At 37.6% G+C, this 128,822-nt stretch overlaps 1 protein-coding gene across 2 annotated transcripts; it reads right to left on the bottom strand.

Moving 5' to 3' along the window:
• Window positions 1-8,928: 8,928 nt before the first annotated feature.
• On the bottom strand, window positions 8,929-72,104 carry TNKS2 (tankyrase 2). Of its 2 annotated transcripts, XM_068548202.1 has the most exons (27): window positions 71,620-72,104; window positions 59,281-59,505; window positions 56,994-57,089; window positions 55,061-55,097; window positions 54,795-54,870; window positions 54,332-54,426; window positions 52,272-52,338; window positions 49,541-49,727; window positions 48,345-48,466; window positions 45,916-46,007; window positions 45,749-45,827; window positions 42,603-42,774; window positions 40,472-40,551; window positions 36,407-36,552; window positions 35,209-35,374; window positions 34,216-34,435; window positions 31,348-31,457; window positions 30,453-30,641; window positions 28,296-28,548; window positions 27,214-27,296; window positions 26,006-26,126; window positions 22,695-22,792; window positions 21,765-21,839; window positions 17,383-17,488; window positions 15,144-15,330; window positions 12,112-12,268; window positions 8,929-11,280 (listed from the first exon to the last, which is right to left on the bottom strand). In XM_068548202.1, exons 1-27 carry the CDS (start codon window positions 71,816-71,818, stop codon window positions 11,218-11,220), a joined length of 3,501 nt encoding a protein of 1,166 aa, XP_068404303.1. In that variant the 5' UTR covers window positions 71,819-72,104; the 3' UTR covers window positions 8,929-11,217. The 2 variants fall into 2 exon arrangements, with proteins under 2 accessions (XP_068404303.1, XP_068404302.1); XM_068548201.1 differs by lacking the exons at window positions 45,749-45,827; window positions 45,916-46,007 and having other exon boundaries at window positions 71,620-71,833.
• Between the last annotated feature and the right edge of the window lie 56,718 nt (window positions 72,105-128,822).

Genomic DNA, 128,822 nt, shown 5'->3' with positions numbered 1-128,822 from the left:
CAACTTCCTTTTTGGGCCAAGCCTCCAAGCATGGTAGTGCAGTTTTCTGCCTTTAGAGTCATAAAGCTCCTCTGACAGATTCTGCACATTGACTGAGGTGAGGAGTGCTGGCTCCAGGGCAGCAGTTAATTCCCCTGATCGGAGACTAGACGTCCCAGGAAAGACCTACCCACCCTGCATCTCCATATGGTAGAGGCAACCAGTGACACTCCCACAGAGCCTACATGAAAGACTCCTGTCTCCCCAGGGCTGATTTACTGCTCGCTAAGAGCACAGCACCACTTAGGAGGGCTGAGAAACACAGGCAAAAGGAATCGGAAAAGACTTAACAGCCTTGGCTTTGGTGAAGTTTCTTTAACTCTGGAGCTCCAGTTCCCTTCATGTGGGATTATCTGGTTTATGATGCAGGCATTTAGTACATGGTAATTGTGATTACTGATCCAACTGATAGTGAATTGAGAACTGTGATTATTGATATTATTATTACCGGTAGTGAATTTAAAAAATGATAGCTATGATTATTGGTGTTATTGCTGGTAGTGGATTTGATAAACAACTTGTTACTGTTGCTGCTGGTAATGCCAGTACTAGCCATTTCTCCATATAATGGTGAGTAGACTTTAAAAGAACAGAGTGAAGATCATATAAGCCCACTCACTCACTTAACAATTGTTTATGGGGCACCACCTATGTGCCAGGCACTGTTCGAGGCACTGGGGCTACATCAGTGGAATCCACCCTTGTGAAGTTTACCTTTTAGTGTGGGGAGACCGAGAATAAATATGTTAATTACATGAATTTAGAACTTTTTAGTTTAATAGGGAAAAATAGAGCAGGGTAGAGAGGACTGGGAGTAAGTTAAGGGAGATGGGGAGTATGCAATGGCATTTAAAATAACGTAGTTCTGGGCTTCCCTGGTGGCGCAGTGGTTGAGAATCTGCCTGCCAATGCAGGGTACACGGGTTCGAGCCCTGGTCTGGAAAGATCCCACATGCCGCGGAGCAACTAGGCCCGTGAGCCACAACTACTGAGCCTGTGCGTCTGGAGCCTGTGCTCCGCTACAAGAGAGGCCCTGATTGTGAGAGGCCCGCGCACCGCGATGAAGAGTGGCCCCCGCTTGCCGCAACTAGAGAAAGCCCTCGCACAGAAACGAAGACCCAACACAGCCATAAATAAATAAATTAAAAAAAAACAATAGTGCTATTGACTTTGAGCTTTTCTGACCCATTAAGAAAATAATAACCGAAAGTTAGTCATCATTTTTTTTTTTTAAAAAAAAAAGGTAGTTCTGGAGAAACTTCCTGAGAAGGTGATACCTGAACAACCAGGAAGGTGGGGAACGAATTACAGAGAATGCTGGGCAAGAGCATTCTAGCTGCAGAAACGGCCCCTGCAAAGGCCCTGAGGGTGGGGGGCATGCCCATGCTAAGAAGGCTGGAGTGGCCAGGGGTCGAGTGAGAAACGGCATCACAGGGGTGCAGCGGCAGATCGAGTAGGGTCAACCTCGGTATTCTAAGGACTTCAGCTTTTTACTCTAAGTGAAATGGGGAGTCACTGCAGGGTTTTGTGACATAGCTGACTTATGCTTCAAAAGGATCACTCTGGCTCCTGAGTTGAAAGTAGACTAAGGGACCTGGGCGTGGGCTTGGGGAGGGGTCGGTAGTGGACAAGGGTGAAAGCAGGGAGGCCAGGTGAGCTGATGTAGGCTGTGAGGGAAAGAGGACGCTGACTTCCAAGGTTTTTGTCTTGAACAACTGGACGGATGGAGAGGCCTTTCACTACGAAGAGGAAGACTGAAGGCAGAGCAGGTTTGGGGGACTTCTTTCTTTTTTTTTAAAATTAATTTTTATTGGAGTATAGTTGCTTTACAATGTTGTGTTAGTTTCTACTGTACAGCAAAGTGAATCAACTATACGTATACATATATCCTCTCTTTTTTGGATTTCCTTCCCATTTAGGTCACCACAGAGCACTGAGTAGAGTTCCCTGTGCTATACAGTAGGTTCTCATTAGTTACGTATTTATACATCATAGTGTATATATGTCAATCCCAATCTCCCAAATCATCCCTCCCCCCCACCCCCTCTTGGGGGATTTCTCAGTTCAGTTTTGGTCACACTTTTCCAGACTTACAGCTTACAAAAATCTCTTAGATATTAACCTAACTCAAATCTCATCTTTAGACAAATATTTTTAAATGAGTGCACAAAGTACAAAATTCTAAGTATAATAGATACAGAATAGAAAGTTCGCTTTCATTCCACCCCTATGTCTCCTGCCACCCGGATCTCTTCCTCAGCACAAGTATGCCTGTGTGTTGGTATTTCCTCTCTGTATTTTACAATGGTAGCTGACTCCACACACAGTTCTGAACCTTGCTTTTGTTTTTTCCACTCAATAATCTATCTCGATCAGTACATGTAGGACTGGCTCATTCTCTTCATGGTTCCAGACTTTCTGGTGTATGAATGCGCTGTAATTTATTTAACGAGTCCCCTACTGATGGAGAGATGTGCTGCTTATAACTCTGTCTTTCCCAATAATGCTGTAATGTATTTCCTTACCACAGGTCCTCTTCCTCAGAGGGTATACCCATTTAAAATTTGGACAAGTACTGCTCAGTTTTCCTTCTAGAGGCTGTTTCTCGATGAAGCAAGAGAGGTATTTTCCTCCACCAGTGGGACTGTACTGGCTGTTAAATATCGGCATGCTTCAGTGCCCGCTGGTAACTACCTGCTGCCCCCAGTCCTGAGTGCTCCTCTCTGCTATCTAGAGCCTCCGAGATAGCCCAGAGGCCCTACTTCCCCCCCAGTCTCCCACCATCCCGCAACTAAAGGGTTAACACCAGGCAGAAGAGGCGGTCTTCAGTCTCTTCTGACTGGTCAGTGCCTGGCTGTTAAATATTCTGAATATCACTCCATCTTTTCTCTACTAGTAGGAGAAGCGGAAAATGGTACCACGGTACAGAGTTCAGCTGCATTTCTCCTCTTTAAATGCCATTTTAATTTCCTTCTCTGTGTACTGCTCATTTTCTATTGGGTTGTTGGTGTTTTGATTCCTGATTCTGAAGAGCTTTTAATGTTAAAAAAATAAATTCTTCGTTTATGTGCTGCAAATATTTCTTATGGTTTGCCATTCATCTTTTAGCTTTGCAGACAAAATTTTTGTGAAGTTGGATTTATCAATCTCTCTGTTCAGAGCTTCTGGGTTTTGTTATAATCAGAAAGGTCTTTGCTATACCAATATTGGTAACATTGTTCTGTTTTTCTTCTTGTAATTTCGTAGTTTCACTTTCTATCATTACATATTTGACTCAACTGAAGTATTTTGATGTTAGAAACAAGGGTCCAACTTTATTTTGTCCTGATGGCTCCTCAGTTGTTGCAAGACCATTATCTTTCCCACAGTTTCATAATATCCTACCTTTCCTACCGTAGATCTGAGACCATTTCTGGACTCTCTATTCCATTCCAGTAATTTAGCTTATGTGCCAGTATTACTGTTTAATAGTTTAAAAAATATTTTTAATATGTGATATGGCTAGTAGCCCTTCAGTACTTTTTTCTCAGAAACTTTTTATAAGAATCCTTGTATATCTATTTTTCCACAGTAGCTTTAGAATCAGTTTGCATAGTTTCCCACCCCTTCCCTCAAAAGGGTTGCTATTTTTTGTTTAAATTAATTTTTATTGGAGTATAGTTGATTTACAAAGTTGTGTTAGTTTCTGCTGTACAGCAAAGTTCATCAGTTATACATATACATATATCCACTCTTTTTTAGATTCTATTGCCATATAGGTCATTACAGAGTACTGAGCAGAGTTCCCTGTGCTGTACAGTAGGTTCTTATTAGTTATCTATTTTATATATAGTAGTGTGTATATGTCAATCCGGTATGTTACTAGGTCATGGCAAATTTATATACTTACTTAAGGATAACCAAAATCATTATAATATTGAACTTTTCTATCCAAGAATAGCATATAGTATCCTATTTGTGCCAGTCTTATTTTGTTTCTACGTAACATTATTTTCTTTTTATTGCTTTTATTGTTTCCTCTTTATATACCCAGAAGTAGGCACTTTCATTTTACTGGTAATGTCAAATTGTTTTCCAAAGCACTTAGACCCACAGCAATGTGTAAGAGATCCACATCCTCTAATAGTCTGCATTGTCAAGTTTTTTATATTGTCAATTCCAGCAGGTGTAAAATGGTATTACCATGTTACCTAATTTGAATTTCCCTGATTACCAATACGGCTGAGCATTTTTTTGAATGCTTAGTGGTCACTGGGGTCTCCCATTTTGAGAAATGCCTGTTTATTTTTTACTCATTTTCCCCCTTAGTTTAGTATATCCTGGATATGAATCCTTTGCCCTTTAAATGTGTTGCAAATATTTTCTCCCACTTTGTGACCTGCCTCTTTACTTTCTTTACAAAGGTCGTTTGATGAACAGATGTTCTTAATTTTAATACAAATTTATCAATCTTTTCTTTTAGGGTTAAGTGTTCTTTGAAGCTCAGTTAAAAGCTCTTTCTTTTCCCCAAATCAGAAAGTCTTCTTCTGTATTTTCTTAACATTTAAAATATTTTGATTTTCATATTAAGTCCCATATAAAATCCATCTGGAAGTGATTTTTGTGTATGCATCCAGATATACAAATTCTTCCCATGTGCATAACCAGTTGTTTCCTAACAATTTATTGAACAGCTCCTTCTTCCCACATGATCTGTAGTGCTACCTCTGGTGTATATAAAAATCCCATTTATACTCTGTTCAGTTGGTCAGATGAATCCATCCCTGCACCAATATTATTACACTTAGTTACTGGAGCCTTAATGCTATTCTTGACATCTGGTCCTCTCGCTGACGCCCCCCTCCCCTTCAGGAATGTCCAGCCTGTTCTTACCCCTTTACAGATAATTTCCTACTCATTTAAGATTCTTTCATACCTTTTGGGAGAAAAAAAGTACATGAGTCCCCATATGATCCCCACTTTTGTTGGAGTGTTCTTTTACCTTTTTTTCATCTTTACAGTTCTATTTCTACTCTTTTAGTGATTATTCTTAAAATTTTAATATGCATACTTAAACTCTGAAGCTCATCAACACTTTAAAGTTTCTCCTATCTTCCATATTATGATCAAGTAGTACTTTAAATTCCACCTTGCTTTTAAAATCTCATATCTATTTATTACTCCTATGGTATTTTTATAGACAATGCTTAAATAGTTTTGTTTAAATAGATAAAACAGTCCTGCTAGGGACTTCCCTGGTGGTGCAGTGGTTAAGAATCCAACTGCCAATGCAGGGGACATGGGTTCGAGCCCTGGTCCGGGAAGATCCCACATGCCATGAAGCAACTAAGCCCATGCACCACAACTACTGAGCCTCTGCTCTAGAGCCCGTGAGCCACAACAACCGAGCCCGCGAGCCACAGCTACTGAAGCCTGCGCGCCTAGAGCCCGTGCTCCGCAACAAGAGAAGCTACCTCAACGAGAAGCTCGGGCACCGCAACAAAGAGTAGCCCCTGCTCGCCGCAACTAGAGAAAGCCCGCGCACAGCAACGAATACCCAGCGCAGCCAAAAATAAATAAAATAAATAAATATAAAAAAATAGTCCTGCTACAAAATTCAAAAGGAATAAAAGACTATACAGTAAAAAGTCTCTTCAACACCTCTGTCCCCTGGCACCTAGGTGTCCTCCCAATAGTTTGTGTGTATCCCGGAGGTGTTTTACGCATAAAGAAGCCAATGTATATTGTACTTTTTCCTGTTTTACACAAATAGACTACCAAATCATACACAGTCATCAACCTCTTACTTTTTTCATTTATTGTATCTTGAAGATGATTCCTTATCAGTTAATAAAGTACTTATTCTTTTTTTTACACGAGTATAATTTCAGTCTGTTTACCAACACGTTTACCAATTTCTTTGTTCACCATGCTTCTTGCAGTCCACTCCTTCCTTCTGGCTTCAACTGCCTTCCTTCTGGAATAAATCCTATGAGTTCTTTCAGCAAAATCTGAAAATGTGTTTTTCATCCTCTCTTTTGAATGCTAATTTACCTCTGTATAGATTTCAAGGCTAACATCAATTCTTTTCAACACTTACAACTTATTTTATTGTCTTCTGGCCTATATTGCTGCCATTGAGAAGCCTGCTACAAGCGTAGTTATTCCTTTGCAGGTAGTAACTACTAATTCCTTTGCAGGTAACTTTTCTTTTTAGTTGCTTTTAGATTTTTCTCTTGTCTTTTGTAGTTGTACTATATGTCTAGAAACAGACTTGTTTTTATTCACTCTCCTAGATATTTGTTACACTTTCTTAATTTGAGGAGCCATACCTCCTTTAAAATTCTGGAAAAATCTTCAAATATCTTCCTTCCCCTATTATGTTGGACCTTCTCATTCTATTCTCCATGTTTCTTAGCCTTTTCCTAGTTCCCATCCCTTCCTCTGCTATGACCAGGGTATCTTCCTGATTTATCTTCTAGGTCACCAATTCTCTCTTCATAGATGCCCAATCTGTGCTTTAATCTGTCCACGGGGCTCTTAATTTCATTAATTATACATTTTTTTAGTTCCCCAAAAGACTTAGCTTTTCAAATCTACTTTGCCTTTTTCAGTGTCATCTTTTCTAATGGTTTTTATGCTTTCCTCCCCCAGCCAATCATTTCAAATATTCTTATTCCATAGTTATCCTACATTAAGTTTGTGAGGGTGCTAAAGCTCTAAGGTTGTGTCTACTGACTTATGCTCACAGTGGATTGTTTTGGACTTTTGATCATGAGTTCATTTGAGTGGAGTTTGTTTCTTCTGTACTGTAGGAATATGATGCAGGCTTGGGTTATGGGTATGTCTTCCTTCCCCAACCAGGTTGCCATCATGTCTGTCTGTGTGCTTTTGTCAGTCTTTTTCAAGCTGAGATCCTCAGCCTCCTAGGGACATACATACCTCATATTTGAGCTTCTTAAGGTTTCATTGGAACAAAGGGACCAGTCCAGTGGCAAATAAATTTTGCTGTTTTAAAATTCTGTGTTTGATAACTCAACCACTGGTCCTGGGGATTCAGGGAAATAATAATATAATTACAATAACCAGTTTTTGCCAAGTACAGCACTTAGTGGCACATACAGAAAATCATTTAGTTCCCTCAACAAACCTATGAGATAAGTACTGTAAGGCTTATAAAGGTTATGTAATATGTTCAAGGCTGTAAAATTGGTGTGGGATAGGGTAAAATTCAAATCCAGATCCATCTAGAGCCCAATCACTTAACCACTATTCACTCAACAAAAATTTACTGAGGAACTGCTACGTGTCAGCCTGTGCTAAGTGATGGGTCTAGTGGTAAAAAAAAAAAACCAGATATCTTTCTTCTACCTTTCAAGTTATCTGTGAGGGACTACTGTTTCTGTTTTCCTCTTAATTTCCAATTTGTTGCAGACCAATATTTTAGTTAAAGAAATTTAAGAGGACTTCCCTGGCAGGCCGGTGGTTAAAACTCCATGCTCCCAATGCAGGGGGCACGAGTTCGATCCCTGGTTGGGGAACTAAGATCCCACATGCTGCACGGCACGGCCTTAAAAAGAAAAAAAAAAAGACAAAAGAAAAAAGAGAAAAGAAATTTAAAACATTGCATCAATGTCAAACTGCTATAAAAGTTTCCTCTCAATTTTTGTTTTCACCTCTCCACGGGCTGGTAACAAATAGTTTGCAGACCAGCCCCACCTGCAGGCCACTTTTGCGTAGCACTGCTCTACAGTGTACTGGCAGACCATCTGAGGGGCTTTGTGCAGATTTTTGTGATGTGCACATTTTTGTGGTGAATAACAAAGTGGAGAAGACACTTCTGACAATGGTGGCTTGTATGTGGAGAGCAAGAACCTTCTAAGAAGGTATCATTAAGTATTTTATGTCAGTCTTCCTCAGCTAGTAAGCATGAAAAGGAGGAGGCGGGTAGAGATTCAGCAGATAGTGAAAAGGCCACACTACAGTCTAACTTTATACAAATCTGGCAGTTCTCCTGGTGAAGAATGTATACCACCATTTGCTTCCTCTGTTACTCTAGTCCTCTAACAGGACAGGACAGTAGGTAAAGGGCCAGTCAGGAATACTAATCACAAAAGCTTAGGGAAATTTATTTGCAAGTTTTCTTTCCTCATCGCCCTGCAAACAACTGGATCACATCATACAATGGCATGCATGCTTAAGAACTAGCAAGAGAACACTTGAATATTATACCAACTCAAGCAGTAAGATAAAGCTGCTAAAAAATATTTCAAAGCCAAATGACTTATGGATTATTTGCACCATTATTCTCCTATTATGGAAAGCAGGGACCTGACCACACACACTTAGCATACTGAAATCTAAAATACATTTATCTTACTATACTTTCTTTTAAGAATAATAAATACTACTAACTTTAAGATTTGTAAAGTTATAAAGAAATTTTCTATGACACAGAATACAAAAATATATTCCTATTCCTCTTTATAAGTTAAGATATATTTCCTAGGGGAATTCCCTGGCGGTCCAGCAGTCAGGACTCCGAGTTCTCACTGCCAAGGGCCCGGGTTTGATCCCTGGTCGGGGAACTAAAACCCCGCAAACTGTGTGGTGTGGCCAAAAAACAAAAAAGGATAGATTTCCCAGGAAACAGCTTTAAGGTTTGCCAAAACTTGTGTAGGATGGACTAAATGTCTAAAAGAGTCTGACAGCTACTTTCATCTTAAAGCATCTGAGCAGGTATGGTCATGACATTCAGTATTTCAAATTTTAAACTGCAGTCTTCATCACTATTAGACTCAGAACTACATTATTTTCCTGCAATTGTGGTTTATTGTAATCTTAATCCATTTTCTCAAAGACCATTCAACACATTTATACTATTCCAGTAATTACCATGCTACCCAGAAAAACAAGTGAACAGTTTATTAAGAATTAAATGAGGGTATGGAATGTGATACAAGTAAGACACTCAAGATGGATATAATAGTACTACTCACACAAAAAGTTAAATCTCTTAAAAAAAAAAAATCACAAAAGAAAAAGCAATTCCATCATCATAAAGTAAGGTATTTCATGCAAAAACTTCAAAGAAATCCCCAGTCACCCCCAAACCCCCCCAAGCTCCTAACAAAAAGCTATCTGAAATATTGCCATGCTAACATATTAACCACAATATAATCATTCATAGAAAAGCAACACACTAATTAAGCAATGGATTAGATGAAACAACACAGGCTGCAATATCGTAAACTCATAGACCACGATGATTTTACATGATAAGCAATTCCAGAGTCACTCATAGGGTGAGCAGTATGGGCTAAATGTTGAGAGATAAGGTATGTAAATATAAACTCCATTAACTCATCTCATTATCTTCTAATTATAAAACCTAGAAGCTTCCAGAACCTGAAAAATTACATAAAATTTGGCATACTCCATTTGTGTTCCAAGAATGACATTAGGATCATATTTGCCATTATTAGAGAGCTGTATAAAAGCACTTCATGGTCAGGAATTGACCTCTTAAATGATCACAATTTACATCATAGAAACACAACTCCAGATATGCATTTACTGTGATTAACTCTTACTCAAGACAAGAAACATGATTTTCTAGCACTTTATGTACAAATTACTGCAAAAGCCCAGTTAATTTAGAGACCGAATAAAATGTAAAACAAATGTGAACTGGTACAGAGAGTGGAGGGGAACAGCCTCATTAACAAAGATTTAATGGGTAACAATCTTGCCTTGACTTCTGAGGGAACTACAGTCAACAAACAGACTGTCAAGCTGTAACTCATGTCTCTGTACCAAGATGCTTTAGCATATTTCATGGAAAAGATAGTTTTACGTTAAAAAAATAGGAATGGCATTTTATGGGATAGCATTCCCCTCCACAGCTGCCAAACAAGCCTGGTCACCAGGTGGTGCATAAACAAAGCGTATTTCCAAGTGGGTGTACCATATCATGATGAGGCAACCCAGGAGCGGAAGCACCCATTTCACTGCACCTGCCTATTCAGGAGGCCAGGAGAGAACTGGGACACCTACATTTCATGGTTTTGGGTTGAGCTTACTTATGGTGTATAGATTGGCTACAAGTAAAACAGTAAGGCCAAAGAAAAAGAACAGGAGAAAAATACTTAGGAGAAAAAACTACCCACTCCCATCTGCTATTTTTTCCCCTTTAGATTTAAGGTAATTAGAACAGGCTGGAAAAATTTCAGGATTACCCTTCCCACATCTGAAAATTCAACTTCCTATTTACATTCCATGAAAAGAACACTATAATTGTTCAGTGGCAGGAATTAGCCTCTCTAAAAAATAGAAGCTCTTGCTCTAATTTTCACAAAATGACATGAGAAAATTTTCCAATGTGAAACCCAGGGTTTGAGGCTAGTAAAGAAGTGTCTTTAATAATCAGGACCATCAAAGTTAGAGCTCTTTGGAATGTGTGTTATACATACAAAGTTATCACAAATTAAACTCCCAGAGTATTTATGAAACAAGCTCTTATATGGGAAAGACTTCTAATGAGACATAAATGCTTCCATCAGCAAATTAAATCTGATGAATCAATCCTTCCCAAGTGACAAGGCCTCTGCTAACAACTCAACACAGCCTCTGGAATCAAAGGTAAAAGATCATTCAATCACGGTGATGCAAGATGAAGTACAGATGAGCAGTACATATGAAAAAAATTTGTAAACCGCTGCAGTTCTAAAACAGTAGATTTATATTACAAAGCAATGTAAATAAATATGGGGCTAGTACAAAAGCTCTTATTTACAGTTTTACAAATGAAACTGTATTCAGTGTAAATGCTGTGTTTTAAAGAACACAGTACTATATTAGTAAAATGAGTTCTGTTGAGGGGAATTACAGTTTCTGTTAGAATCAATGTATAACGTATAAAAGATTCAAGTTAACTCTGTTTATAATTTAGTACAGACAAACCCAGTTTAACCTGGAATGGCATCTGTTAAAGTGCTGAAAAACAGGAAATATTTAGAAAACACTGTACATTATTAAAGCTTTATCAAGTCAGAATGTTAAAATCCTTTCACATTTTTAACCTTTTGCCACAGGCTTGTGGACAAGATGATTTTTCTCAGCAAAGGAGTAAAACTTACGAGGCCACCAGCTGCTTAGATGATTTTAGGTTCAGTGTTGCTAGTTTCCTAAAACAACTATTTATCCATCAACCATACCTTCAGGCCTTACAATCTGGTAAGTAATTAAATATTCAGGATAAGCCTAGAAGAGAAAGATTAATTCAAATATTGGTAAACAAATTTTTTGAAAGGAGACTTATTATAAGGATTCCTAGGGAAGAGGTTCTAAATTAGTGCTGTGGATCAGAATCATCAAAGGGCATTTTCCCAAAACAGCCTTACCTTGACTCCAATCCCTTAGATTCTGAATCAGCAGGTCTAGGATGAGTATTAAGCATGTGTTTGTTTTTAATAACTGAGGTGATCCTGATACATATCCCCAGTACACAACGCTCTAGAGATGCTTTTGACTGGATCTATGTCACTAAGAGCAAGAGGGAATTACACATTTCTTTGCTACAGAGAGGTTAACTATTAAATATAGGATTCTAATTAATTATATTTTACAGAAGCTAAAAAAAAAAGTATGGTTGACAAAATCTGAATAAGGTCTGTAGGTTAGATATATTACATTAATGATATTTTCCTGATTTTAACAATTTTAAGAGAATGTCCTTGATTTTAGGAAATACACATTGAAGAATTTAAGGGTAAAGAAAGATGCCTATTACCTACTTCCAAGCAGCTCAGAAAAAAAAAAAAAAAAGTATACACACATACAGTAGGGAGAGCATGATAAAGGAGAAAGACAGAATGCTAAAATGTTAACATTTGGAAGATCTGGGTAAAGGGTATAAGGGAATTCTCTTTATTATTTTTGCAATTTTTCTTTAAGTGTGAAATAATTTCCAAATATGAGTTAAAAAGAAATCCAGCTCTTAAGGCAATATGCCTTGTCAATTTAAAAGATTTGTAAGAGGTTAAAGTATGGCTCTAAAGCATTTTTGAAGATGAGCAAATAAAACTGAATTACCTGTTCTCCTCTGTAAATAACATATTCAGCTAATGCTAGGCCATTTACACTGGGTCGACCAGTGACTGAGTGATGTCCTGGTGGAGAATGTGCCATTTTCATTGCACTGAACTGCAGGAAAGACTTTCCCAAGGTTACCCGGCAAAAGAGCAGCTGCCTATAACATGTGAAAAGGAAAAGATCTCCCTGAAGACAAGTCGTACATGACAATTTTATTTATGTACACTACCTAAGCTTTTTAATGCATTTATACATGAACACTTATGACGGTTTCTATCATTTTACCCTTTAAAGAACTTTGTAAGAATGTCTTCTACTACTCTCACTAATGAAAGAATTTGTCACTTTAATTAATCCTTATTTTAACTATAAAATGATATAGCAATTGCAATAATCTTAAAGTGATATAGACTTTGCCATCCTGTTTGTATCCCAGCAAAAGCACAAATCATAGCCCAAGTGGGAAGGAGGAGGAGGCTTTAAGGGGCTTCCATGAAGTGCCTTACAAAGTTGAACATTTACCCAGGTAAGTCCTGTTGATTCCACTTTCAAAATGTATTGAAATCAATTCTCTTCTCTTAATTCTACTGTCACTATTGAGTCCAAATCACCAAAATTTTCACCTGGACTGTAACAATGGCCTTTGAACTAGTCTTTCTGTTTCTACTCTAATTCCTGTCTAAATTATTTTCCATCCAAGCAACCAGTGATTTAGGGGAAAAAAACAACAAACAACAAAAACCATAAATCAGATTGCATCGCTTTTCTGCTTAAAACCTTTTAGAGGCTATTCACTGTGCCTGGAAGAAAATCCAAATTCCTTTTAATGGCTCTAAAGTCTCGAATTTTACTCTGTGTTCATTATGCCCAGGCGCATTAGTTCTTTTTCCCACAGGCCAAACTTTCTTGCCCTATGGCCATCAGACATACTGTTTCCTCTATCATCTAGAATGATATGTATTCTACCACTCTTCTACTGGCTAATATTCATTTTTCAAGTTTCAGCTGAAATGTCATGTCTTCAAATAGGTCTTCCCTCACCAGAAGTTTAAGTATTACCTTCCCACTCCCCACAGGCATATGATTGGCCTTCCTTAGGTCCAATGAACTCTTTATTACTTCATTGTTTCTCTAATTTTCTTTTCTCTCTACAGGAGAAGAGGAGATTTGGCGGACTAACTGATGATTCTGTCTCCAAAGAAGACGGGCTATGTACTTTTTATTCTAAATATGCCCTTTGGAAACCTTCTTAGCGTTTCTTTCTTTCTTTTTATATGTATATTTATGGCTGCTCTGGGTCTTCATTGCTGCACGTGGGCTTTCTTCTTAGTTGCAGAGAGCGGGGGCTACTCTTCGTTGCGGTGCGCAGGCCTCTCATTAAGGTGGCTTCTCTTGTTGTGGAGCACGGGCTCTAGGTGCATGGGCTTCGGTAGTTGTGGCTCGCGGGCTTCTAGAGAGCAGGCTCGGTAGTTGTGGCACACGGGCTTAGTTGCTCCGCGGCATGTGGGATCTTCCCGGACCAGGGCTCAAACCTGTGTCCTCTGCATTGGCAGGCAGATTCTTAACCACTGTGCCACCAGGGAAGCCCTTCTTAGTGTTTCTAATAGATTTTCTATTATAGTCACAATCAGTCCCATGATAATCCAGCATACAGAAATCTTAATTAATAAACTTATTTCCAGACATACAAGCATTCTACTTCAAAGGCAGCTGAGAAGAGGTACTCGAACAATGCTTACTACTAATACTAATAATCAGAACTATTTAGCCTCCAGATAATATATGACAAGTAAAAGTAGCAATGTTCAATTTACAGAATCTTAAGAAATTACAAGCCTCCTAACCATTCGAACTTATGATCTAAAATAGAAATGGGTGGGAGGTCATACCCAGGAGGACTGACTTTAGATACCTATGTGAGTCTAAATTTAGGGGGAAAACAACAAGAACAAAACATAAACAGTCTTTGTTTCCCTTCAGGACTACAGTCCTTTACCCTTGGTAACCTTTCAAAGTCAGCTGGGAATCTTTCAAAAATCCCATGCACAGACCAGACCCGAGACCAATTAAGTGAGAATCTCTTGAGGGTGGGACACAGGCATTAGTTTTTAAAGCCCCTTAGGTAACTCCAATGTGCTGCCAAAGCTGAGAACTACTGCTCTAGGGTTTCTACATCAGTGATCAGAAGCTTCAGCATCAGCTAGGAACTTGGTAGAAACTGGTAGAAATTCAAGTTCTAGGGCCCCACCTACTAAATCAACAATTCAGGATGCATGCCACCGGAATCTGTGTTTTTACTAGCCCTCTAGGTGATTCTGAGCTTGCTCATGTTTGATAGCTACTGTTCTAGGTCTTTATAAGAAGTGTCCTAACTACAGAATAAACCTCAGTAATTAATCTTACTTGAGTTTTCAAATGGTGAAAGATAATTTATTTACCTATGAGGATTTTATCAATTTGACCCAAGTCATTTGAATGATTTTAACAACTGAGTTAGACCAGGGTAACTAAAAGCTGGAAAAAAGAAGTACAAAGTAGTTCTTTGATAATGTGCTTTCTAAAGGGATTGATGTATTTTATTATAACTTTTTGAGTAGTAACATCAGAGATTGAGGATTAAGATCATTATCACAATGGAAGAGAGACTCCCTCACACATCGCCATGAAATGACTAGGTGTAACAAGTAATGCCATTTTAGCCTTTGAATACTAGATTTTTAAACAGTCCACAATAAAATCTCTTTCATGCCCAGTGATATTTTCTATTCCATATTCTGAAAGCACCATGTGCTCTAATGATTGAATGAGTTGAACAGGTCAAGTGCGTAGAACTGTGCTTGGCCCATACAGATCATTTAATAAATATTAGCCATTATTAGAACTGGTGAGAGGACCAAAAGCAACCTGAAATATGACTAGCTTGGGATTCCTAAAGTTGTCCGAGATAATGTTTTGCCCCGAAAATTTCTCAAATTTGAAACCAGTTCTTATCTGATTCTTATCAAAATAAACGAGAACAAGTGATCTCTTACCTGTGGCAAATGTAACAAGATCTGTCTTTGTGTACTGGACACCCAGTACCTCCTCCGATTCCATACACATATTGATTGCTTTTGGAAGAGTTTTCAGCAAAATAGATCCCAGCTCCAAACATGCCACCTATGTAGGCATGCCTTTCGTCAAAGCCTTTGTGAATAATTGCATTCACAAAGGGAGACCCTAAAATACATATAAATATATAACATTTAAAAATTATCTTAGAAGAAAAAGAACAAAAGTTAAAGCCCCTTAGAAGTTAAATTCTTAAACATATATACACCACCACCACAATAAAGCAAAATCAAAACACAAGGGTTAACAAGTTAACTGTCAGCTAGCTCACCACTTTAGAATAGTTATTTTAGAAGAATTGCTAATATGGATGAATGTTTCTAATAGGGTAGTGGTTCAGATGCCAAAGTAAGGACACATACAGATTCAACTAGAAAAACAAACAGATCACCTGAAATATCAATGCTAGAGTTATCAAATTCCATGCCCCAAATTCATATATATCCAGAACCAAGAGTCTCATAATTCACCTCTTATGGCAAGGCTGAATGCAATTAGGTCATGCAATGACGCCCACATCTGTGTACTTTTTCTAGATATCAAAAGTGGCCAAAGTGATCTTTTCATGTTCATTTTCTTCTTTACACCTCCTCTCTCCTATCCTTCCACCTCTCTACCTTTTATCACTTGCTAGTACCAGATTTCAACTGTAAATGTGGTGTGTTCCTTCATTCCCTACATATTGACTTCTTTCTCCTCCTTCCTTGCACGTGTGCCAAGAAGAAGCTTAGCCAAAGGAGAGGAGGTACTAAGCATGGGTACCAGGCCAGGGAGTGGAGTGAGGCTGGGGGTTGGGAAAAGCCAATATAACACAACTAACTGATCCATCAAGATCAGTGTCCCTGTTCATAAAGGGACAGGAAAATACACTGAATTCCACTTTACAGAAATACTGAAGAATACAGTAACTTATTTGAATTTGGAAAAACCAAAACCATTTCTATTATAAAACAGAAAAAATCGTTCATTACAACCATCAAGTCAATACATAAATAAATATGCTCTGTGCCAAGAAATTATCACAATGATTTTTAGGGTTTTGGAATGAGAAGTACCATTTAGATATTATATACCAATTCAGTCTGCTATAGCCATTCTTCCAGGGGACTGTGACATTTAAATGCTGTGTTTTATAGAACTTTACCAGCCTCTAAAAATTTTCTGCAATCAAAGCCAACTGAAGGAACAGACTGGCCCGATCATGGGTAATGTGCTTGAAGACTTGATAAACACTACATTAACATCTATATTAATTTTTGCTATAAACATGAAACACCAATCATCAACACCTGCCAACTTGCAACATAAACAGGAAATTTCAAGAATGACAAGTAACGGTGCTCTCAATTCAACAAAAGTTCTCAGAAAACTCCATAGGTTCAATGACAATGCTCTTTTTGCTGAAGTTAAATGTAGCCTTGACACTTAGAATCACAGTCAGAACAGGATGTATATATTTTTCTGAGGCAATTTTCAGATCTTATTTTAACTTTAATTCACCCAACCAGTTAAAAGTAAAACACACCATTTTTCAGAGTAATCATCACACAAAATCAACTATATTAAAATAAAAGGGAAAATACGAATAGTCAACGTTCTCATTTCTACACTTTTTCTGTTATGGTAATCCTATTTATACACTACCCACTGTAAAACATGCAAACTCAAAAGACGTTAAAAATACAGGGACTTCCCTGGTGGAGCAGTGGTTAAGAATCCGCCTGCAAATGCAGGGGACACGGGTTGGATCCCTGGTCTGGAAGATCCCATATGCCACGGAGCAACAAAGCCCGTGCGCCACAACTACTGAGCCTGTGCTCTAGAGCCCAGGAGCCACAACTACTGAGCCCATGCGCCACAACTACTGAAGCTCACATGCCTAGAGCCCGTGCTTCTCAACAAGAGAAGCCGCTGCAATGAGAAGCCTGCGCACTGCAATGAAGAGTAGCCCCTGCTCGCCGCATCTAGAGAAACCTCGTTCACAGCAACACAGACCCAACACAGCCAAAAAAAACCCCAAAAAAATATAAATGTAAAGATTTACAGAAATACTGTTTATTTTTTAAAATGACATGAGGAATATAAAGATTCATTATTATTTCAAACCGGACAAAACATGTGGAGGAGGATGGTGGTAGGGTAGGGGGAGAGGAATCTTACCATGAAATAGCATTCTTTCATTTGCATGGTTGTGGTTTTCTTCAGAAACTTCTTTCCTCCTGTGAGTGTATCTTTCCCATAGTTTCTTGTTACAAACTTTCTGAATCTTTAAAAAGAAACCAGAAAAATAAAATCTCTAGATCATAATAATTAATCTTATCCAAAAATGGGCCACATAGGGCCAGAAGAGAGGCAAAACTTTTCTCTGAAATATAAATTATGTGTTATTTTTAGTCAACTAAAAAACTTTAACCCAACCATAAAAATGGAACTATAGGTACATTTTGGAAATCAAAAAACTACAAAGGGGAAAAAAGCTATATGTAAAGGTCAAGAGTACTGTTAATTGATTAAAATACTTCCATTCTCATTACTTTAGAATTACTACTAAAACATCTCCAAATCAGACATGCTGAGATCTGTATGGAAGTATAAGAAAGAGAATACTATCTTTTCCCCCCTGCTTTATCTGGCTCAAAGTACCATCTTTATCTGTTTTTAATTAAAAATATTTGAAATACACAAGTCAGAATGGCCATCATCAGAAAATCTACACACAATAAATGCTGGAGAGGGTGTGGAGAAAAGGGAACCCTCTTGCACTGTTGGTGGGAATGTAAACCGATACAGCCACTATGGAGAACAGTATGGAGGTTCCTTAAAAAACTAAAAATAGAACTACCATATGACCCAGCAATCCCACTACTGGGCACATACCCTGAGAAAACCATAATTCAAAAAGAGACATGTACTACAATGTTCACTGCAGCACTATTTACAATAGCCAGGACATGGAATCAACTTAAGTGTCCATCGACAGATGAATGGATAAAGAAGATGTGGCACATATATACAATGGAATATTACTCAGCCATAAAAAGAAACGAAACTGAGTTATTTGTAATGAGGTGGATGGACCTAGAGACTGTCATACAGAGTGAAGTAAGTCAGAAAGAGAAAAACAAATACCGTATGCTAACACATATATATGGAATCAAAAAAAAAAAAAAAAAAAGGTTTCCGGTGTTGTGACTGAAACCCGTCAATATGGCGGCGGTCGGCCGCGGCCGCTCGCTGAAGAACCTCCAAATAGAGGGCGGAATGACAGCGGCGAGGAGAACGTCCTGCTGGATCTGACCCGAGGTTTTTGTCTCTGAGTTGGTGATGCTTTGTTAGAAAAAGATTCCACTGCCCATCTCTTGGTATGCATATCCCCAAGAAATTAGAACTGAGTATTGCATAGGAAATTGATTAAATACTTGACAGCAACTTGGCAACATGTGCTTCGCATAGATGAGTAAAATAAAGAGCATTTTACATATTTCAATATGCAAAAGCAAGAGTAAATGTGAAAGTGAAACAAAAATATTCAACTATACTGAAGGTGAAGAAATTTTGATGAAGTGCATTTTCTAAATGTTGGTAATTTTAAAGATATTAGTATTCACTCCATTTAAAATATTTTTATGCATCTGCTCTTTGGAATTATGGAAAACAATGACTGGAATTCCCTGAAGGTGGGAACATTTAATAACCTTGGAATATCCTTGCTGATTCTGAGTCTAGACTGTTCAGTTCACTGAACAGATTTAAACTGAGTGTGTATTATTAGCTCCCAAAAGAATACTTGTTTTGGGACTCCCCTGGTGGTGCAGTGCTGAAGAATCCGCCTGCCAATACAAGGGACACGGGTTCGAGCCCTGGTCCGGGAAGATCCCACATGCCGCGGAGCAACTAAGCCTGTGCACCACAACTACTGAGCCTGCACTCTAGAGCCCGTGAGCCACAACTACTGAGCCCGTGTGCTGCAAATACTGAAGCCCACGTGCCTGGAGCCCGTGCTCTGCAATAAGAGAAGCCACCGCAATGAGAAGCCCGCACACTGCAACGAAGAGTAGCCCCCATTCTCCACAACTAGAGAAAGCCTGTGAGTAGCAGTGAAGACCCAATGCAGCCAAAAAAAAAAAAAAAAAGAGAAAGAATACTTGTTTTTAGTGGTGAATTTTGAGTGATTGTTTGATTCTATTAGGAGTGGTAAAATGCAGTAAATCTATATTTTTAACCATCTTTGTCAGGATTATATTAGATATTGCTCTTGTACCTACTGGTACATGATTTTTTTTTCCAAATTATTTTAAATGATTTTTCCTAGCCTAGAGCTGAACTAGTGTGGTAAATTTTTTGCTGTCTGGTATGATCAGAACTTGGTCTAAAATGATATTTTGATTATCAGAACATTTCAAATTGTGTGAAGGATTTATCAAATGATGTGTTGTTTCAGCAGGCAATCTAGAAATTATATACTTCGAAGTAGATGTTGTTTTCCTTCTAAGCAGTCCTCTTGGAAGGGCATGTACTTGTTCTAGTGGTGATGTCACTGTTCAAAACATTTAAAAAATTCTGCTTCCGAAGATTATTAAAGCTTAAAATGTTGACTTTAAAAAAAAAAAAAAAAGGTTATGAAGAACCTAGGGGCAGGACAGGAATAAAGACGCAGATGTAGAGAATGGACTGAGGATGGACTGAGGACACGGGGAGGGGGAAGGGTAAACTGGGACAAAGTGAGAGTGGCGTGGACATATATACACTACCAAATGTAAAATAGATAGCTAGTGGGAAGCAGCTGCATAGCACAGGGAGATCAGCTCAGTGCTTTGTGACCACCTAGAGGGGTGGGATAGGGAGGGTGGGAGGGAGACGCAAGAGGGAGGGGATATGGGGACATATGTATATGTATAACTGATTCACTTTGTTATAAAGCAAAAACTAACACACCACTGTAAAGCAATTATACTCCAATAAAGATGTTAAAAAAAAAATTGAAATAGCCACACCAAACACACACACACACACACCCCTACCTAGTACTCCCTCTATCCTTCCCTATCCCTCCAATTCCTAAAATTTGTCTGGAGAAGAGTTAAAGATGGATACTGGTTTCATTAGGAGTACTGTCAAAATTCACAATCCTAGTGCTGTTTCTTAGCTGTATTTAAGGGTGCTACAGCCCCCTGCTGGTTCTAGAACACATCTGGGAGCTGGTGGTTTTAGTCTTGATTCAAATTAACTCAAAATACCATCACAGACATAATCAAGGCACACAACTGGCATAAACAGAGCTCATTAATGTTTAAAAATAAAAGGGAACAAAGTTTTATCAATGAAAAAACTTTTATTAGATATTACATTAAAATACCTTTATAGAGGAAGAAAACAGCATACCTCCCAAATTCAGTAACTTTGGAAATCAAACACATATTCTCTTCCCTGCCCTCACCCTTAACAAACCTCTACACATTCTGTTACTGCTTGCACACAAAATGGACTTGACTGAAATTTGCCTGTAGGAGGAATAATTATTTGTCTTATTAAAAATTACTATATATCTATCCATGAATAGAAATCTCAAGATGTCACTCAGGTCATACTATGATATGAACTAATAAAATACAGCTCCCAGAAGAATAACCCTTTCACCTGAAAAATGAATGTGTGCTTGTTTTATATCATCTTATTTCTAAATAGTACGAACACAGCAATCTCAATGAATAGTTTTAGTATTCACAGATTCTAAAATATGACATCTATTTGTATACTCATAATAGTATATTATTGTGAAACAGTAATACAACACAGCTGGAAGATTTGATACTGTTCACCTTTGAGTTTAAAATTTAGGTATTAGAAAGATACTTGCCACATTTTAATTATAACTCTAAGTCTTATAATGATTAAGAATATATCAATGTAGTTAATAGAAAATTATTATGCATCTCAAGTAGAGCATGCAGTTTGGTTGCTATATAGCTTAAACAACAACAACACAAACTAGCAAAGCTGAAAAAGGTCCTGAGAAGAGTAACTGATATCAATAACAGTCAGGACTCTTTAAAACATTATTTTTAAAGACTATTTTTGGAAAGATGGAAGGTATAGAAGGAGTACTACTAAAATTACCAAAAATTGGTATATGTGGGGACCCACAGAAACCTGGAGTAGTCACAGTTAGGACAAACAAACCATGGTGTAATTATAAACACGGGAGTCCTTCCATGAGTCAAAAAAAATTCAACTTTGTTACAACAGAGTACCTTAATAGTAGTTTACATATTTAAAGTCCTAAACCTGCAGGATTTATCTTTACCCCAAGATAAAGCATAATCCCTAAACTTAAATATGTTCAACAGAGGCTGAACTAGTGTTTAGTACAGAGATTTGAGGATCCTAACCTTCCAAGGACATATTATTTCCCAAAACATCCCCCCTGATGCCCTGTGAAAGACTTACTGGGCTGGACAGATTACATTCTTGTGAAAGTTAATCATGGCTTCAGGCTTTGAAAACTATGGTCTCAGCAAACTTTATTTTCACTAACTTATTACCTTGAGAATATTGTATCTGTTGAAGATTCCACCTGCATGACCTCCATCTCTGTGCTCTCGGACTGTACTCTGCATCTGACGGAAAAATATTTCAAATATACGTGCATTAGCTTTTGTGTGTTTTTTTTTGATTTAGGGAACATGGTTCTTGACCCATATGATTCTATTTTTGAGAATACAAAATGGGTTTTTAATATTTTTGTTGTTTAAGGAATGAGTTCTATAAGTTCACATATACTATTTTTGAGAGATAGCAGATAGCTAATACAATCAATCTAAAAATACATACAGGTGAAAATTATATAATGCAAACTACAGGAAGAAAAAGAAACAAGCAGATGCATAGGTGAGCTAAACATACAAAGCCAACCACCTGACATACCAAAAAAAACCCCAATGATTAATTTGTTCCCATTTGTTTTGCTCTAATAAAGCACAATTTGTGTATCATTGAGAGTTGGGAGTTTCCTGAGCTTCAGAACTAAGTCTCACTCAACTTTGTATCTCTGTGCTCAGCTCACACAATTAGGGCATGATGTTCTTCAAAGTGCAAGGCAGTATTCTAAGATTTTGGTGGATGAAAGAGTTTTGTGGAAAGAAAGCTAGAAAAAAATTTCCTAGATAAGTAGCATTCACATGTTCTGGGTCTTGTCTACGATACTGGGCTTTGCAATTGCCTTCATGAAAGAAGGAAATATTAGCAACCTCTTCTTCAACAGAATTCTGTGTATTAATTGTAGTGCTGAACCAAGTTATTAGAATTAAGGTTTACTGAGATAGTGTACTTTAAATGCTGATTTCAGAAGTTTTCCAGGTGGTAAAGAGTTAGGGACATTAAAAAACCCTGCTACATACATGTTCAGGTAGACCTGGAAACTTCTGGGAAATTTAGCTACTGAACCAACATTTATTTAAGGTATATGAACATACCTCTTCCTCCACAGACTGAAACTCTTTATCATCAGGAGACAGATCTATGAGAATTGTTCCACTTCCAGAGGTGTTCAGAGTTAAGTATGGGTTAAGACCTATCAAATGAAATTTAAAGGTAAAAAAAAATTTGCCAAAAAACCCCCCCCAACAAACATCAACCCAAAACCACCACCTAATTTATCTGATGCTTACTATCAATTCTAAAAAACTTTTTATTTTGGGATACTTTAGATTTACAGGAAGGCTGAGAGCACTGAGAGTTCCTGTGTACTCTTACTCCACTTCCTAATGTTACCATCAGGAACATTAATGTTTCCTTAATGTTACCATTTTACACAATCATAGTACACCTGTCAAAAATTAAGTAAATTACAGACTTTATTTGGATTTCACCAGTTTCCCCCACTAATGTCCTTTTACTTTTCCAGGATCCAAACCAGAATATCACACTGCATTTAGATGACTGTTTTTTTTATCTTATAAGTCATAAGGGTTTTGTGAGAATAGTTCAAAAAATCTTTCTATTCTTCATTTCCTATCTGTCACATGTTTTTCTTCTTCAAAGTATTTCCTTTATTAACGAGGCAGCCCTTTCAGCATTTGGTCCCTTTATTTTTTGTAAAACTGAGGAAGAAACTTGCATGGCCTCAGGTAATTTTAAATCATCCAAGAATGAGAAGTCATAAAGTCCACTAACGATGGAATGCTTATTCTAACCCATGATAGATTCTTTAATTCAGCAATGAATGTCATATTTTCTGAATGTCAACAGTCAAGATAATCATATATATTTTTGTATCTTTACTCTCACAAAAGCTTTTTAAATGGAATCTTAAAACAGAAATTTCTAATTTCTTTGTTACATCTGTAACACAACTCTCCAGATTTCCACAAGATCTCCAGAGCTCCACTGTTTTCTCAGTTAAGGCTCAAATCCTTTACTGCTGGGTTAATGCATGGCGGTTTGCCTCTGGAGACTAAGAGCACTGTTCTGGTCTGAGTAACAGTACTACCACCAACATGCCAAACTCTGATAAAGATGTATAGATATGGCTGAATTACAATGTCTACAGGAAGTATGGAGACTATACAGAGGAGGTATTTTATAGAAAAAACACTTAACAGAATAAAGTCTGACAAACACTTGACTAAGCCATCTTCTAATGGCCTCAAGAAGACATTTATCAGTGCTGGAAGATCAGAACAAGTAATCTATTTTTTAAAAAAATAAATTTATTTATTTATTTTTGGCTGCGTTGGGTCTTTGTTGCTGTGTGCAGGTTTTCGCTAGTTGCAGTGAGCGGGGGTTGCTCTTTGTTGTGGTGCGCAGGCTTCTCATTGTGGTGGCTTCTCTTGTTGCGGAGCATGGACTCTAGACGCGTGGGCTTCAGCAGTTGTGGTGCACGGGGTTAGCTGCTCCAAGGCATGTGGGATCTTCCCGGACCAGGGCTCGAACCTGTGTCCCCTGCATTGGCAGGTGGATTCTTAACCACTGCACCACCAGGGAAGTCCCAGAAAAAGTAATCTATTGACCTGATGCACTGAATGATAGCTAAGGCTGTTAAGTCAGCGAGATGAGAGACTGTCAGAAGCTTGCCACTGGTTCCATTTTGCAAATTGGGTATAATATAGGTGTAGAATCCTGGCTTCAAATGAAAATGAGGAAGGTGGTAACTTTATGTAGGAAAGTGACCCTGATGTGCTAGATCAGACACAGTCATTCTGTGTCATGATGTTTCTCCTCCATGTAGGAATGAATGTTCCTACTAAAGTGTAGCTGGATGTTATCAGAATGACCAGAGGCAGCATGGAGGTACGGACCTCTGACACTTGAAGGCAGTATATCTGTTTCCATCATTGTTTCCTGAGCCTTTCATCAATCTTAACTGCTATCCTATCAGATCCAGTGTTTTCTCGTAGAGTCATGATGGCAGTCCACAACTGAGGGTTCTAGTTCCTCTTCATACTAACATTCCAGGGAGCCATGAGTCTTCCCTCTTCTTCTTCTTTTTTTTAAAAAAATTAATTAATTTATTTATTTTTGGCTGTGCTGGGTCTTCGTTTCGTGTGAGGGCTTTCTCTAGTTGCGGCAAGCGGGGGCCACTCTTCATCGCGGTGCGCGGGCCTTTTCACTATCGCGGCCTCTTGTTGCGGGGCACAGGCTCCAGACACGCAGGCTCAGTAGTTGTGGCTCACAGGCCTAGTTGCTCCGCGGCGTGTGGGATCTTCCCAGACCAGGCCTCGAACTCGTATCCCCTGCATTGGCAGGCAGATTCTCAACCACTGCGCCACCAGGGAAGCCCCTTCCCTCTTCTTTATCTCATAAAATTTTGTCTTCTATACTAGAAATATCCAAGACTATCTCGCATTTTAAATGTTTTGCCCCAGTTCCTATCAGGCAAGTAAAGTGCATCTACCTTTAATCAATTTTATTCCAGAATTCCAGTTTAAAACATTCTTAGCTTGAATCACCTGATTTTCAAAGCTCTCTTTTTTCTTCTTCAAGAGATGGACCCATCCTGGCTAGCATACATCCTTCCCTAAAAATTCTCTCATTTTTGCTAATGGGGGTTTGTCTTTAACCACAGTTGTACAGCCAGGTCTTCAATTACAGGATGCTTCTGACCCTGGGGTACATCACTCCCTCAGTTTAACAATGAACTTAAAATGTGGTTCTGACACCTAAAATAATTCATCTTTTATACCCAAGACCTGATATACAGGAAGTGTGAATATCTATTGAACAAATGCAATTTGCATTTTCCTAACGTATCAACATTCAAGAGAAATAAAATATTATTCAACTTTGTTTCGCTAAGTTTCTTTAGTTGCAACATTACTGTTCCCCAATATTTTTACTGCAAGTGTTTAGAATTTAACTATTTACAACAAAAGAGATTCACAACATTATTTTATGGGCAGGCCTGAACACCTAGTCATTACCTATTATATTACAATAAGATATTAGATATCCAAGTTTCAGATCTTTTAGAACCATACAATTTTTGAGCTGCAATAACTTCAGAAATAAGTGAATGGAAATAACGGAAAAAATTTCAGAGATAAAGCAACACCCACATTTCTGAATGGCCCAGACATTTCACTTAGGTTCACAGAGTTAAAGGTAGCAGCTCAGGAAGCTTAACAGTGGTAGATTTAAGATTCGATCCCAGGTTTCTGGAATCCTACTCAGTACGCTTATTAAGTGGACTCTCTGTTGCAGATTTTAAAATGATCATTTATTAAGTTGAGGGCTGCCTTTGTGCAAGCTGTTAAACTGATGATAGCAATGACTTAAAATGAAATACCTTGTTGCCCAGAGATAAGTCTCTCAACTCCTTTAATTAGTTTGTGTCTATGTCCATAAGCATTGATTCCAATCTCCTTCAGCTCCTTGTGCCCCATCTCAACTAATACATCCAAAGTGATCTTACAAAAGAGAATGAAACTGTTTAGAAGACTTGTTTGGAAGACATTCATATATTGGTGTTCTCACAATGTATTAGACTTATACATTTATTTCAAATTATTTTGAACAGATTAGAAATGAAAGCACACCAGCTGTTAGACTGAAACTGAAAAGTTGCAGCTAATTAAACAGAAAGTTGAGTCATGAACTACCAAAAATATCATTATTTTCATTTAATATAAGAACCTGAGCAGAACTAAACTGCAAAACAAAAATGCATTTTCAAATTAGCCACATTTAGGCACACTATTTTACCATCACTCTGCATCCAACCTATTTACACAATGTCTTAATGTAATGTTCCTACAGACTCTGGACTATGCTAACTGATAACTTGAGCATCATTGTTCAAACTAAGCCTTTTACCTCAAATATATTATTCCCATTTTGTGAAACTTAAGACATTCTTTAAAATCCTGCTTTTTTTTTTTTTTTTTACAAATCTTCCATGAAGCTTTCCCTGAACAGTCCAGCTTGTAGTAACTCTTTTTTTCTTATAATTTCTATGCCAGAAACTTGACTCTTTATATGTTCTTGGTATAGCTCCCTAACTAGATCGCAAGTTCCTTAGGGGTGCAAGTCTATAATAATTATATTTTCTGGACTCAAAAAATCAGTAAATGTATTCTGACAGAATACTTTAAATTAGGACTGTTCTAGAAACGCCCAGATACATAGTTTGTGTGTCTATGTATCTCCCCATAGTGGCTAGCGAAGTGTCAGGCTTAGAGTGGGTAGTGACTGACACAAGAGAATTGAACAAACTGAGCTCAAGGATAATTTACTTTTAAGAAATGAATACGCTAAACTTACTCGAGAAAGCTATTTTATTGCTACTACACAAGAAACAATTTTTATGTGCCAATAAACTAAATGGATATTCCAAGAACAAGCCAAATTAGAAGACTGACTGATTTCCAGTCTCTTAAAAAAACATCCTTTTCACCCCTCAATAGGCTGAATGGTTCAGGGCATTTCAAGTATGTTCTATTTTCCCCTTGAGGTTCCCCCAAACACCAAACCAAGCAAAACAACTCATGTACTTACCTGTTCTCTCTCAAATATATCCATTAGGTGTTCAAGTCCAAGATTCCTTACAAACTGAGTTATGCTAAAATCTACTCCTGGAACTAGAAAATTAAAAAAATCACAGTAAACAAAATTTCATATCAGAATAATGTATATCAACATTATAACAGCAAAGTTTTGTGACATTATTACATGCATGAAGAATGTAAAGATGAAGCAAAATATTAACAGCCGTTTGGGATATAATATTAAACTTAACATCAAAAATCGCAAGGAGAAAGCTATAAAATTTCAACATTATTAGAAGAAAAGAGTTAACCAATGGGGCACTCTCATGTTACAAAGAAATCTTTTCTTTTTAAGAAATTTTATTTTTAATTGTATCTTTAAAATGTTTCCATACAGCTTAAACTAATAAAATGTTATATGTCAATTATATCTCAATTAAAAAAGCAAAGTTTCCCTATCTTTGAAGAGGTAAGCTATTTTACAAAAAAAGTTTATGAAAACAAGTTCCAGTGTTGCATAGGGTGAGATCAATTTTGACAGGTAAAAGGTAAAGAGACTGTAGGTATGTGTCTTTTTTTCTTTTCTTTTCTTGTTTTTTGGCTGTGCCACATGGCTTGTGGGATCTTACTTCCCCAACCAGGGACTGAATCTAGGCCCACAGCAGTGAGAGCACTGAGTCCTAACCACTGGACGGCCAGGGAATTCCCTTTCTTTTCTTTTTAAAAAATGATATTCAAAATTAGGTATTTTGATGTGGGGTTAAAAGTATTTCATAATTCTGTAATAATACACTGGAAGAGATAAATAAAGGCATAAGTACTCAACCAAAAGGACTTCTATACCTTTCAAAAAGTATGTTTACATCTAAAGAGTAGGTTAGCAGCAGAACACTCATCAAGTCTCATCGCGGAGGGAGAAAGTTTCATTAGGAATTCTAATACTAATGTAAAGAAAACCATAAAAGGCTAAAACTTTTAGGCTATGTTAATCTGATACTAACAGTTGTATCTAAGGTTAAAAAAATGGTTTTTTAGTAATCCAAATGACAAATATGTGGCTACAATACCAATTATTTTGGCTGAATGTCTCACCTTCCTTTTTCTCCAAACTGGAAGCACCCTCTGTTCCACTTGAACTAACTACTGAAGACAGTTCAGAAAAACTGCCAGATAAGTTGTCAAGACTGCTGGCTGCAGAAAGGCTTGATGGGCTGGATGGCCCTGAAGACAGAGCATCTGCAGTGGCTCCTGGGCTTCTCACGCCATTAAGCACTTGAGATTTATAACATGAAGGCAGAGCAGAAGGGGGCATGGCTGCTGTCAGGAGAGCACTGACATCATCTGCCTAGGGTATATGTCAGAGAGATGAAATCTGCAATAAGCAAGTTTTAAAATTCTATACTATACCCAATAGAACGCATTAAAAAATATGACAAAAACCCAGCAGATTTGCACTAGAATTGCTTATTATATAAAAACTATTTTAAAAAGTGAACCAAATAATAATATTCAGCTATTAAACATAAAACATAATACAGAACACATCTTCTGAGACATACAAAATAAAACTGTTAAATGTGGCAAAGCAAGAAAAAAATCCTAAGATATCATGATTGAAAAGCACTGAAATGAATTTTAGAAATATAAATTTTAAAAAGATTTAAAAACTTTTTTTTTTTTGATTTAAAAACTTTTTTTTTTTTGATTTAAAAACTTTTAAAGGCATTCTGAAGACGTAATTCAATCTACATAGAACTTTAGCAAACAGAATGAGTTTTTTGGTTTTTGAAAATATTCAGTAATATATTTGTTCCTCAAAATTGAACATTTGGAAGGGTAGGAAAAAAGATAATCATTTTAATCAAATCTGCTAGAATGGAAAAAAAAATCCCAACTTTACTGGTATATTAATTTAATAAGTAACAAATAACTATTCTTTAACAATGCTCAATTAAGACACTAAGTAATTAACATTCAGCAAGAAGTAAACAGTACTTGTTTTCATGGCTTTTCATTTATACTGCCTTTTCAATCCTCACCTTTTTCTTCCCCTGAATCTGAGGACTCCCATGACACACATAGTTGGTATCTAACACTTAAAAGTAACATTAGCACAATTTATTGGGTGCTTTTTATGTACTTGATACCACGCTGAGGACTTTAAATACATCACTTCATTTAATTTTCATATTAACCAGATATATTTTACCTGCATTTGGAGATTAAGTAACTGAGGTTTTGAGGTTAGGCAACTTGCAAGACTGCACAACTGAAAGTGGTAGAGCTGGAATTCTAAGGCAGGTCTGTTTGACTCTAAAACCCATGCATGTTCTTAGTGCACCCTGTTTCAATGTCACTTAATTATATCTAGTGGACTAACGTACGTGCAGACTGAATTAGAAAAGTTCACTTCTAAGGTAGTTTGGAACTGGAAGGATATTTCCCTTAAGAAATAATGTTGCAAATATGGCTGGGTTGTCAGCCTGCTGAGAAAATTCTATCCAACCCCCAATGCAGCTGAACTAAATCAGCTTCTCAATGTAACTTGCAACAGTGGAATCTCAGTAGAAAGCAGTGTGCAGAAGAGACTCCCCTTCCTCTCCACCTCAAGAAGAATTTCTTCCCCTTTTCCCTCCACTGCTCTGGGTCAATGTCCTCAGTGGCAGAGGCAAGAGAAGCACCTGCATCACAGTGGCCAAAGCAGAGGTTGGAGGCCACAAATGGAGACACCTACAGGAGTTTCCTTGGGAGAGGAAAGAAAAAAAGACTTCCCATGGAGAACTGGAGGAACAAACTTGTTTCATGAACAGTTTTGGTGGGGTAAGCAATAAAATCTTTGGGATGAGGCAGTGCTGGGAGGGAAGAAAATCTCTATAAAGGCAGGCTTTGCGGCTGCACCCTGAAGGCCATGTTCCCAGCTGGGGAAGTTCATAAAGACCCATGGGCTTGTACCATCTTGTGCCCTATGCACTGTAACAGCATCCACTGAGGGCCTTGCCAGCTTGTTTCCTAACTAATGTAAGCAGCTATACCTTATACTTCTTTTCCCCATTTCTAAAAGTACTCAGCTTACATTAACTGATAATTCTATTATTTACTCATTATATTTTAATACCAAAGAGGTCTAAAATTTAAATCGGGCTAAAAGCCAGATTTTGCCACATTCACCATAAAGACATTTTATATATACCAAGTGAATTTTAAAAAGTCAGGAAAGCACTGAGATTTTTCAAAGAGCCCATCACTTACTGAAACTAAATCTAAAGGTGTTTGTCCTTCCTGATTTTTAAGAGTTGGATCAGCTCCATGGGCCAACAATAAAGCACAAAGCTGTGTTCGTCCCTTTTGGGCTGCTTCGTGCAAAGGTGTGAAAGCCCATTTGTCCGTAGCATTGACACATGCATTATACTTTATTAGTAAAGCTGCTACATCTACATGCTGTAAAAGAAAATACTCCTGTTACAGTCGGAAATATTATTTTATCGTACTTTAGTTCTTAAAAAGAAACCAGCTATATACCTATTTTTCCAGTTTCAAACTTACTCTAGAATGAAAAACTGTGTTTTCCCCCCATCATGATTAATTTATGGGTAGCTGATTAAAAATTACAGTAGTAGACATTTACCTAACTTGAGAAAATATCTAGAAAATAGTTAGGCATTCTACACAGGAAGGAACTAAATTAATAGGACTTTAACAGTTTCTAATTTATTTAAGTGTTAAAACTGCTAAACATCAATTTATAAACCAGCAGCCTTCCTTAATTAATCAACTGAAGATGGTCAATACTGATTGTTAACATTCAAGGCTATTATAAGTCAGGAACAATGCATCTCATCTCTACAGATTCGTATGAATCCCAGTGGAGTTTCTGAGCACCAGCAAATAAAATCACCAACATCTCACTGAAAATAAGAGATATGTGCTAAGGAAGGTAATACAACAAAAGACAAAATGTGCTGCATGTCACACGGCAAGCTATAATAGATTCGGAATTGAAACTTGGAAGTTGTTTAACCTCTTTAGCTCTCATATTTACTTCTCTATAAAATGAGAAAGTCAAACTAAATTCCTTTTGAATTGTAATACTGATTTTCACTTTGAAAATTTCAGACATTTTTAAAGGTAACACGAAAGTACTTACCCCATAAGATGCTGCATTGTGTAAAGGAATAAGTCCTCCTTTGTCTTGAGCATTCACATCAGCTCCATGTTGTAGCAGATACTCTGCAACTTCTAAGTTATTATAACCAGCTAATTTAGAAAAAAAGTAAAATTACTTGTTAATATAAAAAATAGCTACATATATGTATATATCTATATATAAAGAATAGATAGGATTTTAAAAATAAGAGATTTTTATAGAAATCTGAAATTCTCCAATGGAGTCTATTAAAGATTTATCTTAGTAAAAAAAAATTGCCCACTGGCCTCAAGTTGGAAGCTTTCAGTAATGATACCCATTTGTTTTGGAGACTAAAGTTATATTGACTGATATACTTAAACCTTTCCTTTTAAAACCTTCTTACCAAAGCCCCTGCTTTCATGGTTGTTGTATACACAACTTCCTGAACTCAGGTACATGGTCTCAAGGCTGCAAGCAAAAGGCATCCAATCATATAAAAGCCAAGTTAGGAACACAAGTGGCTGGCAGAGCAGAAGACAACACACCAGTGTGGGTCTCAGGGCCCCATTTCCCCAGAAGGCCACAAGGACATGCTTTTTGCTAGAGAGAATGTAAGGGTGTATATCTCTATAAGCAGCAGAATCTATTGCTGCGAAAGCCATGAAGTAATAAAACTTAGTATTTTATAAATGTACCGTAACCTCCCAGCTGTCATTTTGGGAACTGTCAGCTATCTTAGTAAATGCATGCTCACAGTAAAGTATGTGTATTTTATTTGACACATAATCAATAGTTTGAAAGCAAATCTGGAACTTAATTTTGTCAACATAAAACCAGGTATCACTTGAAACTTTAAAATAGTTCAAAGTATTTAAAGTCATTCATTTTTACGGTAGTTTTCAGCCTTTTGCTGAAAGATCTAAAGCAAAAAAAAAAAAAAAAAAAATTTAGTAAGATCAAGTAAAGAAAAACAAAACTACAAAACTACCATAAGCTAAATACTACACCAAATCCAAAAGTCCTTCCAGATCTCAAGGTATAATAACCACATAAGTAAAAAACATTTTGTGTATACAACGTATTTGCCACTTACAAAGAACACAAACTTAAATAGTAATATTAAATGTTCTAGGTAAGCTACCATAAAAATACAAAGCTAATATACGTAATTATGCACAGCACAATTCGAATCAGAGGTCAGGCCACATTTTGTCTTACCTGGGCTAGAAACTCCTGATTGCCAGTGGAAGAAGAAAAGCTTTACCTCGCTTCGTTAGCATTTGTGGCTTATCACTTTTAGTGCACTTTTAATGCTCTAAAAGACACATAGACGGAGTAATTCTTTTCCTTTGCCAGTGGGGTTCCAACTTACATGGGGTCATAATTTAAAGGTAAAAACCACATACACTAAAATTATCTCTTAAGGGACTTCCCTGGCAGTCCAGTGGTTGGGACTCCGCACTTCCATTGCAGGGGGCCCGGGTTCAACACCTGGCTGGGGAACTAAGAGCCTACATGCTGCACAAGGCGTGGCCAAAAAACACAACAAAAAAACCCCCCAAAACAACAAAAACCTAGGAACATAGTTGCTCACACTGTGAGACTGAAAGGAACTGAGAGAAGAGTAAACTTACACCTCCTACATTACACAAAGTGGCAGAAACACCTGCATTCCTTTTTTTTCTCTTTTCAAACCACATGTATTTAGATAAAACTTGTATGAGTCAAATGTGCCTATGACGCAACTCCACTAAAGTATTAGTTGTAGCTCAGTGATTTTAATGGCCCATTCCCTAGCATCTTATTTTTTTTAAAAGGAATATGCATTTGTAACTTCGTTTTTATTTTAAAAAAATATTTTGGCCAAGTGGCATGCAGGATCTTAGTTCCCTGACCAGGGATTGAACCCGTGCCTCCTGCAGTGGAAGCGTGGAGTCTTAACCACTGGACCGCCAGGGAAGTCCCCCTAGCATCTTCAGTGCAGCTCAAAAAGCTGTGCTGAAATCACAATGCTGCATTACATGCAGTGAAGACAAAGATACATTGCGCCAATTTTATGAGTGAAAACTTAGAACAAATGTTTTGTACTCAACTGTATTCCCCAAATATCCTGTGTTGAAGCCCTAACCACTAGTACCTTAGAATGTGACTGTATTTGGAGATTAAGCCTTTCAAGAGATAATTAACTTAAAACAAGGCCGTTAGGGTCAACCCTAATTTAATGTGACTGTTGTCCTTATAAGAGGAGGAGATTAGGACATAGAGACACCAGTGATGCACATACACAGAGAAAAGGCCATGTGAGGCCCCAGAGAGAAGGTGGCCATCTGCAAGCCAAGGAGAGAGGTCTCAGAAGAAACCAATCCTGCCAACATTTCCAGAACTGAGAAAATACATTTCTGTTGTTTAAGCCACCTAGTCTGTGGTAATTTGTTAAGGCAGGCCTTACAAACTAATATGACAAATGACAAGAAGTTTATGTAACTTCTGGAAGTCTTTAAAGATTTTTTCTGCTTATGCTTAACAGCTATCATTAGAAGAATGGAAAGATTTAGCGTTCCATGAGGATGGCCAGCTCAGCAGGCCTATTTTTAAAGTTTCTGTAGCCAAAACACACTCACAAAGATGATTCAAGCAATATGATGACCTGGAATAAAGGTTCCAAAGCACATGGTGACTGGCAGAGCCTCTTTTGATTGTTCTTAATGAATGTAACATGCTAGTGCTAAAGTGGACATGGCCCTGTACAAATACCCTAGAGTATAACTGTTGTATTAGAAGATACTTGATTTGAATCTTTCAAATTTACTTACAGGAAATATTGTACTCAGGTAAAACGAATCTTAGATGTCACCAGCCTAAATCTGTGACACTTCATTCACTTACCTGCTAAATGTAAAGGTGTTGAATGTCGGCCTTGGGTATCACGGCAATTCACATTATCTGGTGAAGACAACTTCTTTACTCTGGCTAAACAACCCTTCTTGGCAGCATCCAACAAAGCTGCATCTCCCCTAAGTAGATCTTGAATATCTGTATCTCCATCTTTAACAAGATCCAAGGGAGTATTTCCATCTCTATTTTTCTTTGTGGGGTCTGCACCATGCTGGGCATGTGAAAAACAGAAAGGGAGGAATTAGCTTAAGTTTGCCCTTGGTCAATGAGAAAATATTCAATGTAACGATACCAAAGCAAACTATTTTTTTTTTTTAAAACATCTTTATTGGAGTATAATTGCTTTACAATGGTGTGTTAGTTCCTGCTTTATAACAAAGTGAATCAGCTATACATATACATATATCCCCATATCTCCTCCCTCTTGCGTCTCCCTCCCACACTCCCTATCCCACCCCTCTAGGTGGTCACAAAGCACTGAGCTAAAGAAAACTATTTTATACAGAGACTCTACCTTAAAGGTTAACGTGACTGTTAATAACGCTTAATTTAATACGTAAAAAATTACAACAAAAAATACAGAGGCACTTAAATATTACTGGGCTTTAACAATGCAATAATATAGTCAAAATTTTAAACTACATTCAAAACAAGGTAGTATTTCACTAAAAATTACCTTTCACATATGCTATTTTTAGTTTTCACAAACATATTTCAATGTTCGTATAAAGTATAAATTTAACTATACTCTTTTTACTGTAAAATATCTACACTGGTACCAGCACAGATAAACCAGTACTATCAATTTCATTAGTACTAAATAAACCTGGCTTATACTGTTCATGACATTTATTCTGAAATCTAGGTACAGAATTAGATTTTTGCTTCCTACCCCCTAACTAGTTTAAGTTTATATTAGAATTATTAGAAATACCATAAACATATTCTACATAATATACCCTGTCCATAAGTATTTAAATATACCTGGAGCAGAAGTTTGCAAATTTCGTATTTTCCTTTTGCTGCAGCTTCATGTAAAGGTGTAAATTTCCATAAGTCTGCTACATTAACCACTGCTCCATGCTTAACAAGAAGTTCTGCAACTTCATAATGTCCATAAGAACATGCATTGTGCAAAGGTACAAGGCCTCTGAAAAGTTAAATAAGCAACACAACACAAAGATATATTTTAATTTAAATAATTACATACAGCTGATAAATTTCTTGACCTGCATAAGAAATTTTACTGATCTAAATTTATAGAACCTAAATTTATTGAAAGCAGAAATGGAATTACTTTGGGGCGGGGGGGGGTAGGCAGAGAGAACATTTTAAAAATATTTAAAATTGCAGAGAACATAACAAACATCTATTTTGCAATATCTAGAATTAAGAATATTCTATTCTATTCTATGGCCATGCAGCACAGCTTATGGGATTTTAGTTCCCCGACCAGGGGTCAAATCCAGGGCCACGGCAGTGAGAGCACTGAGTCCTAACCACTCAACTGTCAGGGAATTCCCAAGAATTATATACATATATATATATATTTTTTTTTTCTTCTCTTTTTTTTTTTTTTAACATCTTTATTGGAGTGTAATTGCTTTACAATGGTGTGTTAGTTTCTGCTTTATAACAAAGTGAATCAGTTATACATATACATATATCCCCATATCTCTTCCCTCTTGTGTCTCCCTCCCTCCCACCCTCCCTATCCCACCCCTCTAGGTGGTCACAAAGCACCAAGCTGATCTCCCTGTGCTATGCGGCTGCTTCCCACTAGCTATCAGTTTTACATTTGGTAGTGTATATATGTCCATGCCACTCTCTCACTTTGTCCCAATTACATATTTTTAAGGAAAAGTAATTTTAAGATAAACTGGAAGAATTCAAGTATCCTCAATGCAAACTGAAAAATTTACCACATTAAAAATCAGCATCACACTATTGTTGTAATCTCCTTGGCCATTACAAAATTACAAGGCATTATGCAACTAAGTCTTTATATAAATGCTACTCATCATAAAATCTTAACTGAAATTAAGAAGCTATATTTAAGCCAGTTAGGAAACAGACTTCTCTGAAAATAAAAGAACTACCATCTATCATAAAAATGTTTTCCGATTTTCCTAAAAAGGTCAGATAAAGGAACAGAGAGGCCATGGCAATTGTTGGTACTTGCCCTTTATCTTTAGCGTGCACATCAGCTCCGTGTTGCAGCAGATATTCCACCACAGACACCCGATTATAGCCAGCTGCAAAATGGAGTGGCGTAGACTGACGCCCTTCAATGTCTCTGCAGTTGACACTCTGAACAGTACACAATTTCTATAGGATGCAACACAGTATACACATGATGTAACATATTCCGACTTGTTTTCATTGATTTAGTAGAAATTTCAAATGTCTGATTTATTTTCTTGTCTCATCATATCAGTATTTTCAGAAACTCTTTGCTATTTATTCTTCTTATTTCATCTTGTCATTTATTGGGAATCCCTCTGGTCCTCTTATCTATAATCATCTACTTTTGCTAAAGCTAGTAGATAAATTTTATTATTAACCATTACTGCTATATACATAAAGGTAACGCAAGTACCTGAAAGCAATCATAGCTTTCATTTTGTGACAAATATATGTAGAGATACACTGGATCATAGAAGCATGATGGCATCACCTGGGAACTTGTTAAAAACTCAGATTCTCAGACTCCCACCTACTGAATCAGAATCTGCATTCTGACACGATCTCTAGGTGATCTGTAAGCACATTAACGTTTGAGAACTACTGTTCTAGAACAGTAGTTCTTAAACTTTCATGTGCAGTGGGTCCAACCTCCAGATTTCCTAATCCAGTATGTCTGAGACAGGGCCTGAGAAGTTGCATTTCTAACAAGCTCGCAGCTGATGCTGATGCTGGCAGTCGAGGAATTACACTTAGAGAATTATACTGTACTATGTGGAATGAATTAACTAATAGAATGCTATTGGTTAGGTACCATCCTTGGGAGAATTAAAGTCACTCAAAGAATTCTTTTGTGTTTTGTTGGTTCAGATGAGGAAGTCTAGCTGAGAAAGGCTGTCAGAGTAACACTCAAAATACTCGAGTATTTTGCATGAAAAGTATGAACATTTGGGGAAGGAAAGCAACAGAGATAATAAATCATGGTGTTCAAAAAGAAGTCAAAAGAGTATTTTAGTAAAGAATATTAGTAAAAACCCTTCCCTTCCCCCCTTTTTTCAACTACCCTACCCTAAAAGCAGGGATAACTTTAAGCCTAATAAACCAAAGGAGCCAGCTATCAGTGGATTTATCTCAACAGGTTTAGTAACAGGTCTGATAAAGCTCTTCAGTGCTTCCCAAACAAGATATATACATTCAGGGTCCCACCACTGAGAAACAATGTTTCATGGGTCTGAAGCCGGGCTCTAGGAATGAGTATTTTTTAACACGTGTCAAGTGCTGCTAGGTTTGGTAGGTATCACTGGCCACTCTAACTCCCTAGCTCTCAAGTTTAATTTTGTCCACTCAGACAAGTTTTCTAATAGTAGGTGTCCAAAAAGTATCTAGCCTGATAGCTCACCAGCAAACAAACACAACCAAGCACATAATTAAGTGTTCATTGGGTAATATGTCCCAGTGATTCATACCAAGCCACCTGTCTAGAGATATACAAGGAATAGAAAGGTTGTTGGAGATAAATTTCCTCTAAGTGACTTTATTATTTATTTAATTAATTAATTAATTAAATTTATTTATTTGGCTGTGTTGGGTTTTTTTTTTTTTAACAGTTTTTTTTTTTTTAAGAATTTTGGTAGGAACTTTATAAATTTATTTATTTATTTATTTTTGCTGTGTTGGGTCTTCGTTTCTGTGCGAGGGCTTTCTCTAGTTGCGGCGAGCAGGGGCCACTCTTCATCGCGGTGCGCGGGCCTCTCACTATCGCGGCCTCTGTTGTTGCGGAGCACAAGCTCCAGACACGCAGGCTCAGTAGTTGTGGCTCACGGGCCCAGTTGCTCCGCGGCATGTGGGATCTTCCCAGACCAGGGCTCGAACTTGTGTCCCCTGCATTGGCAGGTGGATTCTTAACCACTGTGCCAGCAGGGAAGTCCCTCCTCTAAGTGACTTTTAAAGCAGAGGTAAGGGAAGACAGCCTAATGACTATCACAGGGATAGAGGAAGGTCTTCCCCAATTCAATGGCATTATGTTATTCTCTAAGTCCAATTCCTGTCCCCAATCTCATCCTCTCTTCATCTGTTTCTTCCTCTAGGCTTCTTCTATCTCTATGAGAACAAAGTCTGGTCTTTAATATTAGATGTACTGAATGTAGTTTTATGCTCTTTAACATATGTAAGTAGATGAGCATTACTATTTTTTATCACCACCTCCACCCCACACACAAAAAAATCAGCTAGTTGACTCTAACTCCACCTGCCCAACTTATCACTCCTCCAGGAAAAAACTAAGCTCACTACCCTTAACTCAAGTGATTTGTTTTTCCACAAGTCATTAGTCAGTAAGAGAAACAAAATCCCCCATTCAATATCATGTTAACCTTCTAATTAAGGGCATGAGAACGTAATTATAAAACAAGTCAAACAATAAAATTGCATAATAGCATTTTTCTTTCAAAAAATGAAGTTATTAAAAAAAAAAAACCCTTAAGTTATTTGGAGATGACTGTACTACCTACACACATAAAGCAGTAGGAAAAGATCGCATGGACTTTTAAATCAACTTCCAGAAATCTCTTTATTTAAAAGGACAGTGAATAAATGTCCTCAGAGCTCAAGTTCTGATGAGGCCAACAATCACATTTTCTTCTCAGGAAATGTAAAACTGACTTTGTGGGGTGGGTCTGTTCAGGATTAACAACACCATATAGAAATATAGTGAAATTGGTTGAAATAGAGACTTCCGACATGTATCAAATCAATAATTTTAGCTTTTTATAAAACTTATTACCTATCAATGCCCCCTCAAATAGGACCTAGCACTGTTTTGAAAGTCTGTGGGGGATGTGTTGGTGGGGAGGGAGGACACAACCGGGCTTTTTCCCCCCTCTTAGCTTTGGAAATTAAAATTAACATTATTGCATTACTAAAGAATTATCTGGGCTTCCCTGGTGGCACAGTGATTAAGAATTCGCCTGCCAATGCAGGGGACAGGGGTTCGATCCCTGGTCCGGGAAGATCCCACATGCCGCGGAGCAACTAAGCCCGTGTGCCACAACTACTGAGCCTGCGCTCTAGAGCCTGTGAGCCACAACTACTGAGCCCACGTGCCACAACTACCGAAGCCCGAGCGCCTAGAGCCCGTGCTCCGCAATGAGAAGCCAGCGCACCGCAACGAAGAGTAGCTCCCGCTCGCCGCAACTAGAGAAAGCCTGCGCGCAGCAACGAAGACCCAATGCAGCCAAAGATAAAAAATAAAAGATTGTTTAAAAAAAAAAAAAGAATTATTTAATCATGAAACATGCCAAGTTAATTTTAATTTATATTAGTTGACTTGAAAAGCAGTCTTGTTCTTTCAAAATTTTAATCTTCTGAGTTATTTAGCTGGATATACAGTTTCTGTAGGTAACAGAAATATCTGGTATAGGCATTAAGACGTTACATATGATTCTACAGTAAAAGCAAAATTCGAGAAAAGGTTATTCTAGGGAAGACTGTTATAGGAGATGGGGGCCATAGACGGGCTCAAGTTGGCTCTTCTGAGAAAGAAAAAGAACATTTCAGTCCAGATAAATTGAAGATTATTAGGAGACAGTGGCTCTGAAAGGTGGTGACACTATATCATTACTATATTTAAACACTGGGTCCTCACAGAGGTAGAGGGGGCAAAGAAATGAAGAAACCAGAAAAAATATATAGACGGAGGGATACATTGTTTAGTTTTCTTCCCTTCCTGTTTTATGTGTCATATGTAAACAATAATGGACAATAATTTCATACACCTTATTCTTTTAAAGGGACAAATGAATAGGTCCTTTAAAGAAAATGCATTCCCATAAACATGCAATTTATTTAAATTTGTGACTATGATGTATTTATTGAGATGCATGTGAAACTAAGGTTTCTTTCATTACCCAATGACCCTTATTTGCAGAGCAGAACTAGATTAGCATTATTTACCTTTTAAAACAATGCACATATAACTAGATTTTTCATTTTTACAGTACAGATTTATTAAACACTGTCAAAATAAAAACACAAAAGTTAACAAAACCATAAGATTATGTCTTACTTTTACAGTTTCTACATCTCCAGCCTTTGCAGCCTCCAGCAATTGTCTGTCTGCCTCTGAATTACCTAATGGGATACCCTCTAAAAAGAAAGAGAAGTAAAGAGTGATTACCTCCCATTTGGAAGGTGGGACCAAGTTTTAAGGAAGGCATCTTATCTAAGAGTAAAGTTCTTTTTATAGTTTGGTGATAATTACATAGGGAATCTCCATGGTAGTAGGGGAAAAGCAATAAAAACTTTTTTGAAACATTACATATGTAAAATGTATGTAGATGTGAATAATAATTATAAAATGAGATTTAAGCAATATAAAGGAACATAATATAATGAAAGATGGCTTGCTCTATAACCAAGTCAGTTGACTGGTGGTAAAGTATTAAATTAGGAGAGCAACAGCTAGATATCTAACCATGGTTCTGCCATTGACTAGCTACCTGAATTGGAGCAAGTCACGTGAACTTTCTGGGGCTCTGATTTTTCCAGTTCTAAAAAGAGAGAAGTTGGACTAGAAACAACATCTGAAGTTATTTTCAGGTCTGAAACTCTATGTTTTATAGCTCATTTAAAATCTCATAGGAAAGGAAGAAAACATGTACCTTGTTCTCAGAACAAATAAACTTCAGATGGATTAAAGACGCTAAGTATAAAAAAATTACACCTTACAAATACTAAAAGAAAATATAGGTGAATATTTTTTGTCTTGGAGCAGAAAAGCATCTTAAAGCAGTATATCAAAGGCAGAAACAAAACTAATTTGGAAAAATATCTGTCAGGTAATAACACAGCATTAAACAAAATCATAGGCAAAGAACAAAATGGAAAAAATACTGCAACATAAATCTAAGAAATGCAAATTAAAATAATGAAATACTGGGCTTTTTTTTTTCATCCATTAGTGGGCAAAGAGCAAATGGGGAGTTACACTGTCAATATTTCTATAATTTGCATTTTAAAAAGCGTCTATTACTTCTGTAATTCACATACACGCACATAGACACACGTTCACCCAAGGAAATGATTAAGAATCATAATACCTGGGGCTGACAAGGAAAACAGGTCCTGTCACATACTACTGGTAGGAATGTAAAATGGTACATGACAGCTTTTCTAGAAATGATTTAACAATTATGTTAACCTTGACTTGGAAATTCCACTTTGATAACTGACTCTAAGAAACTGGTTGGAAAGGTTAAGTAATAGCACTTAGTATAAAACTAGGAAGACTGTAAATGTCCATCACTAGGTAACTGAATAGGACTAATGTTATTACCCCCAAAACTGACACTGAAACAAATGCATGGTACACGGGGAAGTAAAGGCAATTTTGAGAGCAGTCTTGTAGTTAGTTCACAATTTTAGAAGTTCACAGGAGATCTTATTAATCTGCCTTCATCTATTCAAGCAGTGTTTTTCTCAAAATGCAGTTTCCAGACCATAGGCATAAGGATCATCAAGGGTGACTATAAAAGGTACAAAAGGCTTGATCTGTTACATTTCTTCTCATTTGAGCTTTGAGATGTCAAAGACACTCCATTAAATTCTAGTAAAATACAGAGATATAGGCAAAGACACTAAAATTTATGGGACCAGATTTCTAGGCTGAAATGTTTAACCTAGGCCAAATGTGTAGATATCTGATCTAAATTGATTTGATTTTAAAATGTAATAAGTATCAGTCCATACAACAGTTACATGTAAGTCAAATAGTTGGTTACCTTGTACAAATTCTATATGCTTTATATGAAGGAGCTAAAAAAGAGTGAAGAGGCAGGGCGAGTCTTTAGAGTACTATTTATCACTATGGTTGCTCTTCTAAGAGACATCATCTACCCTTTTCAGTTTTCCTTTCTTTAAAAAGAAAGAGCAACTGTTGTGTCTCAATTTTAAAACCTTTCTAGATAAAAACTTAAGAGACAGCTATATACTCACAGAAGCTGGGCAGCAAATGCTACTGGAACAAACTCATAAAAGACTTAAAACATTTGGGCATTGAGTACAATGAGTTGATGAAGAAGAAATAACAGCCAACAATTCTGAAAATTTTTCTTTTTACTACCAACTCCTACATGATATGTGAAAAAAACTTAAAGGTTAATTTAAAAAAATTATTATTTCACGGAAGTATTCAATACCTTGAAGAAGTTGCTGCACGTTTTCATTTCCCATCTGTAAGGCAGTAAAGCCCTGAAGGGATATAATGTTAGGATCACACCCATAGCTTAGGAGTAGGCGACAGGTTTGTAGATGACCACAATGCGCAGCTCTGTGCAGAGAAGTCTGACCGAGATTATCCAGAGCATTAACCTTAACAATCAGAAAAAGGTGAAATTAGCCTGCGGTACAAAATTTAAAATGATCTAATCATGTATCCAGCACTTGTTACTAATTTAAAAATCTCAATTAATCTCTTATGAAGCCCATTATCCAGTGCCAAAGAAAGTATTTTTGCTCAAATCTAGAGTATAAATTCACCAATTCATGAAGGTCCAATTTTCGATTAAAAATATTGAATAACAGTTGTTTAGCATTGAAGTACTCAGAGATTCACCACATTTAGAGTGAGACACTGCCTAAGAAAGTCTAATGCATATATTTTTATGGATCTCTGAGGTGCAGAAATGTGGAGACTAACCCCAAGATAACAGTCAGTGACAAAGCCAGAGACTAAATCAGCATTAAAATACTTATTTCTATTGGCTTAATCTTCTATCTTATTTATCATGTAAAATATAATCTGTATGGATAAGGACACTGTGGTATATTCACACAATGGAATACTTCTCAGCAATAAAAAGAACAAATTATTGATACGTGGTTCAATCTCCAAAACATTATCCTAAGTGGAAAAAGTCTTACACAAAAGAGTATATATTGTACGATCCCATGGACATGAAGGCCCAGAACAGGCAAATCTAATCTATGTTAGAAAAAATCAAAATGGTTGTTGCCTCTAGGCATGGAGACTGCCTTGGATGGGACATTGCCTCTTCCATGAGATAATGTTCTCTATCTTCAAGAGTTTTGGTTACACAGGTGTATGCATTAGGCAAAATTGAGTAAATGCACATTTAAGATTTGTATATTTCATTGCATGTAAATTTCACATCCAAAGAAAGACTGTAAACAAATATTGACCTCTAGCTGATGCCTTAAAAGAATTCAGGGAGAAGTGTGTAGTAACTTGCGAATTACTGTGAAGTGTGTCAAAAAATAAGATACTGATGGATAGAGAGAGAAATTGATGGACATGTAAGAAAACAATATGGTGAAATGCTAGCGGTAGAATTTAGGTGGTAAGTATATAGTTATACTCTGTAAAATTCTTTCAACTTGGTTGTATTTTTGAAATTTTTCATACTTAAAAAAAAAAAAAAATCACCTGTAAGACTCCTCCTATCTCATCCCCACCCCCCCACCCCCCCGCCCAGGAAAATAATTCTTCAAAACCTAACTGAGAAATCAAATTCCTCAGTAATCAATCATGTGACCACTAGTGTTTTGAGACACTGTCCAATTCATATTCATGGAATCAGAGAAGACCTGAACAGGATTATATAGTAAGACTTTCTCAATGAATCTAAAAGTAGCCTATAAAGAGCTAGTCTCCATGCTTACAGAATCAGAAAAATCAACTTAAAATGCCCAGAGCAATTAATCTGTTTATTCATGTACCAAAACTCACTGCAATGCGAACTATATATCCACTTGAAAACTTTATTTGGGTGCCACTCTGTGTTAGGGTTAGGGTGACGAACTCGTCCTGGTTTGCCTGGGACTTTTCCGGTTTTAGCACTGAAAGTCCTGTGTTAAATCCCTTAGTCTTGGGACAAACCTGGATGGTTGGTCACCCTAGACAAGATTGTTTCACTGAGCTTCACAACTCAAATTTAATATGCATCCAGATATTCCTCAAGTAATGCACCACATGTAAAAAAAAAAAAGTGCAATCAATGAAAAGTTATAGGACAGACAGACAAATGAGATATGCCAAGCAGTCAAGCAGAAATAAACTTTATTTTTTCAATACTTTACAATAGGAAAGATTGAGATTATACATTATCAAGAATTCCCCCAAAATAAAAGAGAAATTAGGACACTGAGAGGCAACATAAAAAGAAACTGTAGAATTCTAAGTGGTTCCTTGAGTGGAAACCCAAGGAAGGACAGATTAGAAAACCATTCTGCAAAGTTCATTTAGAGAAGAGCCTCAGGGGTCCCCAAGGGGTAAAGGGATCTCTATTTCTTTCTTCTCCCTTCATCACAGCAGCTCAATTCTATTATATAATGAATTTCTACCACAGATTTTGTTTGAAGAAAGCAACGATCGATGGCTAAAAACTGAAAACTGTTGATTTGGGTGACTGTTATCTCTTCCAATCTGGGATGCTATGTGTATTGTTTACTGAGTAATTTTTTTTAAGTTCCTGGGTAAGAAATAATGACTTTTAGCCTTGATGAAAACCTGATTATTCCATGAATAAAATGCTTTGTTTTCTTTAAATCCACTTGACTTTTTTTTGAGGTATAGTTGACATACATTATATAAGCTTCAGGTGTCCAACATAGTGAAATCACCTTGACTTTTAAACTTAAGTATACCGTTTCTACAAATAGGAAACCAATATTCTCCTAATAAAAATTATAACTCTTATAAAAATGTTCAGTTGGGATATTCCCTAAAACCATCTTACGTGCCACATTTTAGAATACATTTCTCTACTGAATGCTCTGGAATGAATGACTTTTGTGATTGATTTTAAAAAAATGCTTTGTGTACAAATGCCAACTACAGAACTTCGCAATATGAGGAGCTATGTTTTTAGTCAAGTTACTTAATTTATTTCCTTCTGTTCCATGATCTCTGGCTTAGTTATGAAATAACAGAGGGTAAGAGAGACTGTGGTTGGGGTAAATAACAGGAGTTATCATGGTAACCAAGCAACAGAAGATAACAGAAGAGAATCCCGGAAAAGATGATAGGTCAGAATAAATATGTCTGGCTGGGGATATTCTTAAGAGTGTATTGTTAGAAAAAGAAGGATAACTTAACCAGTGCGGTGTGGTTAAAAGGAAGAGAGAAGGAAGGATATATAGGAATAATGTTTCTTGAGTAAATCCACAGACTTTCTAGCCAAAAGATATAGAAAAAGTATCTGCAGGACTAATCTGAGGGAAAAATACCTATGAAAGAGTAAATAGCTTAGGAAGTCAGACATTTCATCTGCTAAATAGAAAACAACTCACTGGATTACGAAAGATTACCAAAAATGAAGTATACCTTTGCTTCATGTTTCACCACTACTTCGACAACATCGTTATGAGCTTTCTCAGACGCAACGTGTAGAGGAGTCAAGAATCTTAAAAGAGAAAAAGTCAGCCGGACAATGAATGTATTTTCCAAAAATAAAAGTGTCAATAATTTTTAATTATTAAAAGCATACTTACTCTTTAGTCTTTTCATTGATGTTTGCTCCTTTTCTTAGCAACAGTTCACATATTTGCTTTCTTTTGGGATATGGAGATGCGGCAGCACAATGCTAGATAATTTAAATTGCAGCATTAATCAAGGACTATACATAACTGATTTTTAAGAACTTTCGTGTTTCCAATCAAGAACAATTAAGAAGTTATTTCATGTCTTTGTTTCATTTTTGACTTAACTTTGCTCTTCAAAGACTTTCTTTTGGATAGAATGTGCAATGATTGCTAAATTCTGACAGGGCCTGAAAACCCTATTTAGCAAGTGATATGTTATTAAATATTTTGATTAAGCTTCATAGTTGTCCTACATCTCTGAAAAAGCTACTACTGCTGTAATGAAAAACTTAAATTGTGACCAACAGTCTTTTCAAAACTGTTCCCAAAGAGCATGGTGTTTATGTTATTTTTTAAAGGTTAATAAAACACCCCAAAGGTTGGGATTTCTTTACATGAAGAAATAACACAGCACTTGTCAGCTCTGGATTCTGCTTAGAAAAACACTGATGGAATAGCCGACAAACTGGGTGGTATTTATATCTTCCTCAATGAGTTGCTCCAGCAGGATAAGGATCTTGAATTACTTGTTTGGTAAAATCAGTGGTAGAAAATTATATACTCTGAGTTGGAGGCTGCAGGATCTATGTCTATGATGTATCAAGGAGAAAAGGAGATAGGAGGTAGGGATTTGCCAGTTATAAACCCAATAAGTATCTCATGGTCATGTCCCAGATCTTTGTCTCCCCAACATCCAGGATTATACCCATACACAACAGGTGTTCAATAAATGTCAGAATGAATGAACGACTAAATTAATGCATGAAAGTTAAGTTAAAACTGAAACCTGAGATTTCATGGAATAAAAGTTCTGGATAACTGTCAAGCTAACTTGTGCACACATCTAAACACAGTACATACGAAATGTGTCTGATTTTAACCTATTGCTAATTATAAAGCTTATCTAATCTTCATGACTTTGCTTCAGATTCATTCTTTGATGTTGTTGCTGTCACCAAAATCATTCCTTTGCCCTCAATAAAATCATTTCTAATTGGTGAACACAGCTCTTTTGGTATGTTTTGAATAATCATCCCAGGACATCTATCAGGATGGCACAGAGAATGGAAAATAGTTTATATCCAAGAATTCTTGAGCTCATCCATTTCAAATTGCACCCTTACTCTTCTGCCCCATCCTGTTACAGGCAGGGCCTGTAATCTCTGGAAACAATGCCTCTGCAACACAACTATCTACCAACAGTTAATTCCTTGTATTTTAAGGTTAATAAGAAAAATGAGTGGTTTAATAGTAGAATGCTCAGAGGAAAACAACATGTAGAATTAACTTTTCAGACTGGAAGATTTTCCATGTCAGTTTTTCCAAGTTTCCCTGTACCATCTTGATACTGTTATGATTTAAATTTTGCAGTGGCATTTCTTATTAGTCCGCAACTTTGCTATTTTTTTTTTAAACACGGATTTTTTTTTTTAAAGTAGCAAAAAGTTCTACAATGTTTTATAGATAGGTTTCTACATAAAACTTCAGAGTTTATACCATGGCATAAGGAAGAAAATTAACCATAAAAGATATTAGGTAAGTAAAGCTACTACAAGTTAAATCTGCCCCTAAAGACATTAATTTACGTAGTGTCATCTTCCCTCACCGAAAGCACATTCTGCAACTCATACAGCTTTGTTCCTTAAATTTCTACTTCTAAGGTAGCCTCTGATCACAACATTCCCCTTCCTATCTTCCACCACTTACCTCTACTAGCTTCCATTCTTTTCTTACTGCTTTTCCACAGACTGCCCAGTTCTCATCTACTTTGTTACAGCACCACAGAGCTGACATTACCTCTATCAGGCAAGCTGCCTCTACTCACACAGACACTTTACTCACACAGTATAAAGGGGGTATATACAGACTTTAGATCTAATTCTGAAAAAATTACAATACCAAAAGGAAAATCAAGTGGCTTTTATCTTGATGGCAAGATTATTTTCTTTTTCAGTGGGTTCCAAATTTTCAATCATAAACATTTATGCTCTTTATAATTAAAAAAAGCAAATGATATATATGATTTATGATAATAGAAAAGTCACATATAATACATGCCAGTATGTGAATAAAATTCTTGTCTGGAAGGATGTGCAAATGAACAACAGTACTGCATTTTGAGTGGATGTGGTTGTCTATTTTTCTGTATTGTTTGAAATTTTTTCTTTATATACCTGCAGGCATTAATTCTTAAAAAGCACATATTTTTAAAACAATACTATTATTAAAAGTAGGACATTATGTTAGTTATCCTGCATCACCAAAAGAAGTAAGACATGATGATTAATCCAGCATGTTTTTGGTTATTTCACTTTAAAAACTTAAATCTGAAACATTACCAATGCTGTTTCATGTGTTTGAGGATGCTTAAAATTCACCATTTCCAGAGAGAGATGTTTTTTGATTCGTGTAACATCAGCTTCCCGTGCAGCTTGAAGCAACGAGTGGCCTTTAAATTCATCTAGATGAAGAAAAAGCATTTAAATCTGCATGAGAATTATCAAATTTATGGGACTTGCCAGGCACAGTATTTTTCTTCAACTTATTTTCAAAATTATCTACCAAGTAGCCAGAATGAAGCTCTAAAGATATTCTCCAAATATAACCCTTGGAAAGGGCGACAGTGGTATGCCAGCTCCCCTCAGTTATACACATTCATTCCCATGTGTATACAACATGGCCTATTCAAGGTCTATTTCAGTCTGATATATGGATTATTGCTATATATTCCCAGACCAGAGAGTTCTGAGAATTTTCCGAAGCACAGAACTCTTCTCAGAAAAGAAAGAAAAGAAAAGGTGATCACAGTCCCCATATTAACGTTACAGCAGCAGCAGATGGTTCTGCTCACACATCAGAGAACTGGGGACTAGACTAGCGGGATATTTCTAAGAGCCACCTACTGACCAATAAACGGAAGAGGGCATTTTCTCAAGATTCCTCGCTATTATTCATCGGACTTGTGAAACCACCCATTATCTTTTACTATTCCAGAATAATACAAGCTTAACACAAGTTTCCTATTTATGTATAGTAATACTATATCTGAAATATGTGGCTATTTCTCACCACTACATCTATTTCAGTTATAGACAGAAAAGCACAGAATTGCCCAGATACCAAAGAATATTAGATGGTAAGATCTGGGGACTATGTTTACAAGACAGCAATCCTACAAATAACACTTCAAAACTTCATAGCAGCTAATAAGAAAGTCACATCAAAGATAGGAATAAAGCTCAAATTCTTTCTTTCCAAAAGCATACCATCTATAAGAGTAACACACACAAGAAGCATTTAACTTGACTTGAAAAAAGCGAATACAAATATACTTTCTTTTCATAGCATCTTAAGAGCAAAATGAGTAGAAAACTTTCAAATGATTAAATATGTTAGTGTGAACAATAATAGATACCCATGGTTAAGGAAAATACCTTATTATTCAAAAATTTCCAAAAAACAAACAAGAAAGAAAAAATGTTAGTTTACTGATGTAAGAGCTTAGCTGAATGAACAGTCATCATTTTATACTTACATGCTAATCTTTCTTTTAACTGTGGTGTGGGAGCCAAGTCTATAGCACTTTTATTGTGACAATTCAGCAGTGTTGGATCTGCGCCGTAACTTAGGAGAAGAGAACACACTTCAACTCTGTTCTTGGAAGCTGCCTCATGAAGAGGAGTGAACTGCCACAAGTCCATTGCATTTACGCAGGCACCATGCTGGGGGTGGGGTAGGGTGGGTAAAGCATATATTTAGCGCTCAATTTTTAAGAGAATTTAGAGTTATCAGTAGTGTGTAATTTAACATCATGCAAGCTTAAAAAGGTTATGTTCCCAAAGGTCACTTTTCAAACCAATTACTTCAGAAAGAGTAATTTTTTTCCCCGCAGAAGAACAGTCAGTGGTTGCTAGGCCTACCCCCAAGTGCCTATTTAACTTTTATTGTTAAAAACAGTTAAAAATGAAGCTTTACATTTAACCTGCATCTTTTCCAAGAACTATTTTTTCCTTTCCTGAGATATAATGTACATATGGTAAAATGCACAGTTTGATGAGTTTTGACAAATGTATATATCCATGAGACCATCACCCAATTCAAGATAGAGGATGCTTTCATCACCCCAGAATGTTCCCTCATGCTCCTTTTATAGGCAATTCCTGCCCCCATTCTGACTGTTAGCACTATATATTAGAATTACGTGTCCCTGAATTTCATAAAAGTAGAATAGCACAGTATGTACTTTTGTGGCTAGCTTCTTTCACACAATGTTTCTGAGATTCACTCATGTTGTTGTATCAAGTTTGTTTTTATTGGGGACTTCCCTGGTGGCGCAGCAATTAAGAATCCGCCTGCTGGGGTTTCCCTGGTGGTGCAGTGGTTAAGAATCCGCCTGCCAATGCAGGGGACACGGGTTCGAGCCCTGGTCCGGGAAGACCCCACATGCTGTGGAGCAACTGAGCCCGTGTGTCACAACTACTGAGCCTGTGCTCTAGAGCCTACGAGCCACAACTACTGAGCCCATGTGCCACAACTACTGAAGCCCACGCACCTAGAGCCCGTGCTCCACAACAAGACAAGCCTCTGCAATGAGAAGCCCGTGCACCACAACAAAGAGTAGCCCCCGCTGGCCGCAACTGGAGAAAGCCCCGCGCAGTAACAAAGACCCAACACAGCCAAAAATGAATAAAATTAAAAAAAAAAAAGTTTGTTTTTATTGCTGAGTAGCATTCCACTGTATAGATATATCACAATTCACTTATCCATCATCCTGTTCATGGGCATTTGGACTGTTTCTAGTTTTTGACTATTACGAATAAGTTGTTATGAACATTCATAACAACTATGAATGTTGGATACATGCTATGATTCCTCTTGGATAAATCCCTAGGGGTGGAATTGTTGGGTTCTGTGGAAGATGTATGTTTACTTTTAGTAGAACTGCCGAACAGTTTTCTAAAGTGGTTGTATTATTTTTGTATTGCCATCAGCAACGTTTTGAGTTCCAGGGCTCCACATCCTTGCTAATATTTGGTATTGTTAGTCTTTTTAATTTTAGACGTTTCCTAGTATTGGATTTGGATAAACCACAGAGGTCATTCTAGTTCAACCTCTCATCAAACACAAAATCCCTTCCATAGCATTTCTGCAGAAGGCAAACCAGCTACTTACTCTTTTAGTACTTTCAATGATGGGAAACTAATTCTCAACGAACACAGTGTTTTAAAACTATTAGATTACTCCTGACTCCCCTGAGCTTGACTGCTCTAGTAACTGCATCCTCACCTCACTTAGCGTCCTCTCTATATATGACCTCTAATCATCCTCCCACTCTTATTTAGTGAACACTAGGTCTTAGGAAAACACCATTCAGTTGTCTGTAAGCCCCAATGCAATCCCTCTCATGTTTCACTCTCATCCACAATTAACATTCCAAATATTCTGTTAAATTCAAGATTCAGTTTTACAATAAGCAAAAGCATTACTGTTAAATGTGTAATATTATAGTCACATTATACATTTTAAAAGGCTTATGGGCTACTCAGAGTATCTAATCATTATAGTAAAGTTATTTCTGTGGGAAAATATATTCGGTGGTAGCACATGCCCAAAAGGAAGCAGAGAGGCATTGGAAACAAATGCCCTCTTTCCCTTCTCATGACAGCTGCTGACAGAATGAGGAAAAGTTTCAAGGGCAGAATGAAAGCAGAGTGAGAGAAGTCTAAAGAATGTCAAATACATATGTAGAGACTGGGGGACAAAAAGAAATGGGTGTGGGTAACATCCTTGAACCCACTCTCAAAGAGAATATACAGCTTCTATTCTCATGCAACAGGGAGCAAAACAAGAAGTTTCTTGCCAGTCCATGGAACCTGCTTGTTAAACAATAGCTGCCCAGCATAAGGGAAGAAGTGAAGCTTACCAAGTAAGCCTGTTCCAACCCAAAGTACAACTGGGCAGGTCTTGAAAATCTAACTGGTGGTTTTAATAACATATGGTCCACTAAAAATTACTTCTGATATTTTCAAGAGTTTTGAAACTTCAAAACTTTATTCTGATATTCACAAAATGGGAAAGCTACTTTATATAAAAAATCTTACGGTATCTGAAAAATCTCAAAGCAGTCAGATGCTGATCTATCAATCATCCACATTTTGTAATGATTATAAATACTCCTATATCCACCAAGCACTAAAAACACAAAGAAGACATATATACTATGTATTTCAAGTAATTTTATATAAGAAAAGTATACAAGAACTAACCTTGACCAGAAGTTCAGTTACTTCATAATGACCATAGGAACAGGCATTGTGCAGGGGCACCAGATCACTACAATACGAGAAGGGGGAAAACCCTGTGTTATTACAGATTCCCTAGGCTTTAGTTTCTTCAATTTTAATTAAATTTATGCAAATTTAACTAGCAAATAGCTTATGTGACCTTCTAACAAAAGTGTATAAAACTTAATAATATCTATTTGAACCCTTAGTCCTAACAATTCTAACGCCCAAGTCTCTTTCAAATCCACCCCCCCACCCCTGCCCCCACTGTTACTGCCATCCCCTTAGTTTGGGCCTTGTTATTCCTCCCTGTACTACTGAAACGGGCCCCACTTCAATTTAGCCTCCAAGCTATAGCCAGATTTTTCTAAAAGGTAAATCTGATACGGTTAGTCCTCGTTTTCATGTCCTTCATTGCTACTTCTTTGCTTTCAAATGATGGTTCCAACTGTTTAGCCTGGCATACAATGATCTGACTCTCTAGCCTTACCCTTCGATAACGGTATGCTAAACCACTTAAAGTTCCCTGAATTCCATAGTATCCCCTGGGTGTAATGGGATAGATTTCCCTCCCTTCTGACTCCTACACATCTTTTCCAAACTCAGAGCTCAAACACTGGCTCTTCTTTGAAACTTTTTTTTTTAAAAGATTCTGTAAGGTAAATTGCTATATTCCTTAATATAAAACCCAATTCCTTCATGACGGCAATGGAGGAAGAACTTTCTATACAGGAAGGTACAGCAGAACCTTAAAATCCTGAATTGTATCTGTAAGCTGCTCCTCCTTGGGAATCACTCACTAATCACCACAGACATCATCATGATGGTCGCTGTTGAGGGATGGCCACTGCTGAGTGATGGCCACCCAAGGCTTAGTCTTTGGGTCTATCAGTCCTCTCTGTAGAGGCTCATGGCTTTCCTCACAATTTTGATTATGATTTCTTACTTACCTGAGCACCAATTTCATTCCCAACTATCTACTAGCTACCTCTACCCGAGTTCCCATTATCATCTCATAAAACCAAGACTTCTAAAAGTGAATGCAATGTTTTCCCGCTCCAAAGTAATTAATTTTCTCTACTGGATTTCAGTATGTGTATCATTGGGTCTCACTCATTCAGCTTCAGAATATGAAATGTAATAATCTCTACTATTCTCCCTCATCACATCCAGATATTCAACAAACCTTAACCATTCTTACACTGTAATATCTCTTGCATCTGTGCCTTTTTATTTCCATTTCCTCTGCCACTACTATTGAAGATCTCATTACGCCTGAACCCCTACAATGCTCACTCTCCTAACTGCTCTTTTTGCCTCTAGCCTCCTTCTTCAATCTACCCTACACATTGCTGCCAGAGTGTGTTTCCTAAAACTCCTCTTTTCATAAAACTCCTCTTTTAGAAGAATCATTCCCCTTGCTTAAGATACTTCAACAGCTATTGTGGCTCACAGAATCAAGCTTGAATTCCTTAGGCTAGAATACCAAGTTCTTTAAAAGCTGGTTCTTACCTATTTCTCCAACTCTAACCTTTACTTCTCCCCTATATTAATCATAGGCTTCAGCCACGTTGGTCTAGTCATTGTTTCTTAAGATATGCTGCAGTATCTGTTGTAGCACCTTCCCTCACATCAATTCTCTTGCACAGAGTGATGTTTCCTAAACTCTCTGCTTTCTTGAACTAAGTCCAGGTCAAGTATCACCTCCTCCTGAAGGATTTCTCAACCACTGCAGCCAGCACTGAGCATTCCCTCCTAAGAACTCCTGTAAGTGCTATCCCTTTCTATTTATCACCTCACACTTAGTAGAGAACGTATACTGCTAGGTATCTTTTCATGCCTCCTAGAGTACAGTATAAGCCCTATGGGTGGTGGCCTTAAGGTTTTATAATTCCCTGTGCTCTCAGAGCAATCTGCATATTACAAAAGCTCAATAAATGTTTTATGCTGTTTAGTAAAAAATATGATTTTTACAAGATTACAGAGATTATCATAAGGACAATAACATTTAAAAAATCCTTTTTGTTTAAATGCTTATTTACCCTTTATCTTTAGCATGAACATCAGCTCCATGTTGCAACAATAGCTGTACTATCTTTACTCTGTTGTAACCTGCTGCCAAATGCAATGGAGTTGACTGAAATGTTAAACAGACAAATTAATGAAATTCAATAGCTAAAAAATATGCATGAAAAATCCAAATATAAAACCAGAAATCCAGAAAAACCTTTATAACTTCACTGTCTACGTAACAGTAATAATCTGGTTTTACAAAATCCAACATATATACCGAAGGCATAGTATAAAAGTTTATAAGTTCACTATTGCAAATAGGAAGCTACCAAAATGTTTATTATTAACAAAGTTTTACTAAGGTTAAGAATTAATCCAAATTATTGCTTAAAAGAAAATATCAGCATTTTCGTCAAATGTTTTAAGTTAAAAGATAAACACGATTTCATGTTACCAGGAGATGCACACAAACTTAGTTGCAAAAGGAAGTACCTTTCTGCCATCACTTGCATGGCAGTTGACATTTAATGGTGTAAGCAGAGCCATCATTTTTTCCTCATTGCCACTCCTAGCATACAAAAAAATGTATTAGCAATTTGTATTCTTTATCAGATCCTATCTGGAGACATGTATGTGACCACTAAAAATAAATTCATTCTCTTTTAGAGTTTGCTTATTGTAAAAATAAAATAAAATTAAAAAATTAAAAATTAAATGGTGAAATGTTTATGGTACATGTTTATAACACTAGTACACACCTGGCACTTTCCAAGAGTTCATCTTTCTTATATTCACCTGTGAATTAGGGGAAAAAAAAAAAGCAGAAATTAAAAAAAAATTAATTACAAAAGTAATGTCAGTTTTATGCATAAAGATGCTCAGTGAACTATATTTAAAGTAGAAAAAATTGGAAATAAATTTCCAATAAATGGAAAATAATCAACAGAATACTGTGCAGTTTAAAAATATTTATATGAAGACAGACAGAATACCTTTGTTATGAAAGTGAAAAAAAAAAGATTCAATGTTATATAATGAAACATGACCGCAACTATATGAAAACAATATGCACAGAAAGAGGAAAGCCAAGAAGGAAATAAATCAAAATTTTAACAAAGTTTGTCTTAGGGGGTAGGTTATGGGTAACCTTTTCCATTTCTTTTTTACTCCTCAAATTTCATAAAACCAATGTTATTTGTTTAACAGACAAAGTGCATTCACAACTTCATTCAAAATCAAAACAAAACAAAATCCAATATAAAAATATAACAATATCACAGAAGTTACAAAAGATACTCTACAGCATCACCAATGGAACATAATCATTAACATTTTTATGAATCCAGAAGATTTTTCTACACTAAAATTGTTTTATTACAATGCTGCTTTAAATATATACAAATAGGGCTTCCCTGGTAGCACAGTGGTTAAGAATCCGCCTGCCAATGAAGGGGACATGGGTTCGAGCCCCGGTCCGGGAAGATCCCACATGCCACGGAGCAACTAAGCCCGTGCGCCACAACTACTGAGCCTGCTCTCTAGACCCTGCGAGCCACAACTACTGAAGCCCGCGTGCCTAGAGCCCACACTCCGCAACAAGAGAAGCCACCTCAATGAGAAGCCCATGTACTGCAACGAAGAGTAGCCACTGCTCGCTGTAACCAAAGAAAAGCCTGCACGCAGCAATGAAGATCCAACGCAGCCAAAAATAAATAAATAAAATTAAAAAAAAAAATATATATATATACACAAAAACAGGACTAAATAAACCCCTTATGCCTATAGCCTTTATATTTACAAATGAATACAGGCAAAAACTTTAAAATCGATACAATTTAAATTAACATAATTAAGTGTTTATTTGCTTAAACAAAATCCTAACTGGTGTCCACAATATGAATTGTATATTGATTGCTGTGCAAGGCTTCTTTTGAGCCCCAAGATTTTTTAAAAAGGTAAAAATAGGGAATAGCGTGGAATAGGGAAGGAGGAAATGAACACTGAATTGTTGGTTACAATAGCTCACTTTTCTAGAACTCTTTTGGGGGACTAGTCTAAATTTTCTCAGTAATACCAGAAGAAATATCACAAAGCCCAAGCACAAAAGCTCACAGCAGAGCCCTTCAAGCTCTTGACTATTAGACATAATTCTAATGGTGATCACACGGTAGATAAGAATCCAAAAAATAATATGGCAGAGAGTTGCTTCAGAGGAAATACTCTGATAAGGGAGAAAATATGTGAAGTAGATACTACCACTCAAAAAAGCCTGACAGTCTAAAATAAACCTAAACCTAGGGACCACAGCCTTATATATCTTAATATGTTCCAAGCACATGAATATGTTCCAGTAGAACACAATAATTGTCACTCTTCATGGTACTGAAATTGATGTGCCCAGAATCCTCTGTTTAGAAAAGCAAGAGAATGATTACTAACACACAATTATCTACCACCCCTGCCCCCAATAAAGCAGGAATCACAAATTTAAAAGCTCATTAAAAAAAAAAACAACAAAACTTTACCTTCCTTAGACAAGAATCAAATGTCAACTGTTCAGATGCAAAAAAGAATAGCAACTGAACTGATACTATTAAAAAAATCTCACTGAGTTCATTAACTGACTGTCTACCTAGCAAGCTCCTTCTTTATATTCTTCCCAGAATACCCAAAGAGAGTATGTAGACTTACCAGTCAGCACTGCTTTGGCGGACGGGTCTGCTAAATCCAGTGCTGTCCTTCCATCTGTATTTCGAATGGTTGGCTCAGCTCCATGCTGTAAGAGCACTGAAAAACAGCAACACTACCTTTCAAGATGGTAATTGTGACAATTTGATTTTAATAAATCATTTTCTCAAAAATTCTGGTCCAGAAGTCTCAAAGTAATTTAAAGACTTTTTATATCCTGATAGTAATGGTAAATGTTATATTTTAAAGGTAAGAATATATAAAATATTCCATTATTTAATGTATTAGACACATTTATCTCCCCTAAGCTCAATGTCAGATTTTCCTTTGCTAAACAAGTGACTAAGGACAGATAAAGAACTAAAAGGCAAGTTTACTTGAAAGCTTGTTTTCTGTTTTCTCATACCAAATAAACACTGCCTAGAAAGATTACTCTATAATACCAAAAATGAAATTTCTAAAGCTGTGAATAGCCCAGGAATAGGGATCTGCGGGATTAAAAAAAAAAGAAAGAAAGAAAAAGAAAAAACCACTCTGTAGAGTTAACAAACCCCCAATCAAAACTGCTACATTACAACCCAAAAAGCATAAAAAGACTGGTGCTATACTCTGTCCATACTGTTATTTGGTTACATAAAGATATTCCATCACACTCTATAAATAGGGAGCTGGGGAAAGACAGGCAAATACATGCAGAAAGGGAAGCTCAGCTCCTGTTCCCTTATAGGGTTAATGTTCATTCCACTGTACTCCTATCTCTAACAGTGATGTCCAATAGAAATAAAATGTGAGCCACATATGTAATTTAAAAGTTTCTAGCAGCCAGATTATAAAAATAAAAAAGAAACAGGTTAATTTTAACATATTTTATTTAATCCCATATACCCCAAATACTGTCATTTCAATATTTACATTTATATTGTAAGCAATATAAAATTGAGATATTTTGCATTCCTTTTCTTTGTACTAATCTTTGAAATCTGGTATGTGTTTTCCCCTTACAGCACATCACAATTTGAACTAGCCACATTACAAGTCTTCAACTACCATACTGGACAGTGCAGATCTATAACTATATCTGGAAAACCCTACATTATTAAAGCTAATTATTTATATGCCTGAAACTCAGGTACCCGAAAAGGATTCTGAGCAGAGGGCAGATAACACAAAGGACAAAAACAATCAAAAAAAGATAACACACAGGAAAGGAGAACTGGACAGAGGTTACTAGGTAATCCTTTTCTTATCTTTATAAATTACCTAACCTAATTTAAACTAAGCTCATGACTTCAGTATAAAGTGATTTGGGTTGGTGGAGGGGGTGGGAGAGAGAGAAAGAACAATTTAAGTCTAGCACAGAGCCCCTAGACTTTTCCTAGTGCACAGAACTGGTTTTCTATCTGTCTCAAGGATTTCCAGTGTCCCTGTTTTGCATCAGGAAATAGAGGTAAGGTAGCAGTCCAAAATCTCTGACTCTGTTAAGCTCAGAAAAGTCAATACCGGGTTAATGACAATTCTCAAATAAGCAGCCTTCTCACGTATAATTTTCTGTCAGTGATCAATCTGTTAGGCAAATCCTATTTCATTCATTAAAGTATCCTAAATGACTGACAGTTTTTCCTTCAAATACTTCTTTACTTATCCTGCCGTTTCTACTCTCCTACAACCACCCTAGAGTTCATGCCTTCATCATTTCTCATCTGCATTATTCTATAGCTTCCTAGCTAGTCTCCCTAATGCCATCCCTTCTACTCAGTCCTCTACCAGATCACTCTTTCTAAAATATATTGCTCTCACCACACTGTCCCCTCCTTAAAAGTTATCAATGATTCCAAACTATCTACGTAACAATATCAAGCTCCTTACCCTGGGCATCCAAAGCTCCTTATAAAGAAGTCACTACCTACCTTTCTGACCTTTCTCCCCAGTACTTCCTGGGAAGACTCCGGAAGGAGTGACTCAACTCCAGCCCAGTCACTGCACTCATTATCCTCTAACACTCTGTTCACTTCCACCATGCCTTCATCTGGTTCTTTGTGTGTGTTATTCCCAAGAGAATCCATATTTCTAGAGAAGAGAAATTCTGTACTACTCTATTCTCTAAGATATTTAAGCTCAGTACCACATACAAAAAGACACTCAGTAAACAGTGGTTGGATTAATCACGAAATGTTCTTAAATATTTAAATTCAGCCTGGCAGAATTGGATCACATTAACAAATGAATTCAATTAAGATTCAGAATAGTTACAAACTATTTCAGAAAAATTCTGGAATGTAAACAGTCTTACCAATGCAAACATCAATCTTTCCTTTAATTGCAGCTTCATGGAGAGGAGTATAATTCCAATTATCACGAGCATTTGGGTCTGCACCATGTCGCAAGAGGAGATTGACTACTTCAGCATGACCAAAAGAGCATGCATTATGAAGAGGAATAAGCCCCCCATCATCACGTGCTTGGACATTTGCACCATTCTGAAGCAAATATTCAACTACATCTTTCCGTCCAAAACCTAGAAGAAAACAAATTATACACATTTAAGTTCTCCAAAGGAAATATATCAAATTAGAATCAATAAGTATAAGCCATGCTAAAATGTTTCTGGATGCAAAACAGTAACAGATTCAAGAATTCACTGATGAAATATATCACTAACTAATCTTAATGAGAAGGTCAAAGGGTCTCTTCTATGCATTAGGTAGTACTATTACTAACTTCAGAGGAAGGTTATGAAATTAGTGACTGAAAGCCCAAAGTTCAAACATTTCCCACTCTACAATAGCATTCCTAATTGCAAATAACAAGTTCTGCATACTTTGTGTGCAGACATTTTCAAGTATTCAAAGTATATATTAACCAACTCTTGCTAGAATCCCTTTCCCACATGTATCTCATAAAATGTTTCTATTGAACTGGGGGACTATAAGACAGCAACAAAAATGTTTGTATTTGTCTATGTAGTGAAGATAGAGAGAGGTGATACTAGGCAGAAGTGTGATACGAGGTGTCTTCAAAGGAGCCCCTACTTTGCCACTTGCACAACACAAGCAACTTCTGCTTAGGCAGGAGGCCTTCTTTAGAAACCCATGTCCCACAGTTCTGCTGCAACTGCCCCCATAAGGAAAAAAACCAAAAAAGTCTGACAACTCATTTATATTGGTTAATAGATTTAGTACCAATGAGTTTCAATCTTTTACCATTCCCACATAACAGCACCTAAAATCTTCTTACAGTTAATAGTGAAAAGAAAAGGATTTCAGGCATATGTTAAAGCAGATGAGGAGATATACCTGTGTATTGGGAGAGAGAGAAAAGACCTTTACATTCATCTGAAATTTTATCAGAATATTCTTAAAACCAGCAAGCCTGAATGTAGTCCTTCTAAGAAGACCAGAGTGGAGTTGAATGAGAAAGCAACGACATACAATCTTTCCAAGGTGTATGTCTGAGGCTGGCCTGGCTGCAACTGAGGGAAGAGTTAGATGACTGAAGAGATTAACTGTTTTGTTTTGTTTTGTTTAAATATTCTAAGCTCTAGGTCACAGAGGTGGGTGTCTCTGATACTCCCTATTCTCGATCTTTGATTCTCCCTACCCTCAAAGAGTTTACAATTTAGGATGTGGAGAAACAGTAATCTCAATATACTATAACTGTCATAAAAGAGGTATATAGAAAATGCTACGAGAACTCAAAGAAGAGACTACCCAGCTGGGGGAAAGCAAAGAACAGGAAGGACTATCCCAAAGGAGAGTCCAGTGATGACATGTGAGCTGAAGGCTTACAGAAAAATGAAGGGATCATTAGGAAAATGAGAGGAGAGAAGTGAGGTGAAGAGAAACGAGATAGGGAGTGGGAAAAAGCTAAGCAAGGAAAGAGCACTGCAGTTGAAGCAGAAGAAATAAAATGTACACAGGCATCGAAGTGTGAAAGAGCTAATCATTCATAGTGGCCAGGACACAGAATGCCCAAGTAGGCAGAAGCCAGATGAGGAAGAACCTTACAAGCCACACTAAGGTGGTGTATGGATTTTGTCCTATAGACTAGTGTTTTTCAAGCTGCTTTCAGGCAATAGATTTAATGCAATTTTTTTTTTGCCTTTAAAAAAAATTGAGATATAATTGACATTTAAGGTTATATTAGTTTCAAGTGCACAACATAATGATTTGGTATTTGTATATACTGCAAAATAGACACCACAATACGTCTAGTTAACATCTATCACCACGCATAGTTAAAATTTTTTTTTCTTGTGATGAGAACTTTTAAGATCTATTCTCTTAGCAACTTTCAAATATATAATACAGTATTATTAACTATAGCCATCATGCTGTACATTTCATCCCCAGGACTTAATTTCACATAACATAATGCCCTCAAAGTCCATTCATGTTGCTGCAAATGGAAGATTTCATTCTTTTTTTTTTTTTTTTTTACAGCTGAATTATATTCCATTGTGTATATACACCTCAGTTTCTTTATCCATTCATCCCTTGATAGACACTTAAGTTTTTTCCCATGTCTTGGCTATTGTAAATAATGCTGCAGTGGCACTATTTACAACAGCCAAGACATGGAAGCAACCTAAATGTCCATGGACAGATGAATGGATAAGACAAATACCATATGATATCACTTATATGTGGAATCTAAAATATGATACAAATGAACTTATTTATAAAACAGAAACAGACTCACAGACATAGAAAACAAGCTTCTGGTTACCAAAGGGGAAATGGGGTGTGTGTGTGTGTGTGAGACAGATTAGGAGTTTGTGATTAGCAGATACAAACTACTACGTATAAAACAGATAAATAACAAGGTCCTACTGTATAGCACAGGGAACTTAATTCAATACGTTGTAATAAACACAATGGAAAAGAATATGAAAAAGAATCTATATACATATACACACACACACAGATATATAAAACTGAATCACTTTGCAATAACCAGAAACTAACACATTATAAATTAACTATACTTCAATTAAAAAAAAAGAAAGAAAAAAAGAAAGAAAAATAATGCTGCAGTGAACATGGGGGCACACAAGCCTTTTTGAGTTAGCATTTTCTAATGAAATCCTATATAAAATTCCAATATGTGTCTGTTCACTGCAAAAATACCCAATGCCTGGTACATAGCTGGCACTCATAAAGTTGCAAATTAACTGAATTCAGTTTAAAATAATACTATTCAGGTTGAATCTGCTGCCTTCTCCTTCACAAAGACCCAAAGGAAATTATCCCCCTATTCCAGAGGCATCGTGTAGAAACAGTATGAAAAATACTGCTATATAACACATCAATGGTCACTGAAGGACAAGCAAATACCTACTAATATACTGTATATTTTAAAACCCTGTTTTGCATCTTCCTTAAAAAAAAAAAAACACTAATAACATGCTAGAAATCAACTCCTATCAGCACACATTTTATTGACTGCAAGTACCAAAATTTAACAAGTTCCTTTCTCATGAATAGTTAGGTTGTGTCTAATCTTTTGCTACTGCATACAATGTTGCCAGGAGTAACTAAAGACAGAAGAGAAAACTGACAGTATCTGGCAACTTCTTTAATTTGGGGAAAAGAGATGACTATCAGATGTCTGAGACACAAAGTAAAACAGGATGTTTTGTGAGATAAGATTATTTGTTTTTGGAAATGCTTAGTTTCAGGAACAAATGCCCAGTAAGTAGAAGGTTCTGTGGATTTTGAACTAAGGAAATTAGTATGAGCTAGCAACTGACATTTTGAAGTCCTGACCATAAAGATGGTGTTTGAAGCCATGCAAGAAAATGAGTGAAGTTGACTAGAGAGCACTACTAATTTTCTGTTTTGTTGAAAGAAGTGTATTTTCTATCAAAGATCAATCCCTTCTCACCCTTACACTAAGGCCTTGCTCACCTTCTCAAGGTCTTCCCGCTCACATCAGTCTCTCCCTCTCTACCAAGATCATTCCCAGCAGTATGTAAACATGTTCTATATCTTCCATTTTATTAAAAACATTCTCCCTGAATTTACTTTTCCATTTCTCTGCTCCCCTGCATATTCAAACCTCTAAGGATTGTCACCAATTCTCTCATTTATTCTTCTCCCAAATCCATCTGGCTTCTTCCTTACAACTGCTTTCATCAAGGCCACTTACAATCTCCATGTTGCCAAACCCAAAAGACACATGTCTGTCCTCATCTGACTAGACCTCTCAGCAACATTCGACAACTGACTACTCCCTCCCTTGTGAAACATCTCTCCAAGTTTCCATGACATCACACATCCTGGGTTTTCCTTGTCTCATCTGTTCATTTAACAAATGATCAGGCAATATCAACCGTGTAATGGACGCTTTTCTGGGTGCCTGGGACATACTAGTGTACAAAACAGACCAAATCTCCGCCTTTGAGGAACTTCTATGGAGGTGGGGGAGATGAACAACAAATGCACAAAATGAGTACGTTAGAAGGTAATTAGAGGGAGACTTTCTTGGTGGTCCAGTGGTTAAAACGCCACACTCCCAATGCAGGGGGCCCAGGTTCGACCCCTGGTCAGGGAACTAGATCCCACATGCATGCTGCAACTAAGAGCCCACATGCTGCAACCAAAGATACCGTGTGCTGCAATGAAGATCTGGCGTAGCCAAATACATAAATAAATAAATATTTTTTTTAAAAAGGTAATTAGAAAAAGAGTAGAATAAGAAGTGATCAGGGTGTGTGTATGGAGGGGTCATAAAGTGGAACAGGGAGGTCATCATAGGCCTTACTGAGATGGTGACATTTGATCAAAGACCTGAAAGAGAGAGTGTTAGCCCTACCGACCAACAGTTAGAAAGAAGGCCAGAGTAAATGGAGCCAAGTGAGAAACGGTACCATAGCAGGAGATGAGGTTAGAAGTAATGAGGACCAGCTAGAGAGGCTTGAGGACCACTGTAAGAACTGGCTTTTTTACTGTGGGGAAAAAGGGAGTGTCACTGCAGCGTTTTGAGCTGGTAAATTACATGATATGACTTATATTTGAAAAGTACCCTCTGGCTGTTGTGTTGAGACTAGATTTAAGGGGGTTTAGGATAGAAGTAGATGAGAGATTATGGTGGTTTGGACCATAATGTGGTGGAACTTGTCAGAATATTACGTAACAGATTCTGGGTACTCTGAAGGTAGACCCTGCACAGTTTGCTCACAGATTGGACGTGGGGTGAGGGTAAGAGTGAGGAGGTTAAGAGAGGGCGGGGGCGAGAGGAGTCATGGATGACTCCAAGGTTTTCGGACTAAGAAATGGAGTGGTGGAGTTGGCATCAACTCAGACGGGGAAGGCTGCAGACAAAATAGGTTCATGGCAAAAGATGAGGAATTCAAGTTTTGGACATGTCCTACTTCCCTGGGGGTTTCTTGCTTATTCCACCCAATTTTTAATGCCAGGATTCCTCAACACTCAGTTCTCTACCCTCTTTTCCCTCTTAGATGATCACATCTTCTCCTATGGCTTTAAGCACCACATAGATACACAACCCGCAAATTTAAATCTCCAGTCTAGACTTTTCACCTGAATTCCACTGTTTACTGGACATATCTCCACCTCGGTATTTCAAAGGCATCTCAGATTCAACATGTTCCCTAACTTCTCTTCATTCCACCGACACTGCCCCAACCCACTGTCTCCAGCCTGAACTATTGCAAAAGTCTCCTTAATTGGGCCTCTCATTTCTACCCTGTCCCCAGAGATCTTTTAAAGACAATCATCATATCATACCCCTGTTTAAAATAGTTCACTGGCTTCCCACTGCTGCTTAGAATAAAATTCAATCACACTCCCGTGGCCTACAAGGTCTGCTGCATGAACTGGCCGTTACCGCCTTCTCAAACTTCATTTCATACCACTCTTCCCTTTCTGAGCTGTGATCCAGCTTTCTTTCAGTTCATCAAGTATGCCAACCTTACTTCAGTGGTACATGCTGCCTGTCTGCTTGGACTCCTCCCTTGCTCTTTGCATCCCTCATTTCTACTCATTGTCTAATCTGTTTAAATGTCTCCACCTTAAGAAGGCCATCCCTGAGCACTCTACCTACAGCAGACCATTCTGCACACCCACATTCAATTCAGTTGGTTTTCCCCTCTCCTTCACTAGAATGCAAACTTCAGAAAAAAACACAGGAGTTTCTGTCTTTGTTGTTCACAGCAGTATCCTCTGGCACTTATTAAAACTTGTAATTACTGTTTAGTACTTATCTCCTGGACTCTCAAGTTCCGTAAAAGGAGGATCAATGTCTATCTTAGTTCATCATTACTTCCCCAGTGTCCTTCACACTGCATGGCACATAGCAATTTGTTGATATTTGCTGAATTAATATATCACGGTATGAGAAAAGGAGACTGAGAAATAAAACTAAGAAAGAATGGCACTGCAGAAGCCACGAGGGAAAATTTCAAGGAGGGAAAGGCCAAATCTGCTGCCACTATGCTCTGGCCTGAATCTTCCTTACCACAGCCTGGGTACTGTTGATCACACTGTCCTCCCAAGTGAGCCACCCACAGCTGCCCCAGTCAATGGCTCTGCTATCCCAGCCACGCAGCACCCACCTGGAAGAAAAGCTTTTAAAAAAGACTTAGGTTGGAGAGTAAGAGAAAACGAATCAAAATAAAGAAAAATTAGTAAAGGTACCTCTTTCTTTGGAGAGTTACTTGATGTACCCAAGCACTTTGAGAAGGATCACTATTTCTTCAGTGGTAATCGACACATCTGAAGTAGTCAAAATGGCGACTCACAGAGTAACTTCCCAAAAAAGGAGTGTGAGGTGGGCATAGAAATAGGTGTAGTAGAACATCTAGTTGTTACAACAGATAGTGTCAATTAGGAAGATATCTGTTCTAAAGGATCAGTGATCAAGCTGAAGAAAGGTCAAGTGTAGCCTTTTGTTAAAATACCATTGAGAAGAGAAGAGGGCTGCCTCAAACCAGAGTTGAAGAGAGAGAATCGATACTGATGTGTCTGACTAAACACTGAAATTGAAGTTCTAGCTAGGGAGGAGACACGGGGAGAAAGGGTTAAGGTGATTTTATCTACATAGTTACCAACAGTCCAAGACACAGATGACTTCTACTTCAATAACTGTATCAACATGATTTCCTAGCCGTTAAGAGGTCTGACACCCATCTGGAGACTGACTGACAGATCAGCATGTTTTCCAAGTCACAGTGTAAGGACTATACAATATGTGCGCAGAGGTCATGCTGCTATTCTGAGACAGTAGATAAGAGTCTGAGATTTTGAATGTTTGAAGCCACTTCTTGACATGAAAGGAATTATTTAGAGGGGGTCAGCAGGTAGCTATTTCAAATTTTAAAATCTTCTACTTTTGGAAGTTTGGTGAAACCTTAGCTTTAAATGGCTTCCCAATCTCTGAGGGCTAATTCCTGATAAAATCCCCATTCTTATGGTGTCAAGAATAGTTCAAAGCACTTCTGTTAAGTACTCATTTCTTGAAGAAAAAATAGTTTTGCAAGGTATATTCTGTTCATGCTCTCACTGGCCAGGTAAAACATTAATAGGCATATCCTTAGAGTCATGCCAATCTTCATATCCTAAGGATTTCTTTATAAAGGAATCAGAAGCCTACAGTTAGCACTCATGGCTGCTCAGGATACACTGTGGTTTATTTTATAATTATGGAATAGCACTCATCTTCAAACATGAAAATCCTGATGAAATCATACACTGAGTTTGAATCCACTATAAAGCACTGACAGTGAAACAAAACAGGCTTACTTTGAAAGTAAATTTGCTGATCAATAAACTGTGTTACTTAATGGCAGGCATTGTCCCCTGTTCATTTCTGTTTACTGGACAAGGCCAGTACCTGGTATATAGGAGCACTTGATAAACATTTGTTTGGTGCATGGCTAATACTTTGTTGGAACAGTAAGCAAACGACCTCCACAGAAAATATGAAGTTAATGATTTGTGATGACTAAGAAAAGTAGTCTATTCAATTTCTCTTCTGTCAAATTTCATTACAATCTAGACGCCATCAGTTTCAGCAGTCCCAGGAACTGTCTTGCCAACCATGACTATTGTTAACAGTATCATATTTTGCTGTTCTACTGGAAACATGCTTTCATCTGAATGGCTTCCAGAAAGCTGTGAAGCACTGCAAGTCACTACAGAGAAACCAACTTAGACTCTTAGGAAGTTTCATTGAGAGCCACCACCTCCCCCTTTTTACAGTCCAAAGGTGGAATGGGCCATTGATGATGCAGCTGGTCCAATATGAAATGACAGTGATGTCTTGCCAACCTAAAAGTAGGCTGGTGTCATGTAGGGCTTTGCCAGAAGGAAACATTCAGAAACAGAAAATGTCAACAAATGCCATGAAACAGAGAAGGCTCCTGTGGCCTAGGAGATGGGAATGTATAATCAAGCAGCCTTCAGCTTGACTTACACAGCCAGGACTCGTCAGATTTTTTTAAGGGATATCATTTTATACTTCTCATTCACTATTAACTTTAGTTTACTAAGATCCAGAAAAAGTACTTCCCACGTATATTTCTTGAGAATGAGGAACACAAGGGAGAAGGTTTTGCCTAGCTCAACTTGGGACAAATAATCTGGTCAGAGTGGGAGAAACTTGGAAAAGGATGCCATGGCCTCTGGGGTGATGAAATTCTGACAACCTGAATGCGGAAATACTGCACAAGTACTCCAGACTGGTTGTTACTGAAGTCAACTGCCTACCTCTAAATCCATCAAGTGCTGAGGAAAAAGGTATAACTCAAGTCTTGATAATATACTGGGAGATGTGATAAGTCAAAAAAAATTCTGAATTCTTAAATAGACTGGTTTTTATTTGATACTGTGGTTTTCTACTGATGCAGAATTTAATTATTACCCACAGCAAAAACCAATCCTAGAAACAAAAGTCTATAATTCTAGCCCTAGGTAAGAAATGTGGGTACATTCTGCGCATCTCCCATAATTATGACGGTGACCTACAGCCAAAAGAAGGAAATGCTTTTGAAACATTATTGGAGGTCTTCAATAGCACCATTTTGGGAAAGGATATCAATGGCAATCACAAAAGCTATTATATCTTTGGTAGCTGAGTTGTTAAAATCTTCAATTGGAAGAATCATTCCACTTTCTTATACCAGTCAGATTCTGACTTACTGGTCCAATTGCCTACCCTATACAGAAATCCTTTCTACAACATCTCTGAAAGATGCCAATCCAACCACTGTTTGGAGACTTCCAGCCAATCCCACAGTTGAATAGATTGTTAAAGGCAGTCTGACTCCTTGTAACCTTTCACCTCCTAGCCCCTAGTTTTGACTGCCAAGGCCAGAGGAGTCATATCCTCTCACTTTCTACTTGACTATCTTACACATATGTGAAGATAGCAACATTGTTTAACCTTAGTCTTCTTTCATCTCTAGAATAAGCAACTCTAGTTTTCATATCAGTTGCTTGTATAATAAGTTCCAGATGCTCTAGTTCCATTTCCCTCTTTCAGGGAAAAACAAACAAACAAACAAAAAACCCCTCTTATATGCAATTCACATAATTGAATATAATAAAGTTAAGTCTGACTAGTCCAATGTATATGGCTGAGTAGCATACTACAAATACAGAACAGTAGCAACACACTACAAAAACAAAACAAATGTTACCTTGTTTAACTAGAACTCTAACAATGCAAGTTCTTTCTAAACTTGTCATTCCCTAGCTACGTACATATGTATCATTTCCTTTCCACCATCTCTATACCTGAATTCCTTGAACCTAATAAATTATTATACGTATTTTTCTACTGAATGATACCTCTCTGCAAACTCCAAAGAATATTTAAGATTCTCAAGCCAGGGAATTCTATTCCCCCCAGCCCAGTCCCCCGAGTTCTAAGATTCTTGAGAATACTGTGTATTTCTTTCTTTGGCTATGATGGACAACAAGATGACTTTCTCCCAAAGATTCTGTCCCTCTTCATTTTTCAGAAATAAGTTCAGAGAAGCAATCTCCTTTACTGAGATCTGCTGTTTTCTAGGGGATTATACTGTCAAGAATTTCAGACGCTATTGCTTTTAGCAAAATTAGAGCTGTAGCCTTCCTACCACCAACCTGCCTCTACAAGTTTTGTAATGTGTCACAAAAAAGTCATTCATATCCTCTGTGTGTGTGTGTGTGTGGGGGGGGAATGTAGGTAGGGGGCTGGTGGCAGAGGGATTGAAGAGGGAACAATTTTTCTCATAAGAAGTGACTTCTTAAAGCATGCTTATCTAAGAATTGTAATCTAGACCAATAATAGGAGAAAAGTTCCTGTTTATGTTGATTACTTTTTTCATTTGATAGAAGAACTTAACTCCTCTAGGACTGGCAATTGATTATTCCTTTAATTGAACTAAATATTTTTGATGAAAAGACACACCAAATTTTTTCTAATCTTTTCTATCGTGATTCATTTTACTTTTCGTTCCTGTTCCTTGGAAATCCAAACAAAAGGACAAAATCATGTCTACCCTACCCCCCAATAAAACCTCCAAGCTTTAATCGGCTTAAAAAAAAAATTTCCCTCCCATAGCTTACCCTATAATGTACAAACACAAGAAACTGCTTGGTCAGGCAGTTACAAAGTCCCACCTACACTGAGCTTCCAATAACTTGCTTACATGCATATTAACATAACGAATAACTCACCACCTACGAAGAGTTTATAAAATATATTCTCCACATATTAAGAAAAATGCAGCTGGATGCACTTATTTAAAAATTAAGAAAAGAGGTTCTCTCTCATTAATCTAATAATAATTTAGATTGAATTTACCGAGCTAATTAAAAAAAAGTTTCTAATACACCTGAGTTTAAATGCAGGGCTTTAAAGCTCTGATTTAATGCAGACTATTAGTAATTTTTATTTTATTACTTTCTTTTATACCTTGACTTCTTAAGCTTATAACCTGTACCTGATAATTTGGGTAAATTGTGAGAGGTAAGTTGGTTCCTAAAATAAGTTTTCCATTTCAGTCTAAACAAACCACATGAAATCTATGTAAAAAGTACTTTGCAATGTTGGGACAGAACTCAGGGTGGGACGGTTGGGAGGAAAAAGGTCAATAAGAAGCTAATCCATAATCTTAAGCCTCTAAATATTACTATTTTCAGATATGAACTCATTAATGCAACAAATTCTTGAAAGGCAGCAACTAAGATCTTCTTTGGTTATTTTTATCCCACAGATCAAGTGAACAGAATATAAGTAACACTACCCCTTGGATTACATATCGTTGGTTATGACGCTTTGCCAAATCAGTTATTTAAATGCTTTTACAGGGACAAGCAGGACAATCCAAATTAGCTGAGGACAGGCAGCACTGATCATCAAAAATTTTAGGCAAAATGGCTAAACAGAAGATTAGACTTTGGTATTCTTCACCCTTCCCTTTCTGCTGCCCACAGGCTGTTTCTAGTTCTCCCACCGACGGTCCCCCAAACCTTCTCCCTTAAAAGGCTCCTCAATGGGAACCCAACAAATTTGTAATTGATGGAGAAAGCATACCTCCCAGTAGTATTTACATTTTAAAACAGGTACAGGTTAAAACAAATCTCCCATGGGTAGAAAGTGTAAAAGCAATGTCTGTGAACAAGGAAATCTTTCTTATGCCCCTCTGCTCATCATTCCTACTCCAAAAAAACCAGAGTGCTTTAAAACATACCCTTCTGCTTTTGCAAAAAATTATTTTAAACAATCATGTAACGCACGAAGTGAAAAACCAGCATTATCGGAAGTATGAGACTCTATTCCCACTTTCAATTGCGCATGGCTCACTTGATACAGGTAATCACGATCCTTCCTCAAAGTGAAAAGTATAAATGCTTTATAGAAATAAGATGTAAATTTAAAAAAAAAAACGTAATTCAAACGATCTAAATCTCAGAATGAGGCGAGGTTAGCCCCAATTTAAATTCTAGATACAAGCTAGAGTACCTGCACCATCTTTCCTCGCATTCTACTACTTTCCACCCCGATTTGTACGAGTCTGGCAGAGATTACCCGCCCGCACACAACCTAAGTCAGGTATCAATTCTCCCAAACTTGACTCTTTCCAGTTCTAGTCTCCAGAAAACTTGCTAATAACTGCTACCCAGGTAAACCTACTAACGCTAATGTGTCAATGATCAATTAAGCTGCTGCTCCTAAATCACGTCCCTGCATTTTACAAAAGCATTAAGAACGTAACCCAAAGGCTTTTTAAGAGTTACAGTGGAACGTGCAAGAACGACAGATTTTGGAGATAACTGGCCTTTAACTCACAAAGCCTACTACCTCCCTACTCTTTCTAGTATGTAGAGGCCTTTTAGGGTAGTAAGACCGGAAGTTGGTACAGGTATTGTCGATACAAAACAAAGCAAAAAAGCCCAAACAAACAAAAAAAACCCACAGGTTCCAGTGAGTGCGGCACATTTGCCCCCTAGTCCCCTAGGGGACTCCTCAGTCCCCACTAGACGACATCGAGATGACCAGGACCGGAGTCCCAGGGGGGAAGGCCGGGGGCAGAGGAGCACTGTGTCTGGTTTCGGGCCTGCGAGCCGGGGTGCGCAGGTGGGGTCTGGGGGCGAGGCGAGGTGGCGCTGGCCCCGGTTACCTGCGGCGAAGTGGAGCGGGGTAGACTTCCTCCCCGCCGTGTCGCGGCTGTTCACCTTCTCTGGCGTCACCAGCCTCTTGACTCGCTCCACGTCCCCGTTGCGGCACGCCTCGAACAGCTCCCGAGCGGCCGGTTCCACGGCCTCGGCCGCCGCGCCCGCGCAGGCCGCGCCCCCGCCAGCGCAGCGGCGGCCCGACATGATCCTGGCCGCCGCCGCCGCCAGCAGCAGCGCCAGCAACGGCAGCAGGAGCCCCGGCCCCGCGAGCAGGAGGGCGAGGCCCCCGGGAGGAGAAGCGCTCAGGGCCCGGGCCGCTCGGATTCCTGCTGTCACCGGGCTCGGCGCAGTCCCATGGCCGCGCCGCCGCGCGCCCCTCGCTCGGCCTCGCGACCCCGGCTGCCCCGCGGCGGCGGCGGAGGCACCGCGAACCCGCCTTTCGACCCCCGATGCGACGCGGAGGCGGAAGCTGGCAAGGCCCCTCCTGCCAGCTCCTCTGAGCCCTGGGAGCGCACGTGACGTCACGCTGCGCGTGCGCAGTGGTCGTAGAGGGCCGGGCAGGTTTCGGCGAGCGGGGCGGCGCGGAGGGGTTTGTGGGAAATGTGAGGCGAGAGCCTCCAGCTTTGGGAGGAGAGGGGGGGGCTTCGTCCCACCGCCATCTTCGTGGTGGGTTTTGCTGAAGTCGAGCGGCTCTGCTTATCGTCTTTCTTAAAGAATGGATTTCCTGATCTGAATTTCATTATTACACTGAAAAGAACTCTTGAAAGTTTTTCCCCGATCTTGCATATTATTTTGGACTTCTTTTGTGGAAAATTTCCATTTTTTCAGCTTCCACAATCCCTTTCTTCTGGGGGTTTCTCTTCTGTTTCGCTTGTTTGTTTGTACCCACCCCCACCCCCCCAATCCCCACTGTCTCTTCCCTTCCCCCGCGACTGCTATTTTGCTGTTTCTTGTGGGCCACTTCTCGGAAATGAATGAGTTGCTTGATGGGAAGTTTGGATGAGCTGCCCCGAGATCATCTGAAGAAAATTAGGAAAGCAATGAAAGTTTGTTCCAATTCTAAATTAATGATTGAGAGGCATGGCTTAGATTAATTACTGTTTCCACAGTTATTAGTTTAGGACTAAATGAGGGACCCCTCGTAACTCCATATTATGCTGCTTTGGCTGAGGTGTGGATATACTGGTGACAAAGTTCAATGAGTTGCGATTTATTTATTTTTTTTGCTATGAAAACAAGCACATAATTAATTCTCACGCTTAAGGTAGTGATCAGCTGGGTTTCTTTAAAGATTTTTTTGGTGTGGACCATTTTTAAAGTCTTTTATTGAACTTGTTACAATATTGCTTCTGTTTTATGTTTTGGGTTTTTTTTGGCCAGAAGGCATGTGGGATCTTAGCTCCCCAACCTGGGATCGAACCCACACCCCCTGCATTGGAAGGTGAAGTCTTTTTCTTTTTTTTTAAAATTAATTAATTTATTTATGTATTTATTTTTGGCTGAGTTGGGTCTGTGTTGCTGCGCCCGGGCTTTCTCTAGTTGCAGAGAGCGGGAGCTACTCTTCATTGCGGTGCGCAGCCTTCTCCTTGCGGGAGCATGGGCTTCAGGCGCCTGGGCTTCAGTAGGTGTGGCTCGCGGGCTTGAGAGCTCAGGCTCAGTAGTTGTGGCTCACGGGCTTAGTTGCTCCGCGGCATGTGGGATCTTCCTGAACCAGGGCTCGAACCCGTGTGCCCTGCATTGGCAGGCGGATTCCCAACGACTGCGCCACCAGGGAAGCCCTGGAAGGTGAAGTCTTAACCACTGGACTGCAAGGGAAGTCACTCCAGACAGTCTAATCATCTGTGAATGTGAATGTTGGAAAAAGTTTCTCCTTTTCCCATCCTAGGCCTTAGGCCTTACTGGGTTGGCTAAGACCGCTAATGTAATATTGATACTGGATATGCTTGCCTTGTTCTGGTTTTTAAAAGGACATCTAACCTTTTACTGTTAAGAATGATGTTTTGGGGATTTCCCTGGTGGCCCAGTGGTAAGAATCCGCCTTCCAATGCAGGGGACGCTGGTTTGATTCCTGGTTGGGGAACTAAGATCCCACATGCCGTGGGGCAACTAAGCCCACGCACCACAACTACTGAGTTCTCGCGCCTCAACGAGAGAGCCTGTGTGCTGCAAACTACAGAACCCATGCGCTCTGGACCCTGTGCACCACAACTACAGAGCCCAGGCGCCCTGGAGTGTGCGCACCACAACTAGAGAGAGAAAACCCACACGCCACAACTAGAGAGAAGCCTGCACGCTGCAATGAGAGATCCTGCACACCTCAACCAAGAACCCGCATGCTGCAACTAAGACCTGACGCAGCCAAAAAATAATAATAAAAAAAAAGCCATCACTAAAAAAAAAAAGATGTTTTTTCACCTAGAAGAGAACCTAGGCAAGACATTCTCTGACATAAACTGTAGCAATATTTTCTTAGTCACCCAAGGCAAAGGAAATAAAAGCAAAAATAAACAAATGGAATCTAATCAAAGTTATAAGCTTTTGCATAGCAAAGGAAACCATAAACAAAATTAAAAGACAACCTACAGACTGTAAGAAAATATTTGTGAATGATACGACTAAAAAGGGCTTAATTTCCAAAATATACAAACAGCTCAGACAATTCAATATCAAAAAAACAACCCAATCAAAAAATGGGCAGAACTAAATAGACATTTCTCCAAAGAAGACATACAGATGGCCAATGGGCACATGAAAAGATGCTCAACTTTGCTAATTATTAGAAAAATGCAAATCAAAACTACAATGAGGTGTCATCTCACACCGGTCAGAATGGCCATCATCAAAAAGTCTATAAATAATAAATGTTGGCGAGGATGTGGAGAAAAGGGAACCCTCCCACACTGTTGGTGGGAATAGAAATTGGTGGAGCTACTATGGAAAATAGTATGGAGGTTCCTCAAAAAATGAAAAATAGACTTACGATATGATCCTGCAGTCCCACTCCTGGGCATATATCTGGAAAACATGAAAACTCTAATTTGAAAAGATACATGCACCTCAGTATTCATAGCAGCACTATTTACAATAGCCAAGACATGGAAGCAACCTACGTATCCCTCTAGAGATGAATGGATAAAGAGGATGTGGCATATATATATATATCTATATATACACACACACACACACACACACACACACAAAATGGAATATTACTCAGCCATAAAAAGAATGAAATATTGCCATTTGCAGCAACATGGATGGACCTAGAGATTATCATACTAAGTGAAGTAAGCCAAAGACAAATATTATATGATATCACTTATATGTGGAATCTAAAAAATAATACAAATGAACTTATTTACAAAACAGAAACAGACTCACAGACATAGAAAACAAAATTATGGTTACCAAAAGGGAAAGGAGAGGGGGTGACAAATTAGGAGTTTGTGATTAGCAGATACAAACTACTATATATAAAACAGATAAAAAGGATTTACTGTAGTACAGGGAACTATATTCAATATCTTGTAATAACCTATAATGGAAAAGAGTTATAGATATCTGAATCACTTTGCTGTACACCTGAAACTAATATTGTAAATCAACTATACTTTGATTAAAATAAAAGAATGGGGGCTTCCCTGGTGGCACAGTGTTTGACAATCTGCCTGCTAATGCAGGGGACACGGGTTCGAGCCCTGGTCTGGGAAGATCCCACATGCCACGGAGCAGCTGGGCCCGTGAGTCACACCTACTGAGCCTGCGTGTCTGGAGCCTGTGCTCCGCAACAACAGAGGCCGCGATAGTGAGAGGCCCGCGCACCGCGATGAAGAGTGGCCCCCACTTGCCGCAACTGGAGGAAGCCCTCACACAGAAACGAAGACCCAACAGAGCCATAATTAATTAATTAATTAATTAATTAAAGGTGCTAATAATTTTTTTTTAAAAAATGATGTTTTTTAAAATGTTGTTTTTCATAGTGTTTTGGTAGTTACACTTTTTTCAGGTGAAAGAGGTTTCCTTCTGTTTGCACTTTGCTAATGATTGTTTTCATGAATGGATGTTGAATCTTTATAAAATGCTTCCTTTTTTGTTAAGTTTTTATCATAATTGGATGTTGAATTTTATCAAATGATTTTTTTCCTACACCTATTGAGATACATTTTCTTCTTTAATCTGTCCGTGTAGTTAATCATATTTATGGATTTTCTAACGTCAAACCAATCAATAATTTAAAAACTTCCCACAAAGTGAACATCAAGTCCAGAGAGTTGTTTAGGCAAATTCTACCAAACTTTCACAGAATAATTCCAGTGTTGTTCAAACTCTTTCCAGAGACTAGAGGGAGACAAAAATACTCCCTAACTCATTCTATGACACTGTTATAACCTTGATACCAAAGCAAGTAAGGACAAGAAAGGAAAACTGCAGACCACTTTCAATCATGAACATAGATATAAAACTTCTAAATAGACCATAAGCTAACAGAATCCAAAGAGGTGATGTAGAACCAGCTGGTGCTTGAAAAAAAAATACTCAAAACAAATACAACACACAAAAAATAACTCCAGAGGTGTTTATCTGTATAACTAAAGCAACCGTGAGACTGAATCTGACAGTCATTTTCTTAATTGGAAACAAGATACTTTCCCTTGCTAATCTTTATTTTTCCCCTCATTAAAAGGGAAGTGACGGACTTCCCTGGTGGCGCAGTGATTAAGAATCTGCCTGCCAGTGCAGGGGACACGGGTTCAATCCCCGGTCTGGGAAGATCCCACATGCCGCGGAGCAACTAAGCCCGTGCGCCATGACTACTGAGCCTGCGCTCTAGAGCCCGTGAGCCACAACTACTGAGCCCACATGCCACAACCACTGAAGCCTGCGCGCCTAGAGCCCGTGCTCCGCAACAAGAGAAGCCACCGCAACGAGAAGCCCACGCACCACAACAAAGAGTAGCCCCTGCTCACCGCAACTAGAGAAAGCCCTCATGCAGCAACAAAGACCCAACGCAGCCAAAAATAATAAATAAAATAAATAAATAAATAAATTAATTAATTAATTAAAAAGGGAAGTGAACAGCTTGGACTTAGAGATAGTGAGTTAAAACAGAAATAAGGAGGTACAGAAAAAGACTATACCAGGTTGAATTGTGTCCTCCCCCAAATTCATATCCACCCAGAATCTCAGAAAGTGACCATGTGAGGATGGAGGTGGAGATCGGTTTGATGCATACACAAGCCAAGGAATGCCAGGGATTGCAGGCAACCATCAGAAGCTAGAAAAGGCAAGAAAGGATCTTACCCTAGAGAGCCTTCAGAGACAGCACAGCCCTGCTAATTCCTTGCTTTCAGACAGCTAGCCTCCAGAACTGTGAGAGAATAAATTTCTATTATTACAAGACACCCAGTTTGAGGTACTTTGTTATTGTAGTCCTAGGAAACTAATAACAGATTATGATGCTATAAAGTGGGGTGCTGCTGTGACAAATACCTAAAAATATGGAAGTGGCTTTGGAATTGGATAGTGGGTAGAGGCTGGAAGAATTTTTAAGTGCATGATAGAAAAAAGCCTAGATTGCCTTGGAGAGATGGTTGGTAGAAATAGAAGTTAAACATAATTCTGGTGAGGGTCTAGAAGGAAGAGAAAACTGTAGAGAAAGCTTCTGTAGTCTGAGGGCATACAAATATCACTAACAGAATGTTACTAGAAATATGAATGATAAAATGCTTCTGATGAGGTGCCAGATAGATATGAGGAACATATTAATGAACACTATAGGAAAAGTAATCCTTGTTATAAAGCAGCAGCAAACTTGGCTGAATTATGTTCTACTATTGGGTGAAAATAGAATTTATAAGCGATGAATTTGGATAGATTTCCAAGCAACATGTGGAAGGTGCAGACTGGTTTCTCCTTGTCACTTACAGTAAAATAAGAGAAGAGATAAATTGAGAAATAAACGGTTAAGGAAAACAGAACCTGCAAATGATGAATTGGAAAATTCTTAGCCTACCCAGATAGCATACTCTGGAAACAGGGCCAAGAGTGTGAGTGGACAACGCTTTGCTATAGAGATCAGGTGTGTGTAATTTATGGCTCCAATCAACCATCTCAGCAGCAGCCAGCAATAGACAAGGTTACCCAGGAATGCTTGTGTCTGATGGTGTGGATTCTCTTGACATCCACAGAAGATTGACAAGGTTTTGGAGAATTTTACACCAACAGAAACACTGCCAGAGTAAGGTGGTTAAGTTGCCACACTCTCACTGTGGAGGGCCCAGATTCAATTCCTGGTTGGGGAACTAAGATCCCACAAGCTATATGGTGTGGCAAACAAACTAACAAACAAACAAACAAACAAACACCACCACCAAAAAAACTGTAATAGATCTCTTAACTTAGTAATATCGTTTATGAACATGTAGTGTTCATTGATGAGAGCATCATATAAAAATACAAGCATATCAAACTAGAAAAGTGTATAATTTGTACATCTAGTCAATATCGATGCAGATGATTATAACATAATTTTAAACGTCGTCTAATTTATCTGAGCAATATTTTTTATAATGTTAGTGGTTCTCTGAAGCAAACTAATAAAAAAGAAACCTTAAAAAAAAAAAAAAAAGAAACACTGCCAGCCCGGATGGAAGGGGACAGAGACAGGATGAAATGAAGAAAGAATACCCTTGAGGGCAGAGCCATGAAGGCAGAGGCCAGAGAGGGTGGGGCTGCCACCTAGGAGGGCTGAGAGGATGCAGCATCAAGTCACAAAAGATTACTCTTAAGCCTTGAAGCCTAATAGAATTTGTCTTTCTGGGTGGTGAACTGTTTTAGAAAGGTAATCTCTTTACTCCTAACTTTTTCTTTTCTTTTTTTTTTCAGTTTAGGAATGGCAATGTCTATCCCATGGCTGTCCCATCATTGTATTTTGGAAGCAGACAGTTTGTTTTCTAGTTTCACAGGTCTGTGGACAGAGAAGAATTTTGCCCCATGATGGACCATACCCAGAGTTTCACCCATACCTGATGTAGATGATTTAGATGATGAGATTTGGAATTTGTTTTAAGTTGACAATATTTTGGAATTAGATTTAATGCTGCAATGGGTTAAGACTTCAGGGGACTTTGGGAGGGGGTGAATGTATTTTGCACGTGGGATGGATGCGAGTTTTGGGGGAGGCAGATGGCAGACTGTACTGAGTTGATAGTGACCCCTCTAAAATCATGTCCAGTTTGAACCTCAGAATGTGACCTAATTTGGAAATAGGGTCTTCGCTAATGTAATTAGGTTGAGGTCATATTGGATTAGGATGGGCTGTAAATACAATCACTGGAGTCCTTACAAGAAAAGACAAAGACACACAGACACAGAAACATATGGAAAAAGGTCATTTGAGGATTACTGGCAACCACTAGTAGCTAGAGGAGGCAAGAAGTATCCTCCATAGAGTGTTTCAGAGAAAGCATGGCCCTGCCAACACCTTGATTTCAGACCTCCAGCTTGCAAATTTTGAGGGAATAAATTTCTGTTATTATAGGCCACTCAGTTTGCAGTACTCAGTTCAGCAGCTCTAGGAAATGAATACACAGGGCCACTGATACTTGTGAGAAATGCTTGTCAAATATAGGCGCTCAAAGGACTGAAAGCTCACAAGAGCATGGCAAAGTGGGCAAATGGACTAAATGTACGAGTTGTGAGGGAATGAAAAGGGTTACCAACTGACCTCTGCTCAAGGGTTATGTTGTAGGAGCTTGGGAAGGAGACAGAAACTGCAAAATGATTTAGTGGAAAAGCTTTGCCTTGGTATTTAACTTGCTGCCTAATGGAAACCGATTATACGCCTATTTACTCTTCATCTTTCGTAGCCCTTTGAATTTCCCAGGATAAATAGTGAAAGTATTTTGGCTTTTCAGTTTCTATGGTACTTTCAGCTATTTTATGTTCATCACAGAAAATTTGGCATGTTTTGTTATGACTAAAGCTGACAGAAATGCATTCTCATTTTAAAAAAAAAATTTACTTGTTTTTTCTTTTCACAAAATGTTTGTTGTTGAAAGTTTGAAAAATAGAAGTCAGCAAGAGGAAAAATATGCTAACAAAAGTTGACACACACACACACATTAACGTTCGTGCCACAGCTTGCGTTCTTTGGGAAGCTGACTCTGAGATGGAGACTAGCGTGCAGGATGCTTATTAAGGAATGGTCTTGGGATCAATACTTGTGCAAGGGAGGAGAAGGAAGCAGGATTGGGTAGAGGGAGAAGTTGAACTGAGATACAGCTCCAATCAACTAACCTGATGACAAACTCTGGATCTCAGATGGCCCTTAAAATTGTCCCAAATTTGGGCACGAGGAACAGACACTTACACCTCCTACATTGACCAGTCATGGAATAGGAACTACCCTTCTAGGGAGGGATGATCTTGGGCCAGTTTTATTTAGGCAAAGTAATCCCCAAAGAGGGCTGAGAACAGAGGGCTGTCTTCCTGAAGTACTTCCAGTGGCTGGGGGAATGAGTCCTCCATTTCTTGAGAGGCATCTGGGTGGCACATTGCACCATCTACCACATATAGGTATAGAAAACTGAGTTAATCATATTCTGCAGTTCATGGCTGCTATGGACTGAATGTTCGTGTCCCCCCCTAAATTCACAGGTTGAAACCCTAATCTCCAGTCTGTTGGAGTTTTGGATGTGGGGGCCTTTGGGAGGTAATTAGGTCTTGAGACTGGAGTCCTCATAATGGGATTAGTGCCCTTAGAAGAGACATAAGAGAGATGATCTCTCTCTTTACCACGTGAGGATACAGCAGCAAGTTCTCCAGAACTGTGAGAAATAAAAGTTTGCTGTTAAAGCCACACCTTCTATGGTGTTACAGTAGTCCAAGCTGACTAAGATGGTGGCACTTTATCACCATCTGTTTTGGCAGCAATCTCTTTTATTTTATTTTTTTCCCTTTCAACGGATTCCTAGATCCATTCTTCTACCCTGATATGTTTGGTGTATATTCCTTGATTATGAACTATTATTGAAAAATGTACAATACTGTTTTGTATATTTATGTGTTTTAAATTTATATCAGTGGTACTAAGCTGTAGTTCTTTTCCGTTTTCCATCAGTTACATTGATGATACTGTGCTATCGCTGTCTATAGTGGTGCTCCTTGCTGTTTTTCCCAATATTATGTTTTTCAGATTTATACATCTTATTGTATGTTCATCTAGTACATTGCTTCCAGATGCTTCATTTTACCTCCCCATCTTTTTTAGTGATGAAAACCCAAGTTAATTCCAACTCTCACTACCATAAGCAATTTTTGTACATATTCCATTTAGGAAGAAAAGTTTAAATAAAAGGTATTTATGGGTTAAGGTAGATTCATATATCAATTCAAATAAAGCTAACTGCTGTAATAGATAAGCCTTAAAATCTCAGTGGCTTTACATAATGGAAATTTCTCGCACATATGAAGTCCAGCTGGTGGTGGGGCATGACCCATAGAGTCATTCAGCGCCTAGACTGGTGGAGGCTCTGCCATCTTTTGCCGTGGTTCTAAATGTTGATAGCCAGCCAACATATGCGGAGAGAGAGAGAGAGAGAGAGAGAGAGAGAGAGAGAGAGAAGAGGACTGCATGGGAGATTTTTACAGGCCAAGCCTGGAAATGGCATATATCACTCTACTCACATTCCACAGGCTTAAAGTCACACAGTTGTTCCTAACCAAAAGGGAGGCTGGAAAATATGGTGTAGTTGAGGGTCCAGGAGAAAAAGGAATTAGGTCTGTTGAGTGGGTGGCCAGTCTCTGCCATAGTTCACTCTTCTGGCAACCAATATCTGCTTCATTCTTCTTCCCACATAGTTTACACCACATCTTAAGAGAGACTACCCAAACTCTCATTCAGTCACTGCATGCAACTCAAGTTCCAGAATTTCCTGGTGATATGCAATTCTTTCCATCATAAGTGGTCAAGCCACCTATGAACTAAAGAGATAAGTTATTTGTACCTCTTCTCATCCCTACTCCCACACACGAAATATATTAATGGGACGGGGCTAGAATAGCTACAATTAAAAATTCTTATTTGGAAAAGGAAAAGATGGGAGACAGCAGTCAGGGGTTCATAGTAGTTATGAAATCCTCTGGGACTTGCATTGTGAATACCTCCTACCCTCGGGTGTGGGGTAATTTTTGATTAGATACTGATCCTGTTCCTGTTGAGGAGTTCCCTTGTCCATTGTTTCTCATGGTCCTTGAGTTAACCCTCCTGGATATTCTTCCTTGTCCATTTTCCTTCCTGGCCACAGCTGAAGTGGTAGCTGAGGAGTCAACCCTTCTTGGGGACTGCAGAGTTTTCTCACTCTGCTTGCAGCTATGCAGATTTGAAGACCTGAATTTTGAAGACCAGAAGAGTCAATGCTTCTTTAGTAGACTCTGTTTTTGGTTTTGGCCAGATAATTCCTTCAAAAACTTATTAGGTCTCTGATCAGTTTGCTTCTAGTCAATTCCTGGTGCCTGTAACCACAGTTAAATTCTTTCACAGACACAATTCTCAACCCTAATTTAATTTTTGCTTCCTTGATGCCACTCTTCTTTCTCTTACTATAATGATAGCTACATTAAGGCCATAAGGCTTGAGAAGGAGGGCCAACCTCTTAATTTATTCTTTGCTACTTGGCGAAGTCTTAATGGTCCTTGGTTGCACAAGAGTTTTCTCAATGCTATTTCCTTCTGTTTAGCTTTTGTAACCCTCCTAGGCCCCACGTTCTGGATACTCTTTATTCCCTTTCATTTCTGCTTGAAATTAGCTAATTCTTACCTGAGATTATCTTGTTTTCTAATATCTTGCTAAATACAATCAGTAACAACCATAACACACAGTTAATTTTTGTTTTCCCAATGTCTTCCCCTAAGCTATGGACCTGGTAAATACCTGGTCTGTCTTTCAAGTTATCTCTGACAACAGTTTACCATATATTTTGCCATTGCATATATGGGTCTCTATATCCATTTCCAACACTACCCCCCCAAATCATAATATTTTCCTCACTGCCTATCCACCATTAAGCCAATGCCACACAATTTAGATTTTCTTTTACAACACTCAACATCACGGTTCTAATTTCTGTATTAATTAAGGTAATACTAAACTATCAAAATTTCGGTGGCTTAATACAATAGAAATTTATTTCTTACACCATAAAGTCTATGTGATTGGGCTGTGGAGAGGGAAGGTTTTTTTCCACATGGTTATGCAGGGATCCAGGGTAACAGAAGTCTGACTTTCCAATGAGTTTCTTCTAACGTTGCCCTAGCTAGTTCTGTGCCATGAGCCTAAAATATACATACATAAATATATCTCATTAATATTATGTGTTAAAATGAAAATATTTTGGATATATTAGGTTAAAGAACATCTATTATTAAAATTAATTTCCCCTGTTCCTTTTTACTTTTTAAATGTGGTTACTAGAAAATTTAAAACAACAAAGACTTACCACTTTATATCCATCAGAATGACAAAAATAGGAAGTCAGACGTGGGGATGATATGGAGAAACCAGAACCCTCTTGCACTGTTGATAACATATGGGACTTGTTCAGTTTTTATTGGGGCACAGTCATGCCCACTCATTTACGTCTTGTCCACGGTTGCTTTTGTGCCATAACAGCAGAATTGAGTAGTTGCAACAGACAGTCTGGTTCCCAAAGCCTATAATATTGAGCATCTGGCTTTTCACAGGAAAAGCTTGCTGACCACTGGCCTAGTTGATTAAAACCTGTTGTTGTCGACATTACAAATATCTTCTGCAAATGCAATCCCTGGCTGTTTAACTTTTTCTATGGTTTTCTTTGTTGAAAAAAAAAATCCTTTAATTTAATGTAGTCAGATCCTTTAATTTGTACCTTAAGATTTGTGCTTTTTGGGGCTTTTTAAACAAGTTTTTCCATTCTCAAAGATCATAGAGATATACTCCTTCATTCTCATAGCATTTCACACTTAGGCCTTTGATCCATATCAAATTTACCTTTTTAAAAATTGACGTGGGGGTTTCCCTGGTGGCACAGTGGTTAAGAGTCTGCCTGCCAATGCAGGAGACATGGGTTCGAGCTCTGGTCCGGGAAGATCTCACATGCCACGGAGCAACTAAGCCCGTGCACCACAACTACTGAGCCTGCGCTCTAGAGCCCATGAGCCACAACTACTGAGCCCGCGTGCCACAACTACTGAAGCCCGCACGTCCTGGAGCCTGCATGCTGCAACAAGAGAAGCCACCGCAATGAGAAGTCTGTGCACCGCAGTGAAGAGTAGCCCCTGCTCGTTGCAACTAGAGAAAGCCTGCGCGCAGCAACGAAGACCCAATGCAGCCAAAAAAAAAACAAAACAAAAAAATGATGTGAAATTATCATCAAAATTAGTAGGATAAACTATTTTCCCTACAGCATTCATTAAATAATCCATTTTTCCCATTGTATTATGGTATTACCTAGAATTCCTATTTCATTCTATAATCTTGTGCAAGTTCTATGTTTCAGTTGCCTCATCTGTAAAATGATGATAATAACATTACTTACCCCATGAGGTGACTGGGCAGATTAATTGTGTTATTACAACTGAAGTACTTGGGATAGTACCTGGGATAAAAAGTCTACAGTAAGTATTGGCTATTACTATTTGTATTACCTCTTTCTGTGATATGTGTATCGTGTGTGTGTGTGTGTGTTTCATGGCAGGTGGCAGATATGCAAGAGAAGACAAGCCATGAAACACATGTAAAGCCTCTGCTCATGTCACATTCACTCATATTCCATCGACCAAAGCAAGTCCTATGGCCAAGCCCCAAAACAGTGGGGTAAGGATATCTGTCCATAGTGAAACTATGGCAGGGGCCAAAAAGAAAGGAAGAATTGTGACAATATTGTCTTCCACATTATTATTGTTGCTGTTCTTATTATTTAAAAAATTCCCATATATCCCTGGTTTGTTTTTGAATTTCAATTCTGTTTCAATGGTCTATTTGCCTCCTCCTGCAATAGAAGCATATGTTTTTATTATTATAACTCTGTAATATACTTTCATATCTTGTAGGTTAGGTTTCCTCCTCTTTGCTCTTCTTTTATAAAATTGACTTTTCTATTTGTGGAATTTATTTTTCTACATAAATATTAGAAAAAGTTTGATTACCTCATAAATTCTGGAATTCTAACTAGAATTGCTTTTATTGACTAATTGGGGGAAAGACTGACATATTTACAATGTGAATTAAGATGAGAGACTACCTTATACTCATTAGATCATTAGATAATATTAGGAGCGGGTGAGGATACTGGGAAACCATTTATGGTTGAATGATATAGTGCTGCCATTCTGGAGAGCAGTCTGTCAATGTTTAATAAAGTTTATGTGTATATGCTATGATGTAGCAAGTCCTCTCAAGAGTTTTTACCTGATGCACAGGTAGACATGCACAGGATGTTCACTGCAGTTGCTTATGGTAGTCAAGAGTTGGAGACAACTTACATGTCCTTCATAAAGGAATGGATAAGGAAAATATATAAGCATATGATTGAATATGATGCAATGATCAGAAGAAATGAACTGGATTTTCATACAGCAACATAACTAAGACCTCATAAACAAGATTGTACAAAAATTGAAAAAGAATGCAATTGATAGAATAGTTTCATGTATGTAAATTAAGAAATACACAAAATAATACCACATATTTTCAAGGACAAATACATGTATTGAAAGGTAGATTGGAAGGACATACATTATATAATACACAAGAAAGAGACCTTATGATGGGATGTAGAAAGAACATGGAATTGGAGACTGGGGACAGAAATAAAGGAAAAAGACAATAAATATTACATTTTTTAAAATGTTAATGGGTCTTAACTTGAATGGATAATGATAGCTTGCCATGAAATTAATATTATCAATTCAATTCTATACACATGAGGTAAAAAAGAAGGCTCTGCTAATAGTTTACTAAGGTATAACATTTTTTGAAAGGATTCTATTTTTATTTTGTAAATATTTTAGTTTATCTATACCAATATGAAATAAATGAAATAAAATTAACATTTTGCTTCCATCTTTTAAAATTGCAAATTACTTTATTAGGTTAGTGTAGCATATATTTACTTAATAAGAGCATTTCTATTCCTATGAAAACCTTACCACATTCTCTTTTTGCTTCAATCGTGAACAAAATTTGTTTTCAATGTCCTTTATTAATTGCATGTTTGTTTTTATTGTGTATATTTTTCTCATTTGTTTCTTGACAAAATAGTCCAATGGCAAGTTCTCTTAATTAATTTAAATTCACATTTTGTCAAAAGGCACACTAATTACTATACAGTTAGTATTTAGAGATCATCATATACCTGATTAAAAAAAAGAGAGAGAAACTCTCTTATTCAGCAATCTAACTTCCTTAAGCAAAATCAATAGCTTCACTGAAGGGGAAGCTCTAAAACTCTGTGGTTGGGATTTCTACTTTTAGCATGGTAGAGTAACTTATGTCAGAAAAATGCATCCTTTCAGAATAACTAGAGAGAAGTTGGATAAAACAACAGCAAAAACAAATAAAATCTCTTTATGGGTATCGGAAAGCTGATAAACAACTTAGAACTTGAGAGGTCAAGATTCTGGAGAGGAGAAAACCACGGAGAGCTGAACTAACATTCTGCAGACATGTTTTTCCAAAGGGTGTTTCACAATTCTGGGCTCAAGGAATGTGGCTGAACATGCAATAAAAGTCTTGGGCAAAGGACAGCTGCTGGAAGGCAGAAAAACCAACAGAGTATCTGGTAATCCTGTGGGTCTAAAGCAACACAAATTAGAGCCTGGAGGGGTAGAAAAATGAACTCAACTGGTCAGGTTTTTTTTTTTTTAAAGCATTTTGCTGAATTCTGAAGCTGTAAAGTATAGGAGGCAGAAAGTTTCTGAAAAGCAGAGTGGGGTTTCTGGCTGTCCCAGGCTACTTAGCAGTGAAGGATTAGAGTTCAAGACAAGCCATGGGAGAAGGGCCCTGGGGAACTAGTCAGGCTTTTAGTTGGAACTTTGCAGGCTATGCTCTAGGGTGGGAGTGATGAAGAGGTAGAAAAAGCTTTAGTAAAACTGCAGCATAACCTTGAGTTAGCTCAGTCTGTGATTGGATTAAGGTGACCAGCCCTAACTCTACCTACCTAGCAGATGAAATGGTGAATTCTCTCTAGAGATTCCCTCATCATCCAGAATTTCTACAACTTTTCAACACAATATCTGACTGTCAACTAAAGAGTACTAGGCATGCCAAGAAATAGGACACAATAACCAAAAACATAAGGGAAAAACCAGACAGGTGATTCAGAATTATAGATATCAGTAAAATTTTTAATATAATTAAGGTAAATATATTCAAGAAAATAGAGAAAAAGAAGGAAGAACTAGATTAAGAAAAAGAGAATTTCACCAGTGACAGATAGGACATAGTAAACAGGTCTAACATATACGTAACTGGAGTCCCAGCGGACTAGGAGAAAAAGGGAAAGCAAATGCTCCAAGATAGAAAAAGAAAATGTGGGAAAAAAGTGAAGGGTAGTGAAAAAGCTAAATATATGAATAAATATATAGATAAACATGAATGGATTCTGAGTGTATAAAACAACAGTAATGTTCTTTGCAATTTTAAAATATGTGGAATTAAATCCACGATAACACAGCAGACAGGAAATGGTAAATGGAATTAAAGTGTTCTAAAGTCTCAGCATTGTCAGGGAAGTAATAAAAGTAATAATTAATTTTAGACTGTGTGGTGGGTTAAATTGTGTTCCTCCAAAAAGATATGTGAAATGCTGACCCCAGATACTCAGAATGTGATCTTATTTGAAAATAGGGTCATTGGAGAATTATTAGTGAAGTAGAGATAAGGTCATACTCCAGTATGGTGTTCTTATAAGAAAACAGCCATGTGACAACACAGAGACATAGGAAGAATGTCATATGAAGATGTAGGCAGAGATTGGAATGATGCATCTACAAACCAAGGAATGCCAAGGATTGCTGGCTATCACCAGAATCTAGAAGAGAGGCATGGAATAGTTCTCCCTCAGAGCCCTCAGAAAGAACCAACCTTTCTGACACCTTGTGTTTTGGACTTCTAGCCTCCAGAATTATGACAGAATACATTTCTGTTGTTTTAAGCCATCTAGCTTGTAGTACTTAGCTATGGCAGCCTTAGGAAATTAGTACATACGGTAATAAATTATAGTATTTAGGCTAACCACTAAAAGAATAGCTTAAAAAGTATAAATAACTAATAGATGGAAAATATAGCATTATTTAATAATAATAATATAGCATTATTTAACTAAACCAAAAGAAGATAAGAAATGAAAGATAAAAACCATCTGGGTGAGATGTAAAACAAGTAATAAGATAGTAAACATATTATAATATTATGCATTAATCATTACATTACATTAAGTGTACATTTAGTTACATTAAATGTAAATGAACTAAATATTTCAATGAAAAGATTGTCATATTGGTTAGAAAACAGAATCCTATTATATGCTGCTTATAAGAAACATACCTTGATATAAGAACACAGAAAATGTGAATCTAAAAGAATTAAAAAGAATTAATGAAATAAAAACTGATGTAGCTGTATCAATATCAGACAAGAACACGTTACAGCAAGAAATATTACTAGGAGTAAAGAGAAACATTTAATAATTTTAAAGACGTGAATCCTTCAGGAAGATATAACAATTTTAGATTTATATACACTCAATAAGATAGCTTCAAAGTACATGAAGCAAAAATTTGACAGAACTAAAAGGCGAAATAGGGAAATCCACAGTCACAGTGAAACACTTTAACGTGGATCTCTCAACACCTGTTAGAACAAGCAGACAAAATATCAGTAAGTATAAAGATTTGAACAACATGATTAACAAAACAACTGACATACATAGAACACTACACACAACAACATAATACACATCATTTCAAATGCATGTGGAACATTTATCAAAATTGACCATATGCTGGATCATAAAGCATGTGTCATAAAAATTTCAGAGGTTTGCAATAATACAGAATGTGTTCTTTGACCATAGTGAATTCAGTAAGAAATCAAAAACTGGTAACTAGAAAACCCTCAACTTTAAAGAAATTAAGCAATATAATTTTAAATAAGTCATGGCTCAAGTGAAAAATCATGATGGAAACTAGAAAGTATTTTGAATTGACTGATAATGAAAATATAACATATTAATACCCATAGCTGCTACTAATGCTGTGTTTATAGGGAAATATATAGCTTTAAATGTATAATCAGAAAAGAAGGAAGACTAAAAATAAAGAATCTAAATATTTATCTTGAAAAATTAGAAAACAACAGCAAAATATCAATAACTCTACAAAAGTAGAAAGTAAATAAAGATAAGAGCAGAAATAATTAAATATATAACAAATGCACAATAGAGAAAACAAACAGAACAAAAAATTGGATCTTTGAACAGACTAATAAATTTGACAGACTTATCAAGATAAGTCAAGGAAAAAAAGAGAGAAAGCACAAAATTTCAATATCAGGAATAAAAAGAAACTCCTACAGATCTTACAGACATTAAAAATATAATAAATGATATATACAACCCATGTTGTATAGTCTCGTATCTAAATAAGTTGATTCTGTAATTTAAAAAGTTCCCAATAAAGAAATCTTCAGGCCCACATGGCCTTATGGGTGATTCTTCCAAATATTTAAGGAAGAAATATTAATTTTATACAACCCCTCCAGAGAAGGGAAAAAGATGGAACACTTCTAACTTATGTTAAGAGGCTAGCGTAACTTTTGGTACTGAAGCTTGAAAAGGACATTTAAGAAATGAAAATTAGAGTCCAATCTCTTTCAAGAACAGATATATAAATATCCTAAACAAAATATTAGCACATTGAACCCATCAATATATAAAAAGGATGATATATCATGACCAAATTGGCTTTAAATGAAAATTAATCAGTGTAACTCACCATATTAACAGAAAAAAGAGGAAACTCACGTGATGGTGTCAGTAGATACAGAAAAAGCATTTGATCATGCAATAATCATTCGTGATTAAAAACGCTTAGCAAATAGAGCTTCTTTGCTGTGCACCTGAAACTATCACAACATTGTTAATCAGCTGTACTCCAATATAAAATAAAAAGTTAAAAAAAAACTCTTAGCAAATAGAATAGAAGAAATTTATTTTATCTGATAAAGAATATCTAAGGGACTTCCCTGGTGGTCCAGTGGTTAAAACTCCGTGCTCCCAGTACAGGGGGGCTGGGTTTGATCCCTGGACAGGGAAGAAGATCTCGCATGCCACAACTAAAGATCCCACATGCAGCAATGAAGATCCTGTGTGCTGCAACTAAGACACAGCACAGCCAAATAAATGAGTAAATACTAAAAAAAAAAAGAATATCTACAAAAAAACCTAGAGAAAACATAATCCTTAAGAGTGAGTATTTAAAAACACCCCCTTGATATGGGCAATGAGACAAGCTTACCTTTTATCACTCAACGTTGTACTGGAGGTCTGAGCCAGTCCAAAAGAGTCAAGAAAAGGAAGAAGGAAACACATTAATCTCAGATGATATGGTTATGTGTGTAGAAAATCCAAAAGAGTTCATGAACTATTAAAACAAACAACTGAATTTAAGCAAGGTTGCAGGATACATGATCAAAATGTAAAAGTCAATTTGTGTTTTTATATACCAGTCACAAACTATAGCAAATAAAATTTTAAAAGATAAAATCTATAATTGCATAAAAAACACATCAGATATCTGGCAATAAATATAATGAAATATGGGCAAAACCACCATATCAAAAAACTACAAATCATTACTGAAAGAAATTAAAAATGATCAAATTAATAGAAGTCTATATCATCTTCATGAATTGGAAGACCCAATTTGTAAAAATGCTGTATCAATCAGGGATCAACCAGAAAAGCAGAATCACTCAGACAAGATAAATAAATAAATACACGCATATTATATATACATATAATACATATACATACATGTATATATATGTATAATATATGTATATATATATATGAGATTTGTGATAAGAATTTGACCTTACACAGTGTGGGAGTTGGTCAAAGAGTCTCTGTAAAGCTGTTGTCTTTGTGTCTCATGCTGGAGCTTGAAATCTGTGTGGCAGGCAGCTGAGAAAGGAGGATGGATATAAAGTTGGTAGAGCAAAGAAAAGCTGGAACACATGAGGACACATGAGTGAGCTCAGCTCTCACTGCCTCCAATCTTGGTGATGTGGGTGTCCTGCAGGAGATACTGGTGCCCACTACCAAGGAGTCAGAGAAGCTGAAAGAGGATTCAGAGAGGAAGCTGGAGCAATTGTAGGCCTGACTGCTGTTCCTATACCAGCAAAGTGAGCCAAGAGATAAGTGGCACTGTTCATGAGCTCTAACGATGTCTGCTCTGGAATTCTGAACATGAAAATCATGACTGTTGCTTCACTTCTGCCCTCCAAATCTCAGGCAAAAAAAATCTCCCATGGCTCACTCTAACCGAAAAGCAATCAGGGAAGGGAATTCTGGGACACGTAGTTTTGCTTACCTAAATTGACACATTATAAAGCCACCACAGATTATCAATTTTCCGCCAAATTGACTTATTGACTTAATCCAGTTCCAATAACAATCCCAGCTGTTGTTTTTATTCTCCCTGTAGAAATTGACAAGCTGATTCTAAGATTTATCTGGAAATGCAAAAGACCAAGAGCAGTTAATAGAACCTTGAAGAACAAGGCTTAGGGACTTACACTACCAGATATCAAGACTTGTTATATTGTTACAGTAATGAACATAATGGGCCCAAGGAGAGAAAAATAGAAAAAGGAAAGAGAAGAGAAAGTCCAGAAACAAACCTATATATATATTTATATACATATTTACCTCATTTGTGACAAAGATGAAACTGTAGTAGTGAAATGATGGTCATTTAAATAAATAGTGCTGGGACAACTTGATATCTGCATGAAAAAATGAGTTTTTTCCTTGCCTCACACCATACACAAAAAGCAATTGCAGGGGGATTATATCTAAATATAAAGGGTTAAATAATAAATCTCCAAGAAGAAATCATAGAGTAATATATTCATGAATTTGGAACTGGCAAAGAGTTTTAAAAACAGGACTCAAAGAATGTGCTAACCATAAAGAAAAAAAATGATAGGGACTTCCCTGGTGGCACAGTGGTTAAGAATCCGCCTGCCAATGCAGGGGACACGGGTTCAATCCCCGGTCCGGGAGGATCCCACATGCTGTTGAGCAACAAAGCCTGTGCGCCACAACTACTAAGCCTGCACTCTAGTGCCCGCGAGCCACAACTACTGAGCCTGCGTGCTGCAACTGCTGAAGTCCATGTGCCTAGAGCCCGTGCTCCGCAACAAGGGAAGCCACCACAATGAGAAGCCCGCGCGTCGCAACAAAGACCCAACGCAGCCAAAGATAAATAAATAAATAAATATAAATCTTTAAAAAAAATGATAAATTGGATTTTGTTCATCAAAGATACCACTATAGAGTAAAAAGTCAAGCCCCAGAGTGGGAAGAGATGGTTACAATATATTTATATCTGACCACCGATTTGACAAGCCTCAGATATATAAAGAACTCCTACACATTAATTTTAAAAAGGATATGGGGGTTTCCCTGGTGGCGCAGTGGTTGAGAATCTGCCTGCTAATGCAGGGGACACGGGTTCGAGCCCTGGTCTGGGAAGATCCCACATGCCGCGGAGCAGCTGGGCCCGTGAGCCACAACTACTGAGCCTGCGTGTCTGGAGCCTGTGCTCCGCAACAAGAGAGGCCGCGATAGTGAAGAGGCCCGCGCACCGCAATGAAGAGTGGCCCCCGCTTGCCGCAACTAGAGAAAGCCCTCGCACAGAAATGACCCAACACAGCCAAAACTAAATATAAAAATAAATAAATAAATAAAAAAAAAGATTACTATAAGAACAGATGTCTCAAGTTAATATTTAAAAAAAAAAAGGATATAAAAAACTCTAGAAAAATGAACAAAAGATTGTAATGTTCTTAACCCGTAAGCATATAAACAATTTCAGTAGGAAATGCAATTTAAAACCACAATGAGATATCACTACTTACTTATCAGAATGGCTACAATATAAAAGGACTGACTACTAAATGCTGGGGAAGAACTAGAACATTGGAACTCTTATACCCTGCTGGTGAGAGTGTAGATGGTTACAAACATTTCAGAAAACTGGCAATGTCTACCAAAGCTGAACATATGCAAATCCCATGACCCAGCAATCTCACTTCTAGGTATATCCCCACCCCAAGAAATGCATACGCATTTTGGTTTAAGAACTTCATAGAAGCACTATTCATGATAGTTCCAAACTAGAAAACACATGTGTCCATTAATAATAGAATGAATAAAAAGTTGTGCTATTTCACAGCAGTGAAAACAACATGGATGAGACCCACAAACACAATGGAAAGCAAAAGAATTGAGAAGATTCATATAAGTTTCAAAAACAGGCAAAAGTCTAATAGCATTAGAAGTCAGGGTTATGGTCACCATCTTGGGCAGGTAACCAGGGGGGAGAATAATGGGCTTCTGGGTGGCTGTAGTACTCTAAGTCTTGATCTAGGTGTTGATTACTTGGGTGTAACCAAACAAATAGAAAATAGAATCTAAAAAGATAAAATCTACAATTGCACAAAAACATTTATATTCATTTCACTTTGTGAAAATTTATCGAGCTGTACGCTTACAATTTGTGCACTTTTCTTTAGTTATGTTATACTTCAATAAGGCGTTTTCAAGGTGCTCAATTTTTCTACTAATCAAATAACAAATTATCAAATACTAATAGATAACAAAGCATGTGAGGGGGAAGAAACAATCTCATTGATGATCAGAGTAGAAATTGTAGCATATGATAAATTCTACTCAATGGATTATGTTTTAACTTAAAAGTATCTTTATCACCTGGGGAAAAAATGCAACACTAATGTCAACTATAAATAGCAGTAGCCAATCTTTTCTCCCAAATGTCAAACACTTAATTTTTATAATCAACAAATACTTTTTGATCTGAGAATATGAACAACAATTACAAAGAGATAATTTTTATATATGTCTTTCAGTCTTTCTTTTGGGTAAAACTCTTTATTTCTTTAAGAAAATTTTCAGATGTTGTTTAAGGCTACAAACTTGCAATGAGTAGTAAATAAGTCCTAGAAATTTGTGCATTAGCATAGTCTAGTGAATATAGACAACAATATTGTATTATAATCAACAAACTTGATAAGAGACTAGAACTTAATTGATCCAACCACTAAAAAGAAATGATAATTATGTAATGTGATAGAGGTGCTAATTATTGCTACAATGTCAATCATATTACAATATATAAATATAACAAATTAACATGTTGTACACCTTAAATTTATACATACTATAGGTTCAATTAAAAGGAGAAAAAATTCAACCAGAAACAAAAATAATTTCTCTGTTTTTTAAAAGCACATTACATTTTTAATATTTATTGACTTTTTCCAAAGTGGTGCCTAAAAAAAATGGAATCATAGATAAAAGCTTTGTATTAGTAAGTCTACTAAATGGCTGCATATATATATACTTCTCTGTAAAAGGTAGCTTTAAAATTTGCAAATTGCTACAAGCTGGCATGGCTCTTACAGTTCTTGGTAAAGACAGCCATCTAGTGGAAATGGCTTTACTCATTTTTAGAGACTGGCAAATAGCATGAATATGAGCCTTCATCCCAACTACAAAGTGCAATGTTGGTTTAAGGCTTAAAAAGAAATATGAAAAAAGCGTTCAGTTGCTTCCTTATGTCCAGGTCTGAAAGTGAAGTGGGGAAGGGGAGGCAAGTTGTGGGGTAGGGAGAGGAATTGTTGCTTTGCACATAGTCTGGGGAATAGGGTGCCATTAGAATAGAGAGAGCTCTGGACTCAAACATGCACTGCTTTGAGCTGCATCGAATGCTCTTTCAAGGAAGCAGAAGAAGAAAATTTTGCAGGATAGCAGGAAGTTTCCCAATGGAAGCTGAACAACTAGTACCTAGTTGTCAGAAGTTCAGTTAGTTAGTAGTCATCAACCCAATTAGAGTTCCAGGTGAGTATTCCTTTAAGTTGATGGTTTAAATAACGAAAGCATTGCACTATACCAAATACACCCTAAAGGCTCCAATTCTGAGAAGGAATGGTGTAAAGCAGAGTCTGAATTAGGGGTGAGAAAACCTGAGTTAGGTCTGCGTCTCGTGTGTACAATCTATATGACCCTGCTCATTTTACTTACCCAAATTACAGTTTTCTTGTTTAAAAAACAGACAGTACAGTATAGTAATAATACCCGTTTCCGTGACTCATACCTAGGAAGAGAAAGAGTCTCTCCTTTTGATTCCTGTCTGAAACCTTGTATGCTAGTTGTAAATCAGTGCTACCCAGAGGCACAGAGTAAAACACTCTCTCATCACAGCTTACCATCAAACTGTTTCTCTAACTTTTGATGTCCACAGACCATTTAATGGATTTTTAGAACATATGCAAATCACCAAATTTAGCCTTAGAATCTATTAACATTAAAAAATAAAGCATAGGGACTTCCCTGGTGGTGCAGTGGTTAAGAATCCGCCTGCCAATGCAGGAGACACAGGTTTGCTCCCTGGTCCGGGAAGATCCCACATGCCGTGGAGCAACTAAGCCCGTGTACCACAACTACTGAGCCTGCGCTCTAGAACCCGCTAGCCACAACTACTGAAGCCCACGTGCCTAGAGCCCACGCTCCGCAGCAAGAGAACCCACCGCAACGAGAAGCCCGCGCACCGCAAGAGTAGCCCCCTCTCGCCGCCAACTAGAGAAAGCCTGCATGCAGCAATGAAGACCCAACGCAACCAAAAATAAATAAATAAATAAAATTAATTAAAAAAATAAAGCATATTAAAATTATTAATAATAATCTCTGACCGGTTTGATCATGGATAACTTGAACTGACTACTGAACCTGTGCTCTAGAGCCCGTGAGCCACAACTACTGAGTCCTCGTGCCACAACTACTGAAGCCTGCGCGCCTAGAGCCTGTGCTCCGCAACAAGAGAAGCCACCACAATGAGAAGCCCGCGCACCACAACGAAGAGTAACCCCTGCTCGCCGCAACTAGAGAAAGCCCGCACGCAGCAACGAAGACCCAACGCAGCCAAGAAAAAAAGGTCATGAGAAACCTAGGGGCAGGACGGGAATAAAGATGCAGACCTACTAGAGAATGGACTTGAGGACACGGGGAGGGGGAAGGGTAAGCTGGGACAAAGTGAGAGAGTGGCATGGACATATATACACTACCAAATGTAAAATCTATAGCTAGTGGGAAGCAGCCACATAGCACAGGGAAATCAGCTCGGTGCTTTGTGACCACCTAGAGGGCTGGGATGGGGAGGGTGGGAGGGAGGGAGACGCAAGACCGAAGAGATATGGGGATATATGTATATGTATAGTTGATTCACTTTGTTATAAAGCAGAAATTAACACACCATTGTAAAGCAATTATACTCCAATAAAGATGTTAAAAGTAAATAAATAAATGAAATATTTCTTCTCATTGCAAACTTAAAGTATTTATTAGCTGCCCTTAATCATTGGCACAATTCACTATTTTCTTCAATGCTGAGTGAAGACCCAGAGGTATATGTAGATTACCCGCTGAGCTATGGATCTGTGTTTAGACATCGTTTCTTTTATTTGCATAGCAGCACATCCCTTGCTCTAATATAGCTGGTACTCCATCATTACTAAATCCACCATACATTTTCCAGTTCACATCACAGGTTCACAAAATAATTGTTAATCATAAACTCTCCCCCTGTAGCATGAGGTTTCAGTGTTAAATACATAAAGCCATCATGTGTGTATCTATTGCCTGTATAAAATATATAGAGTTATGAGGCAACTCATAATTTCAGTGCTTTTAAGCAACTGTAGAGTGAAGTATCTTCTAAACTGGGTATGTGATAGTAATTGCCTTCTACAGCTATATTCCAGATATTCAGAATTCAACAGTGTTATTTGATAAATAAATTTTGCTAAATGCTTTCTTTCTAAGAGGAAAGTATCAATTTTATTGATATGGCTCTTAGTACAAACATTGTACTAATACCATAACTTATAGCTGTTTTTACTATGAGGAATGAAATTTTGAATGATGTTTCTTTAATTTTGTCCTCTTTTTTGCCTTTAGCAACCCAAATTCCTCAATTTAAAGCTGGGAAGCATTATTTTGTGCATATTTGGCTTACTAGAGGGATCATGGTATTTTAATTAAAAATGACCCTTATGTTTCCATGGCATGAACCATTTGACAAGTTTCCATAACAGATAATGCTCTGGAGACTAAGACAACAATTCTAATAAGAAAATGTGCAAAGGATATGAACATGAATTTGCCTAACTTACAGTGCAGGGAACTCCAACAAGCAAATTAAGAAATGCTTAAATGCATCAATAATCAGAGAAATTCAAATTAAAACTATGAGATATCAGTTTCTATTTCTTAGAAAGCTATATCATGCCAAGTTTGGAGTTACAGGAACTCTCAGGGACAGCTGGTACCAGTAGACAGGTGTAATCCAGCAGTACTTGATAAAATTAAAATTGTATCAAGTATAATATATAAAATTATATATTATATACATTAATATATAGCTCTGCTCCCAGATATGTATGCCAAGGAAATTTCACATAGGTAAATGTGGGAACTCATTTAAGAATTTTAATTTCAGCATTATTTGTAGTGGTAGGTGGTTGGATGCTCCCTTGAGTGTCCATTACTGCGACAGTAGCTAGGTGTGGTGGTTCCACACCATAGAACAAGGCAATAATCAGAAATAGCTAAGCAGATTTACACATGGCAGCATAGATGAACTTAAAAGCATAGTGTAGAGTGAAAAAAAGAAATAGAAATATATAGCAAAATACTATTTAAGTAAATTACCTTTACGCAAAACAATATATTTTGTAAATACACTTAACAACCAAAAAGATATCTATTCAACTCATTGGCATGGTTGCCTATGAGGGATGAAGGAGAAAGGTATGAGGAATAGGGGTTAAAGGAAATAAATAAAATAAGGGCGAGGCCTTGCACAGACCAATGATGATAATGGGCCATGAAGTGGAGAATATGATTAACTCAACCCTGTGCACCTGGGGCATCCACCCCACCCTCCCACGTCTGCAAAAAAAACCAAAAAAGACCTATGATAAGAAAAAGCCTGCACCCTTACAATCATGTCTTTGCCTTGCATGTATATCTCATCTCTTTAGATAAAGTTGTTCCAAGCAAGTTTGGGCATACCTGACTTAGAAAATCTTGCTTTTGACTTTGCCTTTGAAAAGGAGCTGTGAAGGACTAATATTTAACAGATTTTATGCTTTTCCCAAACCACAATAACAAGAACTCAAGAGCTCCTCCAAGCCGAAGCCAAAATGGAAATAGAATAAAACTAGAATGAGATATATAATACTATTTATAGAAATCAAAATTACCTTCACACAAAACAATATATTTTGCAAGAACAGTTATAAACAGAAAGATACTCATTCAACTCATTGCTGTAAAGGAATGGAAGGGATGCTCCCATATACATCCCTACTGGCTTGCAATAGTAAGAATGTTTAGAGATGGGGAGAGGTTCGAAGGAAATTCACTAGATTCTAGACGCTGAAATAGATATTTCATATAGATTCTCTCATTTAATTCCTACAACAGCCCTGTGAAGTAGGTTATTATCTCTATTTTACAAATAGGAAAACTGAGACTGAAAAGCATTCTAAATATCATGTAGCTCTTGAGTGGTAGAACTGGGACTCAAATCTTGATTAATTCTGAGGAAGAGCATAATAAAAATCATGGGTATGCTTGAATCTGTTTGGCTTTGTCCTCACACTAGACAGTCATGGCTTAAATAATATAGATACTGGTAGAGAGATCCTAAGGAAAAATCAAGCCCAGATCCTTGAGAGTAACTTAACCTGTAATTAGAAGCGTTTAGTTTTTCAATTCTCCTAGCTATGTGTTTTTTTTTCGTGGACTTTTAAAACATATTTGTTACTCTTTAACTGTGTTAAAAATAGAAAATGCAGTGGTCTGGTTTGTACATATCATGCTGCAATCAAGCTGAGATCTTACTCTCTAGCTAGTTACTCATTAAGTAGAGCATATGATAATCAGACATTTGACACTGGAATTGATTGAAGTTGGAGCTCTGGATTTCCTGTTAAACTCATGTCAATGAATCCAGTAGAAAAGAGTTTATAGTAGTTCATATTTATTGTCATATCATAATGTGATATTGGCATAAAACGAGTATGCAGCCTTCCAAAATAAAAGTTTCCTGAGAAAAAATTTTACATTTCTCCTTAAAACACTTTATAATGAATACTAAATGCATCTGTATTCAGATTTATAAAGAAATAAATGATCTATTGGATCTATTCAGATCCAGTTTTAACATACTGACCTTAAAACTTCAACTATAGATTACCCACAGTTCAGTTTACTTTTTAAAATTTCTGTTGTTCAGCAAGAGGACAGGAAAAACGAGCCAGAGAACAGAAAAGGGAAAATGGGAAATGTAGCAATGACTGGTGACAAAAAAAAGTTGTTTTTGTTTTGTTTTGTTTTTGTAAATTGAGAAGACAAAGAAAATAGGCCAAAAGGAGAAGTAGAAATCTAAATGACTTGCTATTGGTAACGGGACAGAAGGGAGTATGAATTTGACTTGCTTGGTTAAAAAAATATTTAAAAAAATGAAGTGTGTTGGTGGATGTGTGGGTACAAACAGAAACAATTAGAAGTTTGACTTTTTGTTTTGGAAGATTTATTTCCAAGTCTACAGGCTCATCCTGGAAAAGCTTACTTGGTATGTTCACTGCCAGCGACATCAGCTAACAACTACAATAAAGGAAATAGGCAGTGTCCACATTTGGAAGAGAATATAGTCTTCCTTTTACATAATGGACTGGCACCCTTTTACTTATTTATTTATTTATTTATTTAATTTTGTTGGCCCTGCTGAGCCGCATGTGGGATCTTAGTTCTCCCACCAGGGATCGAACCCCTGCCACCTGTAGTGGAAGCGTGGAGTCCTAACCACTGGACTGCCAGGGAATTCCCACTTCTTCCTTTCTAATTTGGATTCCTTTTATTTCTTTTTCTTGCCTGATTACTCTGAGTAGGACTTCCAGTACTATGTTGAACATGAGTGGTGAGACTGGTGAGTGGGCACCCTTGTCTTGTTCCTGATCTTAGAGGAGAAGCTTTCAGTCTGTCACCACTGAGTATGATGTGAGCTGTGGGCTTGTCATATATGGCTTTTATTATGTTAATGGATGACCCACATCCATTAAATCAGAATTATTTTAGATTGGGATCAGCCACTGGCTCGGCTCTGCAGATGGGCAGAACTGCTGGCTGAGATCTCTGCTCTGGCACTGCTGCAAGCAGGAACGTGCTCTGCCCAGATTGGAGACTGGTTGCTGGAAGCCCTGCTCCCCTTCTCCGTCTCTATCTGATCCCCAGTGGTTGAGCCCTGAAGATCCCCTCAGTGGTCCCTGTGAGATGAGAACTGAGTCAGCCTCCTGGGAAGAATCCTGCAATGCTGGGGGAGCTGCATATCCACCTTGGGCTCTCTTTTCCCACTGGAAAAACTGTAGTCCTAGGGGAGTCCTCTTGGTGCCATGCTATGCTGGCCTAGGGGAGGGGGTGACATGGTCAGAGTGCCCCTTGACACTTCAAAAGCGGTCCTTCTCAGTCTCTGTGGTCCAGGAGTATGCTTTAGCCTCAACCCCAGTTTCTGGGATTTTCACAGTGGTGCCATGTCTATGGATGGTTGCTGATGGTGTTTTGTGAGAAGGACTGAAGTTGGGAATGATTTATGTTGCCATCTTGATGGCGTCACTTTTAGCCAGGCTTCTGATATAAGAGAAGGTGCATATATGTCCATGCCACTCTCTCACTTTATCACAGCTTACCCTTCCCCCTCCCCATATCCTTAAGTCCATTCTCTAGTAGGTCTGTGTCTTTATTCCCGTCTTGCCCCTAGGTTCTTCATGACCTTTTTTTTTTTTTTTCCCCTTAGATTCCATATATATGTGTTAGCATACTGTATTTGTTTTTCTCTTTCTGACTTACTTCACTCTGTATGACAGACTCTAACTCCATCCACCTCATTACAAATAACTCAATTTCGTTTCTTTTTATGGCTGAGTAATATTCCATTGTATATATGTGCCACATCTTCTTTATCCATTCATCCGATGATGGACACTTAGGTTGCTTCCATGTCCTGGCATATATACACTACCAAACGTAAAATAGATAGCTAGTGGGAAGCAACCGCATAGCACAGGGAGATCAGCTCTGTACTTTGTGACCACCTAGAGAGGTGGGATAGAGAGGGTGGGAGGGAGGGAGATGCAAGAGGGAAGAGATATGGGAACATATGTATATGTATAACTGATTTACTTTGTTGTAGAGCAGAAACTAACGCACCATTGTGGAGCAACTGTACTCCAATAAAGATGTTGAAGAAAGAAAATAAATAAATAAATAAAATTAAATTAAATAAAAAAAAAAAAGAGAAGGTGCATTTAGATATCAGAGAAGTACATTCTCTGGCATGAACTTAAAAAGCAAATCTTTTGTGTTAGTTCTTTGAAGGGAGAAGAGCCGTATTCTTGTATAAAACATGCAAGACTCATAGTTGACAAGTTAGGAGCCTGGTCTGAGAGCCTCTTTACTCTGTACTTAGATCAGCTACTGATGAATGATGAAATTTGGGGAAGTATGACTCTTCAAAGGACGTTTTATTTTCATGATTTAAGGAGCAGAGGCTAGAAAATAAGATCTACCAATGAAGTGACAGGGAGTTGGATCTCACTGGTCAGGCGATCTAAGGCAGGGCCGGAAGTCCTGAGTCAGTTGGTTGCAACCCTGACTGCTCACTTAAATTATCTGGGAAGCTTTAAGAAAGTAAGTATGGGAGCGTGTGCATGTGTGTGTGTCTGTGTGTATCTGTGTGTGTGTGTGTGTGTGTGTGTGATCCCACCACCCTAAAATAATTCTGATTTAATTGATTTGGGGTAATGTGGACTGGCACCCTTTTAAAAGTAGGGTGCCAAAGTTCCTACTCCCTTCCCTTTGATATTTTGGAGGCAGCTGGCCATGATTTCCAAACAGGGAGGGAGCAGGAGAGCTCATTAACACTGAAGCGGAGGGAGAAGCATGCTGGCCGCCAATTTTTGTCACTGAGGCAGGTAGCAGACTGTCATAGGCAGCGGGCAGGTAGGCATGTGATGGCAATAAATTTTGGTATGGCATAAGTGCTATTCGTTGCTGTTCTATATTCTGATTTAAAGTATATGCATTTTTGATTTGGCGATGGGGATAGCAGTGATGCTGGGTGAAAGGGGAGGGGTGGGACTGGGTAGCGATGGTTAATGTCTGAACCAGTAAGTTCTTGTGTTAGGAAGAAGGAGTTCTTGTGTTATCCTCCCTTGTCTGTTAGGAAAGACTTTGCAAGGAGCATATGGTTAAAATTGATAGAGTCCTGCAGAACTTCTCGAAGGAGGATTTGGGTCTTCATTTATTGATGCCGATTATAGTATCCTACTTTCTAGCTTAATCCAGGGTTTATCTTTGACCCAATAAATTGCTGATAACTCTTGAAACATAAAGAATTTATATTCAAACAGTCATCTGCATCTCGGTCACATAAACTGGTAGGTCAAGGGTCTGTACTCTTCCCATTCAACAAGTGTTCATTGCATTCTTGCTGTTCTAGCTGCGATGTGGGAGACTGAAAAAAAGTACGGTGTATTCTAAGGATTTACTCATGAGTAGGAAACTCTGAGTCTAATAAGAGAGGTAAGTTATAACTTACACAGATCAGTTTGCAGTGTAAACAAATATATTATATATATTTAAGAGAAAACTTGGATCTACAAACTGCAAAAATTCATCAAAAAAAAAGGAGCCAACTGTGGTCTGGAAAGGTTACTTGGAGAAGGTTAGATTTTTGACTTAGTTTCAAGGGATGGAGCCAGATTTAGATGGGAGGAGAGAAGATGTGTTCTAAGTGGTCAGGGCCTGATTTAACTTTTAGAAGAAAATTTATGACGTGTGTATACCATATGCAATTCAAAATAAAACAGTTCTAAAACTGTAAGCACAAAACATGCATGCATGATGAAATTAAACAGTTTATTTTAGTTTTCTGGTTACAAAATTCTGGATAAATGCATTATAGTTGAATCTCTCTCTCTTTCTCTCTCTGCCCTCTGCTTTGCTAGTGTTTTAAATACCTACTTACTTTCTCTGTTAGATTATCCAGCAACTTGGAATGGGGAGATCAAGGCTTAGATATAATAAAGAATAAGAGAACAGTAAGGACAGTTTGTTCTTATTTATTTGTTTTTATTTGAGTGGGAAGATTTAGATTAGGAAAGAGTAGGAGATAAATTCAATGGATTGGTGTGACTGGATTTTAGAATCTTTGAATGCTAACTAGATGAACATTATCTGGTAGATTATGAGAAGTCATTAAAGGTTTTACAGTGTGATGGTATGAAATCACTGTAACAGATTTATCAAAGAAGTGGCTTACTTTATGATCTTTATGTACTAGTGGAAGGTTCAGATAAAGATAGTTTGGAGGAAGTTGAGACTAGGTAAGATATTGGAAAAATATATATATATTTGCTTCTTTATCCTTCCTGTAATCTACTCCACTTCCAGGATTATTTCATCCATAAGTTAGCTGAGTTTGTTTCTCCCTTCCTTCTCTCCCTCTTTCCTTCTCTTTTCTTATCCAGAATGTTCTTCTACATAAAAGAAAAACATATTTGTCCTCACAAACACATTCATAAATAAAATAGTTGAAAGAGCTATGATTTCATTTGGCTGTTAATAAAGGAAAACCTAACTAACAATAGCCTAAACCATAAGAATATCTATTGTTCACTTAATAAGAGCGTCGGAAGTAGGCAGTTCCAGGCTTATTCACTGGCTCAATGATATCATCAGGATTTACCTCTTCCTGTCTTTCCATTGTACTATTCTCGTTAAGTTGACTTTTAGTCTTCATGAACGTCACCTCATTGTTGCAAGATAGCTGCCACAGCTCTGAGCATTATATCTTCAAAGCCATGTTCCAAGAAGGAAGGGACAAGTACAAAACATTAGTTACTTCTAAGACTTGGTCTTTTTATTTGAGATGGGAAATATTTTAGTTAATTTTCCCTTCCCTTGAAAAAAATCAGATGACATGTTTACTGTATAACAGTCTATGCCAAAGTAGAATAGGATTACCATGACTGGCTTAGGCGAATCATGATTCATTGTTGGGGACTGGGATAGATCAATGGCTCTGTGGTTACTTGAAAAAAATCAGGGTTTTATTGTCATGGAAGTGGGGTATGAGGCTTAAGTGATGGGTGGAAAATGAACCATGTGTGTCATAATTATTAATTTAGAAAAAGTAGAAGAAATGGTAAAGAATGGTAATATAGGATAACTCAAATTTGGGCAGAGGTCTATGGGAAGCTTATTAATTCTACAAATACAATAACTGAGCTCCTACTACATGTCAGGCACTTTTTTAGATGCTGAGGATACAGTTGTAAATAAAATAGCGTCTGTGTGTCTGTGCATGTGTAAGTGTTGGAGGGACAATATAGAAATAAACCAATACATATTAATGATAAAGTCAAGTTGTAATATGTGCAATGAAGTAAGAAGTATGTGCATAATGCTATTTTAGATACAATATTTGGAGAAGGTGTCTCTGATAGGGTGATGATTTAGTAAAGACCCGAATAAATGAAGGGGAGACGTATCTGGCGGAAGAGTGTTCCAGGAAGAGAGAACAACAAATAGAAAGACCCTGATGAGGAACATGCTTGGCATGTTTGAGTAACAGCAAGGAGGCCAGCAATGCTGACGCAGAGTGAGCAAGCAGGAGAGTGGTGGACGTGGATGTTGATGAGGTGGCTGGAAATCAGATCATACAAGGCCTTGTAGATTATGGTAAGGAGTTCTATTTTATTCTGTTTAAAGATGTTGGAAGACTTTGAGCAAAGAAGGAATACGATGAGGTTTGCATTTTAAAAAAGATAACTTCAGAGCTGTTCTTTGGGAAATAGATTGTAGGGGGTAAGAATGGCGGCAGAGAGACTATGGCAATGGCCCAGGCAATAGATCATGCTGACTTAGATGAAGATAGTAGTGGTGGAGGTGGTGAGAAATATTTAGATTTGGAATATATTGTGGAGGTGGAGCAAACAGAATTTGCTAACAGATCAGATGTGGGGTGTGGGAGAAAGAGAGGAGTCAAGGATGACTCCAAGTTTTTTTTTTTTTTAATGATAAAAGGGTCAATTCATTAAGAAGATAAAACAACAATAATATGTATGCACCCAACAACAGAGCTTCAAAACACATGAAGAAAAACTGACAGAACTGAAGGGAGAAATAGACAATTCAACAATAATTGTTGGACACTTCAATATCCCATTTTCAATAATGGACATAACAACTAGACAGATCAACATGGAAATAGAAACTTGATCAAATTATAAACATAGTAACAGACACAGAACATCTATAAAACACTCCCTCAACGTCAGAATATATATTCTTCTCAAATGTACATGGGACCTTCTCCAGGAGAGATCATATGTTAGGTCTCAGATTTAAAAGAATTGAAATCATACAAAGTGTGCTCTCCAACTCCAATGAAACAAAGTTAGAAAATCACAATAACAGAAGGAAATTTGAGAAATTCACAAACATACAGAAGTTAAACAACACACTCCTAAATAATCAATGGATCTACCTGGCTGGACAGCTGGATTGGGAGATGTTAATCCTGTAGATGATTGTTGGTGATAAGCCTTAAGGCTAGAAGCAGTGTTAGGTAAGGCCTAAGAAATGCTGCTGTGTTCAGCTCTCAAATATTTCTTGGATCTGTCTTTGTCTGCAAACAAACATACACTTAATGGCTTCTGAGATAAGCTCCCAATCCCATTATAGTCAAACCTTTTGAATCTATTAGACTATTACTCATTACTGCCAGTCCAACTGCCCAGCGACTCCAAGTTTTTGACTTAGGCAATTGAGGGAATGAAGAAGAAGGTTTCTTCAGCCAAAACTGTTCATTTAGTCATCCCTAGTTTCAGAAGAGGCCGAGAAAGTAATAATTTCACTTTCCTAACTTCTATACTAGAGGAAACAAAGAAAGAAAAGTAGGGATGAATGCCAAGTGAGCCAACCTGTGATGCCCGCAACATAGTTATTATAGAAAATGGCACATGTTGGGACTTCCCTGGCGGCGCAGTGGTTAAGACTCCATGCTCCCAAAGCGGGGTGCCTGGGTTCGATCCTTGGTCAGGGAACTGCATCCCACATGCATGCCACAACTAAGAGTTCACATGCTGCAACTAAGGAGCTGATGAGCTGCAACTAAGGAGCCCACCTGCTGCAACTAAGGAGCCCGCGAGCCTCAGCTAAGGAGCCCACGAGCTGCAACTAAGACCTGGCGCAACCAAATAAATAAATAAATATTTTAAAAAAATGGCGCATGCGATACATTGATGATTGAGTTTGTTTCGGCACATGCCAGTCAACCCCTTCTCGTGTACTCTCTGTTCTCAGGGTACATCTTTACTTGGTCAGTGCCTGTTAAGGCCTCCCTTGTTTCCACTTGGTGATTTAAGTCGTATGTCAACTTTGAGGTTGCTGAGTGTACATTACCAAAGCAATTGATTTCTGGATACTTTCAAGGCTGTTCTTCTGAAAAAGCCAATCGACTATGTGGAAAATTAAGCATTCTTGCCTTATGTAACCATTGATTTTTTTTTTTTTTTTTTTTTTTTTTTTGCCTGAAATTTTGTTAACACAGATGGCATTGACACCGTCCTTGAAACCATTTTAGAGAAACTGGTTTATTTATTTCTACTCCATTGGTGGGAGATGGAGTTAAATCTGTAGTATTTTCAGTGGCAAAGTGTGATTCTGGGGCCAGTAGTAGGTCATTTTAGAATTTCCTCTTCCTAATGTGTTTTTCACATTGAAAGGTGTTGGTTTAAGAAGGTAGAAGCAGGTCTCCTCTCACCTTCCTAGGGAGGGAGGGAATGGTTGGAGCAGGTTCTTAATTCACTCTCTAACGTTAACTGACCCTAATCATGGGAGCTGGATCATTTGGTTAAGTGAGGAAAGCAGTGTTCCAGTTGGAGCGATTAGCATGTGTGAAGGCCCAGAAGCGATATGGAGTGTTGGCTCATTTAAGAACCCAAAAGAAGTTCAGTGAGACTGTTTGTCAAGTGTGATTACAGGTACTCAGTGGGGAACAAGGAAGCACGTGCTGAAATCTACCAGCATTGGGGAGCAGGGAGGGTGGCTGAGAAAGGAGTTATAGAAGAAGTGAGGCTTGAGCCAAAGCTTCATGTATTCATTGATCTGATTGTTGGAAAAAAACCCAAGATCATGTGCCAGGTGCTGGCAGAGTGCTGGGTATAAAAGTGATGAGCTAAACAAATATTCCCTGGCACCCTTTCTCATGCAGTGTATGATCTAGTTTTAGTGGGAAAACACTAGAAATAATCAAATAAATAGGTATATAACACAAACCAAGGTAAATTATACAAAGGCAAAGTACAAGATGGTATACTAGAGAGACCTAATTTAGATTGAGGGTGGTAGTGGTTGGGGAAAACCTCTGAGGGAATGACATTTAAGCGGAGACCAGAGGATAAGTAAGAGTTAGACCGGCAAAGAGCCATGGAAAGTGGTTCAGCAGAGAGAAAAACATAGGTGAGCTCCCTGAAGTGGGAAGAGCTTGATACGTTTGAGGACCTGAAAGAAGAACAGTGTGGCTGGAGGAGAGTGAGAAGTCAGAAAGGATATGAGATGAAGCCTAGAAGTTACAAGGAGCCAGGTCATGTAGTGTCATGGTGAGGGTTCTTGATTTTGACACTAATTTTAATAGGAAGCCACTGAAGGGTTTGGATCAGGTTTATATTTCTAGAATTTTTTTTTTTTTTTTCTGGCCCTTGTGTGATGAATAGTTGGGAGGGGCAAGAGTAGAAGTGAGATCAGTCAAAGAGTTATGACAGTAGTCAGGAAGGAAAACAGAAGTGGCTTGGTTGGGGCCAAATCCTCAGCAGAAGAGGATGGGTTTGAGATATATTTTGGAGGTAGAATCAGCAAGAATTTGTGGTGAATTAGATTTGGGAAGTAAGGAAGAGGGACATAACAATGATGACTTCCAGGTTACTGGTTGGAGCAGCTGTTTTAACGGAGGTGTCTTTTACTGAGAGGTAGAGCAACAGGCTTGGATGATGGAGAGTGTAGAAAGAATGAGTTCTGTTTTGGACATGTTAGATGTGAGCAGCTTACGAGATATCCAGGTGGTGATATGAGTCTTGAGGTCAGGAGAGAAACCTGGATTGGAGATAAAAATCTGGGATTTGATAGCATAGAATTGATACTGGAATAAATGAGAATGGGTGAGATCATCCAGTATAGAGTGAGAAGACTCCTGAATAGAAGCCTAGAATAACTCCACACTCTTTAGAGATGGGGAAGAAAAGGGAAGGCTGGAAGAGGAAACTTAGATAGAGCAAGCAGGGAGGTAAGGAAGAAACTAAGGAGGTGAAGTTTCATGGAATTGGAACAGCAGGGTGTTTCAATGTGGAGGATGTGGTCAATTGAGAGGTTTAGTAAGATTAGGATTGAAAAGTGTCTATGGGATTTGGCAACCTGAGTAAGGAAAAATTTATTAGAGTGGGTCAGAGACGGGGGAAGATGGGAGAAGGTTGAAAAGTGAATGAGAGACATGGAAGTGGATCCCGTTGGTAGACAATACTGTCAAATGTAATTATTGTCTTTAAAAGTAGGAAAGCAAGATTATCAGGGAAGTTATTGGGATTTCTGGGCAGTGTGAGATTGCTGGTCACTAATTGAAAGGGAGATTAGTCTGCACAGTTGTGTGATATTCCAAGCTATACCAGTTACTTGGGTGCAGGCCCAAAGGTGCGGGGTCCTGGCTGGGGTTTTCCAGGTGAGATGTTTGCCTGTGCAGGTGAGTGGATAGGGTGAGAGTTGGTGAAGACATGGGGGTCTGGGATAATGTTGGGGTGGGAAGGGATGAGAATCCTAAGCCAGAGGAACAGGCATAGGGTCGAGGAGGTGCTGCGAGAGATGAGGCTTGGAAGTTTTAAATGCAGGTATAAAAAGTCACCTTCTCTTTCATGGACTTTCCATTCATGCCCTTTTCTCGCTGGTTATGGTCCTTTATACATTAATAATATGAACCTTTTGCTGGTCTTGTAATTATGTACATATTTTTGTTTTTCATATACATTTTCATTTAGTTTTGTTTGTGGTCAGTAGAAATTACATTTTTAAGTGTTACATTGATTCATCTTTTTCAGACTTTCCCCTCCCAAACTTCCTATGGAATTTATAAATTCATTTCCCTAAGAGATTGTATAAATTTTAATTTGTATTTTCCTTCTTTAAAGTTTTAATTTTTTTACATGCAGTTTTTATATAGTCTGTGTATAGTGAAGGTCTAAATGAAGTTTTTGTATAAAAAGCTAAGCAAAGGCATTTTTTTTTTTACTAAATCTTTCCTACATTCTTTATTATTTATTGAATTTATATACATAGAAATGTATGTATGTGTATATACATGTGTGTGTTTCTAAGTAACACATTTTGGTATATATACATTCTGATATTTTTCTGAGTGTCTCTACCTATGTCTAAGTCTACATTTGTATCTGCACACACACACACACACACACACACACACACACACGGAGACTTAAACAATACATTCATACTGTAGGGTTGTGTATCAGTCAGGGTCCTGCTAGGAAACCACACTTAAGGTGGTTATGAAAGGGTTTGAAGAGTTTAACAGAGGGAGCATTTACAGAGGTGTGAGGCCAGGGTTAGAGGAACCAGCAGGTAGAGCGCATCTAGAAACTAGATATCTCAGGAAACCTTTTCCACCCTAGGTCTCTGGGGTTTGAAAGAGTCTGGGGAGGGAGCTGTTATTGGAACCAGGTGGGAGCTGTAGCTGAGGGAAGGACCATTTAACAGGTACTGTGGCCTCAGGTATAGAAACACAGCATGGCACACCACAGCCCAAATGCAGGAAATAAAAATTCCAATCTCTCTCCTGCTTCCTGTCTCTTGCTGGTGACTCCCATTGGTCAAATGCAACACAAAGTCACTTTTGCAAATATTTACTATTGTTATGCTTTGATACTATCTTTAATCATTTGACAGGTGGAAATATCTTTATCTCATTATTTTAATATGCATTTCTCAGATTAATAGTAATGTTATATTTGTTCTTTGTCTACACAACATTTGTATTTCTTAAAAATGCGGTTTGAAATGGGCTCACAGACATAGAAAACAAACTTATGGTTATCAAAGGGGAAAGAGGGGAAGCGATAAATTAGGAGTTTGGGATTAATAGATACAAGCTACTATATATAAAATAGCTAACCAATAAGGACCTGCTTGCTATATAGCACAGGGAACTCTACTCAATATTCTGTAATAACCTATATGGGAAAAGAATCTGAAAAAGAACGGATATATGTATATGTATAACTGAATTACTTAGCTGTACACCTGAAACTAACATAACATTATAAATCAACTATACTCCAATATAAAATAAAAATTAAAAAAAAGAATATGTATGTACGTATAATGTAATCACTTTGCTGTACACCGAAAACTAACACAACATTGTAAATCAACTATCCTTCAATAAAAAATGCACTGTTTATGATTTTGCATGTATTTCTAATGAAACATTAGTTTGTTAGAGATTCTTTTATATTTGAGCAACTCTTTCTCTGTCATAATATATTACATTTTTCTCCCCACAATTTGCCTTTTCTTTTTTGTTTGTGTTGTTTTTTCTTGTTAGAAAGAAATTTAAGGTTTGGGGTTTTTGTCAGTTTTTATATTTTATATTTTGACTTCTTTTGATTTGTGCTTAGAATACCATTTGATTTGATTTGAGACGTTACTGCTATATTTGGGTCTTTTTTGGGATTTTATATTCTGTTCCACTGATCTGTCTATGATTGCCCAAATTTCAGCCTAACGTTTATGTTATTGTGGCTTCTTAGCACATTTTGTTAGCTTGTTGGACAGGTTTCCCTGCACTGATATTCTTTCTATATTGTTCTGTTTTTTTTTCTTGTATGCTTATTCTTGCAGATGAAGTTTTGAGTCATGTCAAATTGGAGGAAAATCCTGTTGGCATTTTTATTTTCATTGTGTTGCCTTGGATTAATTTCTACAGAATTGACATCTTACCACTGAGCCTTCCTAGTCCAGAAACACGACCTCTTACAGTTTTCCAAGACTACTTTATGCCCCTCAGTAAAGACTTGTAGTTTTCTTTACATTAGATCTGCATATTTAGTTTAAATGTATTTTGAAATACTTTGTATTGTTGTTATTACAATATATAAAAACCATTATTTTGATATGTTTTACAACCAACCACCAACTTATTGGAATTTCTTCCACTAGTCTTTCGTTTGATTTATTTTTGTAAATTCTGTTGGAAAACCAGTTCATCTACAAATAGACATTTCTATCACCTCCTTTTCAAAATTTATATCTCTTATTCATTTTACTTATTTAATTCTACTAGCTAGAAATGTCAGATTAATTAAAGAAACAATGAAGGTAGTAATAGCGGCCATTCTTGGCTTTATGGGAAACCATCTAGTATTTTATCACTAATAACATTTTGGATATCAGCTTGAGAGACTTTTTAAAAATCATTTTATGAAATATTTATGAAATTCTCTTAGAATGAAAAATATCAGGCTTTAAAAATGTTAGCTGAAAATTTAAATTTTAACTAATTAATATAATTTATCATATTAATACTTTTTCAATATTATGTAATCTTTGCATTCATTGCATTAAGCTTACAGGATTAAAATATTCTAAAATATACTGCTGGGTTAAAATTTTCAATATTTTCTTTAGGATTTTAAAAACAGCTTTTTAAAGGTACAATTGAAATATACTAAACTGCACCTATTTAAAGTTTAAAATCTGATAGGTTTTGACATATGTACACGACTGTGAAACTATCATCACAATCAAGCCCTGAAGTTTCCTCATTCCCATGTGTAATCCTCCCCTCTCTCCCCATCCCCACCCCTTTCCACACTCCTCCCCACACCCTATCTCCAGGCAATTCTGTTCTGCTTTCTGTCACCATAGATTATTTCCATCTTCTAGAATTTTATATAAATGAAATCATACAGTAGGAATTTTTTCGGCAGGGGTTGACTTCTTTCACATAGCAAAATTATTTTGAGTTGCACATATTGATAGTGCATTCCTTTTTACTGCTGAATAGTAGTCTATTGTGTGGATATACCACCTTTTGTTTATCCATTTACCTCTTGGTGGACATTTGGGTTGTTTCCAGTTTTTTGTCATTACAAATAAAGTTGCTTTGAATATTTGCGTGTGGACATATACTTTCATTTCTCTTGGGTTGATACCTAGGAGTGGAGTAGGATAGCTGGCTCCTATGGTAGATTTATGTTTTATCTTTTGCTCAGTTTTAGCATTTTGGTTTGAAATATTTTAAACACACAGTGAAGTTGAAAAGATTTTTAAGTGACCACCTTTATACACACTATAAAATTGTATCATTAACATTTTATGCTCTTGTTTTATCAGGTATCTATCAATGCAATCATCTCTCTGTCCACCCATCAATCTACCTTTTTTTGATGCATCACAAAGTAAATTGCAGGCATCAGAACAATTCACCCTAAATATTTCAGTAAGCATTCATTAGCTATTCAAATCATTAGTATTCAATACTTGTTTACAGCTTTTTCTTATGATATGAAGTTTACATACAATGAAATGTACACAAAATTGTTCCTTTGCTGAGTTTTTGACAAACAAATGCATGTGTGGAACCCAAACCCATATAAAGATACAGAACGTTTCCAGCACCCCAGAAAGTTGCTCACGACTGTGCGTAGTTAATCCCCAGCTCTGCTTCACCCAAAACTAGAACGTCTATACAATGCTGGTGAGAATCTAAAACAGTACAACCACCTTGGGAAAATTTCTGGCCATACCTTATGAAAGGAAACAATAGGCTTACTTTATGAGCCAGATATTTAATTCCTAGGTATTTACCCAAGAGAAATGAAAGCGTGGTTCACAGAAAGACTTGTTTGAGAGCATTCATAGCTTTGCTCATAATAGCCCCAAGCTGGAAACAGCTCAGGTGTTCATCCGTAAGAGGCTGGATAAACAAACTATGGTTTATTCATACAACTGAATACTGCTCAGCTATAAAAAGGAAAAAACTACTCATATATACAATAATACAGATAAATTTCAAAGGCATTGTGATGAGTGAAAGAAGATTTACACAAAATGGTAAATACTGTGTGATTCCATTTAGATGAAGTTCAAGGACAGACAAAACAATCTATGGTGGAAAAACTGAGAATTTAATTTTTTTTTTTTTCAAGAAACAGCCAAACAATTTTCCAAAATGGTGGTACCACAACATTTCCTTCAGCGTTATATGAGAGTTCCAGTTCCTTCATATCCTTGCCAACACTTGGTACAGTCAGACTTTAAAATTTTAGTTATTCTAATAGGCATACAGTGGTTTTAATTTACATTTCCATAATGACTAGTGATATTGAGCATCTTTTTATGTGTTTATTTGCCATCCATGTATCTTTTTTGGTGAATTATCTGTTTAAATATTTTTGCCCATTAAAAAAAATTGGGTTCTTTGTTTTTGTACTGTTGAATTTTGAGAGTTCTTTATATATTCTGGATATAAATCTTTTATCAGGTATATGCTTTACAAATATTTTCTCCCTGTCTGTGACTTGTCTTTTTCATTTCTTAACAGTGTATTTTGAAGAATAAAAGTTTTTAATTTTGATGAAGTCCAATTTATTAATTTTTTTCTTTTGTGGATTGTGCTTTTATGGCATATTTAAGAAATCTTTGCTCAAACTAAGGTCACAAAGATATTCTCCTCTGTTTTCTTCTAAAAGTTTTATACTTTTAGGGTTTACATTTAGGTCTATGATCCATTTTGAATTAATCTTTGTATATGGTGCAAGGTGTGGATCAGTTGTTTTTGCTGTTTTTTGCATATTCAAGTTTTTCAGCACCATTTGTTGAAAAGACTATTCTTGGAAGAATTTTTTTTCACCCCTTTGTACCTTTGGCAAAAACAGGGTGTCCATGTATTTATTTTTCCCTGGATTCTCTGTTCTGTTCCATAGATCAATTTATCTCTTTTTAAGCTAATACCATGCTGTCCACAGTGTACCACAATAATAAAGTAGTGCTTTAATAAATCGTAAAGTCAGTGTTAGTCCTTCAACTTTGTTCTTTTTCAGAGTTGTTTTGTCTTTCTAGGTCCTTTGCATTTCCATGTGAATTTTAGAATTAGCTTGTAAAGTTCTTAAAAAACTGCTGAGATTTTGATTGGGATTGCATTGAATCTATAGACCAATTTGGGAAAAATCTTCATCTTAACAGTGTTGGGTTTTCCAACCCAGGAACATGGTATATCTCTCCATGTATTTAGTTCTTAGTTAATCTTTTTCTCATTATTTTTGAACTTTCAATTTTAATTGTTCATTGCTAGTATGTATAAAAATACAATTGCTTTTCATGTATTAATCTTAAGCCTGCAATACTGCTAGGCTTATTTATTATTTCTAACAGCTTTTTTTTTTTTTTTTTGCAGATTTCATCATATTTTTACATAGACAAACATGCCATCTGTGAATAATACAGTTTTACTTCTTCCTTTCCAATCTGGATGTTTTTTATTTCTTTTTCTTGGCTATTGCACTGGCTAGAATCTCCAGAACAACGGTGACTAGAAGTGGTGAGAGTGGATATTCTCTTTTTTTTTTTTTTTTAAATAAATTTATTTATTTATTTTTGGCTGCGTCGGGTCTTCGTTGCTGCGCACAGGCTTTTCTCTAGTTGTGGTGAGTGGGGGCCGCTCTTTGTTGCGGTGCGCGGGCCCCTCACCGCGGTGGTCTCTCTTGCTGCAGAGCACGGGCTCCAGGCGTGCGGGCCTCAGCAGCTGTGGCCCGCAGGCTCTCGAGCGCAGGCTCAGTAGTTGTGGTTCACGGGCCCAGTTGTTCCGTAGCATACGGGATCCTCCTGGACCAGGGCTCGAACCCATGTCCCCTGCACTGGCAGGCGGACTCCCAACCACTGCGCCACCAGGGGAGTCCCGGATATTCTCATTTTGTTCCTGATCTTAGGTGGCAAACATTTAGACTTTCACCGCTGAGTTTGATATTAGCTGCAGATTTTTCATAGATATTTTTTATTGTGTTGAGAAAATTTCCTTCTCTTCCTAGTTTGCTGAGATTTAGATGTCAAATGATTTTTCTGTGTGTGTTGAGATGATCACACAGCTTTTACATTTTTAGTTTGTTAACAGGTGAATTACATTAACTGAATTATAAATTAAGATATTCTAAAAGTATACTTCTGGATTATAATTTTCAGTATTTTATTTAGGATTTTAAATCTCTATATGTTAGATAACTGTATTGTTTTGCATATTTTTCAGGTTTAAATATCAAGGTTATATCATCTGGTAAAATGAAATGGGAAACATTCCTTTTTTTTCTATATTCTTTAGCATATAAATTATGGATTCCTCTTTGTGATTTGTAAGAACTAATCTGTGAAACCACATGGGACTATATAACCTGGTACCATTTGGGGGGATATTTTTAGACATGTTGAAAAGTTTTCGCCTTTGGTTATTATCCTACTAGGTTTATCACCTTTTCATGAAAGATATTGTCATATATATACATAATATGTATTCAGAGAATAGAGATTAATTTATTTGTGTTTGTGCCTCCTTTCTCATTCCTTATGTTGTACCTTGGTGTTTTTTCTTCTTAACCTTGATTATGATTGCCAGAGCTAAGTTTTCTTAGTCTGTAAAAATGAACCGTTTCTTAAAAATAATTGATACTTTGAACTGATTATGCTGTGAGCTGCTGCATTCTGTCTTTCCTCATATTTTCCTTAACTTTATTTTTTGGTGCTTTTTACAGCTTCTTGACTGAGCTATATTTAAGTTATTTTGATTTTTTTTTGTTTGTTTAATATAAATGCTTGAGGCTTCATGTTTTCCTCTGAGTACTTTTCTCCACAAGTTTAGATATGTAGAGTTTTCTAAAAACACTAGACTTTAGTCTTTTAGACTTTTCTAAAAAGTCTGTAATTGCAATTTAATATTCTTTTGTGGCCCAAACTATTTAATATAGTGTTTAATAATTCCCAATGGTCTACTGTTTTGTTTGTTTTCCCTTTTATTAATTGCATTGCAGTTAGGAAATGTAGCCTGTACAATTTTTTAGTTTTTGGAATGTATGGAGATTTTCTTGTTGGCTAAGATGTGAAACAATTTAAAACTTATGGGATACAAAGTATGATATATATTATTAACTCAAACTTTCAGTTATATTTTTATACATTAACTGTGTTTGCTTTTAATTATATCTATTAAGAAGAGAGAGTATGTTCAAGTCTCCTATTATGGTTACAACTTTGGACTTTTCCCTGTGCTTCTAGCAGCTTTGGTTTTATCTATTTTGATGCTATCTTATTTGGTGCATAATCATTCATGACTGTATTCCTGGTTGAATTTTCCCTTTTATACATCTAACATTACCCCTTTTCCTTTTTTAAAAAATTATTATCCATTGAATTCTATTTTGTCTAAATTTAGTGTGTGTGTGTGCGCACACTGAGCTTCAAATTTGTTTCAGACATTTTTAAAAAAATAAATTTATTCATTTATTTATTTTTGGCTGTGTTGGGTCTTAACTGCTGTGCACGGGCTTTCTCTAGTTGCGGAGAGCGGGGGCTACTCTTCGTTGCGGTGCGTGGGCTTCTCATTGCGGTGGCTTCTTTTATTGCGGAGCATGGGCTCTAGGTGCGTGCGTGGGCTTCAGTAGATGCAGCACGCCAGCTCAGTAGTTGTGGCTCACGGGCTCTAGAGCACAGGCTCATTAGTTGTGGCGCACAGGCTTAGTTGCTCTGTGGCATGTGGGATCTTCCCAGACCAGGGCTCGAACCCACGTCCCCTGCATTGGCAGGCGGATTCTTAACCACTGTGCCCCCAGGGAAGCCCCTGTTTCAGACATTTTTAGATGAGTCTACCAATCAGTGAGATCAAGCATCTCTTCTGCCACAATGCCTTCTGATATGTGGATGGCATCCTTCTCTGATTTCCAACAGTAATACAAAGTATTTTCTTTTGTACTTGCTTCATTATTCTAATGGGAATTGGTAAGTGAGCAGTGTTCTGATTACCACCTTGAACTAGAAGGCCCTGCCTCCAGGTTTGACTTCTTTTTGTACACTCAATCCTCCACGTGGATCCTCAGGCATCTTTCTAAAATGCAAATCTGATCCTGGCTCTCCCCAAAGACTTTAATCATTTGATGTCTTTATCTGTGTACAGTATACTACTCCTGATCACCAAACCTCATTGGCACTCCAGCCATCCTGAAAAAATAGCCCTTTTTTGATGCTTCACTTTTGCACAGGTTCTTCTCTCCCTCTGGAGTGCCTTTTGACATTTTCTTCACCTTAAAAAAGTCCTCCTAACTCCCATTCAGTTTTGATCCAGCCTAAATGTATTTCTGGGATGAAGCCTCCTCACTTCCTTCAGACACAGTAAGTTTCTTCTTTTCTGTGTTCTCATAGTATATAGTTTATGCCTCTGTAGTAGTGGTTAAGACAGAGTCTCAGGAATTAGACTCTTCTTAAACTAGCCATATGAGCTTTAGGGAGTTAATCTTGCTAAAACCTCACTTCATAGAGTTGTTGTGAGAATTAAATAACTCATGTAAAGAGTTATACAGTGTTTGGCACATAGGAGACACCTGGTAAATGTTAGCTTCACTATGACTCTGAATTTTAATCTATCTGCTTAAATTTCTATGTCCTTCACTGTCCTGTTAGTCCCTCCAAGGTAGAGGCTCTGTCTTTTTCACCTTTGTATCCTCCAATGCCTAGCACAGTTCCTTAACAATCATTAGTTAAATGAATGATTACTTCCCTACATACTACACTTCTGTGTTCGGGGAAGCAGTCTTTAATAATGTAAAACTCCCACTTTCCCCTACTTACATATGTTAAAGTTTTGAATAAGCAAGAGTTGACATCGGTTTTTAAAAATTATAGCTTACTTAAAAGATCTGTAGTTCTTCCAGAATTCAGCAGTTTGAATTTAGATTTGCTGTCCTCAAAACAGCTGGAACTGTTTATTTTCCATTTTAAACATGTAATTTATGGTAAAATTCACAATTAAATGCTTGGAAAAATGCAACATGGCTTATTTAATTATTGGCATGAATAGATCTGGCACTTCATAATAATATAGCAACAGTATAGAAGACAGCTTTTTGATGAAAGGCAGTATTTTGATAAAAACTATAAATAAATATACGGTTCTTCCCATACAAAGAAGATATACTGAGTATTTGGTTTGACTAATTTTTAAAACAGCAGTGTCGGGTTTAGGATAAGCTGCCTATACTCTTTTACTCATGTTAAAAAATAATGAAGATAATTATAATAGAAACAATAGCTGCTATTTACTGTATACCTACTACAGGCCAGAGATTGAGGTAGTATTTTGCATTTGTTAATTTTTGTTATCAAAACAGCCTAGCAAGGTATATAGTATTTCTGTTTAATAGATGAAGAAACTGAGGCTTAGCGGGTATATTAGTTTTTCATGGCTGCTGTAACAAATTACCACAAAGTAGGTTGCTTGAAACAACAGAGATTTATTCTCTCACAGTTCTGGAGGCTAGAGGCCTGCAGTCAAGATGTTAGCAGGGGACTTCCCTGGTGGCGCAGTGGTTGAGAATCTGCCTGCCAATGCAGGGGACGCGGGTTCGAGCTCTGGTCTGGGAGGATCCCACATGCCGTGGAGCAACTAGGCCCGTGAGCCACAACTACTGAGGCTACACATCTGGAGCCTGTGCTCCGCAACGAGAGAGGCCGCGACAGTGAGAGGCCCGCATACCGCGATGAAGAGTGGCCCCCGCTTGCCGCAACTAGAGAAAGCCCTCGCACAGAAACGAAGACCCAACACAGCCAAAAATAAATAAATGAATTAAAAAAAAAAAAAAAAAAAAAGATGTTAGCAGGGCTGGTTCCTTTTGGAAGCTCCAAGGGAGCATCCGTTCCTTCTCTTCCAGCTTCTAACTGCCGTTGCATCCTTTGGCTTGTGGCCACATCACTCCAATCTTCACCACCACCTTCACATCACTTTTTTTGTCTGTGTGTGGCATCTACTCTTCCTCTATCTTTCTCTTTAAGGACACTTGTGATGGCATTTGGGGCCTACTTGGATAGTCAGGGTAATCTCCTCATTTCAAGATCCTTAATCACACCTGCAAAAACTTGACCACATAAGGTAACATTCACAGGTTCCAGGTATCAGGATGCAGACAAATCTTAGGAGCCATTATCAGCCCATGACAGCAGGGTTAAGTAACCTGATCAAAATCCATACCTAGTACGTGGCAGTTATGAGAGCTGAACTCTGATATACTTGACTTCAGAGTTTATACTCTGCACTATTTCAAAAAGGAGGCATTTGCAAGATCGCTGCCTTGTCAGGACATGGTGGTGATGGGGCAGAAACAGAAGAGCTCAGAACTGGGGATTCACCCCAGTAGGAGGGAAGGGTGTAGGTAGTAGGCATCTAACTTCTCTCAGAGTCAGTTTCTTCATTTAAAATGGTGACTCTCTAGAACAAGGTGGGTGACTGTAGCCGCTTAGTGCAGGTGACTGCAGCACAGGAGAGGGCCAGGTCCTCTGGGGGGATCCACCGGGTCTTACACCAGGGGTCTCCATAAAAGAGCCAAGTGGCAAGAAGGCTGGGTGGGATCCTCAGTTTTGGGAGGCAGGCAGTGTGTGCACCCAGGAGGTCTGGGCTCCTCAGAAGCTCTTGGGATTGTGGTGGCTGAAATGATCCTATGACAGAGACCGTTTTCCTCCCTGCTCCCATTTTTTGTCTTCTATGGAGAATGGTTGTCTCTAAGGCCAGAATTGCTTTATAGGCCTAAAGAAAAATTCTGTCAGGGAAAAAGACGCTATGATTGCCTCCTAACGCTGGTTTGGATTATGAATTAAGCCAGTGACTGTGACGCAGAATTTTTTTCTGCTTCAATTGAAGAAGGCTACACAGGGGACTTCCCTGGTGGCGCAGTGGTTAAGAATCCGCCTGCCAATGCAGGGGACACGGGTTCAAGCCCAGGTGCGGGAAAATCCCGCATGCTGCAGAGCAACTAAGCCCGTGCACCACAACTACTGAGCCCACACACCGCAACTACTGAGCCTGCGCTCTACAGCCCACGAGCCACAACTACTGAAGCCCACGCGCCTAGAGCCCGTGCTCCGCAACAAGAGAAGCCACCGCAATGAGAAGCCCACGCACTGCAACAAAGAGTAGCCCCCGCTCACCACAACTAGAGAAAAACTCACGCACAGCAACAAAGACCCAACGCAGCCAAAAATAAATAAATAAATACATTAAAAAAAAAAAAGGCTACACAGATCCTAACGGGTGTCTTATGGCCTGATTGTCATCTTGTTCAGTTTAGCAGAGCTAATATTATATACACCTCAAATTTAGACTCCTTTTAATGTTTTAAAGTAACCAGTGTCACAACTGCCAGGAAAAGTAGTTTAAAAAACCCAGATTGTAAAGAAAATGAAAATATGTCAAATTATATTAAGTACCATGTAGATGGAAATATTCAAAGGGAAATAATATAATGTGAAAAGTCACTGCTGTCAACTTTAGATAATGCCAACTTTAAATAATAGAACGTCTTTAAAAGGTTGGAAAAAGGCATATACACTGTATATAAAATAATAGTGCCACAAAAAGATCCACCTCCCCTTCCCTGACAGGAAAGGAAAGGTCACAATTAAGTGGAAAGTCATTGCTACACAGAAAGTCACTAGGGCGAGAAAAGCAGGGAAGCAATTTTTCTTCTTATTACCAAGAACCAATCATTTTGGATCAATCATTCCTGTTCAGGATGATTTTAATGCCCAAATCTAAGGATATTTCAGAAAATTTGATATTAAACTGTTTACCATCTGAAGGCTGTATCAAAGAGCATATATAAAAACAAAAACATGGGGACAATATATAAGCTTTTAATATTTAAACATTTGCATAGTAGTTAAAACCTTTGGATAATTCATAGACATATTTTTCCCCCAACATTTTATTATAAAATCTTTAAAAGATACAGAAAAGTTGAAAGAATTATATAGTGAATATCTATATATGCACCATTTTGATTAGGGGTTGGCAAACTACAGTCCATGGGTCAAATCCAGTTGCTTGCCTGTTTTTGTAAATAAAGTTTTATCAGAACACAGCTATGCCTGTTAATTCATGTTTTGTTTCTGGCTGCTTTTGTATTATAACAGCAGAGTTGAGTTGTTGCAATGGGGATTGCAAAGCCTAAGTACTTACTATCTGACCCTTTACAGAAAAAGTTTACCAAGCTCTGATTTAAATAATATAGTTGTTAACATGTTGCTGTATTTGCTTATCATCTATCTATCTATCTATCTACCTATCCATCCATTCATCTATCCATCCATCCACTATAAGCTTATTGTTAACAGGAAAAAAAAGTACGAAATGGTCATTTGGTGGCCAGATTCATTTCTCAAATAGTTAAGGATTATTACTAAAATTTCAAAAGAAAAAAGTATTCAAAAAGGAAAAAAAATCACTTAACTTTGCTATTTGTATTATAATTAGGCTTATTCTCAGCCATCATGTAGATAAACTTAGTTACAATGTTAGATGCAAAAAATCATATTAACTGAATTTTTTTTAACTGAATTTTTGAATGTTACTTTATTTTTGCTTGAATCATACTGATTTATTTACGTTTTGATGTCTCTAAATCTATTACTAGGTAGTTTTTATCAAGGCGGTATTTATATTCTGAGAGGAAAACTTCCTCAAAATAGTTGAGTAAAAACTAATTTTTCACTCTTTAATAGCAGAACTATATATTGTTGCTAAGTTGTTAATGAAATTGTATAGAGTTAGGATTGTTACCATTTGTGCATTAAAATCTACAAGCACTATTTATTGACTCTTTCCTATGCCTTAGACAGAGTTAGAGTTCTAGGTACTTTGGGGGATGTGAAGATGAATCAAAGATTCTGTCCTCCAAATACCATATGATATCACTTATATGTGGAATCTAAAATATGACACAAATGAACATATCTACGAAACAGAAATAGACTCACAGACATAGAGAACAGACTTGTGGTTGCCAAGGGGGAGGAGGGTGGGGGGTGGATTGGGAGTTTGGTATTAGCAAATGCAAACTATTATATATAGGATGGATAAACAACAAGGTCCTACTGTATAGCACAGAGAACTATACTCAATATCCCGATAAACATAATGGAAAAGAATATGAAAAAGAATATATTGGGTGGGCCAAAAAGTGCCTTCAGTTTTTTAAGTAAAAATAAAAGACACATTTTTCATTTTCACCAAGAACTTTATTGAAAAACGTATTCACCCTTTTGTTCCACTACCTTCTGCCATTTTCCAGGCAACTTCATAATTCCATCTTCCCAAAGCTTTTTATCTTTTTGAGCAAAGAACCGTTCTAGGTGCCTTTTACAGTCTTCCAGAGAACTGAAATTTTTTCTATTAGGAGAATTTTGTAAAGACTGAAATAAATGGAAATCCGAAGGTGCAATGTTTGGTGAATATGGCGGATGAATCAGAACTTCCCGGCCAAGCTGTAACAGTTTTGCCTGGTCATCAAAGAAACATGCGGTCTTGTGTTATCCTGATGGAAGATTATGCATTTCTGTTGACTAATTCTGGACGCTTTGTGTCAAGTGCCGCTTTCAGCTGGTCTAACTGGGAGCAGTACTTGTTGGAATTAATCGTTTGGTTTTCCAGAAAGAGCTCATAATAGAGGACTCCTTTCCAATCCCACCATATACACAACATCAACTTCTTTGGTGAAGACCAGCCTTTGGTGTGGTTGGTGGTGGTTCATTTCGCTTGCACCACGATCTCTTCTATTCAACATTGTTGTACAGTATCCACTTTTCATCACCTGTCAAAATTTGTTTTAAAAATGGAACGTTTTTGTTACATTTAAGTTGAGAATCGCAAACAGAAATATGGTCAAGAAGGTTTTTTTCACTTAACTTATGTGGAACCCAAACATCAAAGCGATTCACATAAGCAAGCTGGTGCAAATGATTTTCAGTGCTTGATTTGGATATTTTGAGTATGTCAGCTATCTCCCCAGTAGTATACGTTGATTGTTCTCAATTATTGTTTCAATTTGATCGCTATCAACGTCAACTGGTCTACCCAACAGTAGAGCATCGTTCTGTGAGAAATCTCCAGCACGAAACTTGGCAAACCACTTTTGACATGTTTGATCAGTCACAGCAACCTTCTCCACACACTGCACAAATCTTTTTGTGTGTTTCAGTTGTGTTTTTACCTTTCTTGAAATAATAAAACATAATATATCGAAAATGTTGCTTTTTTTCTTCCACCGTCAATATTAAAATGGCTACACAAAAATTCACCAATTTTGATGTCTTTTTAAAAATGCACGCTGATATGACAGCTGTCACATACAATCTAACAAAATTGTTTCGAATGAAGTCAGAAACAACTAAGTGCTACTAGAGCCATCTTACAGAAAAAACCAAACGAACATTTTGGCCCACCCAATATATATCTGTATAACTGAATCACTTTGCTGTACAGTAGAAATTAACACAATATTGTAAATCAACTATACTTCAATAAAATAAATTATAAAAAAGATTCTGTCCTCAATGAAAACACTAACTCAAAAAGACAACTGCACCCCCATGCTCATAGCAGCATTATTTAAAATAGCCAAGACATGGAAACGTTTCGTGTCCATTGATTGGTAGAGTGGATAAAGAAGTTGTGAGTGGAATAGTGGAATATTATTTATCCATAATAAACGAGGAAATCCTACCATTTGCAACAACATGGATGGACCTTGAAGGCATTATACTAAGTGAAATAAGTCAGACAGAGAAAGACAAGTACTGTATGGTCTCACTTACATGTGAAATCTAAACAAAACAAAACAAAAGTTACCAGACTCATAGAAAATGAGGTCAGATTTGTGATTATCAGAGGTGGAGTGGGGGAGAGGGGGAATTGGAGGAGGGTGGTCAAAAAGTACAAACTTACAGTTACAAGATAAATAAGTCCTTGTGATGTCATGTACAACATGATGACTATAGTTTATACTGCTGTATGATATATAGGAAAGTTGTTAAAAGAGTAGATCCTAAGGGTTCTCATTACAAGGAGAATTTTTTTTCCTTTCTTTTTATTGCATCTCTATGGGATGATGGATATTAACTAAACCTTTTGTGGCAATCATTTCACAATACATGTAAATCATATCATCCTGCTGTATACCTTAAACTTATACACTGATATATGTCGATTATTTTTCAGTAAAACGGGAAAAACCAGATCCTGTTCTTAAGGCATATAGCTGAGTATGGGAGACGGGCACAACGACTGTAAGAGTGGACGGTGTTTGACGTTGTGAGAATATAGTAAGTGCTGTGGGAGAGCAGAGGAGGGTGATATTAGGCATAGTCTTCTCCTGATAAGGTGGGATCCTGAAGGAAACGGCATTCGATTTGGATTCTTATAGACTGATGACATTTGGAAACGTGGAGCAGGAAATGAAGGGCTGTCTTTGAAAAGCAAGTTGGGAGACTGTATGAAAGCAGCAAACTGCATTTGGCTTTCTGGTGGTATAGGCAAAGCTTGTGAAATTTAAACACACTTGTGAAACCCATCTAGGGTTTTCCTTATCATTGGTTCCTAATGACTTGCAATCAAGAGACAACTTTTCGTAAAACAAACAATAATCTTATGAAATTGTGGTTTACTGGAGGGTAGTTGCTAATCATTCTCTTCCTGCTAGCACTTTAGCCAATTCGGTTCTTGGCAGTGATACAATTTAAACAATCATTTCCCATGTAGTACACAGGCTTGAATGAGTTAATGCAACTCCCCAGTAAAGACATTTTTATGAATATATCTTAAGGAAATAATAAAAAAATGTGAACAAATATTTAAATATGATGATAATCATCATAGTGTCATTTATATAAAACACTGGAAAATATGTCCACGTTCAATATGGAGTAATTGTTAAATAAATTATGATATGCAGTGAAATAATACACAGGTCCTAAAAATCAGGGTTTTTTGGATGAATTTTTAATGATACAGGAAATGGTAATTATCTAATGTTTTAAGATAAAAACAATATACCAAGAAGGCAGTTTATAAAATTTTATATACAACATATGGCCAATTTTGGATACACTACTTCCTTCCAAAAAAGAAATTTCAGCTGGGGAAATGAACCAAAGTTATTTGGGAAATGGAAACAGTATTTTCTGATAAGAATTTTGCCGAGATAATGTATGCTTTCCATTTAATAGAAAACTTTATAAAAATATATTTTCTGGGTTCTGGGGATATGGCTTACTGAGATAGCCCATATTATCTTCTTTTCTCATTCCAAGCACCTGTAAATGCAGGACAAAATGTTGACACAAAAAATTTAAATGCAATACCCGAGCTTAAAATAAAGAAAGAGAATTCCCTGGGAGCCAAAACCAATGAGGAAATGTGAAGCCAGATGTGTGACTTTGAGATCTGGTGCTACAATGGCTCAGAAAGATATTAGTCTGGAAATAGACGAAAGGGACTAGTCACTGGGGACTTAATATTCACGTTCATTTGAGGACAGAGGTGTGGCCTTGGGCTTTGGTAAGAGATGAAACTAAATCTGAGAGTTCTCCTCAGAGACAGAACGCTTCCATGGCTGCACCTTTAGTAAAATAGGACTAGAAACAGTTTGTGCAATTAGGGAAGTGATCCAAAACATTTCTCTGCCTTTGAGAAATCAGAGACCCAGGCATGTGAGTTGTGTAGGTGGCGTTCAAATTTATATTTACCCAAGTAGTCCCAGAATGTTCGATCCAAGAGAAAACATAAAAAAGGTAACTCAGTGAAATTTGTAGAAGCAAATACCAAATTTCCCTGTAGCAACACTTCTGTAACAGGATACATGGGATTTCCATAGGCATCTCTCCACCCCCCAAAAAAATCCCTGCTGAAAATGTGCTCACAGGAGAAAACACAAACACATAAGGAAGAAATACTCCATGAGGGAGAGTTGACAGACCAAACAAGAGAATTGGTGTTATATTTGAGATCAACAAGCTGAAAGATACTATACAAAGTATGTTTAAAATTATAAAATAGGCAATAGAGGAATTAAAACCATAATGAAAGCATAGGACAATATGAAAAAAATTTTTTTAGATCTGAAAATGGTTCATTGGAGCAGTTTAAATATTTTAAAACTTTATGATCTTTAGGGTAACAACTTAGATGGCTTTAGGATGATCAACGATCATACTCTGGGTTGGCTTTCCAGGAATTAGGATGGATTTATATTGCACCAGCTATATATATATATATATATATATATATATATATATATATATATATATATTTTTTTTTTTTTTTTCCCCCTTTCTTGGCTTGATGTAACCAATGCCATGAGTAGGTGGGAGGACTGGTCAAGACTGAGAGTGAAATGTGCTATTATAAAAATAGGATGGTTGCTCTTTTGTCCTTAATCTCGTCAGCACTATTTTAAAACCAATTGAACTAAATAGGCACAAAAGTGGTGAGATGCCTTCAAGTTACTTATTTAGTACAGCAGCAACTTCAATCAAAACAGTTTATGAACTTATCGGCAACTCTGCAGAGACAGAAAATTTGAGTTACAGAGTCCAGAGATGTGAACGAAGGGCTGGGGGCCAAATTCAGCCTGCAAGTGTGTTTTATTTGGCCATAAAATATTAATAAAACAATTTTTGAATTAGTTGTCTTTAATTAAAAACTGGGAGATTTCACATAAACGCATGGATCTCCGGCTTCATTTGAAAAGCTGGGTGATCTGGCCATGCTGAGGATGGGTAATTTTGGTTGGCAACAATGACCTGGAACTAAGCAGCATTGGTCCCTTCTCCAGTTCTATCTGGACCCTTCTATTCCCTATTGAGTGTTTAGCACTGTGGACCAGTATCAGTGCTGTTTATTATCACCCTTGAAGTGTATGGGTTGTACATTTCAGATCACCTGCCTTTATTTGTCTTGTCTATAGGGATGCTGGGAATCAGCCCAAGTTACATGATTAGAAGCTGGGGTCAAGCTGCTGCTGGGCTCAGGGCGGCAGCACTGGTGTTGCTATCTGACAGTCTGACCCTCGCTAAGTCCTCAAAGATTAGATCCATCATCCCTCCCTCCCTCTCTCCCTCCCTCCCTCCCTTCCTTCCTTCCTGACACATTCATTAAACAGCTATGCTGTGCTAGGCACAAGGACCAAAACACGCAGGGCCCACTTCAAGAAACTCAGAATTTAGTAGGGAAGTTAACTCCATGATGGAGGAGTGTGAGGGGGTTATTGGTTATCTCTATGCTCTGGGTAGGGTTGCCAGATTTGGCAAATAAAAATATAGGATGCCTATTAAATTTGAGTTTCAGATAGTGATGTAATATTTGGGACATACTTATACTGAAAATTATTTATTGTTTATCTGAAACTCAGATTTAATTGGGCATTCTTATTTTATCTGGAAACTCTAATTCTAGGGCACCTGGGCCTTTGTCTAGTCAGTGACTTGGTTGGTAAACTGAACTGTTCACATTTCCCCTGGAAAGAGAAAGCCAGAGGTAGTAGTCTTTTCCTTTTAGAAATTTCTGGTCAAGTCAAACTCCTGAGTAATGTTCGGCCAGCCTGATGAAATCCAAACCTAGATGTTGGTCATCTTAAAATCTAACCACTACCCAGAGAATACTAGTCAATAGATAGAGATCTGTTAATCATCCTAAAGTATAAAATTTTAGGGAGCACAGCATGAGAACTAGCGGCAGAGCCTATGGGACTATAAAACATGTTTTTCCAACAAAACACAAGTCTACCACTACGGGGCAAAATTTTTGTGTGTGTGTCAAAGGTAAGGGTATATCTTCTATTCTGGAAGAGTCATGTAGTTAAAGCTTAAACGTGTGTATTTAAACGGTTATAAGGACTGGCAATTTGTGAGGAATGTATTGGTAAGGTGATGGGTATGAAATCAAATTTAGAATCCAACATTTATCTGTTTTTTGAGAGACATGTCCTAACTTCACAAATGACTGTAGCTACCCCAAAAATGATAGCAATCATAAAAACACCCGCTTCTTATTGACACTTACTATGCTGTACACGCTGTGGCAAGCATTTTACGCCCCTTACCCCATCTAACCCTTACAACCCTGTGAAGTAGGTTCCATTACTCCTGCCACAGAGATGAGGAGCTTGGGGCCAGTTCTCAGAGCACGGAGATCTTTCCACAGTTACACCACAGAAGGTGGTGAGCTTTGTCTTGAACCCAGACCGGGGTCTCTTACTCTGCATTCTGAGTCTTATCTACTCAACTGTGTTGGTGATTCAGTCGTATCAGTGAGAGGGCTCAGCAACAAACTTGCAGGTGAAGGCCTTCGAGGGACTGAAGAGAGTGGGTGTTTTTGCTGTTAATACCTGTGGATTCCTTTGTGAGGAACTACTTGTCTTTTCAGAAGAAACTGGATAAGAGTACACTGGTTACAGTGAATTTAAGGTCCTCAAAGTGTGTAGTTTTTAGACTCTCTAAAAGACCTGTACTTTAACAAGATTGTCTAACCTTTCATTCTTTAGCTTTTTAGATTTATTTATTTATTTTTATTCATTTATTTTTGGCCACGTTGGGTCTTCATTGCTATGCGTGGGCTTCTCATTGCGGTGGCTTCTTTTGCTGCAGAGCATAGG

The sequence above is a fragment of the Eschrichtius robustus genome, chromosome 7, assembly GCF_028021215.1.
Source record: "Eschrichtius robustus isolate mEscRob2 chromosome 7, mEscRob2.pri, whole genome shotgun sequence".
In the NCBI taxonomy this organism is placed as follows: Eukaryota; Metazoa; Chordata; class Mammalia; order Artiodactyla; family Eschrichtiidae; genus Eschrichtius; species Eschrichtius robustus.
This window is presented reverse-complemented; position numbering and strand designations above follow the sequence as displayed.

Bases quoted from the DNA above. Each gene is read 5' to 3' on its own strand.
- TNKS2 (XM_068548202.1), bottom strand. From the start codon at position 71,818: ATGTCGGGCCGCCGCTGCGCTGGCGGGGGCGCGGCCTGCGCGGGCGCG. The intron at 31,458-34,215 runs GTAAGTGAATGA...TTTCTAAATTAG, and splicing joins AACACCTTTACATTTAGCAG to CTGGTTATAATAACTTAGAA. The intron at 27,297-28,295 runs GTGAGACATTCA...TTAATTTTCTAG, and splicing joins CAGTTTGGAGAAAAAGGAAG to TTCCAGGAGTAGATTTTAGC.